Source organism: Micropterus salmoides, unplaced genomic scaffold, assembly GCF_014851395.1.
Source record: "Micropterus salmoides isolate LMB-PRFRI ecotype aquatic unplaced genomic scaffold, ASM1485139v1 Ms_hic_scaffold_2, whole genome shotgun sequence".
Taxonomy (NCBI): domain Eukaryota; kingdom Metazoa; phylum Chordata; class Actinopteri; order Centrarchiformes; family Centrarchidae; genus Micropterus; species Micropterus salmoides.
In genome coordinates, this window is record NW_024041150.1 from 10,382,993 (window position 1) to 10,527,171 (window position 144,179).

General features: G+C 41.1%; 6 protein-coding genes across 10 annotated transcripts in view; 4 read left to right on the plus strand and 2 right to left on the minus strand.

Annotated features, from left to right (window-relative positions):
• The first annotated feature begins 17,186 nt into the window (after positions 1-17,186).
• ache (acetylcholinesterase) lies at positions 17,187-67,585 on the plus strand. 2 transcript variants are annotated; one of them, XM_038731739.1, is made up of 9 exons: positions 17,187-17,407; positions 46,175-46,706; positions 47,094-47,317; positions 47,407-47,667; positions 49,082-49,304; positions 49,761-50,006; positions 53,924-54,116; positions 57,683-57,861; positions 63,541-67,585. In XM_038731739.1, the coding sequence occupies exons 2-9, from the start codon at positions 46,274-46,276 to the stop codon at positions 63,660-63,662; spliced, it is 1,881 nt and encodes a 626-aa protein (XP_038587667.1). In that variant the 5' UTR covers positions 17,187-17,407; positions 46,175-46,273; the 3' UTR covers positions 63,663-67,585. The 2 variants fall into 2 exon arrangements, with proteins under 2 accessions (XP_038587667.1, XP_038587668.1); XM_038731740.1 differs by lacking the exon at positions 17,187-17,407 and adding an exon at positions 28,347-28,479.
• A 2,114-nt stretch (positions 67,586-69,699) lies between these two features.
• si:dkey-6n21.12 (schwannomin-interacting protein 1) lies at positions 69,700-84,122 on the plus strand. 2 transcript variants are annotated; one of them, XM_038731816.1, is made up of 7 exons: positions 69,700-69,840; positions 72,004-72,254; positions 80,601-80,725; positions 82,496-82,616; positions 82,807-82,932; positions 83,033-83,150; positions 83,329-84,122. In XM_038731816.1, the coding sequence occupies exons 2-7, from the start codon at positions 72,006-72,008 to the stop codon at positions 83,427-83,429; spliced, it is 840 nt and encodes a 279-aa protein (XP_038587744.1). In that variant the 5' UTR covers positions 69,700-69,840; positions 72,004-72,005; the 3' UTR covers positions 83,430-84,122. The 2 variants fall into 2 exon arrangements, with proteins under 2 accessions (XP_038587744.1, XP_038587743.1); XM_038731815.1 differs by having other exon boundaries at positions 69,759-70,101.
• Positions 84,123-96,466: 12,344 nt separating this feature from the next.
• Positions 96,467-106,062, plus strand: si:dkey-6n21.13 (2-oxoglutarate receptor 1). The gene is made up of 2 exons (XM_038730135.1): positions 96,467-96,695; positions 103,667-106,062. The coding sequence occupies exon 2, from the start codon at positions 103,832-103,834 to the stop codon at positions 105,281-105,283; it is 1,452 nt and encodes a 483-aa protein (XP_038586063.1). The 5' UTR covers positions 96,467-96,695; positions 103,667-103,831; the 3' UTR covers positions 105,284-106,062.
• A 15,996-nt stretch (positions 106,063-122,058) lies between these two features.
• On the minus strand, positions 122,059-135,314 carry zgc:92664 (uncharacterized protein LOC436695 homolog). 2 transcript variants are annotated; one of them, XM_038732576.1, is made up of 5 exons: positions 134,968-135,314; positions 134,083-134,177; positions 133,066-133,292; positions 128,455-128,562; positions 122,059-122,676 (listed from the first exon to the last, which is right to left on the minus strand). In XM_038732576.1, the coding sequence occupies exons 1-5, from the start codon at positions 134,986-134,988 to the stop codon at positions 122,612-122,614; spliced, it is 516 nt and encodes a 171-aa protein (XP_038588504.1). In that variant the 5' UTR covers positions 134,989-135,314; the 3' UTR covers positions 122,059-122,611. The 2 variants fall into 2 exon arrangements, with proteins under 2 accessions (XP_038588504.1, XP_038588503.1); XM_038732575.1 differs by having other exon boundaries at positions 122,060-122,676; positions 133,066-133,310; positions 134,968-135,313.
• Positions 135,315-136,968: 1,654 nt separating this feature from the next.
• Positions 136,969-142,655, plus strand: rnaseka (ribonuclease, RNase K a). The gene is made up of 4 exons (XM_038731342.1): positions 136,969-137,128; positions 139,363-139,442; positions 140,193-140,316; positions 141,987-142,655. The coding sequence occupies exons 1-4, from the start codon at positions 137,054-137,056 to the stop codon at positions 142,002-142,004; spliced, it is 297 nt and encodes a 98-aa protein (XP_038587270.1). The 5' UTR covers positions 136,969-137,053; the 3' UTR covers positions 142,005-142,655.
• Position 142,656: 1 nt separating this feature from the next.
• Positions 142,657-144,179, minus strand: part of alox12 (arachidonate 12-lipoxygenase) — a 41,218-nt gene continuing 39,695 nt past the window's right edge. Inside the window, exon 14 of one of the 2 annotated variants that reach the window (XM_038731340.1) lies at positions 142,657-143,946. In XM_038731340.1, the coding sequence (XP_038587268.1) occupies positions 143,767-143,946 (180 nt within the window). In that variant the 3' untranslated portion in view covers positions 142,657-143,766. The remainder of the gene's footprint in view (positions 143,947-144,179) is intronic. The other variant, XM_038731339.1, reaches the window with a different exon arrangement.

A 144,179-nucleotide genomic window follows, 5' to 3' on the forward strand; every position in this document is an offset into this window, starting at 1 on the left:
AGCACGGAGTCCGATATTCATCCACACAGCCACATCTCTGTGAAGTACAGAACAGAAGATGAATAAACCTCTCTTTTATTCCCCACCAGTAGCTGAAGTTCGTCCAGTTTATTGCAGAGTGAGCGAACGTTGGAGAGAAATATTCCCAGCAGCAGCGTGCGGTGTCCTCTTTGTTGTAGTCGCACCAGCGTACCGGACCTCCTCCCCTTCCTCCAGCGTCTCTGGTGAAAGAGCTCTGTGTATCACAGCAGAAAAACTAAGTTAGCAAACATAAACAAAACAAACAGAGTGCACCAAAATACTACGGCTGCCCTGAGCAGCGCCAAATTTGATGTTGATCAGACTGATCCTCTAGTAGGAGTTTGTTAAAGTACAGAACCTGTAAATCGCCAAAGAGGGACCATTAAAACCAAAATGGCTTCCTGTTGGGTTTAGGGCATTGCTTCAAGAAGCTTTTTTGTAGGTCTGGACATGTTATATCTACCACAAAAAATACACAGCTCTAAAGTGATTACCACTAATACCTCCAAAATAATCAGTTGTGACCTCCCTTTCAGTCAACTCACTGTACATAAAGTGCACCTTCAACTAAACTAAAATAACCAAGGACCTCTCCCATCCAGCCAATAATCTCTTCCAGCTTCTCCCCTCTGGAAGGCGCTATAGGCTAAACCAAACCCACTCGCTTCAAAAACAGCCACTTTCCTACAGCAGCTAGAACACTAAAAAAAAACACTAGACCCCCCCAAAAGATTCCACACTGACTGGATGCACTTAAAGCAATGGTCTGAACTCAGACTGGATTTGCTTGCACTGGTGCTTCAATCATTAAACTGAACTGTACGTATATTCCCTGTAAATCATAGTCTCACATTCAAGTGTTTTCTTTGTGTATGTCGTTGTAATGGTTTATGGTACCTGGTTCTTCTCCCCTCTGGTAGGCGCTACAGAGCACTGTACACCAAAACCAACTGACACAGGAACAGTTTCTTCCCACAAGCCATCACTCTGATGAACAGTTGACTCTGATGAACAGTGTCAGGAACAATTCCTGTACAATAACCCAGTAACTCTGTCTCTAATCAGCCACCTGTTTACTGGTTACCACTTATTATTTATTCATCATTCTCTATTTCAGTGCGGTTCATACTGTTGTGAAATTGTATTTTGTATATACTGTACACCAAACCCACCTACCTCAAGCACATAACACCTGCACATAATACTTATTTATTCCAGCATCCTTTGCATTATGCTCCATTGCACTGTGCACGTGTACATGTATGCATGTGTAGTGGTGTGTGTTTCTATGCAGGCTTACAGGTTTTTAGCCTTGCTCTTGAACACAAGGAACACTCTTTAAGGCAGCTGTAGTATGATGGCTGCCTTTGCTTTTTCCCTGCCTGTTGGTTGCCACATGAACCCTCTGTGACGTTTAGGTAGGTGAGTGAGTAAAAACCCTGTCTTATGTTTTCATTGTCTCTTCTCAATGACTGAAGTTGTATGTTTTGCAGCAGTCCGCTGCCCGCCTGTTTTATGTGGTTTGGCTGATTCCAAGGTTCCCTCTCTGGAGTGGCGTGATGTATTGTTCCTTACAGAGCACCCTGTGTTAAGGTATGAGAAGCTTAAGGAGCAACAAGTAGGATTTGATAACTACCTGAGGTAACTGTTATTTACTTTATTAATCTAATGCTAATATGTATGTGTTTTTAATTGTAGGTTGTCGGCTGCTGTTTTGCCTTTGTTAAATTAGGATTTTAACCATTGTTGCTGGTACACTCTGGCTGTAGTGCCTCCAACCAGCACTGCCCTAGTTGACTATGCTTGCATTTTAGATATAACCAACTGGTCTATTGTGTTTTATTTAACTTGTTGTTTTGTCATGTCTCTGTCTCACTTCAATAAACCTGTTTAGCCTTTGTATAAAGGTTTAGTCAAAGTAGAAATAGAGCATTGTGTAGTTAGATTCTGGTGGTGATTCCTCTTTTAGCGCCACCACCAGCCTGGCCACACATGTATGTGTACCTGTATATCTTATCCACCCCCAAAATAATTTACTCCTGCATCCTTTACATTCTGCTCATTGCACTATTGTCTCAATCTGTCTATCTTGTTATTGTTTATATTGTGTATATGTGTTCTCTATACTGTAGCCTGTGTCTGATTTTATTATTCTGTTATTGTATTATTGTATGAGTAAGCACATCAATTCCTCGTATGTGTACACATACCTGGCAAATAAAGCTGATTCAGATTCTGATTCTTCTTTCTGTGCTGGAACTGAACTACCATGCTGTGCCAAAACAATTACCACTGAAAGTGTTGTGTATATCACGATCCTGTCCTGAGTTTCTCTGTGTGCTGTACTTTGATTCTTGTTTGGTTGGTTTTGTATCTGCAGTTTAGTCCTGTCCTCTTTTCTGTGAGTTTATTTATTGGTCAGTTCGGTATCTGTTATTTAGTCTGTGATTTGGTTCCATGTCTTAGTTCCTGTTTCTGTGTCTTAGTATTTACTCCTGGTCTGTGTACTTTGGTGTTCGTTATTTTTTATTTCCAGTGCCTTGTGTTCAGTGTTCAGTCTGCTTGTTTCTGTTCTGTTCCTGTTTGGATGCCTGCCTAAGTTCTTGTCTTTCCTGTTATTATCTGGTGTTTGTTTGATGCTTAGTTTCTGTCTGCCTGTCAAGTGTTTATGGTAACCCTCGAGTTATCCTTTTGCCTGCCTGTCTCGTTAGTCCTGATTCCTCTCACCTGCGTTTCTCCCAGGGTTAAATGTTTGCTGTTTCTGTTCAGTCTCTGTCCGGTCATTGCAGTGTGTTGTAGTGTGTAACCTGCCTTGCTCTGTCTTGTATCATGTGTGTTCTGCCAGTTGCTGCACTGATGAAAACATGGGCGTGGTAATAACACCACCCGTCCTCATGCTGTCGGCGGGCCATCACAGCAGCTGCGGTGTCCGGGTCGTCCTCCGTGGGTGGAAGCGGGGAAGATGTGCGCTGGTTGGGCAGCAGTGCATGGACAAACTGTTGCCGTTTGGCAAGGAAAATCCTGTCTGCCTCCACAGCCAGCGCTCGGTAGTGTCTGGAGGAAGGGAGGGTGGAGCTGGCCAGTGTGGTGCGCACGGGGGGTGGAAGCTGCTGCAGAAAATTGTGGGCGAAGAGAAACGAGGGATCCGCCGCGCCCAACACTGCTAGTATCCTCTCCATTAACTCAGATGGCTTGCCGTCGCCAAGGCCGTTCAGGGACAGCAGGCGATCTGCCTTCTCCAGCTCCGACAGTTCAAAGAGGTTCAACAGGAATGTTTTGAGAGCGTCGTACTTGCCGTCACCCAGAGGAGCCTCTAACAGCGCCATAGCCCTGGCTGTCATCGAGGCATCTAAGGCCACTACCACGTGGAAATACTTTGTAACATCCTGTGTTAATCCTCTCAGCTGAAACTGGGCCTCAATGTGTTGAAACCACGGCCGTGGATTGTGCTGCCAAACTTGATAGTGGCAGCGTAGATTGCGCTGACATTAGCTGCTGCTAGCAGCGTCCAGCGCTGCAGCAGCAGCATTTTCGCCACGGTCGTTGTGTGACATAATTCAGCTGTATCCAACTCACGACGGGGTCACCAATGTGGAGTGCGATAAGTGAGGAGACAAGAGACGGACATGTGTCGAGTCAGTTTTACTCTCCACTTCAATATAATATCACACTGTACAACAAGTCAGATCAAAACAATATCTACTTCAAAACTGTCTCAACAAACCCTTAACACATTGATGATGCCATGTTGTAAAGCTTATGAGTCTTTCTTCAATGGTGTATCCATGGCGTGGCGGTGAAGTACCATGCTTCACCGGGAAACAGGAAGTCATTGTAACCATGGACGTCGTTATGCCTATTTTAGGGGGGCTGAAGCTACCCTAACATGATCCTAAGCTCCCCCAAATAATAATAAGAAAAATAATTATATGTACTCAACAAAGAGAAGCAAGAATATTGATAAATACTAGAGAAATATACAAATATAATTTGCATTTATAGTCTTATTGTCAGGCTGCTTTTCATTGCTGCTCTGCCGAGCTGCACAGCTACGTTACTACACACAGAGAGACACACACATACCCAGCCACACATAGACATGGTAAGGAAGATTGATTCAGCGTAGTGAGCGATACAGAGTGAAACTGTAAGTTGTTGTTAGTGACTGTTACTTGCTGAACTCCAGAAACGTTGTAAGGAGATATTTTAGTTGGCTATGGGAACACTTGTGTTGATAATAAGACGGTCATTAATATTACCTATTTCTAGTAGCCTATTTCAAAACAATATAAGTCCTCATAGAATGTTGTTGTCAGTGAAAACTAAATGTTATAGTGTGCTATATGATGTTTGATATCCTTCCACTGACCAGATGGATATTGAAGATATTTTAGGAGAGAGAGAAGTGGGAGAATGGCAGGGCAGCTGATTCTAAGGTCAGTAATTTTCTACAGTCAGTCCACAGGTCTAAGGAAATGTGGGCTGTTTTGTTTTCTTCTAACATAATGCATTTGTTGGCAGATGTTGCCTAAATGTAGGCCAGGATATACATGGGCATAAACCCACAGATGTACACAAAGGAAAATATAATAAAATAAAAGCAATCATAATTACATGTATCAATACATATAGTAATCAGTACTCCAATCTTCTAATCCTTCCACCATCAGGTTATTAAGATCAGACAGTAGCCTTTTTAAATAGGATCCTCGCCAAACTACAGAGCAAAAATCACACTCTGAGTGAACCAATCCACAGTGCAGTAACAGTAATTATTGTAATTAAATAGCATGTACTAATAAATTAACTCCATTCTACAGCCGTCACTTTCACACTGCTGCTTCTTCAAATCCATCCCACTCGGCTCATTTAGAGTCCATATAAGTTAAACTCTATTCCTGCTGCGCTGCCGCGATACACAGCAAGATAAAAAAAGCATTTTAGCATACCTGCTGCTCAGGTGCGTCTTTGTGCTTACATAATAAAGCCACTTTTTAAGTGAATGTTCATCATTTGTTCACCTGATGCTTTTAAAGGCATCATGTAGTCTTCGTTGCAACATTGAATTACAGTTTCACTTACACTATGTTGTCATAACTCTTTTGCTTGGCTAGCTAGCTACAGTTAAGTTAACATTAATCAACTAAAATTAGCAGCTCTTTGAATCCTGTTCAATAAGAGAAGCTAGCTATGGTAAAAGTGCCAAATCTGGTTCAAAAATGGACTGGACAAAATTATTTTATTAAATCAACATCTGCATTTTTGTTGACTCAGCAGGGATGATATTGCATGAGAAAGTTGATCTACAGGAGAAAAATATCTGACACAGAATGACTGAGAGCTGCACTGACTTAAGTTCTGTTGAGTTTTAGATTTTGAATTGTCACCTGCCACCTGAATGTTGTGTTTCCCTTTGCATAAATAAAAACATTTCTACCAAAAAGTGATGCAGGAAAGAGAAATTGGTGCAGAAAACCACCAGAATGCAGGAAATTAAGTGTTTAATGCTCCAATATTTCAAGGGGAGGACCCCTCCCCCCCCCCCCAACTAACAGATTTCAGGATTCATGAGAGAGACTATTTTTATTGTATACAAAATACAATGAAATGCAGTTTAGAGCAAAATATTGAACTTAGCAGCTTTAAAATATAAGTACAAATAAATACATATAAGCAGTAAGCAATGGCAATTTCTATAAAATAGTGTAAAAAGGAGGAGAAATGGAAGAACATGTCTGAGTATGTCTGTTGCTTTTTATTTGTTAACAGCTTGGCTACTAGTTTTTGACATAAGTGTAGTTCTAATACAGTAACAAAGGATGCGATTGCAATAACTTCATAACTTCACTGTACATGCTCAAATCTGAACCAAGCTTACGTGCTTGGTAACGGTCCCACCATGAACACATCTACATGCCAATAGTCATTTATAGTGGTTACGAATTTTTAACCCATTTACACTCTCCGTACTTTAACAAGCTCCTTCTAGAGTTTTAACCCAATTGACTTCAAATGTGAGCAGCACCATCCTTTTTCTTTTTTTTTTTTTTTTTTTTTAAACCTGTCCTGCCCAGCAGCCTGGTATAGAGTATAATGACCTGGATACCATATTGTGCCAGACAGATTTTACTTTAACAAGAGAGTATTAAAATACTCCTTTGTCTGTTTTATTATTTATTTAATTATGTATTGATTTGTCACCGGGCCGGACAGGGGGGCAGACACGGGGATGGGGGGGCACAAACAGACAGCACAGAGAAAGGACAACACCTGCAAGAGAAGGGGGAAAGGGGGATGGAGGGTGGGGACAACAGGGAAAAGCTGTGGGAAACACCAATTGCAGAAAGCAACGAAACCTGCAAGAGAACAGAGAGGGGGGCTTGGGGAGGAGAAAAACAACAACAAACAAACACAAACAAAAAAAACAATAAAAATAATAATAATAGTAAAAGAAAACCAGCCGAACAGCAGCAATAAACAGCTGACATATTAATGACATATTAAGACAACTAAGAGAACAATGAAAACAAGAAACAGTCACACACACTAAATAAGCAACACAACACAGCCACGAGAGCTGGAATAATAATTAATTTAAATAAGTAACTGAAAGAAAGGCATCAGGAATAATTCTACCAGGGACAACCTAAGTTTGTTTGTGTCTGTGTGTGTCTGTGTGCGTGTGGGTGAATGTGTCTGTATGTGTGTGTATGTACATGTGTGTGCGCATAAGCCTGTTAAAGAATGTAGTTGTTAGAGAGAGTGGGACGCCACGACTGTAACAGGCAGGCAAGAACCCCAGTAGCCAATAGGGGTGGAAGAAAGAAAAAGAATAAATCAAATCAAAAAAAAACAAAGACTCCCAGATGCACCGCGATGCAAACGCAGAAGACCCCGACCCAAATGCCAGTTGACAACGTAATGCCGACGGAACGCAAAAGAGGAAGAGCAGCGCCCGGACCGACCGCGTCGCAGACACAACATAGACCAGTGGCCTCCCCCATCCAGCACCCCACCGCCGCGCAGCAAACAACCACAATGCCCAAATGCCACGCAATCATCAACACCAATGCACAAGTGACGAGCCCAACGCGCACACTGCGCGAGCACGGCGACACCCATGCCCAGCAGCCCCCCGCGAATCCCGCGTGCGAGGTCGGGCAAATGAGAGAGAGCAAACGGAACAACACGACAGCGAAAGCCAGCGGAGAGAGACACCAGCAGCAAGCCCCAGCCCGGCAGCAAACGCGCCGCACAGGTCACCGTGCACCCGCCAATAAAAGTCCACCGTCCCCCCAACTGCCGGAAAAAAACTAAGGCCGCCGGCGCCAGCCGACATCCCCCATGCCCAGCGCGCCCCCCGGCCGCCATGCAACACCAGCCAAACCAGCAACGAGGCAAAATCAACTAGCTCAGCTGCATGCCACCAACAACCCACCCATCCATCAAGGGCCGAGAACTCCAGGCACAAACCCAGAACAAACCGGAGCACAGCCCTGCCCCGCACCCACACTGCACATCCCGAAAACTAACTATATACCTCAGTATCCAGAGGGGTCCAACAACTGGCCGACAGAGAAATGGGCAAGCACGGATCCGAGGCCAACGAAGCAAAACAGGAACGCAAACAGGTCCCTCCAAGCCAACGAGGAGATGCCTCCCCCGGACTCCAACGCACAAACTAAACGCCCAGCAGCCATCCAGAGACCCTGCCCAGGGAAAAAGTATAATACATCAAGATGCATCGATAATCGTCCCACAATCCCACCGCAGACCCCCACCCCCAGAAGCCAGGACACCCTGCGACCCCCCAAAGCGCAAAGGACCCCAGACCGCATGTCCAGGGGAAGCTGTACCCCGCCCCAAGGAAGAACAGCAGAAAGCCGTGCCGGGAAGCTCGCTACCGCCAGGGAGCGATAACGCGGGAGAACCAGGCCAACGGTCCCCCAGCCCAGCCAGAGGCATCCCTCCCTACAGTGCAGCCAGTGACAGCAGCCCCCGAGGCCGATTTCATCCCCGACAGGGGCCCAGCCCCCCCCAGTCAAGCACCCCCAAGGAGGAGCACCAAAACCTACCCCGACAGCACCGGTCATGCGCCCCAGAGACTCCCGAATGCCCCCACCGTGAGAGAGCTGGCAGGGGGAAGCAGCGGGAGCCTCACCTCTGCCGAAGAGGGCCCAGGCGAGGAGAGGAGACAACGGGCCCCCAGGCCCAGGGACACACCACCCGCCCAGAAATGAGCAAAGGCCACAAGCCCGAGTCCGCAGAACCCTAGGCCAAGGGCGGGCCCCCACGCCAGGGGAGCCCCGACCCCCCCCAGCCCACCCCAGATCAGGCAAGGCCGCCACCAACCCCACAGCACCCCCAACGCCCGGGGCTCCAGGGGTAGGACACGAGGCCAATGAGAATCTCTCCCACTCCTTCAACCCCTCTGCCTGCCTCTGTAAATGTATTGTTTTGTGTTGGATGCATGTCATGGATTGTGAAGTGTTGTATGGTGGAGTGAAGATAAGGTGTGTGGTAACTAAGGTGCAACTAAAATTGGAGGGTAGTTGTGACACAGGCACCCCACAACTGTCAGGTAGTGGAGCCTCCCATCGTGCCCCTCCCACCCCCCAAGCCCTCTGTGTCTAATGTGTAATTAAAATTGAGGGACAGGCAGTGAGGGAGGAAGAAGTGCGAGGCCGCAATAAAGCAGCCCCACCCCCCAAACGCCCTGCAGGCTGCCCGTCCCCCAGGATCCTAAGGGTGTATGTTGTGAGACATGACCAAAGGAGGAAAGGTGAAGGAGGTCATAGGGAGGCTAGAAGACCAGATTCCTGACTGGCCCCATCATTTATTCAGTCCCGTCCCCCACCCCCCTAAGCAGGAGGACGCCAGGTCCCTCCAGCCCAGGGCTTATAGCAAGAGCCCCTCTAGCACCGGTAGCACCCCAGAGTCAGTGACAACCCCGCCCATCCCCAGGACGGGCCCAGGGGGGCCCAGCCCCCCCAGCGCGCAGACCCGCCCCAGACCCAGAGGCTCCAAAGCCCCGTGCCCCAGACCCCCACACACTCCAGAGGCAGGTCAGTGCAGCCCCAACCCAAAGTCCAACAATCCCCCGTCCTCGCCGGGGCCCCTCCGGCAGCCCCACTGCTAACCCCTCACCTCACCGCTCCCCCACAATCAGCAGCACTCCGAGCACCACCAGCCCCCAAGGGAGCAGGTCCGGGGCAGCAAGGACCCCACCCAAGGACAGAACGGCCCAACAGCCCAGATCCGAAGGTCGGCCCACACCCAGGAGGCAATGCCACACAGGCCAGGTCAGGCCAGAAGACCCCCACCCCCGCTCCCTTCCCTCCCTAGCAGCGAAGCATCCCACACACAAACCCCCACCGTCCCCAAAGAAAAGAGACAGCAATCACCCCACGACAGCAGCAACAGCCCCTCAGCCCTAGGGAGTCAGCAGATGCAAATAGCCCCTAGGACTCAACACGACCACACTCCAGAGGGCCGCGACGCGACTGCAAGCAACCATCGACACACCCCAAAGCACAATCCCTCCATACACAGGATCCCGGCACAACCACCAAGCATCCAGTCCGGGCACTAAAATCCAGAGGAGACACCCCCCAACCAGCTCAAAAAGGACCAGCCCGCACCCCCAACCCACCCCGTCAACCCCTTCTTCCCGGTCCCCCACCCCTCCAACAACCAGTCGCCAGACCCCTCAGAGAACCGAAATGCAATTATCAGGATGCACAGCATGCACACAGGACAGAGCCGCACACCAGCCCAGTCCCGGCCCGCACCCGATGCCCCCAACCCCCGACAAGCACGCAAGCCAATAATGACCTACAGATGAGCCAATCAACACTACCCCGCTACCAATCTAACTAGCGGCACACAACAGCCAAGTAATGCGCTGCGCAGGAGAGATGCCAGCCGGCGCAAACCGCCCCCATCCCCCCCGCAGCCAGAGAGACCACAGACCCCACCCACGGCTACACCGTGACCCATGCCGCACGTTCACCACTAGACCGAAACCCACCACAAGCATCCCCCCCCACCAACCTCCACCGCCATGCCCGCCCCCTCCCCCCAACCCGGACCCACACACAGGACACACAGGGAGGCAGCCAAGCACCGAGCGCCACCACATCCGCACAGCGCGCGAGTCAAAATCACCACCCGCGCACCGATACCAACAACCTCGTGACACCTAAGCAGAGTGGCTACCCACCCCGCAGCAGCGGCACGCCGAATACAGGGCAAACACCGGTCCCCCCGTCAAGCCCGCGCCCTAGGCAACCCGAGCGCCGCATCACCGCCCCCCGCCAACACCATGCCATCAACCAACATTTAAAATTAGAAAAAGTCCCCCACGCCCGCACCGCAATGCATCTAAGAATCAACCCACCCCCAGACACACCTACCAGCCGTACGGGACCCTGACCAGCAAGGCAGTACACACCCACCCCCATTAAGTGATAAAGTTGATCAAGGGGGACCAGAGAGATTGGAATTGTGTCAATTTGTTTTTTTTTACAGCAGACATTTTCTCCATGCTAATGTGATCTATAAGGTGATTCCGATATTGGGTGATACTTATATTCTTTTTGGCCTTCCAGTTCATGAGGATAGTTTTCTTGGCGATGCATAAGGCAGTGAGAAGCATGTATGATGTGTCAACCTCTATACTAATGTCACTTAGGTCCCCCAGCACGCAGAGTGATGGGGAAACTGGGACGGGGTAACTTAGCCATATCGATAGGTCTTCACATATCTTCTGCCAGAACTTTTGAACAGGTGTACATTGCCACATAGCATGCATGTAACTATCAGATATGTTACCTGAGCAGTTCCGGCAGATGTTTGACTGCATAAGACCCATTCTGAACATCCTTTGTCCAGTATAGTGTGTTCTATGGAGAGTTTTATACTGTATAAGTTGTAGATTGGGATTTGTAGTCATTCTAAAGGTATTTAAACATATCTGCATCCAAAAGTTTTGGTCTGGACTAATGGATAGATCTGTTTCCCATTTTAAGAATGGGAGAGAGATTGAACTATCTGTTTTTAACAGTAACATGTATACTTTTGATAACAGTTTTGGAGGCGAGAGTTTAAGAAAGTCTGTTATCATTGGAGGTAAATCTAAGTCCATTATTTTATCCTTAAATCTAGCCTGAATTATGGATTTAAACTGTTGAAATTCCAGAAATCTATTATGGCTAATTCCATATTGTGCCACTAGATCCTGGAATGGAATAAAGTTACTGCCTTGCATTACATGCTCTAGATGTCTTATCCCTTTGTCATACCACAGTGGGGAATTTAGTGTTTTCTTATTTTGCAGGATGTCAGGATTATTCCAGATTGGGGTAAATCTGCATGGGATAGGTGAAGACCCAGATATTTTGAGAAGTTCCCACCAAGCTGCCAAGGAAGTGCTTATGTTAATGCTTTTAAAGCAGGTATGACGTTTGATGCTGGAACTGATGAATGGCATATCGGAAATTTTAATTTCATTACAGAAGGTTTGTTCTATGTCCATCCATGAGTGGTCCAGGGGGCTCTGATTGATCCATTTTGAGATATATTGTAGTCTATTAGACAGGAAGTAATGATAAAAATTTGGCAGTTCTAAACCACCACAGTCTTTTGCTTTTTGCATAGTTTTTAGACTGATTCGTGGGGGTTTATTTTTCCACAAAATTTTGAGATGTTTGAGTCCAGTGATTTAAACCAGACAGCAGAGGGTTTGGTGGGTAACATTGAAAACAGATAATTGATTTTAGGTAGGACCATCATTTTTATGGTGGAGACTCTTCCCATGAGTGATATAGGTAATGATGTCCACCGTACAAGGTCATCCTCTATAGATTTAAGTAAAGGCGTGTAGTTTAGCCATGTCAGTTCTGACAGCCTGGAAGAAATATTGACACCCAGATATTTAATATTCCCAGACTTTAGCGGTGTGGTAGATATACTCTGGAAATCACACTTTACAGGTAAAACTATGGATTTACTCCAGTTAATGGAGTAGTCTGAGATGGATGAGAATTTATCTATAAGTGTGATTGTCTCAGAAAGAGAAGTTTGTGAGTTTAGGAGGAAAAGTAATACATCATCTGCATAAAGGCTTATCTTATGGTGTATATTTTCTGTTTGAATTCCTTTAATATTATTATTTTGTCTGATCGCAGCTGCTAGTGGTTCTATAAAAATAGCAAATAGCGAGGGAGAGAGTGGGCAACCCTGCCTGGTACCCCTCTGGAGACTAAAGCATGGAGAAGTATGATCATTTGTTTTGACAGAAGCTCTTGGGGAACTGTATAAGAGCAGCACCATCTTAACAGCTTTACGAAGTTAAATTGTAAAGCTTTTTTTGATCAAACAGCATGTCCATGGCGTGACGTTGAAGTTTGATGTTTCGCCATGTAAAAAGATGTACATGATGAAGCATATTATTTTATGAACTTCATGGCGTTACACAGTTATTAAGTTATTAAATTTGTAACATATATCGTGTGTCTCCTCATTATAATCCCACACAAAAAAGCTGGTTTTAGTGGGCAAGCATAGCATAGTCCGTCGCTTTGTACAGCGTATACATCAGCATCAACACAACAACGGGATGAAGGATGCTTTTAGTTCCGGCGAGTGAAAAGTCCCGGGTACTTTTGGTTGAAACGCGGCTTTAGGCACAATGTGAGTGCAGGCCAGCATGCTAGGGTATGGTACAAGGCAACCGGGCCTAGTGTGAGTATGCCCTTAGTCATTCAACTGGACCTTGTAGTGCAATACCTCACATTCTGTGCAACATTATCTGTTTTAATACTTAATACTTAATGTTCAATACTCTCAATTTTAATATTTAGTGTGCTTATCTGCTTCAATACTCTAGTATACTCCTAATAATACTGTTGTTAAGGATTTTAAGGATTTGTAATTAATTCCACATAAACTCTACCAGTACTCATTGTTACTACTACGATTTATTCACTACTATTAAGAATCAATGTGTCCCTGAGCAAGACACTTAACCCCTAGTTGCTCCAGAGCCGTGCGACCTCTGACATATAGGCATATATGTAGGTGGATTTGGATTAAAAAAAGCGTCAGCTAAATGAGTAATTGTTAATGTAATGGAGCAGCACAATGCCTTTTCTACTGAGTGTGTGTGTCCAGTGTGCCTAGTCAGTACATTGAATTTCCCCTTGTGGGATTAATAAAGTATGTCTTCTTCTTTTTCTATTTAATTAAAGCCTTAACATTCATATGGTGACGCAATGCAACGTCTTCCACAATCAGTGAATCACTACAGTATAGCACTGATTGTCTATGGCTTGAGGAAATTTGGCACCACAGACATTTGCATACAGTTTGACAGGAGAGTCAGACATATGTGTTCTCGCGAGACGAACTGTCAATGTTTACAACCAGTATTTATTAGCAGCACTCTCCCACTACCGTCACTGCTTTACGTTCCGGCCGAGCGAATGTTTGGGAGGAGGCATCACCGACATTTCGTCTTTGACAACCGGCCGAAGAAGCATCTCGTGTCGCTGTTTGCTATCCGGGCATAGCGAGCCAATAATGACCTACAGATGAGCCAATCAACACTACCCCGCTACCAATCTAACTAGCGGCACACAACAGCCAAGTAATGCGCTGCGCAGGAGAGATGCCAGCCGGCGCAAACCGCCCCCATCCCCCCCGCAGCCAGAGAGACCACAGACCCCACCCACGGCTACACCGTGACCCATGCCGCACGTTCACCACTAGACCGAAACCCACCACAAGCATCCCCCCCACCAACCTCCACCGCCATGCCCGCCCCCTCCCCCCAACCCGGACCCACACACAGGACACACAGGGAGGCAGCCAAGCACCGAGCGCCACCACATCCGCACAGCGCGCGAGTCAAAATCACCACCCGCGCACCGATACCAACAACCTCGTGACACCTAAGCAGAGTGGCTACCCACCCCGCAGCAGCGGCACGCCGAATACAGGGCAAACACCGGTCCCCCCGTCAAGCCCGCGCCCTAGGCAACCCGAGCGCCGCATCACCGCCCCCCGCCAACACCATGCCATCAACCAACATTTAAAATTAGAAAAAGTCCCCCACGCCCGCACCGCAATGCATCTAAGAATCAACCCACCCCCAGACACACCTACCAGCCGTACGGGACCCTGACCAGCAAGGCAGTACACACCCACCCCCATTAAGTGATAAAGTTGATCAAGGGGGACCAGAGAGATTGGAATTGTGTCAATTTGTTTTTTTTTACAGCAGACATTTTCTCCATGCTAATGTGATCTATAAGGTGATTCCGATATTGGGTGATACTTATATTCTTTTTGGCCTTCCAGTTCATGAGGATAGTTTTCTTGGCGATGCATAAGGCAGTGAGAAGCATGTATGATGTGTCAACCTCTATACTAATGTCACTTAGGTCCCCCAGCACGCAGAGTGATGGGGAAACTGGGACGGGGTAACTTAGCCATATCGATAGGTCTTCACATATCTTCTGCCAGAACTTTTGAACAGGTGTACATTGCCACATAGCATGCATGTAACTATCAGATATGTTACCTGAGCAGTTCCGGCAGATGTTTGACTGCATAAGACCCATTCTGAACATCCTTTGTCCAGTATAGTGTGTTCTATGGAGAGTTTTATACTGTATAAGTTGTAGATTGGGATTTGTAGTCATTCTAAAGGTATTTAAACATATCTGCATCCAAAAGTTTTGGTCTGGACTAATGGATAGATCTGTTTCCCATTTTAAGAATGGGAGAGAGATTGAACTATCTGTTTTTAACAGTAACATGTATACTTTTGATAACAGTTTTGGAGGCGAGAGTTTAAGAAAGTCTGTTATCATTGGAGGTAAATCTAAGTCCATTATTTTATCCTTAAATCTAGCCTGAATTATGGATTTAAACTGTTGAAATTCCAGAAATCTATTATGGCTAATTCCATATTGTGCCACTAGATCCTGGAATGGAATAAAGTTACTGCCTTGCATTACATGCTCTAGATGTCTTATCCCTTTGTCATACCACAGTGGGGAATTTAGTGTTTTCTTATTTTGCAGGATGTCAGGATTATTCCAGATTGGGGTAAATCTGCATGGGATAGGTGAAGACCCAGATATTTTGAGAAGTTCCCACCAAGCTGCCAAGGAAGTGCTTATGTTAATGCTTTTAAAGCAGGTATGACGTTTGATGCTGGAACTGATGAATGGCATATCGGAAATTTTAATTTCATTACAGAAGGTTTGTTCTATGTCCATCCATGAGTGGTCCAGGGGGCTCTGATTGATCCATTTTGAGATATATTGTAGTCTATTAGACAGGAAGTAATGATAAAAATTTGGCAGTTCTAAACCACCACAGTCTTTTGCTTTTTGCATAGTTTTTAGACTGATTCGTGGGGGTTTATTTTTCCACAAAAATTTTGAGATGTTTGAGTCCAGTGATTTAAACCAGACAGCAGAGGGTTTGGTGGGTAACATTGAAAACAGATAATTGATTTTAGGTAGGACCATCATTTTTATGGTGGAGACTCTTCCCATGAGTGATATAGGTAATGATGTCCACCGTACAAGGTCATCCTCTATAGATTTAAGTAAAGGCGTGTAGTTTAGCCATGTCAGTTCTGACAGCCTGGAAGAAATATTGACACCCAGATATTTAATATTCCCAGACTTTAGCGGTGTGGTAGATATACTCTGGAAATCACACTTTACAGGTAAAACTATGGATTTACTCCAGTTAATGGAGTAGTCTGAGATGGATGAGAATTTATCTATAAGTGTGATTGTCTCAGAAAGAGAAGTTTGTGAGTTTAGGAGGAAAAGTAATACATCATCTGCATAAAGGCTTATCTTATGGTGTATATTTTCTGTTTGAATTCCTTTAATATTATTATTTTGTCTGATCGCAGCTGCTAGTGGTTCTATAAAAATAGCAAATAGCGAGGGAGAGAGTGGGCAACCCTGCCTGGTACCCCTCTGGAGACTAAAGCATGGAGAAGTATGATCATTTGTTTTGACAGAAGCTCTTGGGGAACTGTATAAGAGCAGCACCATCTTAACAGCTTTACGAAGTTAAATTGTAAAGCTTTTTTGATCAAACAGCATGTCCATGGCGTGACGTTGAAGTTTGATGTTTCGCCATGTAAAAAGATGTACATGATGAAGCATATTATTTTATGAACTTCATGGCGTTACACAGTTATTAAGTTATTAAATTTGTAACATATATCGTGTGTCTCCTCATTATAATCCCACACAAAAAAGCTGGTTTTAGTGGGCAAGCATAGCATAGTCCGTCGCTTTGTACAGCGTATACATCAGCATCAACACAACAACGGGATGAAGGATGCTTTTAGTTCCGGCGAGTGAAAAGTCCCGGGTACTTTTGGTTGAAACGCGGCTTTAGGCACAATGTGAGTGCAGGCCAGCATGCTAGGGTATGGTACAAGGCAACCGGGCCTAGTGTGAGTATGCCCTTAGTCATTCAACTGGACCTTGTAGTGCAATACCTCACATTCTGTGCAACATTATCTGTTTTAATACTTAATACTTAATGTTCAATACTCTCAATTTTAATATTTAGTGTGCTTATCTGCTTCAATACTCTAGTATACTCCTAATAATACTGTTGTTAAGGATTTTAAGGATTTGTAATTAATTCCACATAAACTCTACCAGTACTCATTGTTACTACTACGATTTATTCACTACTATTAAGAATCAATGTGTCCCTGAGCAAGACACTTAACCCCTAGTTGCTCCAGAGCCGTGCGACCTCTGACATATAGGCATATATGTAGGTGGATTTGGATTAAAAAAAGCGTCAGCTAAATGAGTAATTGTTAATGTAATGGAGCAGCACAATGCCTTTTCTACTGAGTGTGTGTGTCCAGTGTGCCTAGTCAGTACATTGAATTTCCCCTTGTGGGATTAATAAAGTATGTCTTCTTCTTTTTCTATTTAATTAAAGCCTTAACATTCATATGGTGACGCAATGCAACGTCTTCCACAATCAGTGAATCACTACAGTATAGCACTGATTGTCTATGGCTTGAGGAAATTTGGCACCACAGACATTTGCATACAGTTTGACAGGAGAGTCAGACATATGTGTTCTCGCGAGACGAACTGTCAATGTTTACAACCAGTATTTATTAGCAGCACTCTCCCACTACCGTCACTGCTTTACGTTCCGGCCGAGCGAATGTTTGGGAGGAGGCATCACCGACATTTCGTCTTTGACAACCGGCCGAAGAAGCATCTCGTGTCGCTGTTTGCTATCCGGGCATAGCGAGGAAAGGAAGAAAAAACAAGTCGTCGGCTGGGGTTCGCTCCGCAGGGGTAACGTTAGCCAGGTAAGACAGAAACATTGGTTTATTGGCGGCTAAGGTTACTCGATAATAACAACCCATTAGACAGCTGATATGAAATGACATTGTTAACGTTACTACGCCAGAAACATTTTAGCAGTTAAGAATTTAAACTGTCTGCATTTGCTTTCCTTCCATTTTCTTTCTTCTGCAAACCCATGCAGCTCCGGCAGATTTTAACACTATTTGTCTCGTGCATGACTGATGTGCTGCCCTTTAATCTTTGCTAATGTTACATCAACGGTAGCCATGGCTACTAGACCTTTCTTCGGTTCCACAGAACCAGGTAGGTCAGACAGTAGACTACGTGCGGGTTTCCACCACGGGTAGACCGTCACGCCAAATTCCATGTACCATACTGACAATTTAAGGTTCCCATGCTTGCAAATCTATATAGCTCGTAGAATATGGCTGGATATCAACTCTGAATTGACAGGGGTAGTGTGTGTTTTCGGCATAGATATAACCCCTGAAAAAGAATTAGGTTTTGTGAAATTGTATTGTAACTTGACTGACGCTGCTCTCTATGGCATAAGTTACCGTCCACTATCTTGCTAAGAATAGCAGGAGGACCTCTTGTAAAATAGCATGTAGTTACAGATATACGCGCAGGTGTACGTTTTCCCGACAAAGGGACATAAAATGGTCTAGATAGGACATTCAGTTGTGCTGCATAGCGAGGTGTTTTCACTTGTTCACTCTGAGGTGGGTAACTGAACACGGCGTGGTTTGTGTCAGGGTGTTACTGGAGGAGACAGTTCGGAGGAATCGACGCGTGACGCGCCTCTGTGGCGAGACGTATGTGGCCGCTGTGTGTAGTTGGTGTCTTCTTTCGTCTCCATGTGTGTCTCACACACAAACTTACACACATTATTAGATGCGCATACGTTTTGGTTGGCGGAGGGCTCAGATTTAACCATTCCTGTAAAAATCGGGATGCTGCTAAATCCTTTAACCACAGCTGTTTATAATACTGAGGCCTTTCTAAGACATGTCTAACAATATCATGTATTTCTTAATAGGCTACTTCATATTGTCTAATTCAACATTGTTACCCAGTATTTTGCATTATTCAAAAGCGCATTAATATATTGTAACAACATTATATTTTATTCAATAATATTGCTGTTTGATTATGTCATTTTCTGGCAGCCTGCAGTAGCATGCTGTATATTGTGTCAACAATTATCTCATTACAGAAGCTGTGTTCTCTCAAGTTGGATATTTAGTTTAATCTCTCAGCTCAAACAGTTCTGTGTGGAGTGGCAGATCAGATTGCCACCTGTGTTGCATATTGCATAACAGTCTGTGCTTTCATCACGCTGCATGTTGGCTGAAGTCAGGGGACGGACAATGTTAGAGATTCTCGTTGATGATGTTAGTGCTTTTGTGAACCTCTCTCTCTTCCTTTTCTGCTGCTGCAGTTCACAGGCTGCAGTTGTGGCCTGAAATATTTGCTTTTAGTCTTAACAGTGATTGCAGTTTTGGCTGCTGGCAGTGCACATTCCTTTCTCAATGGAATAATGCCAAAGTGTAATCAATGCTGCAGGCTTTACTAATTTATTAAAAGTATGTGTGAGTTGTATTTGCATGCAATTTCTGTACATGGGATATTTCGTGACAGTTGTTCTCTGGGGAGTAGTTCCACACTGTGGTTCTGTGTCACGCTGCTTTGCTAGTTTGACAAGCTTAGAGCATTAAAGGATAAGGCTGGTGTGATTCTATATATATTTTTTTTTATTGTCAACAAATCCTCATTGTCATGCGTTGTACGGCCACTGAAGGTCACTGCCACAATATATGGTAATTTTTCTGTGTATTTAAGTATATTTAAAAACAGTAGTCAGACACCCAGGAAACAGGTTTTGCTTGCTGTATTCTGTATCATACAAGATACAGGACAATAAAAGATCCATTCCTTAAAGGATCTTTTATTGTCCTGAATGATACAGAGTGATGAGGGATGTTTGTCACTGCTCTCGTTCCATGAAAAAATACATTCCAAAGTGTATCTGAAGCCTAAATGCAGCTTCAGCAGTCTGAGTTAGTCAAATCAAGTAGATATCTTCCAAAGTTAGTTTTTTTTAAATACATTTCCTTTTTGTGTTTCCACACAGTGTTCCACTAGCCATGTTTCCATCTAATTGTCATGCGAATTTTAAGCGGACTTTTGAAATGTCGCAAAAAAAAAAAGTAAATGCAAAATAGGTGCGTTTCCATCAGTTGGTTTGGAGCGAATAAACCAGGCTACGGTAAGTGTAGTTACATCAGTAGGCTGTAATAAACAAGACCTATGGGTTCCAAACCAGAAACAAACCCAGTCGTAGGAACCTGATGGCCATCTTAGAAAAATGGAGAGAGGTCCTCAGGAATGTGCTTCAAGCGGGCAAAAGAGCTACCAGCCATGTCTCCTCGTGTTATGAGAATATCCGGCAAGATGCCGACAGCAGATGTGAGTTACAAGTTCACTACATCAGAAATTATTCGATAAAAGTGTTTTCATCTCACATTTGGCGGATTAACAGTTTTTCGACGAAGGGAAAAAACACCTCAAGCGAGCATAAAAATGTTTTAGCGAAATTAAGGATTTTACTGTTTCCATCAACCTTTCTAATGTGATACTTCAAAATGTGCATAAAAAAACATTGATGGAAACATGGCTAGTGTTGGGCTTCAGTGAAAGGATAGTTGGAATTTAACTGAATGTTTTTCCCTCAAGGCTGCTTTTGCTGCTGCTAATGTTCTCTCTCTTTCTCTGCTCTGTTTGCATCTGTTCAGATCTACTTGCATCAGATCAGGTCTCTTTTTTTGTAAATGTTCTTGCAGGCTAGGTAGGTTTTCCTCACGTCTGTCTTGGAATGGGTCTAAAATGTTTGGTCTGTGGAGACTCAAACATATTCAGTGATTTTGCTGTTGGATGTGACACGTACAGATCAGGCTGTATTCGTCTATACGGACAACAAGAATTTGTTATTTCTGATGAATTTGTTGGCAATAAGAACAAATGAAGAATATTACCAGGCTTATCCTGGTAATCCCCATTGGAATGAATGAAAATCAGAATTAGCTTTATTGCCTGGTATGTGTACACACAGGAGGAATTTGACTCTGGATTGTACAATGCTCATGATGTGCCTACTTATACAATACACAATAATACAGTAATAAAATGAAACACAGGCTACAGTACAATCCATTGATAATCTTGAACAACAACAAAACATCATCTAGCAAACTTAAGCCGATGCACAAACTACTCACTTTCTACAAATGCCGCAAATGGGAGAAAGAGGCATCCCACAACACCAATGCTCAGTGGCTAGTGGATCTAAAAACAGCTCACAGCAATCTCCCAGAACAAGATCCAGTAACCATTACAACGGCAGACATCCAAGAAAGAGTGGCAGGGATGAAGAGCTGGACAGCACCAGGCCCTGACATGATCCACACCTACTGGCTGAAGAAACTAACTGCACTCCGCCTGGCAGCACAAATGAACCAACTGCTGATGGATGGGACCCACCCAGAATGGTTAACCCAAGGACAGACAGTCCTGATCATGAAGGATCCCCAGAAAGGAACAACCCATCCAACTACAGGCCAATAACCTGCCTCTGCACAACATGGAAGCTCCTGTCAGGCATCATAGCGGCTAAGATGCGTAGGCACATGGCTCAATTCATGGACAGGGCCCAGATGGGAATAGGTAGTAATACCAGGGGAGCCAAGCAACAGCTACTGGTTCCTAGAGCAGTCACTCGAGACTGCAACTCAGTGCCACACACAGTGGGGAGAACAAGTATTTGATACACTGCTGATTTTGCAGGTTTTCCTACTTACAAAGCATGTAGAGGTCTGTCATTTTTATCATAGGTACACTTCAACTGTGAGAGACGGAATCTAAAACAAAAATCCAGAAAATCACATTGTATGATTGTTAAATTATTAACTTAATTTTATTGCATAAGTATTTGATCACCTACCAACCAGCAAGAATTCCGGCTCTCAGAGACCTGTTAGTTCTTCTTTAAGAAGCCCTCCTGTTCTCCACTCATTACCTGTATTAACTGCACCTGTTTGAACTCGTTACCTGTATAAAAGACACCTGTTCACACACTCAATCAAACAGACTCCAACCTCTCCACAATGGCTGAGACCAGAGAGCTGTGTAAGGACATCAGGGATAAAATTGTAGACCTGCACAAGGCTGTGATGGCCTACAGGACAATAGGCAAGCAGCTCGGTGACAAAGCAACAACTGTTGCCGTAATTATTAGAAAATGGAAGAAGTTCAAGATGACGGTCAATCTCCCTCGGTCTGGGGCTCCATGCAAGATCTCACCTCGTGGTGCATCAACGATCCTGAGGAAGGTGAGGGATCAGCCCAGAACTACACAGCAGGACCTGGTCAATGACCTGAAGAGAGCTGGGACCACAGTCTCAAAGAAAATTAGTAACACATTACGCCGTCATGGATTAGAATCCTGCAGCACACGCAAGGTCCCCCTGCTCAAGCCAGCGCATGTCTGTCTGAAGTTTGCCAGTGACCATCTGGATGATCCAGAGGAGGAATGGGAGAAAGTCATGTGGTGTGATGAGACAAAAATAGAACTTTATGGTCTAAACTCCACTCGCCATGTTTGGAGGAAGAAGAAGGATGAGTACAACCCCAAGAACACTATCCCAACTGTGAAGCATGGAGGTGGAAACATCATTCTTTGGGGATGCTTTTCTGCGAAGGGGACAGGACATATTGAGGGGAGGATGGATGGGGCCATGGATCGCGAGATCTTAGCCAACAACCTCCTTCCCTCAGTAAGAGCATTGAAGATGGGTCGTGGCTGGGTCTTCCAGCATGACAACAACCCGAAACACACAGCCAGGGCAACTAAGGAGTGGCTCTGTAAGAAGCATCTCAAGGTCCTGGAGTGGCCGTACCAGTCTCCAGACCTGAACACAATAGAAAATCTTTGGAGGGAGCTGAAAGTCCGTATTGCCCAGTGACAACCCCGAAACCTGAAGGATCTGGAGAAGGTCTGTATGGAGCAGTGGGCCAAAATCCCTGCTGCAGTGTGTGCAAACCTGGTCAAGAACTACAGGAAATGTATGATATGCAAACAAAGGTTTCTGTACCAAATATTAAGTTCTGCTTTTCTGATGTATCAGATACTTATGTCATGCAATAAAACGCAAAATAATTATTTAAAAATCATACAATGTGGTTTTCTGGATTTTTGTTTTAGATTCTGTCTCTCACAGTTGAAATGTACCTATGATAAAATTACAGACCTCTACATGCCTTGTAAGTAAGAAAAACTGCAAAATCAGCAGTGTGTCACGGGGTGGTGATGGCACAATGGATAAGATACATGCCTTTGGTGTGAGAGACCCGGGTTCAGTTCCCCACTGTGTCACATCATTGTGTGCCTGAGCAAGACACTTAACGGAATACCTACATCCGACCTCCACATGCTAGCCAACTGTACCCTGACTGCTGTTAGCTACCGGGATGAAATTATCAGAGCCATGGGTTCCTCATGGTGCAGGACAATGTCCGGCCTTATATGGCCAGAGTGTGTAGGCAGTTCCTGGATGATGAAGGCACTGATGCCACTGACTGCCCTTCATGTTCCCCAGATCTGAATCCAATTGAGAACCTCTATGTTATGTATCACAGCACACGACAAGGCCAAGTGGCGCCACAAACTGTCCGGGAGTTCACTGATGCCCTGATCCAGGTCTGGGAGGAGATCCGCCAAAAACGGTCTGATCCTCCAGGCCTAGGGGTAGTATTACACTAGTGTAGGTATTGTAAGTGTAGGTATTACTACACTGCCTACTACTTTACATGCAGTGATTATATTTTTATTGCAAAATTAAGCAAGGGCAAGCATACAACTTATGATTTAAAACTGATTTAAAGATAAAATGTTTCAAATGTAAAACCTGTTGTTTCAAGGTCTTCTTTTTGGAGAGTAAGGGAGGGGAAGGAGTTGTCCCAGCCAGTGAAATCGTTCCTTTGCTGCAGAGCTATAGAATCTTATTAAAACTTAAGGCTTTGTCCAAAGCCCTCAGAATGTCTCTAAAAGTCTTCAGTCCATGATACAGTTGAACAAGAGAAACTTCCAATAATTCTTCTGATGTTTTTGAAGTGGTTATCCTCTGTTGCTTGATCTCTTGAAATCCACTGAAGTGTTCTCTGGTTGTTTGCTGTTCAAATCTCAAACTCTTAGTTTAGGCTTTTGGTCCCATGCGGTGATGATCTGAGTCCGATGCCTGTGAGATCCGCCGAGGAGTAACACCAATCTATGTCTGACTCTTCTTTATATATTCTCTCTTCAAGTTGTCTTTTATGTGTAATTGTGTGTATGTGCTGGTGTGTGGGTAAGGATATGTTGACTCATAGTCATGATGTCTTCACCCAAACTCAGCGTCCTTTTGCACAATTGTTTAACCTTTACCCTAATCGGTCAGTCGCTTGGTGATTTTGGTTTCCATTACCGTTTTTACGTAATTTTGTTTTCAATGAATTATACAATGTACAGTAAAGACTTTGAACTTTGAACCATTTCGTTCATTGAGATCTGATGTGTAAAGTATTGAAATTATTCAACATTTTAAAAATGAAACTGTTCTTTAAGATTTACATCTTCTGCAGGAACCAATGGGCTTGGGCTGAGAGCTACATACAGGCAGATGAAGGAATTGTTGAGACAGGACTAACTACATTGTTGGTTTGGTTCTTTGCCAGGCATACTTAGAATATACAGACATACAACGCTACAGTTAACTTTTGATAAATAAATATTTTTTGAGCATTCTTGATTGTTTCCTCATGAAAAAGTACTTACTTCCACTTTTGTTATATTGAAATGGAATTGGTTAAAGGTGAAATGTGTTACGGTGTGTTTGACAGAGGACCCAAAAGCAACGCTCAGGATGAATAGGTTTTATTAAGGGAAAAAAGGGGTTGAGGGAGTGGAGGTGAGGGAGAGGCGGATGCCGGGGAAACACGGGCACAGGGAACTGAGGAGACTTAGACAAGGGAGCTGGGGGGCATTTGGGGACCGAGGAAGAGAGGAGGCACGGGGAACTAACCGGGGGGGGGGGGGGGGGGGGTTGGTGGAGGATGGCTGGCTGTGGAAGAAGTCCGAGGGGAGAGGGCAGGGTGGCGAGCCCAGCTGACACAACGGAGGACGGAGGCGAGTGAACCTGGATGGAAGACAGACAGACAGGGTTAGACACAGGGAAACAGAGATGACGCAGATTACTCTGGAGCTTGAGCGATGAAGTGGCACCGTTTTAGGAGCAACGACGACCAAGCAGCGATTGTGTGGAGAACCGGGGTTGAAGTACTGGCAGAGATGAGGTTGATTGCTGGCAGGTGTGGCAGGCAGAGGTGGAGGTTGTCAGCCAGGCTGCCACCACAACAGCAATGTGTAAGATATGGTCAGAATTTTTATGAAATTGAAATAAACTCACAAAATGACAAGAAAGGAAATATTGTTACATCTTCTGAATTCAATTTTCTCTCTTTCACCAAAGTAATCTGCTTCTTAACTCATCATAAAACACATTTCTTTCAAACTCGAATGAAACAAAATAAAATTCACCAAAACAGTCTGAGATAGTATTTCCACTGTAACTAGGGGTGTCACTCTTTCTTTTCTAAATGGAAAATTGATTGATGAGCTTTCAGTTTCGACCTTCAATATCAAAAGCACGATCGCAGGTTCTCCCAGTATTTTGTGCCCTCTCTGCCTATGTGCCCCCGTCCAGCACGCACACTATATTTTCTCGATTCACTGTTTGCTCAGTTAACCGGATCCGCCTAATATTACAATGTTTTACATATGTTTAAATATCTTAAAAACAATTTATGACAGAGAGATGCAGTCTTTTTGCCGTTCTTCTCAGATTCTGCCCGTTTAGAGGAAGATAACGTTTCTAGCCAATCAAAATGACTCTGTAGCCCTTTAACATCCAACCCACCGAACCATGGTGGCAACACACAAACACAGAGAATGAACCGGGAATAAACACGACTGAGGAGCGCATCGGAGGCACAGAAAGACAGAGAAAATTGACAGAGTAACTTTATAAACATTATTATTATTATTATTATTGTTGTTGTTTTAGTGCTTTTATAAAGGCAAAAAGGAAAGGTTTTCACAGCAGAAGCATTGAACCAAAGTTGGGACGAAGACTGATACGCAGCCCGAAGCGTTTTTACCAAGGAGACAAAATACGATCAGGATCAAAGACCAATTGGACGACAGGTATGTAACTTCAAATAACCTCTTTATCTTAAAATAATGCAATAAAGTGTGATCATTGTAGTTTATTGTGAGTTGAGTGTAAATTGGCTGTTTTAGTCAGAAGAGGTTTAAAGTTTTCTTCCATTGTCTGTGTAGTGACGCTTCACCCCCGTCTTCCCATCCAATACACGTAGGGCACCGTCACCCTCTCTCCCTCCCCCTGCCCCTCTTTCTGCAGTGAGCTCAGTGAACTGTTTGTTTAGTCAAGAGTCAGGTTACAGGAGATTTTAGGGGTGTTGTTGTTTTTCTCTGTTGATTATTGACACTGAAAGAAGCTTCCGGTTTTACTGTGTAATTGCTCTCTCCTTTGACATTATTTCACAGCATATTTCAAGCCTATCATCTGCATCATCATCTGGGATGCTTTTGGAAACACATCCCTATAGTCTTCCGTGGCTGCAGACCAGAAGATTGACCACACACCTGTGTCCATTGCCCCTGTGGACCCAGTAAACCATGCACACAAGACTGCAGATATTATAAAGTACTGTGAGCACTCTGTAAGGCAAGCAAAGCCTATATCAAGAACCCCTGGCAGTGTGGGGCAAGCCAGGAGCCCCTCTGCATCTTCTTAGAGATGCCTTGCTTTGCTCAGTGGCATGAGAAAAATGCCTTGGACTGTTTTCACAAAAGGCTCCATTATTTCATTGTTATGGGCACATTTTATTGAAAACCTGCATGTGGATGTAAAACAAAGTGTTGGATAAATATGTTTTTAGTTCAGAAACTGTTCAGTAATTATGTATAAGGCGTGATTTTCAATAATAAATCACAAAAATCTAATTTCTAGTTTTTAATTCTCTAGTTTATTTTACACTCATACTTCATTTATAAGCACATTACATGCATGCTTATGTTAGCTTAGGGGTTTGAATCCTGAATCCATAGATACCAAACACATTACATATGGTTTATAAGCATAAATGTATAAATAGGGGAAAATGAGGGTAAAAGGGGAGAAAAGACGGTAAAATTCCAGACAATGAAAAATTCCCATCACAAGTTTCCAGGTGTTTCCATCACATGTCTTGTTTTGTCCAACCAACAGTACAAAAATCAAAGACAGTCAACTTACTATCACACAGATCCTCACCTTTGAGAAGATAACTATGTAACTTGGTAAATTACTTTAATTATTCATTGATGATTAAAGTAGTTGCTGATTAAGTTTCTGTTGATTGATTAATCAACTAATAATTTCTGCTCTAATTTTATTATTGCTCCTCTAATTGTCACTGATGAGCTCAAACTGTCAGTGTACCTACCCTAGCCTTAACTGTTGTATTTACCTGCTGTTAGCCTGCAGGTTGGACTATTCCATCTGTGCACTGCAGAATGAGCACCAGGATGGTCAAAACCGTTCCTGTTCTTGTGAGTGTTCCTGTTTTTGCTTGATCTCTTGCATTTTCCAGCCTTTCCTCCATCTGTGTACTGGAGTGTCACAATCAATAACAATTTGATCACCTTTCGCCTTTTAACTTCCCGATTTAGTCGTTTTTTGTGTTGAAGCTTCTTTTGTCTTTTCCAAAAATAAGCTTCTGTTTCTATACAGATATATTTGACCACATGCGCATCTTCAGTGGGTCTCTATACCAAAGCTACACCTGGCTGATCAAAGATCTGTGCAGGATGTACATGCTTTTTTCAGAAATCCTTACATTTAACTAACACATTTTTATTGTTCTTTATAGTATATTTCTAGAAAAATGTATTGATAAATATAATAATATTTTGTCTTCTGGGGCTGAACAATTAATCAAAATATATTAAAGCATTATATGGCCCAGTGCAATTTCCAAATTGCAGGAACTGCCATTGTTTGATAAAGGTAAAATGTGTCACAACATACCATCATTAATCAAACATTGTAGTACCACAGACATGCCCGTCCCACAAAGGTCCCCAGCAAAGATTGCATCATCATCATTTTTACTTTTTTGTTTTTGTGAAATGAAATGCAAAAATGACCATTCTCACTTAAATCATGACTCATATAGCAGTATCTTCAGCCCAAGTGTCTTCCATACACTGATAGTGACTTTTCTGTCCACTGTTTTATCCTGAGAGACACATGACTTGCACCCGCCCCCAATGAAACCAATCCTCCTGTGAACTTCATACACAAATTCCTCAGTCTAATTTGAGAAGTGACACACTTTCTCCCACCCAGTCCCAGTCCCCTCCACTCAGTGTCTCCCTCTGCACCCTCTCTCTTATTTCCTCACCCACTGGAACTCCTCTTCTTACCACCCCTCTCTGTCTGTTCTGTATTACTTTATTACCTTTTCCCGTCTCTTGTTGAACAACATTCGGGTGCAGTGACTGTGGACGGCGTCCTGAAGTCTTGCCTGTACAGAAGACCAAAAAAAACCCCACACACATCTGGCAACCATAGGCTGTATAAAACAATGGACGTAGTGTCCGTGACGTCACCCATTGGTTTCTGAAGAGCCGTTTTGAAGCTTCAGCTTCGGCGGAGCTGGCCATCACCATCTTGGCAGCGCGTCACCGCGCGTCTCTCCCGGATAACCAAAAATGGGCAAAGAGGCGGGTCGTGGGTGGAGTTGAGGTGACTGCCTGCTGAAACTTCACCCGCCTAGTTTGTCGTGACCGAGTTAGCTCAGGCTAAGGAGCTAATGCTATATGCTACTCTGTGTTAGCAGAAGTAGCTTTTATCCGGGGCTTTTGTGGTTGGCGATTGGTAGCCTGTGGCTGCATCGTTACCAGCTTATTCTGGAGGTAAGTTAACCTGAAACTATACAACTACACTTAAAGTAACTATTTCTTTGTTATTTAGGTTATACTACACAAGGTTTAAAAAAAAATTTAATATATAAATGAGGTAATTTGTCACACTAGATTATGTGGCAACTAAAGTTAACAGTTCACATTACCATGGATCAGCATTTATTGTTGGCAACTCAACAATTGACAGCTGATATAACATTGTCTGTCTTCAAAGGACAACACAAAAACATATTGTTGACTCTTGAGGTGTTGCTCCCTTGTTCTATTTTCTGTCAAATATGTGATATAATAGTACTGTCAACCAAACTGAGGCCTCTTTTATAGTTAATTTTATATTTTACATCAGCTACCTATTACTCATTCATTTTCCTTCCATAGTCACAGTGTGGATCAGATGTCCCACCTGGTGCCAGATAGCTGCAGATATCTAGAACGCATCCTCAGTGTGCTAGACGTCTGTATCTGATGGCATGGACTGACGTAAAAAGGCCTTCTCCCCTTCTGTTTACTTTTACATTCAGTTTTAGATATGTGTTTTTATGCACATTTAAAAAATATATAAATTATGCTTCACATTGAAAGAAATTCTCTATATATTTGCACTCATTTTGTCTTTATTACTGACTGAAAATGTTAGATTTCAGATTCTGTCTGGCAATTCCAAGGACAAGTTAATCTTACAACACAGATAAAACATCAAACATTAAAGCTGAACTATTGCTAAGGGACATCAGTAGTAGAAGTTGAAAAAGTGAAAATGCTCCCAAAAATCTTTCATGGGTCACATGAAATGTTGAAAAGTAATTATGCAGTGTATTTCTGTGTGTGCAACTTGTGGGTAAGTGATGAAAACAAAGAATGACCTGCACAGATTAATAATGTTTCTTACTAGATGGTATCGTTAATTGTGACAATCCAAACTCTGAGGTCTCAGAGCTGATGCAATCAATGCACCTGTGGTAAATAGGTGCATCTATACAGTGTAAGCCTCCTAATACTTGTACCCACAACACCTTCTACAGGGCTTCAAAACCATTCAGTGTGCAGATAATTCTTTGGTTTTCACAATAGAGTAACTTCTCAGTAAATGTCTTAAAGAAATATCCAAATAAGACAAATATAAAGCGTTAGCTTTTCATTTTTTACTTTTTACTGACATATGCAAAATGGTAACCTGTAATACTATCTTGATATTTTCATTTACAGCTGTTAACTGTCATATTTTGTTAAGTTTAGATCACATTATATTCAATTAGCATAAGAAACTGATGAATAAAGAATGTAATTTTATTTTAAGTAAATTTAGTCTGATCAACTTTATATAACAAAAATGTATTCTCATACCAAAGCAACAGGTTAACAAATTAAAATCATATTTAGCATTCATGGAAACATCAATATTGAAAGGTTACAAATGTAAAAGTTGTTTTGTATAGGAATCCAGTGTCATAATTTGAAATCAGTAGAGTTCAGGTGTTGTGGAGTAAAAGTAAAAACAAATGCCTGAGCACATCAGTAAGCTGCAGGAGCCGGTAGGTCCACACTGAAGCTGGGAGTTCTGGAATGATGCTGCCATCACCTCATCTGGCTCTTGTAAACACAACATTTAACATAACATAAGTTAATATACAGCCTATTACAATATAAATATCAACATTTAATGCTGTAAATAAACATATAAAAAGAAAAAAGCTTTTAATAAATGTTTTTAAAGTGCGGGAATAAATCCAAAATTGTAACCCTAACCCTGGGGCATCAGTGTGCATGTGTAGACGTAGCGTGTATAGTGGCAGAAGAGGTACATTGCTGTTGAGATGGGAGTCCCAGCTTCACCGGTGTTGTGCAGAATAGTTTGGATCATTTACCACCATTGATGAATCGCACAAAGAACATTATGTCGTTTTTAAATAGTAGGCTACTTGAAATAGCTACCGTGTACCATTTCAATGTTTTCTATTGCCTACAAAGTAAGCAGCGCACAGAAGCCGTTGGCATGGTTCACTACCTATAGAGCGCCAGCCGTTTACTCATGGAGTGCTGCTCAGTCTGTCTGTTCAAATGAGGATGCAGTAAAGATCTGTGGATCCAAGAGTATGCAGGCGGAGCGTCGCTCCCAATCTCAACAGGCCTTGAGACACATGTTAAAACATGTGGCCAGCTGCGTGGAAATTCTTAACACCAACTTATTAACGGCCGCCAAAGTATATTTGGCAGAGAGAGAGACATAAACATGGTGGATTCTCCTGTTTGCTACATTATAAAAAAAGCTTGCTATATTATCGCTACTGCTGGTCAAGTTAACGGCATGCCAAAACGGGAAATCTTACAGTGCAGACTCGCTCCCTCATCCTTTTTCAACATTAAATAAAATAAAAAATGCAAAAATGCGAGCATTTGGTCGCAGTCTCGTTTGGTTTGGGGGGTCTACCAAACCCTGAAAAAAATCCTAGGGGAGACACTGAATATGTAACAATGTCAGTTGTCTCCCACCTGTCAGGTTGGAGGCTGCTGTTTATGTTTTGCAATGCATGGTTGTCATAGTGACAGGATTAGCTTGGAGGTGCTGTAAGGGAGAGGGGGCAGCTGTGTCTCTGTGTGTGTATCGATACTATTTCTGAACACACTCCTTCTCAGTTGTATGGAAAATCTTTTTTGGGGATGCTGCTTTTCTCTGTCCCTCACACTCATTCAAACAAACAGGGTGATGATAATATCACTGGACTTTGGATATGCTTGACCCTGAAACTGGATAAATAACAGACTCACTCAGCTCTTCTAACTTATTCGACGTATGTGTGTTGTGAGTTCTTCTGCAGAACACTTGAAAAAGTGTTTTCTGAGCTGTTCATTTGAAAACTCGAATTGCCATCACTAAACTAAAGAGGAGATTGATTGTCTTTCCCCTTGTCTTTGCTGAGTTACACAGAGACCTCCCAAATGCTTATGTAAAACAATCACACTTCCACGTCATCACATTGTCTTACCTAAACAAATATTAACGTTACTATACATCCACGGCAAATGTTACCCAGCTGATATCTGTGTGATGATGTCTGTACTTAGCTTACATTGAGTTTAGACCAGGACTGATTCGTTATATGAGGTAAACCGATATAATTTCAAAAGAAATATGAAATTAGACAATACCGTTTATACCGATAAAGTTTGATGTTGAATGTATTAATTTTCCTGTAAAGTCCTGCCAGCGTTTGCTCCTCCCTCCCTCTGCTTCTGCACGCAGCCGTCTACTCACAGAAGCAGGGAATGCTGACGTGTTTGCAGCAGAGGTACATTAGGTCTGTGAGTGTGTAGAGAACTGAAGGAGGTGAATTCAATAAGTGAGTGATACTTAAGATGGAGAATAAAGTATAATTAAAACGGTGAAATAAGAAACAAGTTAAGTTACTAAAAATAGTATAAACATGCTCGCTGAGCCCCCCTCCCCAGCCCGCTAAGCAGAAAATACTGATATATATTTTATACCGGAATTCTGCCTAACAGTACCGGGATATGACTTTTTGGCCATATGGCCCTAGGACTGATTATCTTTTGCTAATATTCAAACCTTTCCAGACCACCACCAACAACCGCTGTAGTATCCCCAACTGTATTCTTTATTGCTGCATAAATCAAGTGCATATTTGTAATATATGTTGAACAAGCATACATCTCAAATGCCAAGTCAAGTCTTTAAAGTCAAATCTGATTTAACTGTGAATTCTAAAGGTTGAAACTTAGCAACAATATTGCTATTTGTAGAACTTAATTGCCAATAAATTTTATCCTCTTGAGTATTTAATTAGAAAACCTCAGTTAAGATTAGTTGAAAGCGTAATACTCAACGGCATAGATGTTAGTCCATAGTTGAGCCCAGGAGGAAACTGGAGCCCACTGCTTTTTCATTAATTACTTTTTTATTAGGGGCAAGAACAGCAGAGTGCTGCGCTTTCCTCCTGGACTCAACAACCCACAGATTGACATTTACATTGATTTGTCTTTCTCTTGTGAGTAGTCCTGAAACAACTGGTTGAGTAATCAACCAGTCAGCTGACAGAAAAATAATCACCACCTATGCTGATAATGGATTAATTGACGATTAAGTCATTTATTAAATAAAAACACCATCCTCTGTTTGCAGCTTCCCAAATGTGAGGATTTGCTGCTTTGCTGTTTTATATAATGGTAAACTGAATAACCTTGGGTTTTGGAAACTGAGATTAACCTTTTTCCCCCGATGTTTTATTGACTAAATGAATGATGGGTCATTTGAAGAAATAATCAAATGAGTACAGGTCTAAAGACTAACACATAAGATAAAATGCTGAATGATTACTCTGCCATCAATCCCACAATCAATAGTCATAATATTTTAAAAGAAATGTTCATTTCAATGTGGAATCCAAATTAAGAAAATGTATTCATGGGACATTTACAGCACATTCTGAGCCAACAAAAGGCAAGAAGCAAAATATTAGACCTCTTGTGTATGGTAATCATTTGCAACACAGAACTGGAGAAAAGATGTACCTGGTAGATTTATTTCAGATTTTAGAACACAGGGTTGGAGAACAAGGTTATGTTGTAGTCCCCTTTATGCTACTCACAAAAGCAAACATGTGCATGTTAAAATTGTTGAAAAGTAATTATGTCCTCTCTTCAGCTTTCCATGGTAGAGCCTGACCGATATTAGTATTTTTTAGACAGTATCAATTTGAAATGATCTCATGATGTGGAGCAGAGGTAGCACAGGTACAAATTGTGAAACATCAAAACATAGAAATTAGGGATGAAACGATGATGGGGAAAAAAAACGGATGAAAATTATAGTGACCACAATTATCACAGTTATTGTTATTATCACGATATTGTAAAAAGGTGCCCAAAAAGATTCAAATGTACTGATACACAGACTGAAACAATTTCAACAAGTTTTATATTGAAAACTACACATACAATTGCCATTTTGTTTGCATAAGCAATAAGATAACAGCCAATACCTTTTGTAAACATTTGAAAACCATCTAAGTGTGTATTATCAAGATTTTATATTTTATATTATATAGGTAATGCAATGACCCCGTGCACAATTACATGAAAACAAATAAGGTTTAAGAAGACAGTGACAGTAACTGCAATGAGCCCAACAACTAACGCAAATAACAATGTGCAGCGTTTTTACTAACAGCAAAACAACTAACAACTAACAACTTAAGCTCAAAGTTAAGGTAATTTTCTTCAATCAAGTTTCCCTCAGTGCTCTCAAAAAGACTAAAATACGACCAGACTTCACAGTGACTGAAAAATGTCTGCAGCGCTGTCTTCGGCTGTGTTGACATTGACCCAAACAAACCCACGATGCAGACTGCGAATGCGCGCCTGCTTCTGGGAGACTGTCTCTAATTTTGGTTGATGCTGGTAATTAAAATGTTTACAGTAATAATAACCGTCGGGAATTATACCATGGTTTAGTTAAACCAAATCAAAATTCAACGCTTATGCCACTGACATGCCGTTTAAATGAAACTTAAAAGCTTCACAATTTAACATCACCAAGGTCTTTAGATTGCACTGCACAAGTTTGAACTGTAAGCTTTATCAAAGAGAAAAGTCGTGATATAATTCCAGCAAGCCAACTTTTAAATGTGGAGATGGTGTCTGCCTCCAGAACCCAAACTGGGGCCTGGTTCCACAGGAGAGGAGCTTGATAGCTGAAGGCTCTGGCTCCCATTCTTATTTTGGAGACTACAAGTAACCCTGCATTCTGGGAGCGCAGTGCTCTGGTGGGGTAAAAATGTATTATTTTCCACATTCTATTTGAGACCCAGCACCCCAAAACTATAAATTTAATACAGTTTCTTAGGCACGTTCACACTGCAGGCCTTAATGCTCGCTTTAGATTTTTTTCCAGATCTGATTTTTTTTTTGTTTGACAGTTCACAATATTGCTTAAATGTGGCCCATATCAGACTCTAGTGTGAATTGTACATGGCCTGAAAGTGATGCGCATGCACAGAAGAATAACACGACATCAGAAGTACAGAAGTAAACAGAGCCACAGATGTTAGCTCTGGTTAGCTCCGGTTAGCACCCTCCCAATTATCACAGGAGACTCTATACTATTTCATTGTCCTCTCATGGGTCACATTTCTCCCAAATTATGACAAGTGTTCACAACTTTCTGTCCTTTTCATTACATTTGTTTCTGGTGCTGTAACACAGCAGTTGCTCCACAACTCACTCCCCCTCCCCCCTCTCTCTCTCCACTGTGTCCACACGGACACAAGTAGCATGCACATAACTCAGAAGAGCGCTTGCTGTCCGGTGGATTTCAGGTGGAAGGAAGGGAATTTGTGAGCAGTTGAAAACAAGGTAGAGCAGGAAGCAGGCCACGTGTGTAATTATAGCTTTTGTGAAGCTTTTTCGTTCACTGTGGTTCCGTCTTAAACAGAACTGTGACAACATAGTGGACCACATATGAAAGTGGCCCATATCCAAACTGGGAAAGATCAGATTCCATGTGACTTGGTCTGTTCACACTGTTATAAAAAGATCAGATTGGAGTCATATATATGAGCAAAAAAATAGGATTTGGTTTACTTTGGCCTGCAGTCTGAACGTAGCCTTAGAGTTATTTAGTTTCAATCTATGAGGAGATACATATCTGGTATGTGCCACATTAATCCATCAAAGGGTGTGGCATTTACTAGGGTTTTACTCTGATGCCTTTTATAGTTCCCCTCATGACCACACACCTGTCTATGCCTTTGTTGCTGAGTAGGCTGAGGGGCTTTAAACATGTCTGGATGCTGAAAGAAAATAACTTTCCCTCCTTTACAGTGGAAAATTGGTAATGGAGATAGATCTCAGCAGTACGGTATTATTACTACAAAGTTCCTCCAAAAGTGGGCACAAAGAAATTCCAGCAAGATTGTCATTATGTGATTGTGACATAAACATTTGTCTGCAGTAGGGATGCAGTGATCACCGGATTTCACTATTAACCACGCTTTAAAACATCACGGTTAATTAATCATAAAGGCTCTGCAGCGAGTGTTTCTGTTGTACAGAACGAAACTGTGGCAACTTGCATAAAACGGAAACAAAGTTACAGGAGCGATGCACCAAGTCTGACCAGGGCGTTACTGAAGATGACGGATCACCTGTTCAAAAACTTGCCTTAAAAGGTTCCTGCCAAAGGAGTAAATAATTACATTAAACTTGATGCAGCACCTGCGGGATCACCACCTAGCTTTGCACGCCCAAGTAAAGGTAGGCCTAATACATTATATTAAATAACGTAGCAAGTTGGTAGGGAATTAAATATAATAATAATATCCCTTACAATCGATGCCGTAGCGGTGAGAGTCAAGCTTTCAGTGCAACGTAAACAAATAAAGCAGATGTAACCTTTCAGACCCACCGCAACGACAGCTCCGCTGCGCTATGAGGCCCATTATTTTCAATGGCTTGGTTTGTTGCTGCGTCGAACAACGTGCACTGCACAGTGAGCTCGTGCGCACGCCACGGTCAAAGTAGTTGAAATTTAAAGAGGTGGTGTTGTGCTTTTTGGCTTTTCCCCTCTCCTTTATTGAGTTATATCTCTTTTTTTGTGCATGTAACAGTTTTGCAAAGTGAAAAGGCCCAAAGTCCAGCCCAAAGGGAGTTCCCATCTCCCACATAAAGCTCTGCTCTGAACCGCTTGAAAACAGCTTGTTTGTAGTCCAGCCCTTCACTTCCTTTACTTGTGACGTCACAAAGGAAACGCGTCATAAAGCTTGTCAAGCGGCTAGCGGGGTCAGGCACGCCCTCAGACCAAGCTAGTCTGAGCGGAGGCCCTTTGGCTCGACTCGCCTTTGTTTGGTTTTCCATTGTAGAAATGTTGTACCTGTACCTGCTTCCAGGTACTTTTTTTCGTATCACCTCACCTCCGTCGAGGTTCCAAGCGAGCTGAGGGATACTAAAATATAACGTGAAAACAGACAGACTGTTGATTGGTCAGAGAGAATATTCACTATTCACTGCATCATCATAGCTGCACCAGACAGAGGCCAGCAACAGAAAGTTTTATATTTTACAGTTTTCGTATGGAATTTCATCACTAAATCCACTTCTGAGAAGTTTTGAGGTGAGAAATCAGCTGTGTAGATTTAGAATATTGACAGTTTTACGAGAAGTGATGGCGGAACAAAAATGTGCTTGAATATTTTTGGAGTTGAGGAGCTCCACGAATGGCTGCAGGGAAAGCCTGCTGTGACCCGCAGGAGGAGCGTGTGAGGCCGGCCAGCCGCCCGCTCACAGAGCCCTCTGCTCCCGTCATCACACAGACCGCTGCAGCAACAACGGCAGAGGAAAACACAGCTGGAAGGTTTTCATACCGCTTATCTGTCTTTACGTTCTGACGAATATTGAAACGTTTTAACTTAAAAAAAGAGAAAGCTGTGTGGATCGCTGGTGTGTGTTCAATTCAATTTCAATTCAATTTTATTTATATAGCGCCAAATCACAACAACAGTTATCTTACAGCGCTTTTCATAAAAGAGCAGGTCTAGACCGTACTCTGTGATGCTATTTACAGAAGCCCAACAGTTCCCACCAAGAGCAAGCACTAGGCGACAGAGGCAAGGAAAAACTTCCTTTTAAGAGGCAGAAACCTCGAGCAGAACCATGGCTCAGGGTGGGCGGCCATCTGCCTCGACCGGTTGGAAGTGAAGGGGAGAGAGAGAGAGAGAGAAAGAGGGCCAGAGAAGAACAGAGAGAAAAAGAAAAAAGAGAGGGATGGAAGGAGAGAGAGGGGAGAGAGGCAGCCTACACAATATACACACACAGAGGTAAAGACAGTAAAGGAGATGTTGCTATAGACTAAATGACTAAATGAAAAATGGTACAGATATTTATAGTAGTGTTAATGATAATAATCGTAATGTTAATGATTATAATAACAATAATAACAATAAGACTAGTAACAATAGTCGTTGTAGCAGAGGGTGTCGAGCAGGAACACGGGGGCAGCAGGTGACCCGCAACCACAGATCCAGACTCCACAGCTCCAGAGCCAGAAAACCTGCAGGAAGTGATAGGAGGAGAGAGAAGAGGGACGAGAAAGCACAAGACTACCGGAAAGGGGAGAAGTTGTGTTAGTAACATGCAATAATGGGATGAGGTTGCAAACAGAGGGAGAGAAAATAGAGGAGAGAGGAGCTCAGTGCATCATGGGAAATACCCCGGCAGTCTAGGCCTATAGCAGCATAACTAAGGGATGGTTCAGAACTCACCTGAGCCAACCCTAACTATAAGATTTATCAAAGAGGAAAGTCTTAAGCCTACTCTTAAATGTGGAGGTGGTGTGTGCCTCCTGAACCCAAACTAGAACCTGGTTCCACAGGAGAGGAGCTTGATAGCTGAACGCTCTGGCTCCTAGTCTACTTTTGGAGACTCTAGGAACCACAAGTAACCCTGCATTCTGGGAGCGCAGTGCTCTGGTGGGGTAGTATGGTACTATGAGAAATTTGCTTAATGTGAGACTTAAACGACATGTCCTGATCAAAGATAACTCCAAGATTCCTCACAGTGGTGCTGGAGGCCAGGGCGATGCCATCAAGGGAAACTATATCTTTAGATAATGCGTCACGGAGGTGCTTAGGCCCCAGAACAATAAGTTCAGTTTTATCTGAGTTTAACATTAGAAAATTACAGGTCATCCAGGTTTTAACATCCTGAAGGCACATTTTAAGTTTAGCTAACTGATGAGTTTCATCTGGTTTGAGCGATAGATATAACTGAGTATCATCTGCATAACAATGAAACTTTATGGAATATTTCCTGATAGTATTGCCTAAGGGAAGCATATATAAAGTGAATAGGATTGGTCCGAGGACAGATCCTTGTGGAACTCCATGACTAACTTTGGCGTGCATGGAGGACTCATCGTTAACATGTACAAAATGAAATCGATCTGATAAATAAGACTTAAACCAACTTAGAGCGGTTCCTTTAATGCTAATGAAATGTTTCAGTCTATGTGTGTGTCGCATTGAACATTATGTCGCGGCAGTTGTGTGTGGCGTCGCTATGACGACAAGCTACGTACTATCTCTGGGTACTATCTGCAATGGAAAACGGAGCAGGGTAGAGTCGAGTCTATCGATTTGCGCTATGGTAGCATATTTCCGCAAGGCAGCATAGATCGTCAGAACACCGGCAACAGTTCAATGTTTAGTCCTAATGGTAAGATGTGGAACAATGATGTTGTGTGGTTGTGGACTTGTGAGTAACTTATACCAACTGCTAGGTTACAGTCTCAGTCTGAAGCGGTTTTGATTTGTATCACACTACCTTGTTTCTTACGACCCGCCCTTCTCTGCTTCTGATTGGCTAGTAGTCCTTACCTGGGAACTGCGCATGTGCAACTCCCAACAAAGATTTTGTACAAGTAAGATGCATCACTCTGTAGCTCAAGAGCATACAACACATACAGTGAAAAGAGGAGCTGCAGCAATATGCAGTATGAGAAAAATATGGTGTTTTATGATAATGAAACCATGTAAACCTGTTCTGGTACAACCCCTAATTAAGATTTTGAACCTGAAAATGAGCATAATACTACCTCTTTAACGCTGAGCAGTTTCCACGCAGTTCAAATTGCTTCTTTTCTGAAAGGGCCTTTATGGAAGACAGAACGTAGTCCTCTTAAGACCTTGAGTCACTGAACATTTATGTTACATCCTTCTGTCTGTGTTGAGATTATGTTGCCAGGTGTAAAATGCTAACATAACATCAGGATCTTATAGACTTTCAGGGCTATAGGCTACCAATTAATTGCATTTCAGTTAACACTGCACTCAATTTCTTTCTCTCATTTCCACTTAACCATGTATGGATGAGAGTTGATGACAGTAACAGTACAGTTTATTCCCCTCCTTTTATAACAATTTCCCCTGGTGGATAGAAGTTAATATTCCTCTTATATTAATAATACTTACATATTATAGAAATATAATTGTTAATGTAATTAAATACTAAAATTTCTCTGACAATAATCGTACCAACAAAATCTGTGATCATTGCATCCTTAGTCTGCAGAACATGGGCTCTTCCTCATTTGACAGACTTAAAATGCATTTGTCAATACAATGGTGTCTGGATGGCACAATATACCAGGACTTTAACGCATTAAATAACTCTTGAAACAGCTAGGTATTTCTTCTGGTAAAAAGTGAAAAAAGGCGCAGGTTGTTTTTAACACTAGTTTTCTTTTTTAAACACAGTACATTGTGATGAGGTAATGTATTTATTTGTAGCTATGATGTAAGATTAATAAATGTAATATGATGGTGCCACAAAGTAAACTTTATTTTAGGTTACATGGAAGCCTACTACAACAGATTCCGTTGCTAGGTATTTGTATAGGATAACAACATTCTCTGGTAAAGTTATGTCTTCATAATAATAAGCCAGCAGCAAGGTACAGTTCAGTAGCAAGGCCAACATAAAATGTTTTATTATAAGACAGTATTACGGTAATGTAGTTAGGCCTGTCACAATAACTTCTTTAGTTGGATGATATATTGTCCCAGCGATAATTGTATTCCATTCCATGGCATTCATTTGCATAAAGCATAGGGGTTGTTTCAGTTGCAGCATGGTAGATATAAGGTAGATAGAAAAATCTTTAGCCAAATAATCACAAACCTATGACAGGGGCATTGTATATTTGAAGTATGTTTTTTAAAAATATACAAAGGGAGGGAGAAGATCAAATGAACTATTTATATATACATATTTACAAGCATAGGAACATCCTAATCCAGAGATCTGAAGAGAAGCTCAAACCTGCCTGCCCCACAACCTATATTTCTCACCTTTTTTGTGATGGTCTGAATAGGTCATTAATTAGGTAAGATATGAATAAGATAAGATATACCTTTCATTAGTCCCCATTAGGGGAATATCAGGTTGGCACAGCCAGGGGCGGACTTGCACAAGAATTTGACTCGACCCCAGGCCACCTTGTTCACACAAACCACCAAACTGCTAATTTTTGTGGACTAACCTTTTTATATACAGTCTATGGGACAAACCCTATTTGTTGATGTAACAGGTACCAAACCAGATATAGTCTTTGCCATGTTCATCTACTGACTTTAAAGTAGCCTATGTGAACACTGAGTTTTCAAGACGAATATTGGACTAATGTTATACTACTGAGGCACAGTCCAGAGAAACTGATGTTAAAGGTTCAGTGTGTGTAAGTTTTAGTGCCATCTAGTGGTGAGAGTTGCCAATTGCAACCAAATAGTGCACTCCCTGCTCCCCCCTCCCTTTGCAAGCACGTAGGAGAAGCTACGGTGGCCGACACGCTCTGTCGGCTCTTGTGATAAATAATGCGTGTGGTCGTCCATTTGTCCTTATTTCACTTCTCTTCTTACTTCTAATGAACCAGAAGACAACTACTACTTTTACTACTACTTCTTCTTCTTCTTCTTTGTATGTAACAGGCTCTGTAGAGCTGTTTGTCCGTTTGGGCTACTGTAGAAACATGGCGGCACTGAAATGGCGGAAATGGCTCATTGTAAGGGAAGAAAAACATAACAGTTCATTCATTATGTATTATGTCATTTAAACCACTGAGAACATCATGTATTATAAATTGCATTTCTGTCAGAAGATCCTCCTAAATATTACACACTGGACCTTTAAGTCTCATTTGAAGCTGACTTAATACCAGTAGTAGTGTGGAAGCCTGTAGCTGTTTTTTTGTGTTGCTTTTTATGGAACTATGGAAAAAAAATCTTTTTACACATTTTTATTTGGTGGAGCAGTTTGGACTACAGAAGAGTGGAAAAACACTTAGTAGAACCCTTTTAATCACATAAGTAAAAATTACTAAAACTAAATATATAAATACATAATTAAATGCTTAAATATATAATTTTTGTCACCATAAATAAATCACACATTAAATTAGACTTTAAATATATAAATGCTTAAATGTATGTGGATTATGTATATGTATGTATGTATTTATTCACACATTTATCTTTAATCTTTTTTTTATATATACTTCTATAATTTATTCACAGTGTAACTTGCTGCAGGAAAATATCATATCTATCTACAACTCGTTACGTTACATTAAGCTGATATTCCACTGTGGTATTCTGTTAGACACAGTTCTTTAAGCCAACAGTGATTAAGAAAGGTATATATAAATAATCTGGTAAGCTATGAGCAGAGAGAATTCTGCTAGACCCGAGGTTGATTTTTGCATTGTAAAATGCTATATGCTTAAGCTAATAATGGTGACTAGCAAGTTATAGCAGTTATAACCCACCATCATCTTAGCTCACGCTTTGTGCATGTACAGAGAGACGAGAGTGCATCACTGTAAGGGTAAGGGGTCAGTTGGATTCATAACACAAGACAAAACAACCAAAATACAGCACAATATGTTAATATAATAATAATAAATAAAATATATAGATAAGATGCTTGCCTTTGGTGTGGGAGACCCGGGTTCAATTCCCACTGTGATACATCCACCATTGTGTCCCTGAGCAAGACATTTAAAGGTAAAAGCAGTAGGTTCAAGTTCAACCACCAATCGCAGGTGTGTGTACATAGGTAAATAAATAAATAAAAAAATGAATAAATAAATATTCAAATATGTCAATCTATAAATGAATAAATACACAAACAAATTTACATTTTATATATTTAATGCAGTATTTAATTTGATTTATTTATTGTTGACAATTAAGCATTATGTTACATAATAATTTAATTAAATATTTAAGCATTTTATCATTATATATTTATTAAGCATTAAATATATAGCCTAATTAGTTATGTATTTATATATTTAGTTTTGGCCCTTAAAACCCTCCATACGTTGCCTGAGTTACGTAACATGACTATGATTACGACTGTTTCATCAGACTACTTTGGAATCTATTGATTTGGTGTTTCTGTACGGCAATCGTCACTATTGAAAGTGAAAAGGGTCCGTGCGTAAAATATAATTCATCTGCAGTTGTTGACATTGTATTATAAAAAATGCCAGTTTCGGGGGTATTACATAATTTCATTGTCCTACTATATTTTTATAGCCATTGCTGCCTAAACGATGTTAGCACTGAGACAGCTCGCTTTAAAAGTAAAATGTCCACAAAACCCCCTTATCTAGCATTTTTTTTATCATCCAATGTGAACAGCTGCAGATGAATTATACTTCACGCACGAAAAGCATGGCTGAACTCACACAACTCTGGGGGGCCCAAAAAATTGACTCTTCGCTAAGCCCCACCTCTTTTGTTACTGTTTCAAAGTCTGACAAACTGTCGATGCTGCCACTATTACTGCACTCCCCAGAGAAATATTGTCAAATTTGTTGGAAAAAGTGATCTCATTTTTTTTTACATTAGAAGGTTGTCTTCAGGCTGTCAGACTGACTCAAACTGACTCAAACGGACATGAAAAAATGAAAGATAGAAGCTAAAGCCTACCAATCACACATTACAAGTGAACCACCGCATCCCCTGACGATTGAGACAAAAGACAACGATATTAAGGATCACCACTGTTCCTGTACAGCTGGATAGGCTCATTAAAAAGCAGAACAGTAGGGCGTTATTACATTAAATTCAGTAGGAAGATAGTCTAGCGTTAGCTAACTTCTGATTCTAACATTACATTAGGAACAATCCACAGCTGACATTTTTCTGGATTTATTTTAGGTTTTGGAAAGAGAATAAATCGTACTTCTCCTTTCACCCTCTCTGGGTAGTTAGTAACTATTACAAGTGCCCCAGGAACAGCGTTTGACCATATCCTGGAAAAATACAGCCAAAAAAAACTAGAAAAGGACTCTTTTTGCATTAGAGTGAATGGCGCGCAGCCATGAAAGCGTCGGACCTCGTCGTCCGAATTACTCCGTCTGAATTATTGTGCATTATGGACAGGTCACGAAGGAGTTAAACGTCACTTCATGTGTTCCCAAGGGGGGCGCTAAACAACACCCGCTTATTATATGTTGTGTACCAGTACATGATGAAGCCGGGACCACACTGTGGAAACGCCATGTAAATCAAATTCATTTTGTCACAGAGCGCTATGTGGCGCTATGACAATAAATAAATATTAGCATGCAGATGTGTTCATGTCAGTACTTTTATCGAATATGTAAAGTTTGGTAGAGTTCTGAGTATGTACGAAGATATAACAACTTCCCGTTTCAGGGTGAATCATCAATATACGCCGTGCCACGGACACGTCCTTCAACAAAAACTCACAGATAGCACAACTTTTCATCATCAATGCCTTTAGATTGCACATCCAAAATAAGATGTCGATCCAATCAATTCTATTGGAGGAGTTTGTTAAAGTAGCAACCCAGTAAAAGGCCGTAATAGGGCTGATATTGCAAACAGATGTTTTGCCACTCAGTCCAGCGTGTTCCGGAAGGGGAAGTGACATCAACACATACCCTCTATTGGAACTGAAGGAATCATTTTATTTCAACATTTTTTTTTCTGCAAAGTAATGTCAATTTTAGGGGCCTAAACTCACCAAACTTTGCACACATGTCAGAAAGGGTGAAAAAAAATTATTTTATAGTTTTAGCACATGTGCATGGCAAAATGGCTCACTAACACCCCTTACAGAGCAGCCCCCAGGACCGAATTGTATGAAATCTTTGTGGCTGATGTATCATGTCTAGACCTACAAAAAAGCCTCTGGGAGTGATGCCCTTAACCCAACAGCAAGTCAGCCATTCTGATTTTAATGGTCATTTTTGGTGATTTGCAGGTTACGTACTTTAACATACTCCTCCTAGAGGTTGAATCCAATCATCTTCAAATTTTCGCTGTGCAGTCTAAAGGCATTGACGATGAAAAGTTTTCGTCGATGATAACTTTAGTGTACATGCTCACATCTGTACCAAAATTTACATGTAGGATGACCTCTAAAGTGACCTCACACGTTTCATGCTCGGGCCTTAATAATCCTTACAGTTTCAATAGGGTCCTCGCATATTTCATGCTCGGGCCCTAAAAAGCCTGATCACCCATGTCTTATTGTGTGATATAATAGAACACTGTATCCTCCTGAGTTGTTCACCACAACAGCTCCTGAGCATCAACAGAAGCAATGTATGTGTTTGATTCTACTGTAGCACTGACACGATCATCTGTGCTGTAGAGCAGCAGGACTGCTGTTGTGTTGGTGTTGAATATTTAATAAGTCTTTTCTGGGAAGCCACAGCCCACCTACACATCTCTCTTCACTGTACTGTCCACTGATAACCTGCAGCAGGGTGTAGACAAAAGTCCTCCCATGTATTGATCTGTCAGCTTAAACCCAAGACATGAAGAATGGTGTTCAATACAGCGTTTAGATCTTCATTTTAGAAGTGATATAATTTAACAATATGTTGACAATGTGTTGGTGTAACAGTGTGTGTTACAATATTCCAGATTAATTAATCTGTGGAGAATTGTCTAATGTAATGAAACACTTATTTTTAATAAGTGACATTTAAAGGGTATTTTTCAACCTGGACGCTATTTTCCAATATTTTGTTGTCTATGTAACTAATGGGGACAGCATTTTCTGAAAGTGGTCAATTATTGAGCGAGCGCTGCTGTCAGCAGCAGCAAGACCGTCCTGCAACGTAAACCTTGTGGCAATTGCGACCAGCAAAGTACGTCCACTAAAGAGCTTGTTTTTGCCTCTGACAGGCTCAGTGTGTAGTATTTAGTATATATGTATAGTGTCCGACAACATTATGGAAAGGGTCCCTTTTTTTTTTAAAGAGTAAGATCCTTTTTTTTTAACCAGAAACAGTTGCTTTATTCATCTCACCTCACAAAAACAGTAAATTTACCTTGCAGAACACAGGAGCTGCTGGTCTACCTTGACGCACAATAACACTAACTAACTAACCGATCGAGACAGTAGTAAACCAGAGAGGTATATCTACCGGTTTCTTCAGTGGAGTCTGCAGCTCTTTAGATATCCAAAGTCTTGCATAGCCAAATCTGCCTCCACTAGCATCCTTTAGGTATTAGTAGTCTTAGTCATATTTTAGACAATGAAAACAATGGCATTATAAGTTAACCTTATTTGCTTAATTAACACCTTACCAGATTTCCTGCAGTGATTTATAGTGGTGCCTCCCCACCTCCCCTGATGTTTTTTAAATGATAATGATTATATATATTATATATAAATGAATGTTATAATAAGCTTCAGGGAAAACTAGCAGTGGCATTTGCTTCATCACACAGCAAAGGCCTCGTATAGAATGAGTGAGGAGATTGTTTAAACTACCTAGTTTCTATATTGACAATGTGTCGATGCGGAAGGACCTGTTTGATTTAGCCCAGCAGGTGCTGGATTCAGTCATTGATCACATGTACATAAGAAATACAGTATCCAAATCTAATTGACAAGATGTGGTTTGAATCTGGGGTTCAAGGCATGTGACCAATAATAATTTGGATTAGAGGTTAGGGTTAGGCCTGTCTGAACAGATCTTAAATCTACCTTGATGACACTTCCAGACTTCCTAGATCTTCTGTCCTCTCTTCTCTTTCCTCATCTGATTTCTCCCTCCCTCTTTTAGTCTGTTCTCCATCACTCTACTGTAATCATATTACTCTCTCTCTCTCTCTCTCTCTCTCTCTAGAGGTGAGGCGAAGCAGAGCAGACCCTGCCCTCACTGATTGGAGAGGGAATCACGACCACAGCTCCAGCCGCACAGAGGGTCTGTGTCTTTGCCTCCATCATGCAGGTTTCCGTCCTTCTCCTCCTTTCCCCAATCCTCCTCCTGTCTCTCCTCTTTCCCACCTGCTCCTCCCAGAGTGAGGCAGACCTCATCGTTCAGACACGTAGTGGTCCAGTCCGCGGGATCCATCTGCAACTGCCAGAACGAGGCTATGTCACCGCTTTTCTGGGTATCCCCTTTGCTGAACCACCGACCGGGAAGCTGCGTTTCCGTCGCGCTGAGCCCAAGAAGTCATGGACACAGGTGCGGGACGCAATCGCATACCCCAAGGCCTGCTATCAGTTTGTGGACACATCGTTCCCTGGCTTCCAGGGCAGCGAGATGTGGAACCCCAACAGAGAGATGAGTGAAGACTGCCTGTACCTCAATATCTGGGTACCCCCCTCACCCAAACCACATAATCTCACCGTCATGACATGGATCTACGGCGGAGGTACTTGGATTCAACTTCAGTAGTATAAATAGGTTACACGAGTCATTCTTGCAGTGAGGACACTGGGTCAGCAGTCATCAGTAATATGTAAGGTAAAGGAGTGGGCATGTACCAATAGGGCCGCACCTTCTGTTTTCAAAATTCATACAATATTCAGTGGATACGTGCCCCGGGCGTGCCTTGTTCTCCAGCAGGTGCATAAAAAAAGAGTGCCAATTTTGGCATCTGTTAAATATGTGTCCACTACGTTTGCTCCTCCACTTTTTGTGAGTAGACACTTTGACTTTGGAAGTCATTTGCACTTTATGCATTGAATTGATGTCTGCTTCTGTCTGTGGTGGGAGATTGGGAGAAATGGGTTAATACTGTACTTTTTAACATTTCCAGGGTTCTACAGTGGTTCTTCTTCTCTGGACGTGTATGATGGTCGTTACCTAGCTTATAGTGAGACCGTCATTGTGGTTTCCATGAACTACCGGATTGGTGCCTTCGGCTTCCTTGCTCTCCATGGCTCCTCAGAGGCTCCTGGCAATGTGGGACTGCTAGACCAGAGAATGGCGCTGCAGTGGGTACAAGACAACATCCATTTCTTTGGTGGAAACCCCAAACAGGTTATTTTCTCACTGTTTTTCTCTATCGTATTGTTTCTACGCTAAGAATCAAGCTTTTGATACTGATCTCTCTACTTGCTGGTAAACAGGTGACTATCTTTGGTGAGAGTGCTGGTGCCGCCTCAGTAGGATTCCACCTCTTGTCTCCAGACAGCCGGCCTACCTTCTCCAGGGCCATCCTCCAGAGCGGAGTCCCCAACTGTCCCTGGGCCTCGGTCACTCCTGCTGAGGCTCGCAGACGGGCCACGCTGTTGGGCAAACTGGTCGGCTGCAACGGGGGCAACGATACCGAGCTGGTGGACTGTCTGCGCGATAAATCTCCACAGGACCTCATCGACCAGGAGTGGCTGGTAATGCAGACTCTGTCAGTAAACAGTCAGTGAAGTTCAATTTATCCTCTTCTAGACGGACAGCTTCAGAAGGGAATGCAGTTGATGAGCTCCGCAAAGAATTTTCTGAGAATGTTTTTTAACAAGGTAGATTTATTTGTTACATTACAACAGGTTGTAAGGTGATATTGAGTTTGTAACTCCCTTCTGCTATGTAGCAGACAATATACAGTAATCTCGTGTATGTATATATAGTATCCTTTGGGCTCTGCAGGCACCTCACCTCACCAATATCACTGATGCTCGGGAGATGGGTAACAATGATCTTCTGAGCAGTTTGAATCACCCGCTGCAGAGCCCTCCGGTCCTGGGCTGTGCACATCCCATGCCAGTTTGTGATGTTTCCAGTCAGGATGCTTTCTGTTGCTCCTCTGTAAAAGCTGACAAGAACTTGACACGGGAATTTGGCCTTCTTAAGCTTCCTCAAGAAATACTGTAGTTTTTGAGCTTTCTTCACCAGTGTTCACCGGTTCAGCCACTCTCTTTCTCACTCCCATTAGGAGATTCATAGTGGTTTTTACATTTTTTCCCATCTAGATCCATGTAGATGGCAGTCAAAATCTAATTCAGATTTAATATATTTAGTAGTTTTGTGAAACTATGAAACTGTTAAATCAATGAGCGACATCGTTGCACTAAGTGACATGCTTTTTTCTCATTACCATCAACACACATTGAGTCAAAATAAACTACAGCACCAACTGTGGATTAATCCACCTTTGGAAATAGCCCCAATAAATTGAATCCTAATAACGTCTTCACTAGTAATGAAAGGGCTTGGGGCTGGGAGCTACAGACAGAGAGATGAGCAACAAATTGTTGGTTTGGGTCTTTTCATGAGAGATGTTGACCATAAGAAAAATATAGAATCACACTATCCTTGGACTTTCAGAAAAATTTCAAAATGTTTAGTTCAGGTAGAATTCCTTGTCAACTGATAAAGAAGTGGAGCAGCATGAAGAAACTTGCATTGAGGGTTTATGATGTGATATTAATTAAATCTTCTATCACGGTAAAAGTAATTTTCTATTGCAAATACAAAAACCTGACAAATCATGAAACTTATCAAATTGTTGCAAGAATTTAATTTGGATTTGAAACCTGATGGCAAAGTTTAATGAATGCCCAAACTTATCTGAGCAGATTTTTTCCCTAAATCTTTTGGATGCACCTGTATACGAGATAGGTGAATTGAAGTGCTGGTCTGAATGCAGTGGTCTTATTTACTAGGTTTCTTGCTCTAAGTTTAAGTTCACTTACACTGACTTTAAATTTCCCATTTTCAGTCATGTTACATTTGGTCTGTTTATTATCTCTTTCACAGCCACTCAGACAAAGTCATGTACATTTGAACTTGTCATCCTGTTCTGAGCAGGTCCTGCCGTGGTCAGCCCTCTTCCGGTTTTCATTTGTCCCTGTTGTGGATGGCGAGGTTCTGCCCGACACTCCCGAGGCCATGCTCAACTCAGGAAACTTTAAAGACACTCAGATCCTGCTCGGGGTCAACCAGGACGAGGGCTCCTACTTCCTGTTGTATGGAGCGCCAGGCTTCAGCAAGGACAATGAGAGCCTTATTTCCAGAGAGGACTTCTTGGAAGGTGAAGCTCCCTCAGCTGGAAAAAACTGATGGACGTCAAAAGAATACCGCATAATTCTGTTCCAGAAAACGCTTTGCTATAATGTGACTCTAAACTCAAGGTTTAGAGTATAATTGTGTGTGCAGTTATGACTTATACAATAAAATTTGTCTTGTGGGAAAAACATGGTTAGATGGTTAGATTTAAAAAGAAATAGGCTAGCATTTCATGAAACAATAAAGTCACTACAAACAGAAAGTGTAGCAATAGTTTTCTACTTTTTATGTAACTGCAGAAACTTGTTCTTCATGATCTTTCTTTTTTAACTGTGACTAATCAGAGAGAATTGTAGAAATCGGCTCATCAAAATAAACCAAAACAATTAAAGCCATGATTTACAGCTTCACAGGCACAGTTACACTGTACATCTTAAACAATTAACAATGCCCCTAAAACCTTTAAACTTCACTCTGCCAGGTGTCAAGATGAGTGTACCACATGCTAACGATATTGGCCTGGAGGCGGTGGTGCTACAGTATACTGACTGGATGGATGAGAATAACGGGATGAAGAACCGTGAAGCCTTGGATGACATCGTGGGTGACCACAACGTCATCTGCCCGCTGGCCCACTTTGCTCGCTCCTATGCCCAGAACAACGCCATCAAAGCTAACATGGGAGGAGCCAGTTCCGGGGTGATGACCAGTGGAGGAAACTCACAAGGTAAGAAATCTGAGTTGTAGTACACAGTTGTCACGAGTAGAGGGTGTAGTTTTCTGTACAGCTATAAACCTAGAAGCTACTTCTGGAACAATGTAAGTGTGCTGCAGTGTGCAGAAAAGCTGATACATCAGCTTATGTATCACCAACTACAGTTTGGCACTCTCGTTCTCACAAAACCAAACTTCATCTAGCAGACTTTTTACTATCTGAAACCTAAAACATTTGACTCCTGACACGTTGGGACACAATACATCTGGATTGATTGAAACCTCTGACATCACACAAGCCATTAGATGACCTTTCATCAAGCCCACAGTTTAACCATATTATATAAAGCATTCATTTAGAAGTTAAAGACAAATATTAACATTAACCAGAATATAATATATCGAGTGTGTGCCTAATGCTTGGTGTGTGCAATCAGCTAATTCTGTTTGTTTAGTGAATGTGGGGGAGCTCTGCATGGTTGCAACGTTGGATGCTGATAGTCGCTCTCATCCAGGAGTACCTGATTCACTATTTAGTATTTGTGGCACTTATTATCAAAAATACTCTCTCAGCTCAAAGTCATATTTAGGGCCCATGCACGAAACGTGGGAGGTCCCCATTTAAACTGAAGGGATTTTTGTTTTTCTTTCTCTAAACAGAAGGAATTATTTTTAGGGCCCGAGCATGAACCTTGCGAGGCCCCTATTGAAACTGAAGGGATTTTTGTTTTTCTTCGCCGTGACACCAGAAGTTGTTGTAACTTGACTGTACATGATCAAATCTGTACCAAATTTTACACGCTTCATAAGTCCCGCCCTGAACACATGTACAAGGCAACATTCACCGATAGTCACAGCACCCCCTACTGGCAACAGGAAGTGTATGAAATTTCTGTGGCACCACACATATTTATCATGTCCAGACGTACCAAAAAGCCTCTTGGAGCAATGCCCTAAACCCAAGAGGAAGTCGGCCATTTTGAATTTTATGTTAATTTTGGGATTTTTTACACACTCTTTACTACTTTAATGAACTCCTCCTAGAGAATTAGTCCGACCAACTTCAGTCTAAACCCATTGACGATTAAAAGTTGTACAAACGGTGAGTTTTTGTGGAACGGCGTGGCCGTGGCGTCCAAAATCGATGATTTGACATAAAACAGGAAGTTGTTGTAACTTCAGTCTACATGCTCACATCGGCACCAAACTTTACATGCTTGATAATAGTCACGCCCTGAACATATCTACATGCCAATATTCAGTTTTAGTCATAGCGCCAAGTGCTAAATAACGTCACAAAGGGGACACAGGAAGTGATGATTTGAACACCTTTGTGCAGCGTGCGAAGCGCTTGGCAAATTCACAGCCACGCTGGCAGAGCTCCAGAATCTACAACCCAGCCGCCTCACTTGACGTGCTACACGTGCGAGGGCCCGCCCAACGCTGCTTGCAGCTTTAATGAAAAATGTATTTCACTACGAGTGGCATGAGACTTCACTGAAGATACTGATAGATAATACAGTATGTTTGAACACTCTTTAAATGTGTGAGCTGTCACAGGATAAAATCCTCTCTGGATTGTAGGTTCATAGCCCAAACACACAGGCACACAAACACATGTGTAGACATGTGTGTGTGGCCCTGAGGGTGTTGTTGATCTAGATCATCAACCTTTTTAGGGTCAGCGCCCCCCTATCCATTATCTAGGTCCTTTACCGCCCCCATCAAATAAGATGTAGGCTAATTTCCCTGAATATTGTTGATGATTATTATTGTTGTTGTTACTGTTGTTATTAAAAATCACTGAATGACAAACAACACATTTATTACCTTCCCAGGGAACAGAAAAACCATGTGAAATGAAATTATATTTAATTAATGAGTGAATGTTCCCCCCAGAAACTGTGTGTGATTTGGGGACATTTTGTTGTTTTTAAATATGTATTCACCTCGGGTAAAGTACAGCTCATAGTCCCAAACAGAGCAAGGCTGCGGCTCACTTTAGAACATTTTTATATAGCAAAACTCCAACAGTTATTTTACCGCTGGGTCATAAACTGGCTGCGACTCACAGCATGACGTGGGTCCACTTGATTACTCTCACGGCAGTCAATGGTGTCACATCAGGTGCAGGACTCGAAGTTGCTTTCAGGGGTAAGTCTGACAGAGGAATATCCCTCTTGTAAATGTGTAACCACTGCGGTAACAAGGCTTTCACAGTGTATCACTCAAAGAAATGAACAATTTTAAGAGAAAGAAATTCTTTCACAGGAAATAGAAAGAAAGAGACATTTTCCAGAGTTTACGCAGTTAACGCCATGTGGGTGAAATTTTGTCCAGTTGCAGTCCCGTAAACTAGCAGGTTTTAATGTTGCAGACTCCAGTTATTTTGCAAGTAGTTGAAAGTTTAAACTACTATTGTTGTAAATCTTTAGCGGAAACTAGCCTTAAAACAAACACCTCCCAAGGTCACCCCAACACCATCCATCCATCCATCGACAACGGCTTATCCTGCGTACTGGGTCGCGGGGGGCTGGAGCCAATCCCAGCTGACATCGGGCGAAAGGCAGGGTACACCCTGGACAGGTCGCCAGTACCTCAACACCATCCTTTCCTAAATATTGCTTCCAGTGCCCCCGTTTGTCCTCTGAACACCCCCATTGAGAAATAACTGGAAAATCTGGATCTTCATCCCCCAGGACATTCAGCCTCTCCCCTTCTCTCCCTCTCCATAGTTTGCATGTTATCATGCCTCTCTTTCCCTCTGTCTTGAAGAGGAGGTGGTGTGGCTCAGATCCTACATAGGTGGTGCAATAACTATGAATGCAATAACTATCCAGATTTGCATGGGCGGCACGGTGTTTCAGTGGATAGCACTGTAGCTTCACATTAAGAAGGTTGCGGGTTCAAACCCCGGTCATCCCAGCCTTTCTGTGTGGAGTGTGCATGTTGTTAGGTTCTCCAGTCAGTGCTATTGACCAGAGACTGATAAACATCTGGAGTTACTCCCCACTGCGCCTATGTGGGATGCGTTAAATGCAGAGAATGAATTTTGCAACATGTATGTCACAATAAAGTATCTTCTAAATAAAATGTCCAAAAATTTGGAAAGGATCTGATGATTTTGAACAGTGCTAGCAGAGGTACTAAATGTGACACATCAAAACATGGAAATTCGACGACATTAAAAGGAAACTCAAAAGCTTTGCATTTTAACATTGCAACGGTCTTGATTGCACTGCCCAAATTTGAGTTTGATCTGATTACTTATCTAGTAGAAGTATGTTAAAGAACGAAGCCTGTAAATGGCCAAACAATCCAATTAAGATTATTTCAAAATGGCTGACGTCCTGTTGGGTTAAGTATACTGGTTCCGAGAGGCTTTTTTAAAGTCTAGAGATGATTACCGCTACCAACCAAATTTATGCATCTAGTTGTAATGTACGGTGGGGCTGCTTTGTTGAAATTTAGGGGGTGCTAATTGAGCCATATTTCCACACTCATGCCCCCAAACCATATCAGACAACAAAATACACCCCTTTATGATGTGTGTGCAAAGTTTTGTGAGGTTTCAAGCATCCTTAGCCTTTCAAAAAAACAGCTTCCTGTTTTATGGCAAATAATGTGTTGCCAAGGCAACATGTAATTGTAATGTAATTTCTTTTCTAATTTCTGTTGCCAGTAGATGGCACCATGACTGTGACTGGATATTGGCTTGTAAATGCCATTTGATGAATCCTGAAAAGCTTGGCAATTTATCCTCACAAAAGGATTTAGTGGGTACTATCGAGCCATTTTGCAGTTTTAATATAGTAAACACTAAGATATTTTAGTTGGAAAGTTCTTCAGGCTCTAAACTATTTTCAAATCTGCAGAGGGTGATGATGTCAGACCATTGACCATCATCCTTTTCTCCTCTTGCTCCTCAAGGAGGGGTCTTCGTCTACCTGTTTGACCACCGAGCATCCAACCTGGCCTGGCCAGAGTGGATGGGTGTGATCCATGGCTACGAGATCGAGTTTGTCTTTGGCCTGCCACTGGAGAAGAGACTTAACTACACCCGAGAGGAGGAGATGCTGAGCCGACGCATGATGAGATACTGGGCCAACTTTGCACGAACTGGGTGAGGCATCACAGACTGGAAATAATGAATCTGCTATGTACATAAGAACTATACTGAGCAGCAGTAGAGCTTCTATGATTGATTGATTAGCTGTCACCTCTTAAATTTTTTGATAATCGGTTTGAGCCATTTTTTTTTTTCTGATTCCAGCTTGTTAAATGTGAATATTTTCATGTTTATTTACTTCCCTGTGACAGTAAACTGAATCCATTTTGGGTTGTGGAAAAAAACAAAACAAAGGGACAGTCAGTTTGGGCTTTAGGAAACACGGATCAACATTTTTCACCATTTTCTCACTTTTTATAGACCAAACAATCGAAGACAGTGAAAATAATCATTAGTTGCAGACCTAAAATAGATTTCACCAGAGAGGACAGACCAGTTCATCTTGATTGGCTTCATTGGTTGCTTAGTTACAGAATAGATGAGGTGGCCAGCTACAGACAAGACCAGACGTTACACAGTCTGGCCTTCTGTTTTTTTGTGCACCTCTGCTCATAAACATACAAAATAACAGAACTTACTCAGGAATTGAATGCTAAGATCTCTGCAGTGCTACATTGATCACATGACACACCCACCATGATATAAATGCTGCCTAGAAAGTTACATGAACATATCTATCAAACTTATAGTAATGGTCAAACAACACTAAACAGCTGGTTAACATAATCTTATTAACTGTAAACAGTATGAATTAAAAGTTAGAACAACAATTTTTTTTATTTAACCTTTATTTAACCAGGAAGTCCCATTGAGATTCAGAATCTCTTTTAAAAGAGAGACCTGGTCAAGGTAGCAGCCAAATCACAACAAATGCATACATAATAAATACCAAGTTACATTTTCATGATAAAACAAGTACAAAATGTTAAAAAACAAGAACATGTCTCCATCACAACATTCTTTACAGTAGTTTTAAATTCATTAATGGACATAAGGGTTTCTAACTTTAGCTCTTTCTGTAGATTATTCCACCCCCAAGGTGCTGAATAAGAGAAAGCAGTTCTTCCCAATTCAGTTGCAACTCGTGGCAAGTTAAAAAGCAACCACTTTGAGGAGCGTAGCTGATAGGTACCAGAGCAGACAGAGAGGAGGTTACAGAGGTACAGTGGAAGTTTGCCAAGTATAGCTTTATAAATAAAGATATACCAGTGCTGTTGTCTTCAAATTTTAAGTTATTAATTTCCAAAGAAAACAATACAACAGCGCATTAGCATTTTTCCTCACAACTTACCCACAGCAAAGCAAAACGGCACTGAGGGGGCAGACGCAAAATAACTTCATAAGATAAAATTCATAAATGTTCAACAAAATCATTAAATGATAAATACACTTCAGAAATACAAATTAGAAATAAGAAAGTGCATTAACTCACAACAACACACATGTAAAGCAATCCAAGTTAAGGAGTCTCAAGGATTTTTTCCTTAGTCAAATCATCCACTTACTTCAGGGTATTTCCAGCCTGATGGGAATGCGATAGGACACTGACGTTGATTGAGGACACTGATTAATTGACTCAATATTTTGTACAGAAATTTATCATATCCAGATGATGTATCCTAATAACTTAAATAGTCCTCGGACTTTTCAGTTGGCGCCATATTTTGGTTTACAAATACCTGTGTTTCTCTTAGCCTCATCTGTAATTTGAGCCTGCCAAACTTAGCATGCTGACAGTAACATTTAGGGCAAGTACAGTCTCATAAAATCCGCTAGCATGACTGTACACTCTCAGGCTACATCCACACTACCATTTTACACTACGAGTTTTAAAATGAAAATGATCTCTGTCCACACGAGTGTTTTAGCTGCGGAATTGATCTCCGTCTATATTAAAATGGCTGAAAACACACATGTAGTAGCCATTCACGTACACTGGGCATGCTCGTGCCGATGTAAATCCCGATGTCTTTTCAGCAGTTGCAGAAGATCTGGTGATAGAAGAAAGTACTACTACAGATGAGAGCACGTGGTGGAACTGTTACTGAAAGTAACACAGGAGTATAAAGCAATTTGGTCGGTGGAAACAGACTGGGAGTCGTCGCAAAGTAAATACAGCAACATGCACAGTATATATAAGTGTTATTTGCACAGTACAAAATATTTTAATAAAAATACCAAAACTAAAACACTGTCAGTAGATTTGTGCATTTGTTTTGCATGACTTATAAGACACAATCAGGAAGCCAGATGTGAGTGTCGGCGTAATGGTTTTTAAAGTCCTCTGTATTTGCTATTTGTTTTAAAACAAAAAACAGGGTATGCAGCGCTTTCAAACTTCTCCGTTTGAGGTCTTCGGTTTCGTCGTTTTAGTCTGGATGGGAGGTGCAAGCGTAGCAAAAGGTCTGTGTTTAAAACAGAAACTTAGTAGTGTGGATGGGGTCTCAGTCTGCCCTGGGGGCACGGCTGGAGGTCCTTAAATACGTTAACAGGTAGATGTTAAAGAGACAAAGTGAACCTATGAGAATAAATCTCACCATTTTATTCAGTCAGAGAGATCCTGACAAATGACAGCTCATATTTTGTGAATTAAAAATTTAGATCAGATCCATTTAGCCAACACAATATACGCACAGAAATACTAGGACTAATAATAACAGTAGGAGCGGGTGTCGAGCAGGAACAGGAGGGCAGCAGGTGACACGAAGCAACAGATCCAGACCCCACAGCTCCTGATCCAGAAACACCTGCAGAAAGTGATAGAAGGAGAGAGGAGAGGGACGATATGATGATGTATTATTCATCATCATATCGTCCCTCTCCTCTTCTATCCTCCATTATGTCTGGACAGTCGTAGTGTCTCAGCAAGTGAGAAATGGCAACAGTTTAGCAGAACGCTGATTCCAGGCTTTTGATAAAATAGCCATATACTGATTTCTTTCCACTGGAGCACAGCAACCTTTTCAGAAGACTTTTCAAAACATACAAGACATTACATGTTGAGGCTCAGGCTGCCTACTTTTGGCTAGCCCATTGTCAAACTTAAAGCTAAAAGCATTTGTAGTTTCACTACCAATGAGTTTCTGAAAAGTTCTCAAATACATGTTTCTCCTTTCTGTACTGACATTTCTTATTACTTATTGGCCCTGCAGATCTATTCATTTTTATAAGCTCTATTGCAAGCTAGAGGGTACGTCGTGAAGTAAATTTGTAAACTATAGACAAATTTACTAGTGACCATTAAACAGGAAAGTGTCAACACTTTCCTGTTTAATGCCACAAAAATGTCCTTATTTAATTATCTAAATGTATTTGCATCGGTATTTGGAATATGTAAAAAGTATGTGTTTGCTCTGTGCCATGCTCTTTTTGTACATTTGTTGTGGTTCAGGTTTGCGGTGCTGGTGGCTAAATTACACAATAAGTGGCCAAGTTCTTGCCAGTACAGCCAAGCATCAGTTTGGCTGTAGGGCTGTTGATGTTAAACCATTGATTTAGCTAAACTAAAACTGGCAACTGTTTAAGTTCATTGTTTTCCCATCTAATGTATTTTCAATTGTAGTATCCCTCCTTATTCTAACTGTGTCTCTTTTATCCACCCATGTCCTCCTCCCTTTCAGAAATCCCAATGGGAACCATGACGGTCTGGTGGACACCAAGAGGCGTTGGCCTCTTTTCACTATCAGCGAACAGAAACATGTTGGACTCAACACTGATCCACTGAAGATCCACAAAGGTCTGAGGAACCAGATGTGTGCTTTCTGGAACCGCTTCCTGCCACGCCTCCTCAATATCACTGGTAAACACTACTTTTAAACAGTGCTTCTACTCAACACACGACATCTGTACTGAATACAGGTCTTCACCAGTCCTCCCAGTCAAAGGTTTGGGGTCACTTGGAAATTTATTTTAGAATTTTCAAATTGATCAGAAATACAGTGTAGACATTGTTGATGTTGTAAATGACTGATTTGTAATGGAATATATAAATAGGCGTACAAAGGCCCACAGCTTAAAAACTGTTGTGCTGATTAAAGAAGCAATAAAACTGGCCTTCTTTAGACTAGTTGAGTATCTGAGAATCAGCAGTTGTGGGTTCCATTACAGGCTCAAAATGGTGAGAGACAAAGAACTTTCTTCTGAAAGGCGTCAGTCTTGTTCTGAGAAATGAAGGCCATTTAATGCAAAAATTGCTTAGAAACTGAAGATCTCGTACAATGCAGTATACTAATCTCTTCACAGAACAGTACAAACTGCCTCTAACCAGAACAAAAAAGGGGAGTGAAAGGCACTAGTGCACAACTGAGCAAGAGAACAAATCCATTAGAAGGTCTAGTTTGAGAAACGGGTGCCTCACAGGTCCTCACAGTGGCAGTGTCAATAAATTGTACCCAGAAAAACAACAGTCAGTGCTCAGCATCAGCGGTGAAGAGGCGACTCCAGGATGCTGGCCTTCTAAATGCTCTATATTTGTATAGACCGGCCAATAAGAGATTTGGGCCCTCCGCTCTCACCTCGTCAGGCTGCTTTTTTCTCCCGCTATTTCCTGGTCCCCAAACGGGATGGGAGACTTCGTCCTGTTCTGGATCATAGGGGGCTCAACAAATACCTCCGCCCCCTGAGATGCAAGATGTTGACGGTCCCCAGGGTAAGGCAAGCAATCACAGCAGGAGACTGGTTGGGCTTCTGTAAATAGCATCATAGAGTACGGTCTAGACCTGCTCTTTTATGAAAAGCGCTGTGAGAGAACTGTTGTTGTGATTTGGCGCTATATAAATAAAATTTAATTGAATTGGTTTGCCACCACTGACCTCAAGGACTTCCTGATACCCATTTGGCAGGGGCACAGGCGTTTACTGAGGTTTGGCTTTCAGGGCCGGGTGTTCGTGTTTCAGGTTCTGCCTTTCTGCATTTCGTTGGCTCGTCAGACCTTCACCCACTGCATGGATGCTGTCATTGCACCCATGAGGCATGAGGCAGCGGGGGCTCAGGATCCACATTTACCTTGACGATTGGTTGATTTGTGTGGCCTCAAAGGAGCTTTGTCGCTGTCATGCAGCTCTGCTCCTGGAGCAAATTCGGGGCCTGGGCTTTCGTCAAAACGACGCCAGGGCTGGCACTTGCTCTTCTTGTCGTTTTGACGAAGGCCCAGGTGACAACATTTCTGGGCATGGTGCTGGATTCCAGGATGGCTACTCTAGTCCTGATCCTTGAGAGACATCTAGCCCTCAAAGCTTGCTTTTGCCAGTTCCAGCTGCAATCACAGGTCAACTGGGTGCTCTGCCTTCGCCTTATGGGCTTAATGGCCGTCATGGTGCAGATAGTTCCCCTTGCCTTCCTCTACATGAGACCTGTCCAAAGGTGCCTGCTGAGCCTGGGCCTTTGTCCACAGGGCTCCCACCAGGCCAGGGTCACAATCTCCCACAGGCTTTACCGAGCCCTTCGCTGGGACCCGGCCAATATACAGAAAGGAAGTGCAATGGGACCGGTGGTTTATCTCTAACTGGTCTTCACCGACGCGTCCCTGGCAGGCTGGAGCACCGTCCACAATGGCTGTGGGGTCAGTGGCTGCTGGAACAGCCCCTGGTTGACTCAGCATATCAATGTCTTGGAACTAAGAGCTGTGCACCTGGCACTTTGCCAGTTTCTGCCCAGACCGAGAGGTCATCGTCAGGACGGACAACACAGTAGCAGCGGCCAACATCAAAAGGCAAGGGGAGCTGGGCTCCCCTGTCCTCTGCAAGCTGGCAACCGAGTTGTGGCTGTGGGCACACCCCCGCTTCTGCTCTCTCAGAGTGGTGCACTTGCCAGGGCCTCTTAACTCACCAGCAGACATCATGTCGAGGGGGGACCCCACCCAGGGGAGTGGAGGCTCCACCCCCAGGGGGTGGAGGAGATATGGCACCGCTTCCAGGCCCTAGGCTTGCCAGAGCCTGTGGTGAGAACAATGTAAGAGGCGCTGGCCCCTTTCTCAAGAGCCGCCTACGCTTATCGCTGGGGGGTGTTGCGGGGGTGCCACATGGTGTCGACCTCAACAGGTGGATTCTTACTCAGCAAGGGCACAGGACATCCTGTCGTTCTTGCAGGTCCAGCTGGAGGCAGGGAAGTCAGGCGTAACCCTGCTGAACAAGCAGGACTGTTCCCTTATTTCCCAGTTTCTCAGAGGCTGGCGGTTCATAAGACCAGACCTTCAGTCCCTCTTTGGGATTTGGATGTGGTCCTCGGGGGGGAAATCCCCCTTTGAGCCCCTTGGGTCTGCTGATCTAAAGTGGCTCTCCCTCAAAACTGTGTTCCTCTTGGCTATAACCTCCACCAGGTGAGATTCACAGTCAGTGCTGCAGGTTCCTGCCTGATGGGTTGGGTGTAGTCCTTCGCCCCAATCCGGCTTTCCTGCCCAAGATTAAATTCCATCTGACCCAGCCAGTCGAGCTACGGTCACTTTTCTGTCCCGTGGAGGGACAGGTGGTCGAACCAACCCAGTCCATGTTGTGCCCGCTCAGAGCACTGGCTGAATATATCAGGTGCACTCGGGCCCTCAGAAAGAAAGTCTAGTTCTTCATTTGCTTTGAGGCACCAGGGTAGGCCTTTGTCAAAAAGGAGGCTGTCCCACTGGGTTGTGGACGCTATTAAGCAGGTGTATATGTTTTCGGGGTGCCTGTCCCGTCCGAGGTGCGGGCACACTCAACCCGTGGCATTGCTACCTCATGGGCCTTGTGGCAGGGGAGCCTCCCTTGCAGCTATATGTGCAGCAGCCACATGGTCGTCTCAGTCCACTTTCACTAGATACTACCGTCTGAATGTGGCAGCCAACCCCTCCTTTGGTGAGCGAGTGCTGGGCAAATCTCGTCAATGAATGACTAAAAGCCTCGGAGCTGTGTGGTCATTACACCGGTTTGTCGTCTCCGTGGTCAGCTTTGCGCCTTCAGGCTGACCTGAGTGGCCTCCATTCATTCCTTGTGACATTCTTGCACCTTGCGGACTCCCCAGCAGCCCCTCTGTCTCTCAGGCTTGGCATTTGTTTAAATAGTGTACATTTGTAAATAGTTTGTTGCTCGTTGCCTCACTACCCGGGTTTCGTTAGCACAGTCTCCGCATGGGGTGGGTTCTATATGTGAGAGTTTGTGTGTGTGTGTCTGTGTGCGTGTGGGTGAATTTGTCTATGAGTGTGTGTGTGTGTGTGTGTATGTGCATAATTCTGTTACAGAATGTAGTTGTTTGTGAGAGTGGGATGCCCCAACCACGCCGCACCGTCTCCAGCAACAGGCAGGCAAGAACCCCAGTAGCCAGTAGGGGTGGGAGAAAAAATTGACTCACAGACGCAACGCGAACATGGAAGACCCCGACCCGACCAACAAACAGCAAAAAACCGACCAACCAAATGCCAATAGACCCCCAACCCAGTAGCCAGTAGTCTGCCCTGAGACCGGCTCATATTACATAAGATCCAAACTCTTGAGTAGGGATGGGTATGGTTAAGATTTTAACATTATTGCTACTCTTACACTCTTACTCGTACTTTAATGGTATTCTTATCTGTTATTTTTGTGTTTTTTAAAGAGAAAAAATTAAACATTACATTTATGTATTTAACTGATGCTTTTATCCAAAGCGACTTACAATTGATATATATGTCAGAGGTCGCATAAGGGATTCGAAACCCGGTCTCTCACACCAAAGGCATGTTGTGACAGTTTGGCTACAGGTTATTTTGGGGTGCCAGTCAAGTTTCTCTCCTGACACATTAGATATTTTTGATTATATTTCAGAATAATATATTAACCCACCAAAGGACACACAAGGATACATACACAACATTATGGACCCTCCCGTTGAATTCAAGAAAATGAACAATAATGAAAAACCACAACTCGAGAATGATATGCAATCAAAGGCAAACGTGTTTTTTTTTTAAAAGTGTTCCACAAACAATAAACACAACTTAAATTTCCACTTAGCGTTCAGTTCAGTTCTATTCAGAAGCAGTTTAGTTCATTGCAATTCAAAAATAATTCAGTTCAATCCTTCAGAAGCAAGAAAGAAATACTGCCCATCAAATAATGAAAGGTTGCTCCGTTCCTCAAAGGTAATTGTTCATCCACATCAAAAAACACACACTGCTCAGAGATAGAAAGCAGAGGGGAAGGGGATGAAGTTTTTTCAGCACTTACGACCTGCCTGGCTGTAATGGATTCTGGACCGGTTTGCTGACGGCGGTTTTAGTATTGTGGGTGGCTGGTTGTTGGGAGGTTATTGCTGAGTTGGAGATGAAGAAGGTTTTGATGTACAGAAACACTGTAGTAGATGAACGCGGAAGGGATTAACGCCTTACTATACTAGATTTACTATCTAAACGTATTTCTCCGACGATCTTTTCTTTCCTCAGCTCTCCTCTTTCTTCCAACTGCTCCCTCTTTCTCCCAACTGCCCTCTCTCCCAGACACACACCAAACCTTTTAGCACTTCCTGCTTCCAAAACTGGGCGGATTCTGGCGCTGAACGAACAGGAAACCTCCTACAAAAGTGTATGCATGGCTCCCCCTGGTTGCGTGTCGAAGTGTCCTTGGGCAAGAAACTGAACCCCCGATTTGCCCCTGGCGGCTGTTGTATGTGTATGAATGTGTGTGAATGTTAGTTTCTGTTTGAGCACTTAGGCTCAGTGTATGAATGTGTGTGACTGGTGAATGCAGATGTAGTGTAAAAGCGCTTTGAGTGGTCGAAAAGACTAGAAAGGCGCTATACAAGTACGGAGCATTTACATTTATGGAGCAGCCTGAAATGTGTCTTATCCACTGTTCCATCACCACCCACAACCAATTAACAAAATAATTAACAATGCTTTATATACTGAAATGTACATAAATACAATAAATAAAATAAACAATTATTTAAGCTACAGCAAAAGAAACAGAAATGTGTTGAACAAATCACTATTATAGACTCTAATGTTGTGATAATGGAAATGTAAAAAAAATAAAATAAACACTTATTTACTGCGTGAATTTATGAACCACCCATAGCTAAACAATCAGCTGGCTAATGGTTACTTTTAATCATGAACCCATGTTCGCATAATTTAATTAACTCCATGTGTGGGCTGTAAGCTGCTAGCATACATACCTGCCTGCATATGATGCACTTTGGATAAATTGCTCGTGTTTCCACCCTTACAAGCCAATGTCTTGTTGCAGTTGAGGCAAGGAGCATTGTCATCATCGATGCTGCTTTAGTGTAACATTTACTTCTCTCCGCCATCGTCAATAATGCAGAGCATTAACCCGCAGTAGCCGTAGCCCGTTTAATACCGGGTTTCAGTACCCATCCCTACTTGGCAACCAATTGAAACACAAATGACAACCTCTGACCATGACATAAGAAACAGAACATCATGAGTGTAAAGCCGTACAACTTCAGTAGGGCGTGACAGCTCACTTGCTAAATCTAACCACTCTCTTCGCTGTGTCTTTGTTTCTTCTCTCAGACAACATCGATGAGGCAGAGCGTCAGTGGAAGGTGGAGTTCCATCGCTGGTCCTCCTACATGATGCACTGGAAGAGCCAGTTTGACCACTACAGCAAGCAGGAGCGCTGCACTGACCTCTGAGAGCCTCAGCAGAGAGATGAGAGAATGACTGGGAGGGGGGAGGCAGAGAGCCATGGCAGTTTTCCTCCATAGCCCCTCAGTGAAGTCTAACTTCATTTAACTTTTGTGTTCCGTTCTGTTTTCTGTTTCACTACACACACAAACTCGGGAACTGTTGATCTTTATTTATTTTATTTATACTATTTATTTACGGGTTGTTTTTCTGAACTTGTGTTTGTCTCTGTGGGCTATGGAGGGAATTTGTCATCAATGTGGAAGAATATTCAAAATGTAAAAGATGTGTGTCATTACCTCGTGTGTGTGTGTGTGTGTGTGTGCGTGTGTGTGCGTTTGTGTGTGTGTGTGTGTGTGTCTTAAATGTCCCCAGTTTAACTCAAATCTCGACAGGCCCACTTCAGGCTGGTTTGCTGTTGACTCACTGTTGAGGATTTCTTCTTTCCAACATATCAGGGTTTTGTTTTTTGGACTCAGCAACATTGTTTATTTCTGTCTCACATTTCTGTTGAAGTCTAAGTCTTGTTCTTGTTCATTACTACTAGTATGACCATTATTCCCATTACCTGTTGCGTTGCTTCACTTTGTTTTGTGTATTTCTCCTGTGGTAAAGCCATAAACTGGGTTACATCCAAGTGTTTGCCGTGTGAAAAGGCTTCATGGAAACATTAGACTCCCTAACCTGTGACATGTAAGTTAGATTCTTCCTGTAGATTTTTACTGTAGATGGTGACATTCATCCCAACTGACTAGTGCCTAATTTATATTTCTTTTCAGAAGTTCACTTTAAATCAGCTTGGTAGTTGGAACAGAAACTGTCTATTGAAAAAATCTGAACAAATATCCCTGCAAAAGGAAAGTGAATAAATTTAAAAGATTGTAACTACTAACTCAAGAGTACAAGGTGATGTCAGATTGTTTTGTGTGATTACCAGTCCAAAATGCTAAAATATAAAATTTTCTTAAAGAACAGCAGCCGACTCTCATATTTGAGATTATTGAACCATCCTGTTTTGGCATTTTTTACTTGAAAATTGACGATTAATCAGTTATAAAAATAGTTGCAGATACAATTTCATTAAATCAACTAACTGATTAATAAACTAATCATTGCAGCTCTAATCTTAAATCTGCTAACATAAGCTAATTGTCATGCCAGACAAAGTAAAACTGCAAAATTGAGCCTGGGTGGGGTTTACTGTCATGATTTAAACTTTTCATTTGTAAGATGAAGATTATGTTATTTTTTATCAAGTTATGTGGTCTCACTAAGCCGTTATATGTTGGATTTGAAAAATGTACATTTTTGCGTCTTTTAATCTGGTCCTTTTGGTGAGATGTAAGAAGTGGGACCTCTATTTGTTCTGGAAATGTGGGCTGAAATTACATTCTTAAATTACAATATCAAAAAATGTGTCGGCTGATTTAATGTGAAATAATTCAATATTTCACCATCAGAACGGAATTATAATTTTTAAGTGTTGAGAAGTATGTTACAGTAAACAGTACCCATGTTTCAAAATAAAACTTAGACTGAACTAACCAACTAACTAAAGCAAAGAATTAACTGAGTAAATAAAAAAATATATATATGTATTTATGTATTTCATTAACATTTCTGTTTGTGTGTGTCACACACACCTCCCTCTCTGTTCATTTCAGTCCTCACTGCTCTGTTCATCTTTTTACTTCTTTTTCCCTCTTATCCTCCCTCCCTTTTTTTTTAACCTCACATCTCCCTGCTTACTGTTTCTTTACTTTCCTTCATTCTATTTTCCCAACTGCACCATTCTCTCATCCTCCATTCCTCCACTCCAATCTTCATCTTCATATTAATTAACCTCCAACCACCCTCCTGTTTCTCTTACCCCTTTCATCCTTCACTCCCTCCTCTCCCTCTTACGTCAGACCTCCTTTTTTCAACTCTTTATACCCCCTCTTGTATCTCTTTTTCCTTCCACTTCATCTAACTTTTCTCCTCTTCTTCATCTCTCTCATCTCTCTTTCCTTCCTCATCAATCTTTCAGTTGCATCACTCTTCTCCTCCCCCTCCCTGCCCCTCCCCCACCTCTTTCCATCCTCCTGCTTTCTCATTAGTCTAATGGAGGCACAGTAATCCACTCAGCAGCGAATAATGTGACAGAGCGCTGGCTGAGCCTCTGGCCTGCCAGCCAACAGGACACGAAGGATGGATGGATGGAAAATGGAGGTGGAAAAGTAGAGGGATGAGGCAAGGAGAAAGAGATGGGAGGAGGGAAGAAGGGGGATGGATGAGGCAGAAGGAGAGGTGGAGATGTGATGGAAAAATGAAAAGACAGTCAGATAAATACATTACATAAGTCTTGCCCTTAGAAAAACTGTGTATGTGAGTTGCAGATTACTCATGTGGCACTGATAACAGAGAGAATTCTTAAAATGTAATAAAAAGTTGAAAACCTTTCGCTAAAATGACAAAATTATTATTAAATCAAGTGGTAATGACTGGTAATTTTGTCATTTTAGCAAAAGGTTTTCAACTTATAATATGCTGCTCAGATTTGGGTTTCAGGGCAGAAGCAGGTTCTTATGGGGCACCATCCAGGATTTGATTGCCCCACCCCAAAATACAGCTGCACGGGGTTACATAACAGTTAGATTTTTTTACCCTAAAAAAACACTGACTTAAGGTTACATATTTTACAGATGAAGACTTGTCTTGTAATTATATGGATTGGCTTTTTGTCAGCTCATTCTTATTGTAACATTACAGTGAAAATGTTTTAACAGAATTCTCAGCGAAAGAGAAAACTGAAGAAAAAATCTTAAATTGTGCCATTGTACTTTTCTGATGCTTTAGGTTGAAAGTGTACAGTTATCAGCTGGTTTGCAATACATACAGATCTTGTGCACACAAAACATTAACTAGTGAAGTAAATTCTTGATTCCACACAATATTAAGTGTTCTTATTTTGTGGGAACAAGATCCTTAAGTTGTTGTATGCACCAAAAAGTACTTAATAATTAGAGTAATGAATTAATACTTGTGCGCTCATGCTATCATCCAAGCTATAAAAAAAAAATCTATATGGAAAATCTTTCTGGACTGTGACGGTGTAGTTCATTGTGTGTGTTAGGTGTGTGTGTGCGCGTGAGTGCATGTGTGTAATGTAATCATTGTACCTGTCTGTCAACCTCTTTGCCATTTTTCTTTGAACACTGCGAGGGAACTGAATCAGCTTTGATTGGCTGATGGCTGTTACTGTTGGCATGTCAAACTCCTGTTTATGGATCCGAGTAGTGTAGTTTAGCTTGAGAAGAACTAAATATGAATAAAGGATTGTACCTGAAATACCAGTGAAGAAAGCATGTATGACTGACTGGCTGTGTGAATGACAGCTCCCCCAGCTCCTCTCATCCAATGGGAGACCCCGCTTAAGCCCAACCTCCTTCCCTTGCCCTCCTATCAAATCCTTGTGCATGTCGTGAAGTTGCCCTGTCCCCAGTATATCCTACAAAACATGGACTGTTATTTTCTGTAAAATTTATACTTTTGAACAAAACTATTAAAGTAAATAATATATCTCTAATGTTAGGTACGTTTAATGTTAGCAATAACGTAAATACGTCAGTAAAGGAATATATTTGATATTTAAATGCAGTGAAAATATAACGTGATAAAACAACAATGATAACGGATAGAGGTTGTGTTTTAAAAGCAATATTATTCTGAGTATAAACTAAACATGAGTGCCATAAATGTTTTCTTGTGTTTTTATGTTTGATTGACTTTGTTTCAGTCCTCTGCCTCATCATTGTTTGTTTCAGTCACTAGTAGTCTACTGTAAGTGTTAAAGGCTTTTGTAGCTTCGCAGTATGTCTCTGTGTATCATGAATGCTGACTTGGTTAAGCTATAGCAACAGAAATAAAGACACCCTGCTGCTTCTGTCAACCTCCAGCTTTTATTGAGTCTCAGCATGCACCATCGGCTGTTTGATCCAGACCAGGATACAAACAAACAAATTGGTGATCCTAGGTTTTTACTCAGGACATCCTATAGACACATTATTTTGGCTCCATTTCTATATATGCTCCCAATCTGGGGCTCACCCCCCCCCCCAAAAAAATCTCTGAAATAAGGTGATATATGCATCTAGGTTATCATAGCATCACACCATTATGTGATCTTAAATGAAGTGAAATCAAGTTTAAAACAAACAGCTGTGGCATTACATGCAGTGTACACAGTATTCTGTATCTAAAACTAATGAGGAGTTAAAATGACTTAACTTGAAACCGTTTTATTTCATGAATATGCTGTATTCCTGTGACTATGTTGGGTCTATTTGTTAAAAGTCTCTTTCTGACACAAAGATGAAAGCAATATAGTATCTGGCTGTGGCAGGACTGTAATCAGCATAGCTGAGCTACCTGCCTGCTCATTGCAGATGAAAATGTGTTTTGGGGAGGCATGAAGGGAGGGGGTGGCTCTTTCAAATACTTCCGAAATCTAGCTGTCTCTAGTTTTCCAGTGTTACTACCCTCTAAAATGAGATACCATGTTATAACATTATGAGATACTAAGTTGTTGTTATAAAAAAATTACTTTAAATTTATTGATATAAATAACTACAGTAGCTTTGTAGATCCTGGGGGACACACATGAAGGGAAAAGTCATGTTTTAAGTGTTGTCCTTCACTCAGTACTAATAGTTGCGTGCTGCCACCTAGTGTCCATTTTAATGTACGTAAAGCAAGTCACTGGGTTAATACTGTACAGATCATTTTGCCTCTGCAGCCGTCTCTCTCTAATAATGCTGCAGCTGAACAGCTTTAACAGTAATTTGATGGATTTGAACTGAAACTCGGGACTTAGAGGTGAAAGTCCTAGGTCACTTTGGCCAAAACAGGAACTTCTGTTCAGTGCACAGGACCTAGATTGTTGTTCAAGTTGTAAATAAAAAAAAGCTGTGACACCAGAGTCTTCTTCTGTTGTCATAGTTTACTGTAAGTGATGTGAAAACCAAGTTGGTCCATGTCAGAGTTTCCCCAGGACGGGAGGTAGTCTGACTGTGAGAGTTGATTGTTCACCCTGAGAATTCAGAAAATATGTGTGTACTTATCTATTATAAATATAAATGTAAAGGCATCGTCTTCATCTTTTCACTTACAATTTGACGATGTCTTGCTAGCGTAGCAAGAGCAACACGTCTCAGTTTTCTGTCTAGTGATTCAGTTTCTTCTCCTAATCTGAAATATTCGAATCATCGTGAGACTGATAGATTAATTTTGGGTGGCATTTCCACAGATGATTTTTATGATGATGACAGAGACAAATCCATGAGCTGTGTGAAAATAGTGTGTTAAATGTATTAATTACTATTTGTAATTTATAATAATATGAGAACAGTGCATTACAACACAAACAACCACAAAGGATGTTGCATTTCTTTATTTTGGGAAAATACAATCAGTATAATAATATGCAAGTTATACAAAATGTTAGGCCTATTTATTATGGATATAATTGTAATCCATCAAAATATTTTGAAGCTGTTATTTTAAGATTAAAGACTGAACAGTAATTCAGACACAGAATACAGCAACAACATTTAGTAAGTTAATAAGCCCCCTCCACCGCTGAGGAATATTTGGAAGCAGCTCCCAAACAGCCTATCTGCTATATTGCCAGTGCATGCAGGGTCAAGCACCAAGTGCGCGGGAAAACATATTCTCTTCATAAAATATAATTCAGTTTTTGTACAGTATCAGTGAGGTCCAGACCCCAGAAATGCTCAGCTGTCTCATTTGTGGTCTGATACAGTAAATCCAGTTAAGTGCCCCACATCACTAGTATATTCACCAAAATCAAAGTTTAAAAGTTGTGTTTGTGTAAGGCCGCTTTCTCAAGTAGACTGCATATGCACAAAGCAGATGTTCCGCAATAACAACCCGGAGAATACCAACTTCCGCTGCACCACGTCATTTACTGTAAACTGCGGAGATGATCCTGCGGGGGCCCGCCATTTTGTGTCTACAGAGTTCTAGCGTTCTAACATTCAGGTAGCGGTGCCTAGCTATCAAGAACACTTTTATTTTGAAGGCAGAGACAGGAAGTTGAAAAGTAGAATTTCCAATTGCCAACTTGTCCGTGTGGCGTGAAATTCTTGAAGTTGGGAGTCTTTTGTTCGTATGTTTGGACCCAAAGTGAGTGGATATCTGCCATGATAGCAGCCAAAAAGTAAAGCCGTCAAGACACAATTTAAAAGACGGAGAATAAGTTTGAACAGCCCTTGTGGGCATTTTTTCCGCATTTGGCTGAGTGAAACTCCTGATGGAAAGCAAGTGAGGGGAAATGTAACTAACGTTAGGAGGAGCTGAGCTAACTATGTGGCAACACTCAGCTTTTTCTCTGATAACAAGAGCAATAACGTTAGTTAGAGCGGTGCTTTTATTTCAGGCAAAGTGGTAAGTCACCTTTTAACAGCTAATGCCAGTTTGGTGTGATAACTACATTGTATGTGGTTAGTCAGTTTAGACAAAAATGTCTAATTTCGTTAGGTCCAAAGAAATAACGTATTGCATGCTAACGGATCTAACTTTGAGTTTAGGCAGGGCCGCAATCATCAGGATTTAAAAAATACTAAGGGTCCAAGGGTGGGTCCAAGTAGACTAACATTACCCCAAACATCAAGAGGACCAACTAAAGCTTTCTTTCTCCTTTTAAAACTAACAATAGTTTCACCTTTTATGTCATTCAAGTCACAGACCTCAGCTTCTTTTGGGAAAACAAATATGCAAGGAAATGTTTAAAAAATGTGGTTTAACTACATGTACTGCTGTCCTGACGGTATTTGCAGATTCCTTTAAAGACATTTCTCCACAAAAAGGGCAGCTAGAAATAACATGCATGGAATGTTACATGTAAAATGTTAGTTGTCTTTATTGATATTGATATTATTCTGTCAAACAAGGAGACACAGTTTGACATTTCCAGCCACCTGGATTGAAAATAGTCATGACTTGGTAAATGGGTTCGATTTTTTTATTGTGCAGTAGACTGAATATTTTTTCGTCCTGATGGTTGAAGGATTCTGTAAATACCTTCAGAACAGCACTAAATGATGTTCTTGACATTTAGTTACAGAAAAACAAATGGTTAGCTTTGTAAATGTTATAGTAATACACCAGAGGCACAAAGTGTGGCTATTTAAAAGCCCTCTTTGCACTGCCAAAAATAATCTTTGGCGTAAAATACTAAATCCTTTCATGTTTAAATGTGTTCAGTCTGAAAATTCTGGAATCAGTCTATAAACTGTAGAATATAAACTCTCTCAGGTTGCTAAAAACACATCATTCCCCCATAACACAGAGGTCATGACCTTAGTGTCTTTAGTGAGCTAGCTAATGCAACATATTACCGTCCACAGGGCTCCAGACCAACTTTTCAACTTTCCCAGTTGGTCGCACCAGTAAATGATTTGGTACCGGCCCTTCATTTTTCTTACAGGTATTAATCAATGACCTTGCATGCTAATGAATAGTTGTCTTAGTAATTAAGAAAACTTTATTTATATAGTGCGTTTCACAGACAAGAGCGGTCACAAAGTGCTTTACAGTAAAAAAATAAAATAAACTAAAAACAACAACGTGTAAAATACAAAACCATATGGCTAATTAAATGCTTGTCAAAAAAGATGTGTCTTTAGGTGTTTTCTAAAAGTTTCCACAGAATCCAAGACTCTCATGGCTAAAGGGAGAGAGTTTCAGAGCGGAGTCACAACATAGAAAGCACAGTCAACTCTTATTTTAAAAAAGGTTCCAGGAACAGGAAAATTCTTGGCCTGAAGGCCTCAGAGAGCGACCAGAAGTGTACGTGCAATAGATCCTGGATTTAACAGGGAGCTTGGCCATGTAAGGCTCTGTAAGTAATGTTAATTTGCATACCCAAGATTGACAGACTCCAGCTATTTGCAAAAAACTCTTAATTGCAAAAAACTCTTAATTGCCACAAACTTAAATCTGAGCATTGAGTTTCTTTTCCATGAGCACTGGCTAAGATATAGAATTCTATTATAAAATTTCAAAAGAAAACGCAACACAAATGTTGCAGTCATGCTCGCCTCACGCCCACCCCAGCCGCTGCCAGAGTTGAATCGTGTTTAACCTTTTTCTACGTGACGCACAGTTCGTCAGTGGACGATAGACTGATCCTTGAGTTTCCTGATTTATGTAACCGTTTCCTTACGGTGAGGATGAGGTGTTCCCACAAAGACCTTCACTGCTTTCTCTTCATTAAAATAATCTAATAATTTTACAGTAGCCTAGTGCACAGAAGCCAAACTTGTATCTTCGCTGTCACCCTTGTAGAGATGGAGGGAGCGAAGGAGAGACAGAGGCAGCAGCGAGAGGAGAAGGAAAGCAACGAGGCAGAAGACGGCAGGAGGAGTGATGACAACGCTGATAACGAAGATGAAGAGGATGAAAGTTCAGAGAGCGCGGCACTGGTGTGGCAGGAAGGCTATGGCGAAGACAATCTGGGCCATCCCATCATGCACTGGGAGGCACTGAGCCTGCGCATTGCTGAGCTGGAAAAGCAAGAAAAGGAGAAGGCGGCAAAGGTCAGTAGTCATACACTAGGGCTGAACGATTTGGGAGAAAACATCTTCTTGCAATTATTTCTACCACATATTATGATACGATTTAAAATAAAAAATAAAAAAAAGTTTAACTAAAGTTCAGTATTCACTGCTACCCTATTTTTGACTGAAGCAGCGTCAAGCAACAGAGCAGATGAAGCGGGCAGGAAATCAGACACAGAACGGCATAGAGAATTTGGTCAATTTTCAAAATAAAATAACCTGTGCAGTCTCCTGAGCATATATCAACAATAGTTAAAACAGACATAAAGAAAGAATTTAACTATGTAGACAAGCGTGGCCATGGTAGAAGCACAAAAATCAAGGACAACAGAACAAATTAACATCTGAACAAGTCAGCAAAATCAGGCAGGCAAAACGCTCTTATTGTGCTCCATGTGAAATCTGGCCGTGCAGAGAACAGAACGAAACAAAGCGGGCTCACAGAGCATAGTTGACACAAATGACAAATTAACAACACGTCAACTACATAGGGCCACGTTTTGCTGCTGAAACACCGCAGCATAGCCACTGCCTGTGTTAGTTTGGCTGACTGTATTATCCCACACATTTTCCTCTAGTTTCATTTATTGTTGTAAATGTACACCTGTGCCCACTTTGATTGGTGTGTAACAGGAGGCATATGGTGCTTGTGATTGGCGAGCAAGTCTGTCACACAAGGATGACAATGGAATGAATCTGTAACTGCATGACTGTTTAAAACGGGTCAGATGTGCTGTATAATTAACCTACATTTTAATCCTATCATATACTGGAAGAGGGGGGAGTCTACAGGGCTCTACGCTAACTTTTTTCCCAAGGAGCACATGTGCTGCTAAATGAGAAAAAAAAGCACAGCGAAAAATGTAACAGAGTTTTAAAAAAAAAATTATTTTATACATATTTATACTACGTGTGTGCTTGTTCTCCTTGTGTTCAACTATGGTGTGAAACCACTGGAGCACTGGCAGTGAATACCCTTCTATCTGGACACTTGGCATTGGCCTTAAAATCTTTTTAAAGCTTTTTATAATATTGAAACAGATGTTTTGAAAATTTCACACATTGAAAACAGCTTTTAAAACACTGATCACTCATCGCAAAAAACTTGCGATACACCATCAGCACCCACAAAACCCATGCCACACCTAATGTAAACAAGACTACTCAACAGTATGACAATAACTTTAGTAAACAGATGTAAAATAGAACAAGGGGAACGTGTTACACTCAGGAGGAGACTAGAAGGAGCACATACTGGCACATTGCCATCCTGTGCAGTAAAAATCTGCATCTTTCCACTGCAGAGGCTCTTTCACACAACATGGAGGAGAAAGTAGTTCAAATGTGTGTATTAGTGCAATATCATTAGATAAAATGTAAAATTTTAATCAAATTGTATACTGTTAGTATGTTCATGTGTAAATTATTTAATTTTACTATATGCATTGTCATTTTATGTATTATATACTACATAGGTCACCACTAGTATACTATTAATTCCAGTTGGACAAAACAGCAGTTTCATATTTGTGTGTTGTTTTTATTCATTAAATCTTTGGTAGTTACTCGCACATTGTGCTTGTAAATCACTTTTGCAGTTCGCACATATGGATTTTTAGGGGCATATGCGAACAAAATGGTCGCACCGTAGCGCCCTGGTCTAATGTTTAGTCCTAGGCTGGGAACACTCACTTTTATTGTCTCTGTAGGAGATCCTACACAGGAGAAAGTTAAAGTACTTTCAGAGTCCTTGGTGGAGTTTAGAGTATATGGATCTGTCCCAGAAAGCAGGTTTAGTGAAAACTCTGAGTTCACCGGTCCTCCGAGTTGGGGGAAACTCTTGAGCTTTCAGCTCCAGAAACAGAAATCACTTTTGCCCCTTTTACACCGCATGGTACCAGCTTGACTCGCCTCGACTCTACTCACCTATTTTGGTTTTCCATTGAGAAAAAGTTGTACCTGGTACTTATTTTTTCCGCATCACCTCTGTCGAGGTTCCAATCAGGCTGAGGCAATACCAAAAGGTGACGTGAAAACACTGCAGACTACTGATTGATCAGAGAGAATTGTCAGTATTCGCTGCATCATCGTTGCCAGACGTAGGCCAGAAACATGATTTCAATTTTCATCTGTTATTTCATCACTAAATCCACTTCTAAGAAGAAGTTTTGAAGTGAAAAATCAACTGTGTAGATTTTGAATATTGTCAGTTCCACGAAAATTGATGGCGCATCAAAAATGTGCTTGAAGGTTTTCGGAGTTGAGGCGCTGCTCATGTCCTGCCCGGTTCTATGGTCACTCAGGCCGCAGCAGACAACTCCAGCAACAACGGCAGAGGAAAACACAGCTGTAAGGTTTTCATACCATTTATCTGTCTTTATATTCTGAGTAACATGACTCCGGGGAGTAAGCTAGTGTGTGTCACGTGTGTGTGTGTGTGTGTGTGTGTGTGTGTGTGTCGCATTGAACATTACGTCATGGCAGGTGTGTGTGTGTGTGTGTGTGTGTGTGTGTGTGGAGTTGCTGTGACGACCAGCTACATTGAGGGGTACTATCTCTGGGTATCTGCAATGAAAAACAGAGGATGGCGGGCCGAAACCGAATCGAGAAGAGTCGAGTCGAGGCAAGTTGAGCTGGTACCAGCGGTGGAAAATAGGCTTTTATTTCTGTCCTCTTGGGGAGTTGGTTGATACACCTGCTGAGATTTAACTTCACCTGAACTAATGAATAAATGCAGGCTTTGGTACTGCATTGCGGTAAACTGTTTAAAAGACCAAGCAGAGCTTTATGACAAAATCAGCGCTGTCATAACCTTGTAATAAATAACATGCTGTCTAGAGCCAGACCAATTTATCGTTTTGCTGATATTATTAGATTAATTCAAGGGCAGCGTTTCCTCTGCGTCACTGTATCATAGAGCCAGAAGGGGGTTAGGAAATTGTTTCAGTAGCATTGGATAGAATTCAGGTTATAAACTAGATATAGAAAGTAGTCATCGTGGCAGATTATATGTAAGGTAATAACTTCTGCATGACTATCTATCTATATATCTATCGAGATAGAGATATATATATATATAAAAGAGAGAGAGATATACACACACACAGTGGAGAGGACAAGTATTTGATACACTGCTGATTTTGCAGGTTTTGTAGAGGTCTGTAATTTTTATCATAGGTACACTTCAACTGTGAGACGGAATCTAAGACAGAAAAACAGAAAATCACATTGTATGATTGTTAAATAATTAACTTAGATTTTATTGCATAAGTATTTGATCACCTACCAACCAGTAAGAATTCCGGCTCTCAGAGACCTGTTAGTTCTTCTTTAAGAAGCCCTCCTGTTCTCCACTCATTACCTGTATTAACTGCACCTGTTTGAACTCGTTGCCTGTATAAAAGACACCTGTTCACACACTCAATCAAGCAGACTCCAACCTCTCCACAATGGCTGAGACCAGAGAGCTGTGTAAGGACATCAGAGATAAAATTGTAGACCTGCACTAGGCTGGGATGGCCTACAGGACAATAGGCAAGCAGCTCGGTGACAAAGCAACAACTGTTGCCGTAATTATTAGAAAATGGAAGAAGTTCAAGATGACGGTCAATCTCCCTCGGTCTGGGGCTCCATGCAAGATCTCACCTCGTGGTGCATCAACGATCCTGAGGAAGGTGAGGGATCAGCCCAGAACTACACAGCAGGACCTGGTCAATGACCTGAAGAGAGCTGGGACCACAGTCTCAAAGAAAACCATTAGTAACACATTACACCGTCATGGATTAGAATCCTGCAGCACACGCAAGGTCCCCCTGCTCAGGCCAGCGCATGTCTGTCTGAAGTTTGCCAGTGACCATCTGGATGATCCAGAGGAGGAATGGGAGAAAGTCATGTGGTGTGATGAGACAAAAATAGAACTTTATGGTCTAAACTCCACTCACTGTGTTTGGAGGAAGAAGAAGGATGAGTACAACCCCAAGAACACCATCCCAACTGTGAAGCATGGAGGTGGAAACATCATTCTTTGGGGATGCTTTTCTGCAAAGGGGACAGGATGACAGGACCTGAAGGATCTGGAGAAGGTCTGTATGGAGCAGTGGGCCAAAATCCCTGCTGCAGTGTGTGCAAACCTGGTCAAGAACTACAGGAAACGTATGATATGCAAACAAAGGTTTCTGTACCAAATATTAAGTTATGCTTTTCTGATGTATCAAATACTTACAGTGAGGAAAATAAGTATTTGAACACCCTGCTATTTTGCAAGTTCTCCCACTTAGAAATCATGGAGGGGTCTGAAATTGTCATCATAGGTGCATGTCCACTGTGAGAGACATAATCTAAAAAAGAAAAATCCAGAAATCACAATGTATGATTTTTTAACTATTTATTTGTATGATACAGCTGCAAATAAGTATCTGAACACCTGAGAAAATCAATGTTAATATTTGGTACAGTAGCCTTTGTTTGCAATTACAGAGGTCAAATGTTTCCTGTAGTTTTTCACCAGGTTTGCACACACTGCAGAAGGGATTTTGGCCCACTCCTCCACACAGATCTTCTCTAGATCAGTCAGGTTTCTGGGCTGTCGCTGAGAAACACGGAGTTTGAGCTCCCTCCAAAGATTCTCTATTCGGTTTAGGTCTGGAGACTGGCTAGGCCACGCCAGAACCTTGATATGCTTCTTACGGAGCCACTCCTTGGTTATCCTGGCTGTGAGCTTCGGGTCATTGTCATGTTGGAAGACCCGGCCTCGACCCATCTTCAATGCTCTAACTGAGGGAAGGAGGTTGTTCCCCAAAATCTCGCAATACATGGCCCCGGTCATCCTCTCCTTAATACAGTGCAGTCGCCCTGTCCCATGTGCAGAAAAACACCCCCAAAGCATGATGCTACCACCCCCATGCTTCACAGTAGGGATGGATGGAGGAAGAAACAACTCCTAGCTCAGTGTTATAACATCTGCAAACGACAACTGCTATCACAACCAGAGATTAATGAGGTACAACAAATATGCTACGGCAATGGGGAGCCAGGACGACAGGTCAGCGGAGAGATGTCGTCGTCATCATCATCCCCACACTCAGAGATTGGGTCCCAAGCCCCAATAACAACAAGCCCTTACGGCACTGAATCACTCAAAATAAGGGTGACTGACCAACTATTGAAGATCATAACTAAGCTGGACCCCCAAGTACAATGACCAAGATTGCCAAGGCTAAGTGACAAAGTACCCTCTGAAAGTCTGCTAGAAGATATGAATGCAGCACTACATACTATCCCCACTATCCGCCACAGCAATCGATCCTAGAGATGCTTGGCTATAAGATGAACACAAGCCACAAAGACCCCCATGGAGAAGGCTAGAGGCCAAGATCAAGGCAACACGAAGAGCTGCCTGGATTGACTACAAGAAAGCCTACGACTCTTGGAATGCTTGGAAATATACAAGATCAACAGGACACTAATAGCCTTCATCAAGAACTCAATGGGGCTGTGGAAAACAAGTATGGAAGCCAACTCAAAGCCAATTGCACAAGTCACCATCAAGTGTGGCATATACGAAAGTGATGCACTATCCCCGCTGCTGTTCTGCATAGGCCTGAACCCCCTCAGCCAGATCATCACAAAGACTGGCTACAGATACCGGTTCCCAAGTGGAATAACCATCTGTCACCTCCTCTACATGGATGACATCAAGCTGTATGCCAGAAATGAGTGAGACATCGACTCACTGATCCACACTACCAGGATCTACAGCAACGACATTGGAATGTCGTTTGGACTGGACAAGTGTGGTCGCATGGTATCAAAAAGAGGGAAGACGATCAGAACCGAGGGGATTGAACTACCAGAAGGCCACATTGCAGATGTTCAGGACAGCTACAAATACCTTGGGGTGCGGAAACGGAAACCATGAGGAGGCAGAAAGGAAGTCCGCCACAGCCAAATACCTACAGAGAGTAAGGCGGGTCCTGAAAAGTCAGCTGAATGGGAAGAACAAGATCCGAGCCATCAACACATACACCCTGCCAGTCATCAGATACCCCGCTGGTATAATAAACTGGCCAATAGAGGCTACTGACATCAAGGCAAGAGAGCTCCTCACAATGCATGGAGGGTTTCACCCCAAATCCAGCACCTTAAGACTGTACACCAAGCATAGCGAGGGAGGCCGAGGGCTAGTGTCAAGTCCACTGTCCAGATGAAACAACAAAGATCCAAGAGTACATCAGGAAGATGGCCCCCAAAGATGAAGGGCTTAGTGAAGCAGAAATCAGAGGGTGAGGACAAGGAAGACGAAGAACCTTCATGGAGAGACAAGCCGCTGCACGGCATGTACCACAGACAAATAGAAGAAGTGGCTGATATCAAGAAATCCTACCAGTGGCTGGAAAAGGCTGGACTGAAGGACAGCACAAGAACAGGCACTCAGTACAAGACATCACACCAGGCAGGACCCCAGGTGCCAGTGTATGAATGAGTGTCAATGTTAGTTTCCGTTTGAGCACTTAGGCTCAGTGTATGAATGTGTGTGACTGAATGCAGATGTAGTGTAAAAGCGCTTTGAGTGGTCGAAAAGACTTGAAAGGCGCTATACAAATACAGAGCATTTACATTTACAGTACATCAAACATTCAAAAACCCAATACACATTCCCTGAATTGAGCTGCATCTTGTGATATAGGCCATGCACATTTTTGCCTTTATGTTGCAAAATCATGAAATATGCGAAACCTACGTAGTTCAAACATAATGACTGGCGACTGCCGATCGATCGCTGATTTACCCCTGATCACAGTCTGACTGTTGCCGAGCACACCGACTGGCAAATCAGCCTTAAAATCATGTAGTGTGAACTAGGCTTAAGGGCTTGTGTCAACAAGAGTTTTTCTCAGCATTTACATTTACGCTGCCACTGGACACTTCTAGAGCAGTGGAGAGGAGTTCTCTGGAGTGACAACTGTGCGTATGCATGGCTCAGAGTTTGCATGGCGGACCGCACATTCCCCCATCAAGTTTTTTTTGTTTGTTTTTTTTTGGTTTTTTTTTAATAGATCACAACCTTTGCGTGTTTCCAGCCCTGTTTTGTATGTATGCACCGTTTGTAAATGAGGCCCCATGGACTGAGTGTTTCTATTTAGTCAAATTAGATTTAAAAATGACACTTCATAAGACACTTAATAACGGGCTCTGTTGTAAAGTAGTTTACAAACAATTTAGAGTAGAAGTTTTTTTATTTAATGAAATAAAAAAATAAAAAATTAAGTTCTGTCATCCATTATTCCATTACTTTTCCTCATGTTTCAGATTTTTGCCATGGTATTGTTTCAGTATCTATATGAAGATATTTAGGCTGGTATCATATCAAAGTCTTGAATTTGGTAACATGACAACACTATTCTGACCAGACTTATCCGGACAGTACATGGGTGTACCAGGGTCCCACTGTTTTCTGCGGCTCTGAGCTGATTGCACTGCTGGGCATCTTCTGAAGATGAATCTTGTGAAGTGAAGTAAGCATGTGTCAGAATTACTAGTTTTACTTTACATTATCACCTGTAATTTACTTCACTAATGTTGGCGTGTTTCATTTCCTTTATGAAAAACAATCTGGGAACTTTACCACCACAATATTTTATTTCTGGAGGCACTGAAATCAAATTAAACCAGGCACCAACCAGTACCACTGAAGACTGGACCACTAATCATTTTTAACCACAAACCATACAAGGCATTTTGTAACTGGTTCCAGCGTGCTGTGTTCATGGATGTTGTGAACGTGGTTCACCATCACATCCCAATTAGAGTGGAAGCTGCAGTCGAGTACAGATATTTAATAATAATAATAATAATAATAATCTTTATTTTATAGAGCACTTTTCAAAAAACAGTTACAAAGTGTAATAATGACTGGTCACTACAGATTCAGGTCCTTCCTTTCTGTAAAAAAGAAAATGTCATTTTAAAAGAAAGCTATCCTAAACGGAACAACCGCCAGCCCTGCCATAAGATCGACTTGTACGAAGCTTATAATACTTTGTCTCTACTGATGTTCAGTCTGAGAGGTGTTAAATAGTATGTGTAATGTGTCTTAAGTTGCAGTGTGTTGAGCGCTCAGGACCTCCATATTAATGAGATGCTAGTTGACAAAACCAAGCAGAGAAGCCACACTTGCAGTGCCAATGTTCATTATTTAACCTACCCACTGTTTCCTTAGCATGAAGCTATAAAAGTACACCGATGAAAAGAATACATTTACATTGCTGTCCCAATGTGCTATGTTTTTGTATTGTCTGTGTAACATATGTCTGGTGTGGTTTTCAGAGTGGAGTTTCTCTGGAGAGAGGCAGAGGTCCAGTGAGCTGGACAGAGGACAGAGGGCGGAGAGCAGAGAGCTGGGAGGATGGAGACGACTCCTACAACAGCCATGTTCTGGCACTCACCTCCCGGTACACACACACGCCTCTCACTTCTTAGGAGACTGCCTTTACTAATGAGGGTTTACTAATCACTCAAATGTGATTGTACAGGTTTTGTCCGTGTATTAGAGGAAGAATTCCAAGGAAAGCCCAATCTAAATCTAGATTTGAATGGTAGCTCCACAACAGGTCTAACAGTGTATTAATAGTCATGTTGTTTCAGATTGCTTGCAGTCCCTACAAGTTGCAGTTTGCATAAAGCCCCACAATATGTTGGATGGATATCGTTTATGGGTGGAATGCAATGCTTAGTTGGCGATTCTTCTTTAGAGTTTTACCCAAGAGGTACAGCACTACATTTCAGAAGGAAGTATTCTTGCTCCACGTTTATCTGGCATCTACCTGACAGCTACTAGTTATTTTGCAGATTAGTGATTTGCACACAAAACATAAAACCGTATGTAAAATTTAACAAATTGTTATAGATCAAACTATCCAGCTATATAGAAAATAGCCCAGTTTAAATGAGCTCTACCTCAAACAAATACAGTATGTCACAAAAGTGAGTACACTCCTCACATTTTTGTAAATATTTGATTATATCTTTTCATGTAACAACACTGAAGAAATGACACTTTGCTACAGTGTAAAGTAGTGAGTGTACAGCTTGTATAATGTATATAAGTGTAAATTTGCTGTCCCCTCAAAATAACACACATCATGGTAAAGAACTCTCTGAGGATCTGAAAAAAGAATGGTTGCTCTACATAAAGATGGCCTAGGCTGTAGAAGATTGCCAAGACCCTGAAACTGAGCTGCAGCACTGTGGCCAAGACCATACAACAGTTCAACAGGACTGGTGAGCTACAGTTCATTGAGGGAACCATGAATGCCAACATGTACTGTGACATACTGAAGCAGAGCATGATCCCCTCCCTTCAGAGACTGGGCCACAGGGCAGTATTCCAACAGGATAACGACCCCAAACACACCTCCAAGATGACCCCTGCCTTGCTAAAGAAGCTGAGGGTAAAAGTTACCTATTGAGAATCCTTGGGGCGTCCTCGAACGGAAGGTGGAGGAGAGGACTCCAGTGGCAACATGTAAAGTCCTGGTGAACTCCAGGCCCAAGAAGGTTAAGGCAGTGCTGGAAAATAATGGTGGCCACACAAAATATTGACACTTTGGGCCCAATTTGGACATTTTCACTTAGGGGTGTACTCACTTTTGTTGCCAGCGATTTAGATGTTAATGGCTCTGGGATGTGTTATTTTGAGGGGACAGCAAATTTACACTGTTACAAGCTGTCCACTCACTACTTTACATTGTAGCAAAGTGTCATTTCTTCAGTGTTGTCACATGAAAAGATATAAATCAAATATTTACAAAAATGTGAGGGGTGTACTGACTTTTGTGACATACTGTATATAGTCTGTATGCACAGTGTAGGGCTCACACCTTCTGGTCCTTTGGTTAATAGTTGATATACTCTTGTTCAATCACATTCTCATTGGTCAGACAATTGCTCGTGTTACTTTCATACTGCTTAATACATTATTTTTGGGGACAGGAGGGACCTATGCAATCCTGATATATTGTTTTTCAGGGGTATTATTGTGTAAAAAATAACTGATTCTGAATATTTAAATAAATGTTTTTTTCAATATTCGTATGGTTTGATAGACTGTAAAACTTATAAGGCAACTGAATAGCTGTGAATGTCATTTTCTCACCACACACACTAGTCAGTCAGACGTCAGTATAAATCCACCATCTGTTTGACTGTTGTGTGTCCTCCAGCCTGCAGACACAGATGAATCTTCAGCTCTGCTTCATCAACAACAGTGAAAGTGAGGAAGAGAAGGAGGAGGAGGAGGAGGAAGAAGGAAAGACCAGCAAGAGGGAAAGTAGCAACACACGGGTAACTCCCCTAACCCAAGTTCCTGTTAGTATAATACAGCGGTTCAGATGAGATGAGCTGAGAGTGGATGCTTGTAGTAGCAGTCAGTAAAGAAGAATAAGACATATGAACAGAGCTACCCCCTCCTCTTGTTATTTCATGTGTCTTCTCCATGTTCTTCCCACACTTGTGTCCATCCCTGCTGATGAAGAGAGGGACTGTTCAGGTCCATAAGAGTCCTCAGCCTCCTGCCAAGCCAACGAAGCCAAAATCCAGAGGCATTAGGAACACTCTGAGAAATCTACGAGACAGACTGAGAACAGATCATGGAACACTGGTGAGAGCTAAACATCCCATCCTGTTGGAGTGATGTAGCCTTTCCCCCAGTTTATCACAGCTGACCCCATCTCTCCTCTACTCCTGTCCTCTCTTCTTAGACTGGAGCTCGTAGTGATCCTGTAGTCCAGAGAAGACATTTGGAGCGCAGTGATTTACAAAACTTCAGTATGAAGGACCTGAATGCTCTTTGTACTTCTCTCAGCCAAGCCATCCAAGGTAGCAACCTGCACACAGTAATTCCACTTCTTCTAGCTGCATTCTTAACTGCAACCCTAATCCTTAGACACAACAAGTCTCCAATGCACCCATCTCTGAAGTGCTGCTCTTGATTTTTTTTTTTTTTTTTTTTTGTATATTGTATATTGAACTTTTATTTTTCATCTGTCCATGTCAGACCTGAGCTCAGAGCTGGTGGGTCGCCTCCAGGTCCGTGACCAGCTGAGGACAGAGCAGGATGCCATGCTGTTGGAGGTCCAGGATCTGACATCGTTGTGAACCTGCCGATCACTCCCAGCTGAAGTTCACCTGCCTACCTTTGGGGAGTAATAATGTCACCAAACCTCTGAACAAGTGTCATAGTCTGTGAACATTGTTGGGAATCAGACGGTGTCACAGTGCCTCATCTCAGTCAGTCCCTCCTAATGTTGGTCTGACCAGCCGATCACAGTGAAGAGTGTCAGTCCCTTTCTTGTACATTCAGTTGCATAATATTTTTCAATGTTGTTGTCTTTGTGGTATAGTTGTAAGGGAAACTTTGTCTCACTAAAGGAAAGTGTCCACCTGCAGTGATTTTAAACTTGGGTATGACAGAACTAGCTTTGTCCAGCAGGCGTGGTCAATGCGTCAAAGCTGTATGGTACTGCCAACAACTAAAACTGAGCTGGTCACAACACCCAGGTAGTGGATGGTGGCCTTAAAGGGACACGGTGACATTTATTTGGAAATATCCTCTTTTGCCTTCTTGCTCGTAGTCAGGTTAGAGGATCAGTACAAGTTTCATCTCCACTGTGTCCACAGCAGATAGTGGTCTGGGTCGTGTTAAACCCAGCTTAGCACCGTGACTGGAAGCAAGGGAAAATGTACAGTGTGTAGTTCCCTCCTTAACACACCACGCTGGGTCCAAACCAAAATTCAGATGCAAAATATTTGTGTAAAAACATTTTGCACATTAAAAATGTACATCAAGGAGTGCCCCGATAGTCCTTACCACAGCAGCCTTAGCCAAGCTGAGGAGAATGGAGTGGGTCGTTCACTAATCAGAAGGTCGGTGGTTTGATCCCCGGCTCCTCTAGTCTGCATGTCTAAGTGTCCCCATGCAAGATACTGAACCCCACATAGATCCTGATGAGTGTGAATGGGATTAGTTTCTGCTGACACCTTGCAAGTCTCTGCTTGTGTGTGTGAGAATGGGTGAAAGGTCGAAAGACTAGAAAGCCGCTACAATTACAACTGCTCAGAAGATCATTGGTACCCATCTCCCGAGCATTAGTGATATCTGTGAGGTGCCTGCAGAGCCCAAAGGATACTAAAGGACAGTACCCATCCAGCCACAGCCTGTTCACCCTGCTGCATTCTGGGAAGAGATGTAGAAGTTTCTGCTGCCACACCACCAGACTGCAGAGCAGCTTCTTCCCCCCCAAGCTATCAGACTCTTAGATTCTAATTCATCCTCAGCACTGCTCCACTGATGATAGTTTATTTCTGTTTACCATTTTTATAATTGCTTTTATATTACTGTATATTGTCTGCTACGTAGCAGAAGGGAATTACAAAACTCAATTTCACTCTATAACCTTTTGTATGGTGACAAAAATCTACCTACCTACCTAAGTGCAGTCCACTTACCATCAATGTAAAAAAAATGCGTCCCAATGAAAATTGTACACCTGTACACACTTGTTGTATTTAATGTTATTCTCATGCATGTGGTCAATAACATAGTCTCTATATGTCAGCAGTAAAAATTATAGTTTGCATTCACCTTCAATCTTTTTAATTAATTTAAAGAGGTGGTGTTATGCTTTTTGGCTTTTCCCCTCTCCTTTATTGAGTTATATCTCTTTTTTTGTACATGTAACAGGTTTGCAAAGTGAAAAAGCCCAAAGTCCAGCCCAAAGGGAGTTCCCATCTCCCACAGAAAGCTCTGCTCTGAACCGCTTGAAAACAGCTCGTTTGTAGTCCAGCCCTTCACTTCCTTTACTTGTGACGTCACAATGGAAACGCGTCATAAAGCTTGCCAAGCGGCTAGCGGGGTCAGGCACGCCCTCAAAAGGCTCGACTCGCCTTTGTTTGGTTTTCCATTGTAGAAATGTTGTACCTGTACCTGCTTCCAGGTACTTTTTTTCGTATCACCTCCGTCGAGGTTCCAAGTGAGCTGAGGGATACTAAAATGTGACGTGAAAACACAACAGACTGCTGATTGGTCAGAGAGAATATTCACTATTCACTGCATCATCATTGCTGCACCAGACAGAGGCCAGCAACAGAAAGTTTTATATTTTACAGTTTTCATATGGAATTTCATCACTAAATCCACTTCTGAGAAGTTTTGAGGTGAGAAATCAGCTGTGTAGATTTAGAATATTGACAGTTTTACGAGAAGTGATGGCGGAACAAAAATGTGCTTGAATATTTTTGGAGTTGAGGAGCTCCGCGAGTGGCTGCCAGCTACGTACTATCTCTGGGTACTACCTGCACTGAAAAACGGAGGCGAGTCTATCGATTTGCGCTATGGTAGCATTTTTCGGTAATGCAGCATAGATCGTCAGAACACCAGCAACAGTTCAACGTTTAGTCCTGATGTTAAGATGTGGAACAATGATGTTGTGTGGTTGTGGACTTGTGAGTAACTTATACCATCTGCTAGGTTACAGTCGCAGTCTGAAGCGGCTTTGATTTGGATCACACTACCTTGTTTCTTACGACCCGCCCTTCTCTGCTTCTGATTGGCTAGTAGTCCTTACCTGGGAACTGCGCATGTGCAACTCCCAACAAAGATTCTGTACAAGTAAGATGCATCACTCTGTAGCTCAAGAGTGGAGCGTACAACACACAGGGTGAAAAGAGGAGCTGCAGCAATGTGCAGTATGAGAAAAATATGGTGTTTTATGATAATGAAACCATGTAAACCTGTTCTGGTACAACCCCTAAATAAGATTTTGAACCTGAAAATGAGCATAATACCACCTCTTTAATACACTTCAAGACGTGAAGAAGCAATCTTGCAACATCCTTGGACACGGATTTCGTTTGTCAGATGTACATTTCTGACAGCAAAATCTATGAAGAGAGCGCCTCGAAAGCCTTTGCTTTGGTTTGTGAGAAAGAACAGAAGCTACTTGCTAGTTCTCACACAAACATGTCACATGTAAATTCAGACTTTGTGTGTAAATATCACCCTGGTGAGCTGTACGTGTCCTGGTAAGTAGCTTGCTACTTGAGAGAGAGAACCTGAGCTCAGGAAAGCTGCAGATTTGTACTTTTGACAGAGCTGGACTAGCAGCTTGCCCCTGCTTCCAGTTTATGCTGAGCAGGATAAAAAGTGGTCAGACCAATCAAATCATGTGACTCTTTTGGGCACATAAAATGACACTGATCTCCTTTGAGGCTTTGATGGCAAACCAACATATTTCCCAGAATGAACAATGAAGATTTTCATCCAGTGTTGATGAAAGTTAGCTTCATTTTCCAGATCTGCGTCTCTCCATTAAAGGTACTCTGTGGAGTTCTTTGAGCACTAGTAGTGCTCTGGAACAGTGATGTTCAGCAGGTTCCTGTTTGTCGTATTATACGTGAGCATGCAGACAGTGTGATAAATATTTCCACCGGATGTTTCTCACTACCGCCCTGATTGACAGTTTGTAGCGGTAATGTGCCAGGAATTCTAGCAGTGAGCCAGCAAAGGCAAAAAAGAAACTGCTGTAAGCCATAATATGGAGGTAAACAATACAGTTTAAAGCTTTTTTCATGACTAAGATGATGTATTAAATGTATTTTAGACCTTAAGTTGTGTTTTGGATTGTAAACCAGAAGAACCACAGAAACTCCACAGGGTATCATTTAAGAAACTGATGTGGGTATTATTATACAGATGATACAGTAAGAATAGTGGGTATTATTTGTGCCAGTTCATGAACTAAGTTGTGGGTGCAGTATACGATGGTCAATGTCTAACACGCCTAACTTTGTTGAAATTGAGCATGCTGTTGAGCTGTGTCCCTGAAAGTAGTACTAATCTCGCTTCTTCCTCAGTTGTCATGAAAGTTAGTTGGAGCTTCTAAAGTGTTGGGTTCCTTCTATTGTTTTCAACATGTACAAAAATGGCATAGCCTTCATATTTAGCCTTTTAAAAGCAGAATGTGGAACAACATCAACATCATAAGAGATAGCAATCTGGAACGTCAGGGTTAGCGTTTGTCAACACTGGAGCAATACTTTTATACAGGTTGTAGTGTTTAGCATCTTTGAGTATAAAACTGCAATATTAAAGGGAATCCTGTTAAAAAGCTGCTAATTCTGCCAACTGAACAATCTGTATTTGTTTTCTACTTTGTTTCAAGTGTATTATGTTCTCTGATCTTTTCAGAGAATGCCATTTTTTTTTTATTCATGCGTGTGTTTGTGTAGGCTGTAGGAGTTGGTAAAGAACTAAATGTGATCTATGTACAACGAATGAAGCACTTTTATTTTTCTTCACCAAAGTGCTTTTTTTGGGGATATGTAAGGGAAGATGTTTTAATCTGTTTATTCAGTCAATTCAGTTAAGTCTTGGCACAAGTTTTTGATGTTTTTCATTTTACAAACACTATACAAATCGATTGTTTACCTGCTATCTTCATAAATTCTGAATAATACACATAGCACAGGATGACCTCTACAGTACAACAGTCATCCTCCCCACTCTGTGACCCCTTAAAGCACAGTTCTTTTAGGCCCCCTCAGAGGGCTTTACCTGGCATTTACTAAAGGCCGGCAATTAGTTAAAGGTATCAATATTGGGGACCAAGTGGCAGGTACGTCAGGTGAAGGTTTTCCTAAGGGCCTTGACACACTGTTGGAACCCAACAGCTGATGGTCAGTTTAGTGTGTCAGGCTCTTGGAGACAGAAATCAATTACCTAATTCCTGTCTGATACTAGTAGTCAGTGTTCACATTGTTGTAATTCTAACATTAGATCCAAAGTTTACTGGAACACACAGACTGGAGAGTTGATTAAGTCTGATGACGACTAACCTGATATCAAAACATACTAATGCAAAAAAATCTTTATCAGCAGAAAACATTAATTGTCTTGTATTAATCTGTGTATTGAAGAAACTGTCAGCTTGTTCGAATACTGTTTTATTTTTTTACACAACAGATTGCGCCTTTAAATGAATAATGTACTAGTCCAGTCAGTGAGAAGAACAGCAGTGTGTGTGCACTGAGCACTGAGGCTGTGTATCGGTCAGTGGATGAATAAATTGCCACCTGCATGTAACTCCGTCACATTGGTAACTCTTTGTATGTATTGCATGTGTGTGTGTTTCTGGTTAACTTGAGTGTGTGTGTTGTAAAAATAAGACATTTTTCTACTCCTCAGTTTAGGATTTTAGCGAGCATATTGCAAGATATATCAACAGTTTCTGGCCATGAGTCATGATATTGAAATTGGATGACTAAGATGACCCCTGATTTTTTTCTATACCACTACTGTCATAGTCAAGTCCAAATTTTTAAATAGGCCTATCAAAATGTAACCGGCTGTGAAATATACAGAGGACAATGATGCTTGAAAATGTTTGAGCCCTTCCGTTTTGGGCTCCTTAAATGCCACCCTCTAGGTTAGTGTTTCTCAACGGGGGCGGTCCAAGGACCATGGGAGGCGGGAAGCAATATTTTGGAAAGGGGGGCTGAGCTGCTTTTGGGGGGTGTTGGTTAGTTGGAAATTCTAAGGCGAGTTTAAACCAAAGATTCACAACAATACGAGTTTAAACTGCTTGCTAAAAAACTGTGGTCTGCAACATTAAAACCTGCCAGTTTAGTCCACTGCCACTGATGAGACGGTGTATTTTTTTCTCCGTCAGCTACTTGTGGTGCAGCTCCCTGCTGCCTTCACGGGAACGGGAAGTCACACAATCATCTGTAAAAATTTTACCCACATGGCGTTTAATGTGTAAACTCTTGTAGAGCCTAGCTAATAAGGAGAGCTAAGTTAATGTTAGAATACAGCTGGGTTTTTGAGCCTAGCATGCTGTATATAGCTGTGCCACAGTTACTCTTTATATCTATTCTGTGGGAAACCCTCAGTTATGATATGATGAGCTAATAAAGTCCAGTCAATAACTGAATTAAAGCAGATTAATTTATCACTGAGATGAAAAGGGGCCACAAAATCATTTAAATAGGTTACTTCCCCACAAAAGACACAAAAGAGGAGGTAAGACTTAATCATGTGTCACTCAGCAGGACTGATATTAAATAAGTTGATCTACAGGAGAAAAATAAGTAAAAGCAATAAAGAATGTCTGAGAGCCTCACTACATTATAATTATATATTTTGAATTGTCACCTGCCACATGAATTTTGTGTTTCCCTTTATATAATAAGACATTTCCACCATAAATTGGTGCAGAAAAGGCAGAAATTGGCGCAGACATTTTCACCAGAAAGCAGGAAATTAAATGTTTAATGCTCAAAATCTTCTGGGGAGAGCCCCCATACCCCCCACTTATTAAGTGCCCCATCCAAGAAACCAGTCTGGCTTCACACAGTTTCTGGGAGGAACATTCACTTATTAGTTAAATATAATTACTTTTCACATGCCTTTTTTGTTACCTGGGAAAGTAATGAACATGTTGTTTGTCATTCAATTATGCGTTTCAACAATATTCAGGGCACATAGCAAACATCTTTTTGATGGGGGGCGGTAAGGGACCTGGATAATGGATAGGGGGGCGCTGGCCCAAAAAAGGTTGAGAACCACTACTCTAGGTGGACTAACTTTACATTTTCATCTGTACAGCTGGCTGTGCATGTAGCTAAATTGTTTATTACATCCGCCAAAGAGGTTAGGTTTTCTTGCAGAAAAGCTACTGACCAGATTTTCATGAAATTTGGTGTAAGAGTGTAGCATAGGCAAGACCTATTCAGTTTTTGAGCAGATCAGAATCACGGGATGGATACACTTTTTTTTTTTACTTTTGTTAAAATTGTGAGGTCAATATAACACTGGTGTCTATGGAAAAATGAACAGAATTTGTAGTAATTATAGTGAACATAACAGCCACCTCAACAGAATCAGCAGGTATATAAGCTTTAGATTTTTCTGACCTCCACAAAGTAGACTATACTTTTTATTTTTTGAATTGCGTCTGTTGTCATTTTATTATTTGTTCTATTGTTCATTACTTTATGAGCTCAAGTGCAATTGAAAAGAATATTTCAGTGGTTTCAATATTACTCAGGTTCTACTTTTCTAGTAATGAATGACTGATAGGTGATAGTGTCTCAGATACTTGTGCAAAGCAACTTAAATGTATTGTGCAGAAAGTATGATGCATGTGATTGTGAAGTCCACATATGTTACTGTTTGTTACTGCAGCCTTGTGCTGCACTGATGCCAAAGACGAATTTCCTTTAGGGGACAATAAAGTTGATCTTGATAATACATGCACAGCTGAGATGATGAGGCTTCAGCTAGGCAACACCATATTTTGACAAAAGGCCTACTGCAAATAAATAGTAGGAAGTAGGAAATATATGCAGACAGACTACCAAGTGGTTGCACTTGCAGATTTACATATCATAGAAGACTGGGGTATTGGCCTTGAAGGAGGTCTGTGCTCTCATAGTGCCCTTCTAGTTTGTTCAGTGTCATGATCAAAGTTCAAGGTTCTGAGCTTAAGGGGGCTGGGGGCCAATATGCAAGGGAGTGTGGCTCCCAGTACCGGCAGTACTGGAAACCCTGTTGAAATAGCTCCAATTTTTACTTTTATTACTTAATACTGCAAGTTATGTAAGTGAAATTTACAGGGCTGGTATAGACACCTTAAAAACCAAAAAAATTACACGTCAACCAGAAGATGATGCTATAATCAAGGTAAATGCATTTTTGCCAGTAATCAATCCCAAGCTCCCCCAGGCTGCATGTTGAAGTGTCCTTGGGCAAGATACTGAACCCCAAATTGCCCCTGGCGGCTGTTCCGCCAGTGTATGAATGTGTTTGACTGGTGAATGCAGATGTAGTGTAAAAGCGCTTTGAGTGGTCGAAAAGACTGGAAAGGCGCTATACAAGTACGGAGCATTTACATTTACAGTACATCAAACATTCAAAAACCCAATACACATTCCCTGAATTGAGCTGCATCTTGTGATATAGGCCATGCACATTTTTGCCTTTATGTTGCAAAATCATGAAATATGCGAAACCTACGTAGTTCAAACATAATGACTGGCGACTGCCGATCGATCGCTGATTTACCCCTGATCACAGTCTGACTGTCGCCGAGCCCACTGACTGGCAAATCAGCCTTAAAATCATGTAGTGTGAACTAGGCTTAAGGGCTTGTGTCAACAAAAGAGTTTTTCTCAGCCCAGCATCGTTTTTCAATAAATTGCAATGAGAACCCTGTATATGTACGACATGGTAAAAACGGCTGCAGTGCGACAAGGCGCTAGCGTCTATTCCACACTGAGCATCTTGTTCAGGTCGCAGAGAATTGAAAAATGTTCAATTTTGGGTGAAACGCAGCGCTCACCACACCGAGCCATCTCTGCTCTTGAGCGAAACGATGTGCCTGCTCGCCGAGGTGTTTCCTCACTCTCAAAATCTCATGAACCCACGTACAGCGAGTCCCTCCCCTCGCTCTACATGTTTCAGACTTCTCTTCATGCAGAGCAAGTAGGCCTACCCTACTTTGTGGTGACATTTTTACATTCAGTAAAATTAGGTAGCCTACTTGCAGCACATCACCTCCACAGATATTATCCATCATAGCAACCAAAGCGGTTCAAAACGCTGTGTCTCCAAAGCGCACCCTAGCGCTCCCAGCTAGGCATTTTCAGAAGAGCAGCTGGCGTTTTCAGCTGGTAAGAAACGCTTTGGTGGTGTCCACCAAAGTAGGGTAGGCCTACTTGCTCTGGCCTTTGTCCACATGCCCTACCTGGGTCCACCAAAGCATTTTTTCACCTGAGGGCAGTGTCTTTTTTACCAGCTGGCGTTTTCAGCTGGTAAACACTTTGGTGGTGTCCGCCCCCATGTTTCAGACTTCTCTTCATGCAGAGCAAGTATGCCTACCCTACTTTGTGGTGACATTTTTACATTCAGTAAAATTAGGTAGCCTACTTGCAGCACATCACCTCCACGGATAATATGCATCATAGCAACCAAAGCGTTTCAGCCGAAAAACACTGCGCCTGACTGATCCTCAAATTCTGACTAAAACCCCTGCAAGAGTGGGCTTTTTAAAGAAGACGTGAACACATCTGGGTATTTGACTGTACTTGGCTAGATGCAGACTTTTGAATTGGAACAGTACTTTGGCTGCAACTGATGACATTTCACAAGTCCACAAGAACACAAGTACAGACAAGAACGCAGATTGAGAAACAGCTGTACAAGCAGCAAACTTTGGTCTCCAGACTGAGGCCATCTCGGAAGACTGAAAACATGCAATTCATCGACTGCCACCTATTAGTTCAGCTCGTTCACAGAGCTCTGAGGCTCAGCCTGTTGGAGCCGTTTGGACATTTCTACATGCAGATTATTGGAGAGAGAACCTCCAGGAAGTCCGTGTTCCAGTTGGTGAGTGAAATTCCTGTATTTGTGTTAACAATATGTGTTAACAATAACAACAATAACTGTCGGCATATAGCTTGTTAGCTTAGCTCGTTACACTAATTAGCCAGATACGAGCAGTCCTAAGCTGCTAACGATGCTAAGTTAACGGAGTTTGTGTGTTCTAACCGCAGCTTTTAAGGACTCAAAGACAAGTCGGCAAGAAGAGAGAAGCCAAAATGTATTATATTAACCTTGTTAGATATTCGGGTGATAATGCTTTGAATATAATATTTGATAATGCGTGTGTGAAGTTGTAAAGTAAATGCTCAGTCAAATGTCTCTCAGTCAGATTGGTTGGGAGGGTTACTTAATGTAATCCAGTACAATTACTAATTACTTGTTAAAAAATTTAATCAGTAATGTAACCTGATTACTTTTAGTTACTTTTGTATTACTTCAATACCAAATGCACAAATAAAGACAAGATGTGTTGTCTGCTCAGTGTATTTTTATAGAAACATACAATTATAAAATATCCCATTCCCATGAAATCAAAATTGATGTTTAAGGCTAAATGTTTTTATATGATGCCTTGCACTAGGCCTGTAAGTCATATGGCAGGATCTGGCCTGTTGTTTTGTATGTATTATTGAAGGCATTTTAGAGTGTCATTTCCTGGAAAACTATTTTAAAACGATGAATCATCCTGCACTGGGGGGCCTGCATTCTTTCAGTGGCCAATGAAAAGCTTTTTTAATTTTTATTAAACTACTACTGAAAAATAGTGTTTCTGGGACCACTGATTACTGAACAAAAGCACACCTTTATTCACTGATTTTGCTGAAACTGGATCATATTTGATGGAAAATATTTCCTGGTTTTCTCTCTGATGTTCCTGCTGCTCTGCCTCAACTCTGTGATTTACTGACTCCCCTGATGGACAGATAGCTTTACTTGTTGCTGTAGCAAGTCAGCTAACTGCTGCTAGCTAGCTGACATTATCTAATTAGCTTATTTACATACTTACTCTGCCCATGTTGAGAACTCGGAACACCGGAGTGTGTGTTTAGGTTTACACCTCTTTTCAAGCACTGGAGGTTGTCAGGCCAGTGGCGGGGGGACCCGGCGGGGAATGATTGCGGGAGCCGTGCCGGGTGAGCGGGCAACAAAACTGCACTCAGCAGCCTCCCAGTGAACACAACATGAACAGGTCCGAACACAGTCTCATTAGTTGACTCAGCCCCGGGGTAACACAAGCCAAACCGGCAAGAAAACCACCTTCGTACTGTATTCCCAGTGGTCAAACTGGCCTCAGTCAGTCTCAGAGTCTGTGCTCGGGTCCAGCTGTCGTGTTCATTCACTGGGAGCTGGAATTAGTCCGCACGGTCCACACAGAGTCTGCATGAAAGAGAGGGGCGTAACCACATTCAACTACTGGCTATACTGGCAATCAATCTCTGTGACAAAATCCTCACTAGCTGTGTGTTTTTACAGAAACCACGTAAATAACAAATAGCAATCCTCTTTCCGTTTAATGGAAACTTTATGCTTAAAGAGGTGGTATTATGCTCATTTTCAGGTTCAAAATCTTATTTAGGGGTTGTACCAGAACAGGTTTACATGGTTTCATTATCATAAAACACCATATTTTTCTCATACTGCACATTGCTGCAGCTCCTCTTTTCACCCTGTGTGTTGTACGCTCCGCTCTTGAGCTACAGAGTGATGCATCTTACTTGTACAAAATCTTTGTTGGGAGTTGCACATGCGCAGTTCCCAGGTAAGGACTACTAGCCAATCAGAAGCAGAGAAGGGCGGGTCGTAAGAAACAAGGTAGTGTGATCCAAATCAAAGCCGCTTCAGACTGCGACCGTAACCTAGCAGATGGTAGAAGTTACTCACAAGTCCACAACCACACAACATCATTGTTCCATCATCATCAACATCTTACCATAAACCACTACAAAAATCACCATATTTCAACTCCATGTTACATGAACGTTTGCTCAGTAGCTTTCACATCAGCTGAAACGTTAGCATTATAGCTATAACTTTAGCTGTGTTAGCCAATGTTTACAACAACTCCGCACTTGAACAGCCTGTGAAGTTACATTGCCGTGTTTATTTTAAATGTAATTCACAACCAATAAAGCATACTTACAGGTTGTGATTGTGTTGTGATTTTAGGACTAAATGTTGAACTGTTGCCGGTGTTCTGACGATCTATGCTGCCTTGCCGAAAAATGCTACCATTAGCGCAAATCGATAGACTCGACTCTACCCTGCTCCGTTTTCCATTGCAGACAGTACCCAGAGATAGTACGTAGCTTGTCGTCATAGCGACGCCACACACAACTGCCGCAACGTAATGTTCAATGCGACACACACACACCAGCACAGCTTTCTCTTTTTTAAGTTAAAACGTTTCAACATTCGTCAGAACGTAAAGACAGATAAGCGGTATGAAAACCTTCCAGCTGTGTTTTCCTCTGCCGTTGTTGCTGCAGCGGTCTGTGTGACGGCGGGAGCAGAGGGCTCTGTGAGCGGGCGGCTGGCCGGCCTCACATGCTCCTCCCGCGGGTCACAGCAGGCTTCCCCCGCAGCCACTCACGGAGCTCCTCAACTCCAAAAATATTCAAGCACATTTTTGTTCCGCCATCACTTCTCGTAAAACTGTCAATATTCTAAATCTACACAGCTGATTTCTCACCTCAGAACTTCTCAGAAGTGTATTTAGTGATGAAATTCCATAAGAAAACTGTAAAATATAAAACTTTCTGTTGCTGGCCTCTGTCTGGTGCAGCAATGATGATGCAGTGAATAGTGAATATTCTCTCTGACCAATCAACAGTCTGTATGTTTTCACGTTATATTTTAGTATCCCTCAGCTCACTTGGAACCTCGACGGAGGTGAGGTGATACGAAAAAAAGTACCTGGAAGCAGGTACAAGATTTCTACAATGGAAAACCAAACAAAGGCGAGTCGAGCCAAAGGGCCTCCGCTCAGACTAGCTTGGTCTGAGGGCGTGCCTGACCCCGCTAGCCGCTTGGCAAGCTTTATGACGCGTTTCCATTGTGACGTCACAAGTAAAGGAAGTGAAGGGCTGGACTACAAACAAGCTGTTTTCAAGCGGTTCAGAACAGAGCTTTATGTGGGAGATGGGAACTCCCTTTGGCCTGGACTTTGGGCTTTTTCACTTTGCAAACCTGTTACATGCACAAAAAATGTATATAAGTCAGTAAAGGAGAGGGGAAAAGCATAATACCACCTGTTTAAAACTTTCTGCACATTCAGAATCACTCCCACATATCTGTGTTCTCTGACATGTCAAGAAAAACATCATTTAATGAGAATTCATTGTATTCATATGGACTTGCCCTGTACTTTGCTGTGCGTTACCTTATTGCTCTCCTGGTATGGTAGGATCCCCTTCAGAGTGTCTGACGAAAGCCGAAACTAACTGAAAACACTTGTGATCAGACAGAGGAAAGTTGGGTATTTGGCACCACTACAAAACCAGGGAGTGTACAGGGACTGGAAATCAATGGACTGCCTCAGAAGTGCGTACATGTAAATGTATGGGTGGTATCCATTCATCTGTCTGTGTGTAGCCTTGGTTACAAAACATGCTCAACAGGTGAGAAGAGAGGGAGTCACACACACACAAAGGTGAAGCAGGGAAGAAGAATTGGATGACACAGAGGGAGGGACCGAATTACCATAGAAACTGGTCAGACTGTTCAGAGAAGAAGCAGAAAAAGGTGAAGCTGAAGTGTTCCAACTGTCAAGGTCACTGATCACCCAAACTGCTACTACGCTGGTCACTAGCTGATCTTTTCTGATCTTTTTAAATGACCGGGAAAAGGTGTATTTAAAGCTGTTGACATATAGCTGCTCTGCAGTCAAAGCCTTTTGGATGTTTTCTTATTTCCTTGTGATTATTCTGATGGGCGACAGGTAGACCATGAGCCATATGGAGTAAAAGTAATCGCTGGCAAAGGTAAGCTCGTTGTCTAACAGCAGATTGCAGTGATGCAGGTATTTGTGAATGCAGTTCTCCTTACACAAACAAACTCCTAATGCATCTTTTGAGACTTCACAGTAAAGATCAGTTTTTAACATCAATTCGAGAATTTATTTTAACTTACATTGAGTTCATAAAAAATGGCTAAAACATGTAATGAGATTGTGTATGAATTCAGAGGCAGATGATACATCAGGCTGGAGTTTGTGTATCCTGTGTTTTCTCAGAAGCCATTAGCGGCTCCTGGAAAACATCCTCTTTTGATCTGGCCTCCATCTAGTCCAGAAAAGCAAAGTGTGTACGACTAGTGATAGGATCTTTAACAAAACAGTAATTGTGACATTGATCTTGTAAAAACAGGGTGTCTGTATGTTCTTGCAGAGTCTTCATGTTTAACAAATTGCAGGGCCTAAAAGTCACAGAAATGTGTTAAACTTAATTTTAACAATAAGGTTCTATCTAATTTTATATATTTTTATTTAGGTCACAACTTTGCATTTGTTCAGCAGCAGAAAAGTTTGAATCTAATACACTTTCTCAAAGGGCCTTTTGACTTGATAAACTAACCAACCTATTATACTGATGGCAAAGCAAAAATATAAGGAAATTACTTAATTGTATGGGACTACTAACAATGATTAAGTAACTTGGTTAAAATGGCTTTGTACAGTAGCATGTTTTACTTTTATATGCAAAACTTTTCCCAGCTAGATTTCTCCTGAAGAAAGCTTATACATATAAATATAGATGTACCCAGGTGTATAATCTACATGTCAGCATGTGCATGACAAAGACTTCACATTAAATCACAGAAAATATCACTGTGACAGCAGAGCGGCAATGTGAAAGATTGTTACACATAGCGATGCATATTTCAAAATAATTGAAGAAGTTTAAAGTAGTCTCTATCAGTCTAAGAATAAGTAGGTTTTTACAGCTGAACATTTGACATTTGTCATATTCATGGTTTAATCGAAAAACTGTGCTCCCACTACAGATCCTGTCCACTGCCCTGTCCTAACAGATGTTCCAAATTTTCATAATGTATAAAAAATGTATGGAAGCCTGAGATGGAAGATAACATTTGTCTAAAACACTGCAGCATTGTTTGCTAAATCATTAGCTCTCAAGCATACATTATTTGGTAATAGTTTGTTAATTGTTAATTTGTTATTAATAAATGGGCTAAAACTTGCAATACATTCATTGGCTACAATTCCCATTTCTACAATATAAAAAAGTATTAGCAAACTCAAACTCTTGAAAGTTGCTTGAGTTGCATAATCCATCACAGTGAACATCAAGTCATTGCACACTGATTTTGTTAAAGTAACATCGTGAAGAGGTAATGCAGTGCAGACTTTTCAATTTAATCTCCATTTGGACTTGATAATGTAGCACTGACAAAATAAATGATGCAGACTTGATGTTCATCATCTGCTCATTGATTTTCATCCTCAAAATCTAAACACGTATATAATACATACAAAAATGGTCAGCACTTGGTAGTTGCAAAAACACCAGTAGTTTAAAAGGGTTGTTTCACTACCAGATGCAGTGATTGTCTCAAAGGTTTGCTATATTAATAAGAAGTTATTTCATTAACCATTAACAGTTTAATCAGTTACACACCAGAAAGCTGGTCTAAAATGTCATACTTTGTTCTTGTTGCTCTTAACTCTGAGACAGAATCATTAAACTTCAGCATATATATATGAGATTGGCGCAGGTTGTGAGATCATGTTTAAGTTAAAAGAAGTTGACCTTTTACATCTTATTTGTGTTGTACTGTTAATGTGTCATGTTACTGGTTGACACGTTAACCTTATTTATTTGAACTCTATCTATTGATCACTTATACAAACACAAACAGTTAAGTGGTGGACCTAATAAGCAGAGGTACCGCTGATGGTGAAGCTTTCAACTGAGAGCTGAAACATCGCCTGATCGAATCCTGTTTAGTTAAAAAGTGTTGACTTTAATGATGCTGTAGCCGATCTATATGTCACATAATATATTAAATTTAAGGACTGTGAAGACAGCACTGCCAAGATATAGTAGTCAGTAGAGTGAGAAGAGCGATGCATGGAGACACCTAGGGGAAGTGTGGTTACTTATTGCTAAGTTAATGGGGTGAGAAGAAGAACTGAATCAGCAGCATACCCTTGTACACAGGAAGGCAAACAAGCACTAAGAATCAGCAGCATACAACAGGAGGTCAAACAGATTGTGCAAAGGCCCTAGTCAACAGTTAAAGAGGAGGGGAGGGTGGGGTGGTGGGAAGCACTACCTATTTCCATTCCTCCCCCTCAGTGTGAGACAACAAATGTAAAAAAGAGGACAGAGGCTATACTGTGATTGGTTCTTTGAACTAAATATGAACTAAACATGAACTAAACATGCTCAAAATGTTGGCATACTAATGATAATAAGGTAATATTTACATTATATATTTTCACTATCTTAGTTTAGCACGTTAGCATTGCAAACAAGTGGGAAACTCTGGGTCTGAAAAATGTGCCTTAAACTGGCATTCTTTCTAATGGCCAGCAGGAGGCGACTCCACAGGTTGCAAAAAGGAGTCCGATTGCAATGCAGTCAGTGAGAAAATGAGACTACTTCTCACCTGATTTATTAGCTCAGTAAACACAATCCTAATGAGTTTATGGTCTCTGTCAATAGCTTTTCGTCTTCAACACATAATGTTCATTTAGTAAATTATGATCCCATTTAGAGGAAAATAGACGATAAAGCAGGCGATGCTTTATGCCACAGCAACCTGTAAGGTGTAGCAATGCATATCCCTACCCAGCTCCACCCTCTTACCAAATATGGTCACTTAGTGAGCTACATAGAACTGCACACAAAATGCAGCTAAGGCCCCATCCACACTACTCCGTTTTAGTTGACAAACGGCGAATTAAAACGAATCTCCGTCCACACCAGCGTTTTAGCTGCGTTTTGGAGTTGATCTCCGTCTACATTACACAACGACTGAAAACGCACAGTAGGGCCCGTTCAGGTACACTGGGCATGCGCGTGCCGGTGTAAACATGAAGCAAATGGTCTATTCTGTAGTTACATAAGATTTGGCGAAAGAATAAATAAATACAGAGAAAGCATCAGACCAGTTTTTTTTTTTTTTGCATGCACCAATAACGAGCTGGGACTGTTGCTGAATGTAACACGGGAGTATGGGACTGGGAGTTTTCACAAAGGAAACAGCGACATGCACAGTACGAGTGTAGGCAGATAAGTGTTATTTGCACAGTACATAATGTTATAATAAAAATACAATGTAGCATGGTGTTTCTGCTTTGCAAGACCCAATCAAATAGCCGAGCGTGAGCAGCTGCGTCATCGTTTCTAAAGTCATCCGTTCTTCACTAAAACGCCCTCCAGAGTTTTGAAACGCAAAACGGGGTCGGCAGTGTTTTAAGTTTTCGTTGTTTTAGTCTGGACGCGAGGTGCAAACGTAGCAAAAGGTCTCTGTTTTAAATCGAAAACGTAGTAGTGTGGATGGGGCCTAAGGCTGATGGTCATGAACCAAAGTATTGCACAATTAAAATTTTGACCTGATCAATCATTAATAAATGAAGTGCTACACGTCACATACTCCTGTAATACATTATTTTACTGTACTGTAATCATGCATTTTGTTAAATCTTGGGAGGGTTGGCTCATCTGGACATACCAAAGTAAAAATCTCAAACACTATCACATCTAGTGCAGTATGACCACTAACAGATAACAGGAAAATGTAAGCTCACTGTTTCTGTACCACAGTCCATTATAAACCGCATAATACATGAAGTTTACAAACGCATTGTCAGGTGAGGATCAAGGCTCCTCTCCACATGGTCTTGTTATCGTAACGCTGTTTGTTAGCAGTAAAGTATTTTCCACCAGGGAAGTAAAATGTGAAGTTTAGCTGGCTGATCTGAGCTTTCATGCAGTACAGTTTTATTTTCAATAATAATCAGCTGATTGTCTCATGAATGTAACCGGCACATTTCTGTCCACATAGCAAAGCCAAAGCGCTGGACTAACTTTACATGACATTACAACCCAAATACACATTTTTTCAACCGGGCAGTAAAATGTGAAGTTTAGCGACAACCGTTCTGTTTATTATCAGGATGCAGCCTCTGCTGCTCTGTGTTGCCTCACACACGAACAGTGGCAAGCACAGAGATAGGTCATGGACACGTTGAAGTGAAGGTAACTCCAAGTCACTGCCGTAAGTGCAACAAAACCTCAAGAGTAAAAGACAACTTTGTCGATACATCCATTAAACGAGCATAACATGTAGACAGGGTTAATTGATCCACTCTGACTACGTCTCTTATCCTCTATGTTATTAAAAGCACACTAGCTTGGCAAAGCTACATGTACAACGAGCTAAATGAAAGCTGTCTGTAGTCTAACTGTTAAGCTTAGATAGCAATGTAGGTTCAATCTGCACATTGTTACCTGCAGTAAATCACACAGAGACATATGGAAGGAGGGCAGGAGCTCGCTGCCTAAACTGCGTCTGTGTGGCTCTATCCGTGCACAGCAAAATATGCCCACAGCGCAACAGTGCAGCAGCACTTGTTAGCATGTTTGATTCTATTCGGCCAAATTAATTCCCAGATATGCTTCCAATAATGAGATATGCCCCATCGGCGAATACTTATTGGATTGATATTATTGTGTATCCCGATCAGATACAGCCTGAACAGTGGAGCTGGGGTGGTGGTGGGTTATGAGCTTTTGAGGAAGCAGAAAGGACGGGCAGGTAGGCTACGGCAGCTTAAATAGGTGCCATTTCTGGAATTTGCCAATGAATGCTAAGAGAGGAATCAGCTGAGCTGTCAGCTGATGTGTTGCTGAAGATGGCTGCTATTGCTGAAATGCTGGAATTATTTTCTCTTCTTCTTTGTACGCATTCAACGTAGTGACCCGTGTCCGAGTTCATCAAAGTTACTAGCCCGAGTCCGAGCCCGAGCCTGTTTTTTTTTTTGTTTTTCTCATTACACAGCGACAGCCTGCCCTATTGGCAGCCATTAAAATATGTCAGTTTTGTTAGTTATGTTTCATTTCTTTATTAAGTCAATTTAGACAAATGTTTGGAGCATTTTTTTTTAATGACGACCAAGCATCCGAGCCAACAGCGGGTAAAACATGTTTGATCAATTTAGCCTCTCAAATCAATGCTAATACTTTACTTAGCTACAAAACACTTCAAGTCTGTTCACACAGACAGTTAGTTTAATAAATGTTTATTTATTAAACCACAGTGAGTAAAACAACATTTTTCAACACTAAACAGACAGAGCGAGCCAGTCTTGACAGTTGCGGTAGCAGGGTCTCGTGCTGTTTCCACCAGAGCAGCACATCTCACCGAGAAACCTTCTGTGTGCGTGCGTGAGACTGTCATGTCAGTCATATGTCAGTGTAACTATAAGAGAGGTTAAAAACAGGTTATGAAATGTCTTTCTATATTTGTTTTCTATCGTCAACGTCAACTTCTCATATTTTCTTTTAATTAATGTCTAAAAATATAAAAAGGATAACCCAAAAAAGGCCCGAGGCCCGGCCCGCATGTGAACTATGACGTGAAAAGTGGCCCGAAGCCCGGCCCCAGGGGCGTAAATAAGTCGGGGCCCGTCGGGCTCGGGCTGAAATGCAGGGCTCTACTGTAGAAACATGGCGACACAACATGGCATCCACCGTGTAAGGGGACCCGCGGTTATGTAGATAGAAATGGCTCATTCTAAGGTAATAAAAACATAACAGTTCATTGATTAAGGTATTTATACACCACTGAAAACATAGTTAGGGATATTATATTGCATTTCTGTCAATAAATCCTCAGAAATATTACACACTGGACGTTTAAGTGGAGTAGTTAAGGGACCATCAAAGTCATTAGAATTCATTCATCCCATTCCATGCATAGCTTAACAGTGATCTTTAAATAAAAATTTTAAAACAACTTGATCAAAATTAGGAGTCTTTTTTAACAGTATCTGTAATAAAAATATATGATAGACAATGGTTGAACATGGAGGAAGTTTGGTTTAACAGAAAATTGTAACAGGCAGATCACTGAGACCTCTTACTGAAAGTGTGAAATGAAGGTCTCTGCTATAAGCCTGTTTAATAAATGAATGGTTATCTCAGCAGTTGAGGTGAATAAAGGCCTTGGCCACTATTTGAGAATTTAGAGTAAGTGTATGGTGTTTGCTACTTATACAGTTGGTTTCTTACCTTGTTCACAAATGCCATCTCTTTATCATTACTGGTACTATTGCAGAATCTGAAAGAGAGAATTAGAACAAATTACAGTATTAAAAATATTAGCAGGTTCCTCAGAGGAATGGGTGTTAACTTATTTTGTTTTCAGTGAATCTGAGTAGAAATTTGCATAATATCAGAAACTAGCCTCTCCAAGTTCAGAGTTGGTATGCAGAACTTTTCAAGCAAACAGGTGATTATTAAATTCCACTCTACAACAAATAGGCAACCTATGTAAAGATGACAAACTCAAACACAAAATATTTTTGGAGTTTTGAACAAGCTTTGTGTAAGCTGGAAGAGGCCTGGTTGGTTTGAGGTAGCATTGATGGCATGAGAGTGTATCATCAGCATAAAAATGGACACTGAAGTTCTCAGTTGAAAAATTAATGTTATTTATCTATAGAGTAATTAGTAGGGGGTTAACTAATGATGATCGTTTATCAACCATATAGACTTGATTTGAAACAACTGGCAAAAATGAACTCTACTGCAGTTATTTGATTTGAACCAGCAATAAGCAGAATCATCAAAACCAATAGAAAGCAGTCACTGATTACTTTTGCAAAGATCCAGTAAAATACTTGGCTGAGATATAGTGTATCAGATGAAGTGAGATCCTAAATGACTATAGATGGATGACTAATTTATCTCTTTATCTGTAGGTGAACACCCACTCATGGATTTGACCATCTGAAATCACCTGAAAATCGACTTTACAGGATCATACAAAATTACCATAAAATGGTACAGAGTATAAGGACGACAGAGAAGAAGCTTGACAGAATCCCTAATGTACAAGCTACAGCCTTGTTAAACGTCTCCCTCACATGAAAATCACTAAGTGCCTCACAATGTCATCCAGAGGTGGAGTTCCTCACAACATCAGTGTCTCTGTACTCCATGACTTCTTCGGCTCCTTCTCATCTTTTCCCTCCACCATCCCTCCATCTCCGTCCTGCAGCATAGATGAGTCCTACAAGTACATCTTCCTCCCCATCTGTTACTCTTTCACGTTCATCTTTAGCATTTCCCTTAACTCTGTCATCCTCTACCGTTCCTTCAGCCGGACCAAGCGCTGGAATGCTTCACTGATCTACATGGTCAACCTGGCCTCTACAGACTTCATGTACGGCCTGTCACTGCCATTCCTTGTGGCTAGTTACATCATGCGTGACCGCTGGGTTTTTGGGGACTTCATGTGCCGCCTGGTCCGTTTTCTGTTCTACTTTAACCTCTACTGCTCCATCTTCTTCCTCACTTGCATCTCTGTCCACAGGTACCTTGGTATCTGCCACCCAATGAAAGTCATCACACTGGAGACCAAGAAGGCTGTCAAGTGCACTTGTGTTCTGGTTTGGATTGTAGTGTTTGCTTTGACCTGCCCTATCTTCAGGTTTGCGCAGACTGGTCATGTGACAAGATTTGCAGTTCTTGGCAGCAATGCAAGCAGTATTGACACCCCCAAGGTGTCATTGATAAAGGGTAATGCTAGCTATGATAACTTGGGAGGGGTCATTGAAGAGTTCCAGAACTGTTGGGACGATGCCATAGATAAAGAGTTTCCTGATTACATACCCTATGGCGTAATACTCCATTTGCTTGGCTTTTTTGTGCCTTTTTCAATAATTGCTTGGTGTTACTCTCACGTTGTTCTGACCATATTTAGGACTCTGCATTCTCAGCCCTCGTCCCATAAAGGTCCGAAAGAGGGAGGACATGAGGGAATGGAGCGAAGAGAGAGAAGTAGACCTGCAATAGTTGGAAGAGGGAGAAGAGGAAGCAATGGACCGTCGAGGGTACTGGGAAGAGATGAAGGAATTTCAGTTTTCCTTGGCGCCCGCTCTCCTTATGCTAATCGCAGACGTAAATCTATTAAGACCATCATTACCATTACCCTTCTCTTTGCTCTGTGTTTCTTCCCCTTTCATGTAACTAGAACCATCTTCCTCCTGCTGAAAGTGGCCAAGGGAGTTCCTTGTCACACCATGACCATGGTCTCCATGTGCTATAAGATCACAAGGCCACTGGCATCATTCAACGCATGGCTTAATGCCCTCCTTTACTTCCTGACTAAAGACAAGGGGGGAGCTCACTGCTGCCAGGCAGTAAACACCACCAACCAACAACATGGTGGATATCTGCTGCCACTGAGGATGAAGGGAAAAGGAGAGGACGCAGAGGAGGGAGGGATGGAAAACGGAATTGACAATAAGGAAAACAAAGCATTTAATAGTCAATCATACATGAACAGAGCAAAAGTCAGATATATAGTTGAATGAATTTTTTCATGAGGAATGAAATAAAGAATTTTAGATGTGCTGTAGGTTGTCTTTTACTGGAAAACAAAATATTATATAATTTAAGCACTGTACCAAAATCAATGATTAAAGACTGCAAGAATTCTAATTCTAATATACCTTTTATCTCTAATTGTATGTGTCTAATTGCTGGTCTGCTAAAAGTCATACTTTGAAAGTTGCACTAGTGAGTAGATACAACATGAATGCAAATGTGATAAATGATGATAATCTGTTGTTTTGTTTGACAGGGTGTTTATGGAGCCTCTAGGGGCTGTAAACACATGATAACTATCGAGCGTTTTTCCACTTGTGCTGAGGAAGTCTCCTGTTAGTAGTGTAACACGCTCTACTATTCTTTTGGGTTTTTTTGTGACATTCCGTATGTTAGTGTTTTATGAAAATGCCTTTGACAGTGTGTTGGTGCGGTTACGTTTAGTTTGAAAACTTAGTTTGGAGAACTTCTAACATAGCAAAATAAAATGCGATAAAATCTGAGGAAATGCTCTCTCTCTCTCTCTCTCTCTATATATATATATATATATAATCAATCTGGCTTATATCAATCTGGCCCTTAAAAATTTAAATTTCATAGTTGTAGTATAGTAACACATGCCAATGCCATGTCTTCAAATTTTTAATTTTTTTATCAGAACAGGTTTACATAGTTTAATTATCATTTTTCATGCACATTACTGCAGCTCCTCTTTTCACCCTGTGTTGAAGGCTTCGTTTTAGCTATGGAGTGATACATCTTATCTCTAAATGATCTTTGTTGGGAGTTTCACAGTTCCTAGTTAAGGACTACTAGCCAATCAGAAGCAGAGAAGGCTGGGTCAGTGAGAAGCAAACACGGCTTCGGTTCAGCTGTACATGTTGCCGACCAGCTTGGCAACATGTACAGGCAACTGGAGCAAGAGTTTCAGAGTGCTGAGTTATTAATCTGTAACAAAAGTATTTTTCATCCATAAAGTTTTAACTGAGCTCTGTCTCTACATCACAGTAACAACTTCATGTCCACTGACTGCCTGGAGGGTAGCTAGTGTTTGGAAGGGAGACGAGAGGTGTGCTGCAGCTCACTGTTTTTCCACTGGTGTTTCTGAGGGTGTGTCGGACTAGCTTCTTGGCGAGCATTATATGAGGTGCATTTAGCTTTAATCACTGTGACGTGAAGGATGTGAAGGATGAAAGGGAAGCGGCTGGACTACAAATGAGCTGTTTTCAAGCAGTTCAGAGCAGAGCTTTCTGTGGGAGATGGGAACTCCCTTTGGGCTGGACTTTGGGCTTTTTCACTTTGCAATCTTATTACATGCACAAAAAAGGTATATAACTCAAAAAAGGAGAGGGAAAAAGCCAAAAAGCATAATACCACCACTTTAAAACCCTCATGTTGTCTATGTAATGACCCACAGCATTTTATTTGTCTGGTTCAAGATGTGTGTAAGCCTCATCCTGAGCTTAGTCATTGTTAATGTTAATCTACATTGGTTTAATTGTTAAATAATTTTATCATTATCATTGTTACCAGTTGTTATTACTGTATCACTCTTATTGTATACAGTATGCTCCTTTTTCTCTTAATGATCTATTAATGCTGCTTACAGTGAGAGTAGTTTTGGTAATATTGTTTTTTGTAAACACAAAGCTTAGTGTGATCATTTACTTAAATAAATCTTGACTTGACTTAAACTGATATGTTTGACAAATGGACATTTTACCTGTTGGTGTAACTAGAGGAAAGGTCAGAGATCATCGTCATTAGGTTTCAAACGTCTGACTATCAGGAATTTCTGAACAAAGTGTAGAAACAGAAAACACATTTTGATTTTAGGAACTGTTCTCATCTCAAAATGGTACCAATTAGATCATGGGTAAAATTTGAATTAGTCACTGTGTTCTTTTTTGCTTGTTTCCAATCTTGTCACCATCCGGCAGTGGTATCAAAAAAGTCAGTTCTTGGGTTTCAGTATAATATTAGAAACATTATGGTATAGACCTGCTCTATGTGAACAGTGACCTGAGATAATTTATTTCATGATTTGGCGCTAAGTAAATAAAACTGAATTGAATTAAACTTTGTACAAACTGTTATAGCAATATTATACTTATACTGGTCATGCAAATAAAGCAAATGAGTTAATGTCACACACTGTACATCCCCATGGCTGTCATTCACAGCAAAGGAACATTCAAAATTAATTTCAGAAGATGTATGGTTAGCTCATTCCCTTAGCGCTCAAAGGATTGAATAGATGATGGCAGCAGGGGAAATGTTAGTATACAAAACACAAAAATGTTGACAGAGGGGCCGTGATGTTTCTTAAGCTTTCAGCCACATCCTGGGACCTTCCACTGTACTACCAATGTACAGCATATACTATTGCTATATGTGTAAACATTGGGTTCCAAGTAAAGTGTTAAAGTGAGTTTTTCCTGTGTTATGAGGGGCTAAATCTGCTCAGATATATACGTCTGATTGTCTATTATGTCTTTAATATCTAAACACTATAATGCAAAATGAGAATGTCTCACTGGTATGACTTGTACTTATCATGAATATTGATTTTTTTTTTATCAATTTCCCATTTACCATCATTTATTATGTGTTTTTAGCGCCCTCTGCTGTGCACAGTTGGTGAAGGGAGAGTTGAGAGTATTTTGGCAGATGTGGGGAAACTATTTTGCCACTGACTACATTAACTTATAACATAATCATGTTTAGTGGTCATATTTGATTACTAAAATAAAAATGGCATTGCAATAGTATGTCTTTATTGCTTATTATTTTGCAACATGTACATAAAAAATAAGACAAGGAGAGGTTAAATCTATTTGATGTCAACTTTAACTATTCACATGCACACACTCGCTATTACATAGGCCTATGTATAAAGTTTGACTTGACCATAGGACAAATAAAGATGGGTAAGTCACAAAAGTACACACACAGACACACACACAGACACACACACACACACACACACACAGACAGAGCGACAGAGAGACAGACAGACAGAGCGACAGAGAGACAGACAGACAGACAGAGCCCCTGCAGGGGGAGACACTGCTCTCCTCTCTCTTGGACCGGTTAGAAATTCAAAACACAACCGCCACGCACAATCTCCCGTCCTGCACCGCGGCCTAGAAAAGCCATCGATGGTAATTTTATTTTAACATCAAAAAATAAATAAAAATCACAGAAGCGATATTATTCAAAAGTAACGGCAAGGATCGATTGTGCTGGTCGACAGGCACATTTTGATACAGATGAAATATTGCTGCGTGCGTGTTTGAATTTCTATTTATTTTTTCTGTGTGTGACGGCTGCGTGGGGAGAAGAGGAGCAAAACGGTTGGCGCCACTTTCAAATCCTTCACTGACACAGAATGAGAGTCCGGCTTCAAATACATTTACACACCACCTCATTTCTTTTTTCATAATAACTGTAAGACAGGACTATGTTAAAACAATTTCTCTTTTGGACAGTTTTTCTGATGGGAAGGTAAGCAATCAGTCATTCAGTATTTTATTTCGTTTTTATTATACATGAAATAAGTAAGTTATTTATTTTTGGATTATGGTTAAGTAATAACGTTATAACAGTTACTGGTTGGCTTGTTGTAACTTAGCTGGAGGGAAAGAAAGCGAACTGCTTCTGAGTGAGTTTGTTTTTACAGTTGTGTGACCTGCTTAGTAGGCTATAATGAATTGCTGTTTGAAACAATGGCCGTTTCGCATTACAAACCCAGCTTTACACCGTAGTGTTTCTCTGTTTTTTGTTCTTTTCTACTTTTAGGCAGGTCGGTAAAAAATCCAAGCCGTTTCTACGTATAGGCAGAGACGTTTTGCTAACGTTAACATTAGAAGAATTGTTTAATATTTCCCTACTAAACAGTTTTAAGAAATAACAGTAAGTTGAGGAAGCGGACACTCCCCCAGTCACAGCCCCCTCCCCAAAGACCCCAGCCCACTCCGGATAAAGTTACGCATCGAAATTGCACTTCAACCGTATTAAAATGAAGCAGCTAGTTCTTCTTGAGACTGAACTTTGAGACTAAAACAGTAAATACAGTCTAAATTCTGTGCAAACATAACTCCTCGGTTTACTAGGAACCCCGGTGACTCGGCAGTTTTCCGCAGGCTCGCCAGTCTGTCACCCTGCTGCCATGTTAGCAGCCTGCGACACAGCTCGGGAGATCCAATGTTATGTGCAGTTATTGAAATATCCTGCTGATAATTTCCCTAATAACCAACTTCATCCCCTTATAAATGAAACTAAAGTGTTACCGTAGATTCTCTGTAAGATTGGGCTCAACAGTTGGTGTTAATAACTAATAAAAGCCTTAAATAGATTAGTTTCAAAAATAGATCCGCACTTAGTCACTACAAACATGCCAGAATATACAGTGAGCCATATAAAGAGCTGGCGTGGTTTCATGTAGGTAAGGGAAATTTTCCTGCAAAACTTAAAATAGTAATTGCATAGTTTAACTTTTAAACTATCATTCATGTAGCCTATAACAGTTCTTAGGAACACAGGCACCCAGAATCTTCCCATATGGAAGAATTAGGGAAAATAGTTGCCTGTGGAGAAATGTGAATGCTTTAAGAAGTCCACATATTCCTCCATCTCCTCCCACTGCTCAGCAATCATTAAGTGAACACTGGTTGTTAACATCTAATATGCAGTCCCAGCCCTACATTTGAGTTGACTAACTTAGTGTAGATAATCATAAAACATCTACTGTCTGTCTGTCCGTCCTCTCCCTGTCTGCGAGTTTAAGATTTTGGGTTATTGTCTGAACCTTTTTTTTGTGTGAATTATGTTATGAGATGTAAAGTGTAAATTAAGCAGTCAGCTGTACCTCAGTGTGTTTTATTGTGGGGCACTGAGTTTCTGAGAATGTGAATGTATTCTGAGATATAGATGTAGCAAGACTACAGCTGAATATGACTAAAACAGGTGTTTACATTAATGTAAAGTGAAATGTCTTTTCAATGGCTGCACCTATTGCTTATCTTTATTCTCAGATATTGATCACAATTATTTAATAAAAAGTCAAAAAGTATTACAGATGCCTGTCACAGTAGAGATGTCTTCTAATAGCTTACCTAAGCAATCTCAAATCCCCAAACACTGTCACCATTTCCTGTCAACTGATTTATTTCAGTGCTATATCGTAATTCTTCACAATCAATAAACAACAAAAGGACCGATTAAGATGACTGCCCCCATTTCATTTACACTGAATATGAGCCTACAGAGTGTTGGGAGTGAATTTTAACCATCCACAGTGGCAGAAGCTACCTGAAACACGCTGTCCATTCCCAGACATGGAATTGCCTTTTTATGTTACAGACAAATATATTTATCAACTTAAATGTGCCACATGTTAGAATGTTAACTGCATGTATCTCATTTTAAGGAGAAAATCTACTAAGCAGGTTAGGGCTGAAATTACTGCCGTTTGTCATTATCAACTAATTTGACAATTATTAAAGAAGCAGCAGCAAATCGTCACAGTTCAGCCTGATGATGTTTGACATGTTTTGCTTGATGGATTATTTAAACAAGTAATAGATTTGAAAAGGTTAACCAATTTTTTTTATTCTTTAAGGACTAGAGCAGTTTAAACTTAAATGCTGCACAGAAAAAATGTGGAGATTGATTTGAAATGATTTGATACTGGTGCCAATGTTTGTTACCAACCTTTTTCAGTGACTTACTTTGTTGAGTAAAGGCCTGTTTTTTATTACAACGTTTTTTTCTTTTTTGCTTGACAAAACAAGCCCAACTTAGCAATTGTATCACTCTTAACACAAATACAACTACAAGAACGTTACCTAAATAAAACTACAATAATTTGACCAGTGGATTCAGTTCAAACTTTCATGTGACAGTTTGTGATTGGAAAAAAATTGTGGTCAAATTTAGGGAGGTGCTCAAAACGTTTTGAAATTCCATACAGACATTTTAAGAAACCATGTGGAGTACTAGCCAGTTTTAATGCCACACCTTACATTATTTCTAACCCTGGAATGGTGTTAGTCTGGAGTCTGGTGGTCATTATTGCACCCTGTGTAAGTGAGCTAATTTCTAGTGAAAAGAAGCTTCCCTTTGGTAACTAGTGTGAGTCTGACTACTGCTGAGGGATTCAGGCCATGTGTCTAGTTATTTAAGTCACAATTCAACCAGCATTTTTAAAAAATGTTTTTATGTTTTCTTGATCTCTGTGTGTGTGTGCGTGCGCGTACGCGCGCGCATATGCACATAACAGAAAGTGGGTAGGCAGGGCCTCGGCGTACTCCTGGTAAAGCAGTGTAGTTTGAGAGCAGCACTTTCAGCAGGCTGAGGGCCGGCCTCCCTCCCACTGACTCCCATTTCATGACCAAATGACATGAGAAAATTCAGGAGAGTCAAGCAAACGCTAAGCCCAGTCATCAATGCGGTTACTAACATGTTTCTGCATTAATGCCATCCACCTGTGCCTCTGTTCAGCTCAGCCCATCTGTGTCTCAAAGTATATTTGCACTCAACCCTAAAGTGTGTGGTTTATGGTTTTTATTTTGCAACTTTACTCTTGACAGCAGACATCTTAAACCGTGGGTATGAAAGCTCAGAGAGTTTCCTCTCAGAGCCACACTTTCTTCATTTTCTTTCCCTCCCTCTCCTCCCTCCCTGTCGCCTCAGCTTTTTCTTTGGGTCTGACAGCCGAGCAGCTTGGCAGCCGTACAGCTGAGCACTCGGCACAGCGTAGCAGCCCCCTTGCCTCCCACAAATTAATTTTTTACTCGTGAACAGTAGCTCTTTCAGACCCCTCCTTTCACACCTGTCTCACTCACACCCATGGGGGCGACCAGAATTTTTTTTCGGATTTTTCAGTGCCCCCAAAAATGTTGATTTGTATTGTAGAAAGTGATGGCCAGGGAAAAAGGCTGCAGCCCTGTAGGTTTTTATGCCTACTGAGCCTCCTCGCTGTCTCAGTGTGCGTAGCTGGGGCTCCAGCGAGGCAGCAGGCAGCACTGAGGAGGACTGGGACACACACACTCACATAGCTAGGAGGTGAAGATGTGAAGGGCCAGGAAGGAAGGATAGAAGGGGACACTCAGTTTTTGGGGGGCCAATTTTCGGGACTGGGACCAGAACCCCCCACCCCTACCACCCCAACCCACCACCCCCCGACACTCCCCCTCTTACTAGGAACAGAAGCAGGAGCAACCAGAAAGCCCTAACAGGCCTTTTTTCTGCTCTCCCTGTCACTTTTAGTAGACTGGGTATATTCCCATTGACATGTGTTTGTATGGAGCATGTGTGTGTTGTAGTGACGTGTTTCGGCCTGCTGTTTTCATTTTTGTTTGAATCTTTGTCATCCTGTAGCCTAAATACAGTGTGTGTGTGTGTGTGTGCGCGTGTGTGTGGTGTGTGTATGTGTGTGTGTGTGTGTGTGTGGTTTTCTTTTATGAATGTCGCTTTTTTATTATTATTTTTGAGCGCTAATTATGACTGTGTACTAGTTTGTGACACTGGTCTTTTGGTGAGAGCATCCTCTCAGACTGGGAGGAGAGAGACTTGTGTTCAGATAACTTACAGTTGTTCATTAGTCAGCAGTTAGGGCTAGTTAGTCCTTCCATCCGTTGGCTTATGATCTCAGCAGCAGACGGTAAGTAAATCTTTTTTTCCTCTGGAGCGTTTAAAATGGCCTCTGTTGCTGTGAGTGAGAGCAGCAGGCCACAGATAGCAGCTTTTCTCTGCTTTGCGTTGCTGCTCTCTCTTTCTTCCTTTCCCTCCAGCACAATTTTAGTTGCGCTCTTTCTTCCCTCTTTCCCTCAACCCCTCCTCTGTCTCTCTCCCTCTGTTTCATGTTTTTTTTTTTGGATGAGATTTCTGTGGATGAGGCTGGGGGTTCGGGTCTGTTGCTGCTCTCCCTGCTGACATGCTGACCTCTTGTTTTAAATGCAGTCACTTTCCATCAGCAGAGCTCTTTCTGATGGACTGTGATCGTATGGCTGACAGGCTTCATGTGGGATCCTCAGCAGGAGTTCCACTTCATCACATTCATATTTGTCTTAAATGTTGACCTCACTTTAAAAATTCTTAAAAATTTTTTTTTATACAATATTAAATTTATAGCAGAGCATTTGATGTATATGAGCATATTTACCACTTAAATTCAACTTTTCTGAAAGTAAAAGTGGGGTGTGGTGCTTACAGGCCATGGTTCCCTCCTCACTCCTGCCATCTAACTTTAGCTATGCAGTTTGAAAGTCCTGGTTTGCAGTTACACCATATACTCTGTACCCAATAGGCTAATTATTGTATCTCAGTGAGCAAACGATAGCCATCTAATTGATTTGTCAGTTGACAGAAAATTGATCAGAAACAATTGTGATAATTTATTAATAATTTTTAACAGTAATCTGGTTCCACCTTCTCAGATGAGGAGTTGCTGCTTTTCCCTGTTTTATATCCCTGTAAGCTCAACATGTTTGGGTCGTGGACTGTTGGTTTGATTAAACAGACATTTGAAATGTTGCTTTGGAAAATTATAATGGCCATTTTTTATTATCTTCAGGCATTTTAAAGACAAAACAATTAATTGAATAATTGAGAAAGAAATTGGCAGATTATCAAGATCTACCAAGCAAAAATATCTTTGTCTACATTTATAGATGTGTACTTGGACTGTGGAAATTGTGATGAGAATTTTTCACTATTTTCTGACACTATAAACGATTTTTAAAAAAAAGAGACATACACTTGTCAACCATTTAAATATGTAAATCAAACAAACATCTAAATTTGTTTTATCCTTTAAATTCTGGATTTTTCTTTGCTTTTATGCTTTATGCATTATTGGAATTAACTGACTTGATTTGTCAGGTGTTAATTCACTAAATTAGCAAAAAACACACTCAGTCCCCTGGGCCTTTATCCATTAACAATGATTGACTGATTTTCCGGAAAATGTACCAATACCACAATATATGTCAGTATTGCCAATATTGAAAATTACTTTAAAAATACAGAATTTTAATACAAAGACAATAGTTTGATTCCTCTTGTTTCCACCTGTATGTAGCAAAGCTGAACAGATTCCACTTTGATGACAATGTAAAGCTACTATTAACTCTGTGCTCTGACAGTGTTCCTGTTAGAACCTTGTTGGTGTTGCTTAGTGGAACAGCTTCATTCTGCTCACATAGCTCAGGTTTGGTTGCTTTAGCTGCTTCCCTTTGGTTATGTGGCATTAATATGGCTGTTGTGTGTGATGGGACCAGTTAGCTTCATGGCTAACAACAACACTCAGGTTACAGGCTTTTCTTGTGTTTGTTCAATATGATGATTTTATATTGATCCAGTGTGAGGTTTGCTGCTGCTTCGTGTCCCTGTTAATTGCACAGCTTTGATCAAAATAAATAACAATTTAAAGATCTCATTTTGGTTCACACATTTTATAGCCTAACTGATTACTCAGTTAATAACACAGGAATCACCTGATGGCTGTATAAAATAAGGATGAGTTACAGCTTTCTGTGATTGTATTCAGCATGTAACACAAGCAGGTGAGGATAATTCCTTCAGTCTGATGTGTTGGATCCTTCTTACCCTCTCATATGACAAATGATGACTGAGCTCCACCTCACCTCCACCTGCTGCATAGGTTCAGGAATAAAGTCAAGTGAAAAAAACAATTAGATTGTAGGGATGTAGAGGCTTAGAGCTGGACCCATAAACAAAAATGTTTAATACTACTGTATGTCGCATGAGTCTGGATCATTTCTACATCAGCAGCAACACATGACCTGCCATAGCCCCCCCAGAGAGAGATGTTAAGATGAGAAGCACTTTGTCACATGGTGACTGTATGAATAAAGTTGCTTGCTTAAGATGTATTTTTGCAGTGTGGAGATGTGACATTTCTGTTGCAAAGGTGGAGAAACTTTTCAGCCTTGCAGTTGTTGCTGTTTATTTCTAGCATGGGGATTTCCACTGTGTTCTAAGCAGCTGGCAATTTAACCCAGGCAGGATATAGTGATACTTTAATTTAATGTTAAATGTAATAGTTTTCTGTGGTTCTTCATTTGTTTCAGTATGAATGCCAGTATTTCAGTGTAATTAACAGTATATTCAGGAAAGCAAGTTTTTAATGTGTGAGCAGGTTATCTATACAAAACACTTCTGCACTGTGAGGGAAAACCAAATGGGAGAAAATATGGTCCTCCACATGTAGCCTATAACAAATGGAGATTTTACTCAAATCTACAGTCATTCTTAAGCAGAGAAGCGTTTTCTCATGTATGATTCTAGTCCTTCCTCTTTTTTCTTCCTCTTCCTCCATTTTGTCCTCTCCAACCATTTTGTTTGGGTCATATTCACTTTACAAATGAATGAACATTGAAAAAAGAATGTATGTCAATATTCCTTTACTCTTTCACAACAGACTGCTCCACTGTTAGCTGAAGTGAGCTGCTAAAAGAGAACTCCCCTTTTAAAGCAATGTATTATGCATGTATGATACATTTACATTAAGAGAGCATGTTCTATGTAAATTTAACAGATTAGTAATTAATAAGTACCTAAATTAACATGGGAAAATTAGTTTAAATAAAGCATGAGATCCTGTTGTGTCTTTGGCTGTTAAACTGATGTGTTTCCCCAAGAGTGTGTGCAGTTTTAGGCAGTAAATCTGATCAGTGTGTCCAGGGTGCGCTCTAGCAGCACATCATGTTTTGCAGATATGTGCTGAATCACTCCAAATCATTATGTGCTGCCACCGTGAGCCCTTGGATTCCCAACAACACCCTGGACCAACTCCCAGTCAGACTTCACGTGTGGTGCACTTGTGACTGCAGGAACTCCTGTTACTACTAGCTTCTTAAAGGTCCAAGGTCATACATGTCCTCTGCATGTATGGATTTTCTGCTCTGTGTGTGCAGCTTCATCAGTTCAGTTGAAGCCTGTGTATGGAACAGCCAGACTTTCTATGACAACTTTGGTTAATTTTGGTTTACAGTTTTTTTAATTTTGGTTTAGATTTTTAATGTATTCTACTCAGCAAAATCAATTGGCACAAATAATGATTCATTTTTTACAATACTGATGATTTAGTGGATGTGAGCCTGTGTGCACAGCACTGTCACATCACCACCTGTTCAGATACAGGAGGTTTTCTAATGAATGTCATTATCATAAAACACCATAACATGAGGTCAATTACTACACTAGTGCCAAGAAAATGAAATTTGTCACTTGTTTTAAGAAAATTAGGTTGAATGAGATAATTGACTGAATTTGTGCTGCCATTTCTTGTAAAAAAAAAAAAAAGTGAGATTAAAAACAAAAGGAAAAATATTTTTTTCCTTCATTAATAACCCATCCAGTGTAATACCAGTCGAATCTGAGACATATATGACAGGTTTCTGAGAGGTGTAATTAGTGACTAGAGTAAAAAAAGTGTTCAGCAGTTACTGTTCTCCTTCTGTGTATTCCTACCTCCACAACAGCAGGGAGACATTTCCTCTTCATTAACAACATAAGGAACAGCTGAGACCTGTGTTTGACACCCCCATAAACCAATAACACTGTTAAAACTGGGGGTATTGGTGAAAAAGAAAGAATTTTTAGAACATGAAATGCATCCAGCTGTTGATGCATGTTTCTTGTGAATCATAATGGAGCCTGGAGTCGGTAGAAAAGAAAATGTGGTCTGGATCTTTGTGAATAAATTGTACGCATGGATTGATAAACTGAGAGCACAGTTCAGGGGAGATTTTTAATTAAAACAATTTTTAATTTGTAAAATTTAAATTTTTTAATATTTTAAATATTCAGTATTTAATTGTCACGCCTGCTGGAAGCACAGCTATCAGCTGCTGTCAGAAATAATTAAAATACTAATATCCCATATGATGTACTAAATAAACACATAACTATCTCAAAAGTGTCAGAATACCTCTCACAGCCTGAACCTTATCCTCTGCTAGAAATGATGCATTCACTTGCACAGTGTAGTGTAACCTCTGCTCTGATTGGCTCGTTATCACTTTATCACCACCCCACCTCTTTTATCCTGATGGTCAGAGCTCCACATAGCAAAGGACATTAGTAAATGTGATAATCTAACAATATTAATATGGTTACTAAAATAATACATTCAGTATTGTTAAGTATCGTATTATTTGGTGCAGATGCAAACGTAAGTAGCTGTCCTGGCCATGACTAAACACACACTCACCCCAAGTGTCTGCAGTTACTGAAGGAGTGTTAGCAGAGCATGTTCATTACATTTTGTATTACGTTTTCTATTTTTTTTAGCAGGTGGATTTATCAAAGCCATCCTGTGAGACACCGACTGCCACACTGTCACCGCGAGTGGAGATTCTTTAGATGCCAAAAGAGGAAATCTGTTCCCTTCAGTCATCACCGGAGGTTTTATAAATGCACCCAAAGTTACACTTTAAATTCATCCACTCAAATGTGGCTAGTAACAATTCTACAGCAAAAATAAATGCATATAAAACAACTAAACATTTTAGATTAGTGGAGCCAATGACTGACACTGTGTTGAAATGGAAAGCTGCATCTTTCATTGGTTCAAACATGGTGGAGACTTGCACATTTATGTATCACATGCATGATCACACATACATTATAAACATGATACTGTAGAATTTACTTCATTTGATTTCATTTACAAATTTAATTTCTTCACTGTTGACCTAAACCTTAACCTACCCTTAATCTAAATCATTTAAAACACCCAAAGCTCAATCAAACCAATCGTCTCAGTGGCTATTTTGTTATTTATCAAATACAAATTCATACTATTTTTATAAATACAGCTGTGAACAGAAATGTCTGATGGGAGCCTACCTCTGTATTTTTATTCAACAACACTGTGTGTGTGTGTGTGTGTGTGTGTGTGTGTGTGTGTGTGTGTGTGTGTGTTTTGAGGCTAGCAGTCAGTGTGTCAGGCTGCAGCAGCACATCATTACTGGTAGTTCTCTCTGCATTGCCAGTATGATATGTGCTGCTCCTGTCAGACTCTCAATCCTCTTCAACACCGTCTTCCTCCAGCAAATAAGAAAACGTATTGTACCTTATGTTTACATATCTGTACAGTGTTATTTATTAAATATTAACGTATTGCTCTTTGAAGAATTAGATAGATGTCTGTTTCACTATTAATAAACGCCCAATATTTGAAAAACAAAATGTCTGATCCTTTCATGTTTTATATGCGTCTACATACTGAACTAATAAAGGTACATGAGACAGAGCCGGTTGTGGCCGAAGCCGCTGTCATTTCCAGTTTCACTTGAGGGTTATTTCTGGAACTGGACTGTGGAAATGACTTCACTTCATTTTTAAATTAGGAGAGAATATGATGGTGTTTGGTGTCCAGCAGCTGAATGTAGTTTGATAAGTAAGAAAATGAAGCAAACATGAACAAGATTATTAAATAGCATGGTTATCTTTTACACAGTAATCCACTGCGCACCTTTAAAGGGCAGCACTGCTATTTTTGCACCATACATTCTTGCATAAGAGTATTTTAGATTATTCTGTGGGATTTTCTTACCTTCCACATGGCCACTGGTTTCTCTTCACTTCAGTACACATCAGACTTGAAATGTGCCAGCAGAATGTGTGCTCATATCAATATTCTCATTTCAACATACTGAGGTTCACAAATGTTACCTCTAAATGAACAGCACAAGTGTATAACAAAAAGATTTATTGGTCCTTCCTGCTACACGCACAGAACTTAGACTTAAATGTGTTTTTAAAATATGGTAATATATAAATTAAAACAAAAGGCTATATACAGTTATTTATGGACAAAGGCTATATAGCCTACATAGGCATATATACACCCAGAACATTCTGCAGTGCATTATTTGAATTTATGTCTTGGGCATAGGTGTCATTTACCCTGGGGACATGTCCCCTCCACATTTTGAAATGGCTGATTTTGTCCCCATCATTTTTTGAAAGCATTTGTTAAAAATGTTCTGTTTGCACCAAGAAATGTTAACTAACAAATGAAAATGCTTTGAGAAAGGTTTATTAATAAGCTACATAAAAAAAACAAGCAGTTGATTACTGCATTATATTCTGTTATATTTTTGTATTTATGAATTGTCACCTGGCAGCTGAATTTTTTGTTTCCTTTTATGTAAATAAAGACATTTACACCATAAATTGGAGCAGAAAATGAAATGAAATAAATGATTAATGCTCAAAATCTTCTGGGGAAGGATCCCCAGACCCCCCGCTCATATATTTCAGCATCAAATAGGCTATTTCTTCGAATAGTTTTCAAAATCTTCTTGTCTTGTTGTCAAGCACTGTCTCGTGACCCAAGTGTATCATCGCACCCCTGATCTGGGCCCTTATGTCCCCACCACTTTTCAACACAACCTTGGTCTTGGGAGAATCGAAACAGCGAAAACAAGATAATATGGGGGAAACGGCGTCCATCTTGACTATGTATATGCACCAAGCATCACTGATGCACAAGAAACACAGTCCACCTCCTCTCATCATCTGAGTCTTGTGCAGACAGCTCGGAACACATACCACCCGCCGAGTGTTTGATCCGGGATGTTGATGGGGCAGATCAACAACTACTTTGAGGTCAACATGATCAGTTGTCATTAGGCTCAACATTTACATTTACTTATTTGGCAGATGCTTTTATCCAAAGTGACCTACATTTGAGCCGTGTGCTCGAAGATATTTTTTAACTTTGTTATTAATATTAATAAATCTGAGAGATAGTGTGATAATGTTGGGATTTTCCCACATCCAGCTTTCAATGCAATGCAGGTCTGACGCAGATACAGTCAAGTCTAACTGTACTTATGAATTTCACAACAATAAAAGCAGACATGATGAATTAGCACATTTCTTGTGTCTCCATGTTGACTTTCATATTGTACCAACATGAATAAAATGGTGAAAGGTGAAAATTCATGTTAGAAAATATAGAACATAACATGCTTTGAAAAAATATATATACATGATGCTGTTTCATGTCAGACAGCTAACGATACAGTACAATATTGACAGAAGACAAGCCCAAATCACTTATCACATTTTAACTTCCATAACTAAGTTTATATGCACATTTGGTATAAATATAGATTATTGCTATGGGGCCTGGGAAATATAGTAGGCTAAGTGCAGAATCTAGATGTGGTAGTATTGTTGACTCCTGGAAGTCACTAACATCATTTGTTCATTTACCTTTCATTCTAAGGTCTCTGCCTTTTTGAAAGAGGAACAAAGGAGGAACAACAAGTTAAGCTGTGAACTTGTTTTTTTAAAGGAGCGATATGTAGTTTTCAGCGGCCACTAGTAGTGCGGTTTTAAGACGCGTGCTCACTTGAACTCATGAGCGAGCATAATCTGTAACACAACCGCTTTCATACAAACATCCCGCAGTAAACGTGGAAACACCGGCATGCTGGCTGTGGCTTTTCTCCAGACATGTTCAGCCTCTGTTACTTCAACGCTCCCGTCTCAGAGGCAGATCAACAAGGCTCCGTACCGTTCATACAGTGCAGAGAGCAGCTTATTGACACAATACTCCTGGAAAAAAGGCAATGTGACAGCAGCTATAGACAAGACAGGGAGACAGCTTCACACAACACTCTGTAAACTCCGTCGAGCTCAGCTGCTGCTTTTCACATAAGTTACAGCGACTGAGACGGTGGAGAAGCTGTGTACCTGAGTATCGGTAAAACGTCAATCAATCTAAATTGAATTTTATGAAGCAAACAGCGGTAGATCCGTGCTAAAGTAGCTGGCTGCTCCTGTCTTGCATCAAGGCTGGTATAAACAACCCACTCCATATTTGCTGTGTACCGTTACCATACTTTCTTGCAGGCTAAATCAACACTTTGACACAATACTGGTGGTACACAGGATAGTATTGTGGATCACGTTAGCTGGTGAAGTAATGTGGAAAGACATAACGTTACATATTATACATTGCACCGGATAACATTAGCAACTGCTCAGCATTAGCCGGCGAGCTAACATGAACCTCCGTAACGCCAGCCTTTCTGATGTTCACGGTTGCCCCCCCCAACATCTGATTCTGGTTTGGCCTGACAGGCTTCAGCACATAAACTTTTATTGTTGTTTTGTATCCTTACATGGATTTTGTGTTGGAGTCTGTGTTGTTCTGGGAGCTGGTTGTTTTATGGTTTTAGTGGACTGCGTTTCGTTAGCTGCAGTGTTTTCGCTGTAGTTGGAGAGTGTGTACAGTTCACATTGAAAGCAGAACAGTGGCTGTTCCAAGTAACAGTAAAAATAGGCATGTGCTTCATTTCTAAGAGAGGCTACAACCCATTGACAAAAAGGCAGTGAAAATTATTTTTTAATAAGTGATTTTAATACTTAAAAACTACAAATTTAACACTGAAAACAGATTTAACACTGAAAAACTACAAATAGCCCCTTTAATTATTACGACTTACATACTTTAAAATAAGTTGCTTCCACCCTACTTATCAATTCACATGTGTTTCTGCCATTTTGATATCTTAGTTTTATAAAACTGTCATCAAGAAAAATCAATTTTTCTCAAGAAATTCTGTTATCTCAAGATACCAAGACTTAAACATTTTTTATATACATATATACACGCATACTATATACATATATACACACACATATATGGAGAGAGAGAGAGAGAGAGAGAGAGAGAGAGAGAGAGAGAGAGAGAGAGAGAGAGAGAGAGAGAGAGAGAGAGGGGGGGGGGGGGGGGGGGGGGGATTTAGACAATTCACATTAAAAATAACTGTACCCATTCCTGCTTACATTTTCAGTCCAAAATATGCTTTCTGATCCCTGTCTTTTTGAAAAATGGGGGCATCTGGATGGGGAGTATTTCATCTTGTCCATGCAGCTGACTTTCTCTGCTGTACTGTTTGTTTTCTGGTTTCTCACACAGGATCTTCACTGCATTTAATCTTCCTTTCAAATGTGAGGATTTTCGGGCCATTCCTACAAAGCATAAGTCACAGAGGAAGAGAAGAAATGGTCTACAATAAAAATGTCAAATGAAAACTTGAAGTGATCCAAACACATTTGTGATAGTACCAGCTGGTCTCACGGATAAGGGATGCGTTGGATTGGAGAGGAGTCTTGCATGATACACCACAATATGCAGTGCTAGTATATTACTCTAAAGTGGGTAGTCAGCATCATCTGGCTCAAACCACTTTATTACAACGTTGGTATTATTTTCATAGTTTTGTCCATCATTTCTATGAAGTCCACAGGAAGTTGAAAGGTCAACGGGAAAGCAGAGCAAGGTCACTGGGATTCATAATGAGGCTTGAGTCCAGGTTCAGGTTATCTATGGAGACACAAAAGCAATAAATGAAAAGTCTGGAGTTATTTTAAATGTTTATTATTGCCAACAAAAAGAACAATGTGTTAATCCGTCAAACTTCCCTGTCCTGCCTGTGGCTCAGCCCCAAGCTCACTGGCATACATCTTTTACACAGTTCACAAATATACAGTTTAATGTTTTAAAAGGACTCCGTAAGAGGGTTAAACAGCTGACCACTGTCCTGTAACAAATATTACTCTAAAAAGAGGAAATAGTGCATTTGTTGGGGACAATTGTCAGTGGCGGATGAATCCATGTTCTCTAGTGTTTGGGGCAGCAGAACTGTGTGTGGGATTGAGACAAAATTCTCTACAGCACATGTGTCAAACTCAAGGTCCGCGGGCTGAATCCGGCCCGCCACGTCATTTCATGTGGCCTGCGAAAGCTTTAAAAATCTATGCTGCCATAAACTACATCTCCCACAATGCATGTCGATTTTGTGACCCGAGAAGTGACGGCATCCTGCCACTAGATTGCCTACAGACAAAACAGCTGTTGTTTGTTATTATAAAAATAGAAATTACAAAGACAAACATTATGGGTGAAAGAATGGATTGGCACATGTGGATAGCAGGGATTGTCTGAGCTACAGAGAGAGCTGGAGGGGATGAAAAGTAGCTGCCTGCTCTCATTGGTTGGATGTGGATGTCGAGTCGGCCGACTCTTCCAGATATTTGGCATGCTAGATATCTGGCAGACATCGGCGACGTGTCAGAAATGTGTCGGGGAGCTGTTTTTGATGCGTCGCTGAGTAGATCACACACACAATGACTGGCAACCGCAGATCAACCGCTGATTTTCTCTCGATCACAGCCCAACGGTCGCCGAGCAGCAAATCAGGCTAAAAATCGTGTAGTGTGAACTAGGCTTATGCTCCAGTAGCCTATACGTCTGCATTTTTCCAGGTAATCAAACTATCTCTCATTAGTTGGATGTGATTAGCTGCAAGGCTGTGTGCAGCTGGACTATTTGTTTTATCAAATGCCACATCTGTCCCTCATGTTATTAGCAGCTCACAGTTATTTGTTTTACCAGGGTTCTGCACCTCTGGACTGCGAAAAAGTGAAAAGCTACTGTAAAAGCTTATGTTTGATGATATTTGTCTTTGTTATCTACTTGAAATCTTTGATCTTTGATTGATGGAGTAATGAGGGTTTTTAAATCTGATAAATTCATTTATTTATGTTATAATAACACAGAGAAATTTTCTTACTTTTTTTCTAACTAAGGCTATATGTTTACATCTGATAAATGTCCTTAACTTGAATACATAATAACATAAAGAGTGAGTTTAAACAGTTATTTAACAATATGTTAAGGAGTAGTTACGTTTATACAGTCTTACAGTTGCAACTTACGGTGGCCCGTAGGTTTCAGGCCTAATACAAAAGCCACAACACGAACACAAATCCCACAACACAAATACAAACGCCACAAGTAATCCACTGTTACTAAGCGTCTCTTTCGTTGTCAACTTCCGTTGTGGCTCACTTCTTTTTTTTCACTGACTTTTTGTATTTGTGTTGTAGCTTTTTGTAATCGTGTTGTGGCTTTTGTGTTCGTGTTGTGGCTTTTGTGTTCGTGTTGTGGCTTTTGTATTAGGCCTGAAACCTACAGGCCACCATAGCAACTGGCCCTTTGAGGGTAACCGTAATGCTTATGTGGCCCTTGGTGAAAATGAGTTTGACACCCCTGCTCTACAGTGTGTATTTTCATGGTGCACCAGTGTGGCTCACTGATGTGTTTTCCTTGAACATGTAGAGTCACTGGTCTATCAGGCCCTCCAGGATTTCGAGATAACGCAATCACAACTATTAATGCAAATTCAACAAATCCCTGTGAATTCAACTTTTGTCTGTGAAGCTTGATGGTTACACTGCTTTGATTTAGGGCTGTAGGGCTGTGTGATATGGTAAAAAATTCATATCCCGATATAGATCATTTTTTGTAAATTCAATGAAATATGGCATTTCCAACTGTAACTCTGGATATTTCTCTGCATTATAAAAGGTGAGGTATGCGATTCTGGAGAAATCCAACACCATGACAAATACCATGATAGAGTGAACAGCAACACAGCAAGTAATGTAACTAATGTTAGCTAGGTTGTGGGTTAGCAAACCGGTGCTACTTGCTGCTGCAAAGCTAACATGAGAGGACGAGACGGTCCCAGAGCAGCACAGCAGCTCCAGACAGCGACATTCACAGCTCTCGAACATTACAACAGCATGTCCCGGCGAACTATAAAGTAAGCTGTATGTCCGTGGGCAAGTCATTTAACGTTACCTGACTGACACACACATACTGGCTCGCCCTGCTGGATAGTGGTGTGTGGCTCTCTTCTACGCAACACCGGCCCAAGTTGGATATTAGTTTTATGTTGGACATTTGGTGGATGTCGAATTCCAACGTAAAACTAACTTCACCGCGGTGCAAAGCACCGTTCCCTCACCAAAATGTTACGGTAAAGTGTGGAATTTGCAACACAGCGATATAAACAATAGAGCATAATTGCAAACGATGGAGGTTTTTTCTATTGTCAAACGATAGATATGGTCGTATCGCACATCCCTAGCTGGGCAACAAAACAATAATGATAATTATGGCTATATATTTTTCCCTGATAACAATACAGTGTTTCCTCTTGGATTTTTTTCAGCAGCGAGGGCAGGACAAACAGCACCCCCCCCCCGGAAAAATAGTCACACTTCACAAAACAAGTAAACTTCAGTGTTTCAGTAAACACTTTCCTAATGGGTTTATGGTCTCAGTCGCTAGTTTCAAGTCTTCTTCAACACAACATGATCTTCATTTATTAAATTATGGTCCTCTTTAAAGGAAAATGCACCAGAAAGCAGGGGATGCTTTAGGGCTGGGTTACCTTGTGATTGACAAGTCGCTACCATGGCGACCAGTCAATCAGGATAGAGGCGACCTGTATCCGCTGCTCTGTGTAAAGTTTTTTATTAAATGGCTGTCAGCGGGAGAGAGCACGTCATGTTTGAGTCTGTTAGTATGTTTTGTTTTAAAAGTAAATTGTTTTGTTAACCTTTTATTTTTTAATAAGTTTAACTGTGATTACATTTTAGTTTAGTTTTTTTTATATTTAATAAACAATTAAACATGTTAACAATATACTATAACTTAGTAACTAAGTCTTTGGTTTTGTTGTAACACTAATAAATAACTTTTGGAGGGAGAGACAATAAAAATTGTCTTGGGGTCAGTAAGTGTCAAACCCACTGGCCCAGTGGGGCCAGTTGCAAAAAAGTTTAACATTGAGCCCTGTCTGTACTTGTAGAGCACCTTTCTAGTCTTCCAAACACTCAAGCACTTTTACACTATGTCACATTCATCCATTCACACATTCATACAGTGACGGCAGAGGCTAAGGTGCCAACTGCCCATCATAAACAGAAATTAACATACATCACAAACACTCACATACAGTCCCCTCCAACAGTACTGGAACGGTAAGGCAAATTCCTTTGTTTTTGTTGTTCACTGAAGACATTTGGGTTTAAGATCAAAAGATGAGTATGAGACAAGAGGTCAGAATTTCAAGTTTCATTTCCTGGTATTCACATCTAGATGTGTTGAACAACTTTCTTAGGTGCGCAAAAGTAATGGAACAAATAATCTTAAAGTAAATAACATTTAATATTTGGTGGCCTAACCCTCTCTTGCAATAACTGCCTCAAGCCTGCGACCCATCGACATCACCAAACTGTTGCATTCTTCATTTGTGATGCTATTCCAGGCTTTTACCGCAGCTTCTTTCACTTCTCGTTTGTTTCGGGGTGTTTCTCCCCTCAGTCTCCTCTTAAGGAGGTGACATGCAGCTCTGTTGGGTTCAGGTCAGCTGATTGACTTGGCCAGTCTAAAACCTTCCACTTTTTCCTCTGATGAAGTCCTTTGTTTTGTTGGCAGTGTGCTTTGGCTCATTGTCCTGCTGCAGGATAAACTTCCTCTCCATTAGTTTCAATGCATTTCTCTGTAAACTGGCAGACAAAATGTTTCTGTCCACTTCTGAATTCATTCTGCTGCGACCATCATCAGTTCCATCATCAATAAATATTAATGAGCCTGTTCCAGAAGCAGCCATGACATGACCTCCAGCATGCTTCACAGATGAGCTTGTTTGCTTCAGATCACTGTGGAGTGGCCTCTATATTTCTGCTCTCTGAGTCTTCTTCCAACAGTGGATTGTGATACCTTCACCCTGCACTGTGGAGGTTGTTGCTGATGTCACTTCCTGATGTTTTGGCGGTTTTCTTCACAGCTCTCACCATATTTCTGTCATCAGCTACTGTTGTTTACCTTGGCCGACCTGTTGGACGTCTCTTGCTCAGTACACCAGTAGTTTCTTTCTTTTTCAGGACATTCCACATTGTTGTGCTTGCTATCCCCAGTGTTTGTCCAATGGCTCTGCTCGATTTTCCTTCTTTTCTCAGCTTGACAGTGGCTGACGCTGATTTGAGTGCGCTGTTTAAACAGCTGCGGCCTAGCTTTGAAGCTAAAAGTGCAGCCTGTGGGTATTTCCTGCAGAGCGCGGTATTGGTCCGTAAGTGGGTGCCCCAGGGTTTTGAGTGTGAGGGAGATCCAGACGTACCAAATAGTGGTACGAAATAAGTATAAAAATGAAGTGCTGAAGGGTTCTCATGACCAGACTGGACATCTGGGAGTTAGTAAAACATACTGTCACATTTTGCGTTACTTCTTTTGGCTTCATCTTAAGCGTGATGTTGCAGCTTACATTAAGAGATGCCATCCATGTCAAGTAAGTAAGTAAATCAAGCTATTAAGCCTGCCCCACTTTGTCCAATCCCGGCAGTCGACAACCGATTTGAACATTTAATCATCGATTGTGTTGGGCCTTTGCCTAAGTCGAAATCTGGATCTGAGTATTTGTTGACTGTGATGTTCCAGATCACGCGTTATCTTGCCCACTGTCCATTATGTACCATTACAGCCAAATCTGTAGTTAAGGACTTAACTCAGCTTACTGACATATTTGGAAAACCAAAGATCATTCAGAGTGAACACGGGTCAGATTTCATCACATTTGTTGTCACAAGTTCGTAAGCAACTAAACATCAAGCACAACAAGGCATCTGCTTATCATGCACAAAGCCAAGACGCTTTAGAACGGTTTCACCCAACTGTCTTTGTTGAAAGAAAGTCTTTGTTGCAAGCATATTGCACAGAAATGGACAGGGACTGGGAGGAAGGTTTACCATGGTAGCTTTTGGCTGTTAGGGAAGTGTGTCAAGAGAGTACTGGTTTCAGTCCTAATGATCTAGTCTTAGGTCACAAGGTACGAGGTCCTTTGGCAGTGCTTCGGGATGAGTGGATTGCAGATGAACCCCCTCCGAACTTTTTAGATTATGTAAATGGTTTCCAACATATGCGCCGCTACAAAAATTTCACACGGCCGAGAAAAAACGCCCGTTAATGATTTCAGTGCTTAGCTAACTTCCTCTACTCATTCTTCTTATTCTGAAAGTCCGTTGCTCACTGGCTCTGAATACACACACACACACACACACACACACACACACACGTTGTCCTTGCTTTTAGCGGTTTGTCTATCTATTATCTTCCTGTAAACTGCTCCACTGTTCTTGGAACTGTGTGTCAATACAATAAGAGACAAATTCCTCATATACACATACTTGGCCAGAGAAGCTGATTCTAAAATCAGCCCCCTTGCATGTTTCGGTAGTTGTTCATGAACTTTACCTTGATCAAAGTTGTTGAGCTTTTTGGAGTTAGATCCTTCACCCAGTCCCTCGATGTCCACAAGATCACTGTTAACATCTGAGTCATTCAGAGCACTGAGGGTCACATCTAGACAGACACACACATACACAAAGATGAAAATGTGTAATATTGTTTGAAATGTTAATCAAAAACACAAACTTAGCTAAAATGAGCAATGAACAAAGATATAAAATAATATCAAGCAGAGAGACTTGATGGCTTTAAAACAGAAAAACATACTGCTTTGATGTTTGGTTGTAGACAACATAACATTATATTATATATAACATAAAATACAGCAGGGAAGAGGCTGAAAGACATGCCTCTGATGACTGATTCTCTGTCTATTCTGTGCCATGAAAGCACCAAAAGATGTGATTAATAGAAAGGTGTGAAAAATGAAAACAATAAGGGTGGAAATGAATGATATACTATAAGACAGTCTTTCTCAACCAGGGTGCCGTATGGCTTCATCAGGGGTGCCATCAAAAAAAATATAATAAATCACAATAATATTTTATTAAAAATTCCATAGTAACGCAACTTATCATGAAAATGCAGATCATCAGCCGTCTCATACATCCATCAAAATGTCTCACATCCCCCTTTTACCGTGTGTGACCTGCACATGCGCACATAGTTGTAGACATTTTTTAAACTTTTATTTCATGTTGAAAAACGATGAGGGAACGGGTCTACACCAGAGGGCCGTTTTGGCCTGCAGTTAATAGTTACCTTGACCAGCGGTAGCGGTAAAATAACAAGCTTTTTTTATGTAATAGGCTGTAGCAAGCAGGAGAATCCCTGTGTCCCCGTATCTCTCTCAGTTTCTCGTTAATAAGTCGGTGTTAAGAACTTCCACGCAACTGGCCACATTTTTTAGCGTTTGTGTGTGTCTCAGGGCCTCTTCAGACGGGGGCAACGCTCTGTCTGAGTACTCTCTTGAAACTGCGGTGTCTCCTCATGTGAACAGATGAGCGCTCCGTGAGTAACCGCCAGGTGCATCAAGTGTTGACCATAAAGAAAACCACAATTAATCATCAGGTTTTCAATCAGGAGCAAAAATCAGCCTTTAAACTCTAAAGAAATAACAATTTGATACTTATTGTGGTAATTACTGATATCGAAAGATATGAAACTTTTAATCGTGATAACATTGGCCATATCGCCCAGCCATACCTGTGCCCATAAAATTTTCAGTTAGTGCTACAGTGCTCCTAGGAAAATATGTTAGTCTGGAGCCCTGGTATGTGGTATAACAATGTCAAACCAAGCAATGGTTCAGAGCAAACTTAAAAAACACCTGACAACAAATCATCCATCACTAGTCACAAGGGTGCAGAGTTTTTGTTTCATTTGAAAAGTCAACACAATCGACAAGAGCAAGTGATTATGAATTGTCCAAACGTGTCAGAGAAAGTACTGGAGACGAGCTATCTAGTGGCCGAGATAATAGCTAAGGCTAAGAAGCCACACACGATTGCAGAGACCGTTAAGGCTCGTACGGAATACACGACTTTCAGCATTGGCCGTTTGCCGTGCTGTTCACACTACACAACTTACAGTCTTGTGACAGGAACCATGAAGTCGTTGTGGCGTTCACACTACGTGACTAAATCGGTGACAGGGGGCCACACACTACGCAAGCTGACAACAACTCTGTCCCTTGACGGCTGTGGCCTGTACTACGAAGGGAGTTCAACCTACTCAGAGTTAACTTGGGGTTATCAGGCAAACTCAGGGTTGAGAAACTCTGACTCCCTACACTAGAGAGAAACGGTACTACGAAGGTGGATAAGATGTTGGTTAGTTGAGTCCGTGTTAACCCCGTGTTAACTTAATTGGAATTGTTGCGCGTTCGCATAAAAGGGGCGTGTTCGGCTGTGCAGACAGAGTTATTTCTTAACGGCGCATGCTTCGTATTTCTCCAGAGGAATGCACGTTGGTAGTGTCAGGAAATTATGAATGTAAAGATAAGTTAACGGCTAAATCTAATATCGTGGCAGGCGACAAAGCCAGGGAGGCTTGTTGGCATCGCATTGAGTAAATTTGTAGTGTTCTTACTGTAGTTTAAATCTCTATGTAGACCTATTTTATGGGCTCTTCTTTTATGTGTAATATGATTAAGATGTAAAGGTACAACTGCACAGAAGGTCCATTGTGATAGAAAAAAGGAGACAGCGGAGAGGGGTGATAATCCGAGAGAAATGTTCATTTCCAAGATTACTCTACAAGTAAAAAACTTGAATATTCTCTGACATTATAGAGAAGCTTCACTTTGCAAGGCTGCAACATCACACACACGTCTGTCGTGTAGGCTATTATGCATGCATTGGAAAGTTATATTAGGCTATATTAAACTTTGCAATCAGATTTAGCAGTGAGGAAATACTTGTGAGTTTAGCCCACAATCACTATCAAGCACTGTAGAGACTTTGCTCTGGATTTCCATTTTTTATGACATTAATTTCAGGGAAATTCTGATTTTTCTTTTTTTTTTTTAAATTTCACACTTTCATCTAGGATTTTTTGTCTCGGTTATTTTTGGACACGTAAAATAGTCAATCTAAATATGTGAAAACACTCAGGAGAATTAATTATAGTCTACAGATGGGCTACATCTAAGAAACTATCCCGTTAATTGATTAAGATTCCTCTCTAAAATCACAGAGGCTGCAGGGCTCGATGTCTGAACGTAATGCTGTTGTGTTCAGAACTTCATTGCAGCCGCAGTGGAACAAATCAGGATGGAATCTAAATATATTTTATGAAGTGGTGTATATTAATATCCTACTTCTCCTCATTAACACTGAGAACAGATGTGCTGTGTAGTCCACGTGCAGGGTAACCTCGAGTTAACCATGAACAAAACCTGCTCGGGGCAGTTTAGAGATGCAGCGTAAATTGCCATGGCAACAGACCTCGGTTAGCACCTATCCACCTTTCGTAGTACGGGTTAACCGGGAAGTTACACCCAACGTCACGAAGTTACACCTGAGGTTACCTGGATAAGTCAGTTACCCCGCTTCGTAGTACAGGCCACTGGTCTCCAAACTGTGAAACAGGAAATGACGTGATTTACCCATGATCACAGCCAGATGGTCGCCGAGCTTACCGACTGGCAAATCGGGCTTAAAATTGTGTAGTGAGAAGTGAGAAGACACTAACACCTGTCGCCCTGTGTCCTGCTGTCTCTCTCCCACTCGCTCAGAGACACTTCGTTCTGTTTGACTGTCTCTCCGCTCTAGGATGCTTCATTCCCTCTAAAGCGGATGTGAGCTGCACTTTATCAGAGATGCTGAAGTGAACATTTGTGTGGAATTGTGGTGATATTTCTGTCTGATCACAAGTGTTTTCAGTTTCGGTTTTCTTCCTCTGATGAGGAGCAGTGCGCTCGACTCATCGAGTAGGCTACAAGTCCAACGGTTTTTAAAAAATGGGCCAACAATGGGTCCATAAAGCATAGGCCTATACTGACATTGGGCTGGCCCAATCACATCTCTTACAGCACCCACTCCCTCCCCCTCTGCTGGAGCTGTTTCTTGTGTTGTGGGCCAAAAATAATAATAATTCGTTAAATGTGTGAAAATAACCGATATATAGATATAAGAAAAAGAAAATAATAAGCTACTGATTACTGCATTACATTCTATTATATTTTTATATTCTGAATTGTCACCTGCCACCTACATTTTGTCCTTCCCTTTATAAAAAATAAAGACATTTCCACCATAAATTGGTGCAGAAAATGTCTCCAGAATTCAGGAAATTAAGTGTTTAATGCTCAAAATCATCTGGGGGAGGACCCACAGACCCCGCTATTGAATATTTCATCAATAAATAATTCTTAACTGAATTCAGATTAATTAAGCTAATTTATCATTGAGGTGAAAAGGTGCCATATGCACATTTAAAATGACTTTAGGTTGATCTACAGGAGAAATATAACTGACAGCCTTACTGCATTATATTACACTATATTCTTCTTATTTTAGAATTGTCACCTCAGACATTTCCTCAATAAATTGGTGCAAAGAAATTCACCAGAATGTAGAAAATTAAGTGTTTAAAGCCCAAATTTTTCAGGGGGAGGACCCCCAGACCCCCTCGATTTAATACCAGTGTTAATTATTATCAATAGTAATTCATAATAAATGTAGGCTATATATATATAATTTGCTTTATAGACGTACTTTGTGTAGGCGGCAATGGGGTTTGGGGGGTTAAAACATGAAAGATTTCTGTGCTGGGCTAAGCCCCCAATATTTCAAGAGCCTGGAAACGCAGTATGTTGTCCCTGATGGAGATCAATCACGGATTGAAACACTGAGAGTAAAACAAGGAGTGTGTGCATTCTACAATTGATATTTGCTTCCAGCACCTGTTGAAGAGGTTCTTGGATGTGCAAAGCTTCTCAATAATTTAAATGTACAATAAAAGTCAAAACAGGGTGGGAAATTCATATTAAACGTGATATTTTGTCTGGGTTAATTATAGAACGCAAAAGAATATATTAACAACACCTTTTGTTAGAGATGTGTATGTCATGTTGTAACGTGCTGCTGGACCTCTTCAGTTTTCCTGACTCACCTGCAGTCTTCTGTTTCTTCAGGGGGGGCTGGGTGGAGGTGGAACCCTGTATTCCTGATGCCACGACAACCTGGGCTGTGGGCACAGAGATGACGGTTGGAGTGCCTGGTGTTACCATGGCAACAGTAGCAGTGGCTTTCTTGACGACCTTCTTAGACCCGTCGGAGGAAGCGGGCACAGTTCCATCTTCATACAGCTTCCTCTTCACTGTGCTCTTTGTCGGACCACTGGGGGGAACATGGGAACTGCAATGATTTTAGTCATCAGTACTAAAATCATCAATCAACCAGGTTAACAGGAGCATCACATGTGTAAGGATCATGTGAAGTCAGAGTGAATCACTTCTAGCCTTAGTGCTAAAATAGCCTACATCTACATCTGTACTGCATACACAGACATGATACTGATACCATGCTTCTACCATGCAAATCCTGAAAGGGCCTGTTTTCACTGTCAGCTGATGGCAACTGCAATAGCATGTGGCTGATCCCTGTAAATTATGTGGAAATAAAATAAAACCAATAAAGTCTCTGGGCTCCACTGAGCTATTTTCTTGATTGACAGAAAGGCCTCATTAGCCAGTTGTATCCCAGAAAGGGCTAAAAAAAAAAAATCTTTAAAAAGAAGTCTCAACAGGACTTCACCAGAAATACACTTCACTGGTTGGGAGTACTCATAAGTAGCAGCATTGGCTTCAGTTTTTGATTGATTGATGTAATGTTATTGTTTCTTTATTTTGTACTATGAAGGTTTAACACTGTACCTTTTTGAGTATGATGATAAAGAAGCGAAATAAATTGATTCCATATCTTCCAGATATAATGCAGAACATTAGCAGTGTTATAAAGTGTTAAGTACAACATGAGGATTTTTAAAACATCTGTATCATCAATAATCTGACAGATCAGTGAACAGATATATGCCTTGTAACCTTTTCCACTCCTGAATGTATTTGCCATGATAACTGTGAATTCCTCCATATCCTGGTGATGCTGCTGTAAACTAAAAGTTACTTACCCTGCAGGACTGGAGTCTACCACTGGGTGAAGCTGCATGGTGAGCTCTCCCAGTTTGGTGAAGGCAGCACCAGCTGCAGAGAAGATCTCACCTACCTGTGGGAGACACTAGCATTACAAAACACAGCAAAATGTTTTGAGATTGAACTCGCCCCTGGACTCTGCAACGGTGTCTGGTGCCAGACAATCCAGCCATATGTGACAGTTGATCATGGTTTTTCCACCAGATGTTGAACCTGGCTGAAGAGATTTGCTCGCATTTGGCCACAAGGGCATTAGTGGGGTCCAACACTGATGTTCAGTGGTGAGGTCTGGCTCACAGTCTGTGTTCCACTCAGAGACTGTACATAAAAAGGTCCCACTTCAACCAAAAAGAGTTGAGATGAGGTCACAGTCAGGTGTGCATGCACCTGGCTTTGTGCATGAAGGAACTGTTATGTTCAAACAGGAAAGGACCAAATCTGAAAGCACTCTGTCATCTAATATTGTATGCTGGAGAAATATGAAATTTTGATTTTCCTTCAATAGAATGGAGGAGCCAGGTGCCCACATACTTTTGTGTATATAGTCAGAGACGTTTTATAGATTATAGTGAATGAATGAATGACGCTTTAAACTTGCAAAACCGCTGTAACTGATCTTAGAACAAACTCAGAGTTAAGTCATGACCAATTCCAATATATCAGAGCTGTTCGGCAGAATATTTAATCTTAGAAGCGTAAGGTAAATCCACCAGGACGTACGTTAACATTACGTCGCTCCCGCGAGCAGCAGCGGGAAACACAGAGGGGCTCGTGCGTTTGTGTACAATAGGGTAATGTAACTGTTCAGATTGGGCTAAGTTAATTCTGCGACAACAAACTCTCACGTTTGTAAATGGACTTACTTTAGTGGAAGCTGAGGTCATGTTGCTGATCTCTGTAGTACCACAGACTGTGTATATATTCTGTAACGTTAAGTGGTTCTTGATGACACCTTTAGGAACCCGGAGCAGCTGCTAAGATGCTAACTGTGTAGCTAAGTAGCGTTTGGTGCTCCTCCTCATGTAGCAGAGCAGCTAGAAACCTGCTATTCCACCGCTTGTGTCGTTGGTCGTTACCTGGAAAAAACAACACTTAAACAGGCCACTGCATAGTTCTATTAATGTTTAATCTGTGGTAAATTACATTGCCGCCGGTGACAGACAGGTCACGCAATGAATGCAACAAGAAGGCTGCTGCTCCCTTCAAGGTCTCCTGGTAATTTCCACCATCAGTAATTCAATTCATTGTGCCCCGTTGTTTGAGAGTTTAACGTCCGTATTACAATAGAATGCGGTGTGTGTGTGTGTGTGTGTGTAAAATTATACCCATTATACAGAAATACAGAAGGTAAAACATTTTTTCACTTATATGAAAAACATACAATAAGAAAAATGAAATATGAAAAATGAAACCTACTGACAGGAAATTATGTTGTAACATTACACAAATAAACATTAAGCATAAGGATAGGCCTACTGCAAGAAGCTGTTTGTATTCAGAAATTATTGAAGCCATTCAAGTTTCCATCCCATCTGTGCAATAAAAATCTGAGGCTGCACATATTCTACTATCTTATAGCTATACCAGCTTGGGGATTTCCCTTTGACTATACCATCACAGAATAAAACATTGACATGAATATTAGGCTCCATTATGTTACATGATGACATGAAGCACAACACATGCAGTTAGACAGAAAACGCTGTCGTTCCACCCCGAGCAGCTAAGGTGTTCCTTGTCAGAAATTCTCCAAGTGTGTGGAACTCTACTGACTAGATAAACAGTAGTCTTCCAAAAGATGTGTCACCTGTTTGCACTGTACTGTATGTAGGCTGATTTTAGATCAATAAACCTGCTAGGGGACTCATGAAAATCAAACAAAATGTGCCTGTCAGCATCATCAGAAAGAAGAGAAGATTTTGCCTCCCCTGGGCAACAGACCTTTGTGAGACCTGTTTTTTTTTTGTATCTTTACATACAACAACAAACTTGCATTTTATAAACCCTTACCGCTCTCAAGGCACCACACAGAGAAAAGTAAGAGCAACTACACAAAGAAAGAATTGTAGGCTATCACTTTCCATTTTGTTGTCTGTGAGGGCTAATGGGAATTGGTATTTCCGAAAGTCCTGAATGCAGCATAGTGGCTTGTCATGCCGCGTTCAAGTTTAAACCGTAATAATCGTTAGCCGAGTGGGAAAAACAGTTCCAATTAAGAATGGGAGATATCATGTCAGGACTTTAGTGTGGCTGAAATGCCCCATCGCTGGAAGTTACATCAAAGGATAAAATTAATTAACACTTTGAACGGTTGGCATCTAAGTGCTACAAATACAATGTAACCGCGGTGATACCCGCGTTTGATCAGTGTGCACAGCAAAGTGACTGAAAAGGACCTTAACAGATGGATGCATAATTCGGCAGAACAGATGTTGTAGGCTACCTGCCAAAATTTGCATCCACCTCTTTTGTCAGCATAAATGAGTGTTTCTGGTGTTACCTCCCGCAAGGTCCATGCAGTTCTCGGCAGGCATGCAGAATTAGGCACAACACCGGCTTGCATGCAGCATCAGCACCATGAAAGTCACGTGACTGACTTAAGGTCACTTGTTTTATTTCGTGTTTGCATGACAATTTATGTAAAATGTTTTTCAAAGAGGACACGCTGTATCTTTTGTTACACCAGTAATTGTTTGTTATAACAGACTAAAAATTATGATACATGCATTCTATCCTAATGTAATTATTTGCGTCTGATTTACATAAAATCATTAAATATAAAATTTGGCATATTTTAAATTAACACTGGATTTGATATTGAAATCAGTAATCCGACTTTTTCCTTGGAACTTCCGGTGTTCTCAGTCACCTGACTGAGCTGCTAGGAGTTTGACCTGCAGGTAAACTAGCAGCAGCTTCTTGTCTTTTCTAATAGAACACAGTTTAATAATGCGTGGCTTGATTTGCGGACCTAAACTCGCCGCGTGTGGGATCGTGTTGAGCACGTGGGGGGTTATAATGTTGGTGAGTTTGACTCTTTGGTCTTTCTTTTCGGTAACCCCGCATCCATGTTGCACTTGATTTGACTCCACGCAATTTTCCGACTTCCAAATAGATAACGTACTCTGGAAAGGTACTTGTGAACTCGGAGAAAAATACCCCGACTTCAAGAGTAGCAGCCTAGCAGCTGAATAACGTCACATAACAATGGCAGCTGGAAAATTGTAAACCATCAACTAAAAGGCAACATACAGTATATTTACATGTTTTTAAATTAAAATAATACATACTAGCATATAGTAAAACTTGTTCTGCATGTAAACTGATGTAGAAATATGTTGCTAGATAGCTGGTGACACATAAGGTTCTAAGTCATCTTCTCTACACGAAAGTTAAGTAAAAATAAAAAGTAAAATGGAAAAAAAAAAAAAACAGCCAAAACATTAGGAAGTAAAGCCTACATCATTTATTGACTCTTGAGGATTACCACTTCAGCCACTTGTTTTAAAACAAGAATGAATTCATTAAAACAGCCATGTTTTTCCTTCACTTCCGGCGTCAGGCACCACCATGCTCGGGGGCGGAGCGAGACTCTCAGCACTGCGACCAAGTCATTTCAACAAAGTTTCCATGACCCCGGACTCACTCCGAAAGTTCACTGAGTCCGTGTGCTTCGCTGCTGCCACAGCTGATCGCAGCCACTCTACTAAATGTCTGTGTTCACACCAGAAGCGATGTTTTTCCCAACGGAAACGGTGGTGCCTTGAACGCCCTGCTGTGTACGCAAGCGCACTGCATTTTCCTGCCTTTTTAACGCCGTTGTGTTTACAAACTTGTCGCAGTTGATTGGGTAACACCTGAGACACGCCCACCAAACGGGAGAATAAATACCATACAGCGTTGTTGTTCGTCTGTGTCTACAGCCATCAACAGGGCCAAACCTCATGGCCCACGGATCGGGCCCGTTGAAACGTGAAAACTGATCGTCCGCGGGAGCGCGCGCAGGATGTTAAAGCTGCATCACCCAGTTTCTGTGCGTCTACAGCTGCTTTAATCTGGCCAGTCACAACCTGAAAATAAACATCGCCGATTATACAGATTATACCTTACCCAGTCCTGTTAACCAGTTGAAATGATTTAATTATTATTATTTAATAAATAGCAATGAAACCAGTAACAAGTGATTGAAGCCTGTACTTACTGACTGAAAGGTTATTGCTACCTCAGAATGGCTTGATTTCATGAGTGTTCTATTTGACAGGTTATAGCTCACCTGGTCCTTTTATACTTTGGAATACCTTTAAATTGCCAAAACGACCCATAAAATGCAGTTTTGCACTTAAGTGATTGAAGTTCCTACCTTGTGACTAAAAGGTTATTTCTGCCTCAGAATGGCTTGATTTCATTCATGAGTGTTATATTTTACAGATTATAGTTTACCCAGTCCTGTTAACCAGTTGAAATTACTTTAAATTGTAGTAACAAGGTGTTTTGAACTTGCCCAGAAGTGATTGCAGCCTCTACTTATTGACTGAAAGGTATTTCTGCCTAAGTGACTTGATTTCATCCATGTGAGTAATATTTGACAGATTATCGCTCTGTCAAATAAAATGTTATGCCTGTCCAGATTAAAGCAGCTGTAGACACACAGAAACTGGGTGATGCAGCTTTAACATGGTGCCTGCGCTCCCACGAACAGCAATCAGTTTTCAGCGGACGATCAGCTGTCGCAAAGAAGACAACACGTTTCCGGGTTTTGACTGTTCAGTGTAATGTCTTCACTCTGACAGACTCGTGGGAGACAAAATATCCCACTAGAATTCAACAGCAGCACAAACACAAACTACACACTCCAAAATGACCTTAAAGTTGAACCTGTCGGAAACAGTTTAAGCTAAAAGTGAATATTGCAGAGTGAGAATTTCTGAAACATCTTACATCATATTATTTGTATTGCCTTACTTTTATTCATATTCAATTCAAGATTTTTTTTAAATGAGGAAAAACACCAAAAATAAGGTCAAAATGGCTTCACTAACTGTTTTATGATAAGAGTGTGTCATAAGGCAAACCGTTTTTTTAAAGAAGTGGGCTTGATCATATTTGGTTCACAAGGCTCTTTTATAAACCATATCATGAGAATTTACTGTACATGAATGTACAGTAAGTGGAGGGGGTGAATGTGACATGAAGTGCTCTGAGAGGTGGTACGAGGCTCTGTATGTACAGTCCACTTACCATGCCCTCTGCTTCTTCAGGCCATGCTGGGGATTTTCTTCACCACACATTCAGCAGTGCTTATTGAAGATGTGCCTGTGCCTGAAGACATCCACCGAGAGTAAGGCTTGGACTGTCACACTCCAGATCTCTGCCCATACAGAATGGACCTTTCTATTAGAGCTAGACTACTATATTGGCTGATATTTGCTTATTGCATATATATATATATATATATATATATATATAAAGTTCCCATAAGCATGTGCACGACAAAAAGCATCTTGGCACCAATAGCTTCACCTTGCGGCCAGTTATAAAATACTTGAGTTGTGGTCAATAATTTGTGATTTGTGAGGCAAAGACAACAAAGATTTTGTTCAGCTACATGTTCAACACAATGAAATGAGGTGTTAATAGCACCACTATGTGGTTAGTCATGAAACACTTTTGACCTTCAATATTTGTTTATAACTGCTAAACTGAATGGTCATGACTGCATTCATTCTTGTTATGTTATATTCAAATCAAACTTTGTGATTTAGCTGCAAACCCCTTGGATGACATTTTTTAACTTAAACATTCATGCAAATAAAGCACATTGAACTGAATTAAGTGTTCTTGAGCTTAGAACACAGCCAGGCTAGTTGTTGCCCCTTGCTTCTAGTGTTGATTCTTACTTAGCAAGGCTACCTACGTGAACATCTGTGATGACCACTGATCTTCTCATCTCACTCTGGAAGATAGCAAACAAGGGTATTCCCGAGATGTTTGAACTGTAACAGCTTTCAGTGAATTTAGAGAACATGTTCTGTTTTGTGTGAGATGTGCACTTTTTTGCTGTCTGTAATGTTGTTGTGTTTCCCCTCAGTACAAACCCTCAGAGGATCTACGACCTGTACAACAAGGTGGGCTACAACTGCTTCATAGCAGCTGCTGTCTACATACTGTTTGGAGCCGCCTCCTGCTGCCAGATGAGGCTCAACAAGCAGAAGGTGAGTTCATTTATTTGCCTTTTGAATGGAATGTTGAATGCATTAACATTTGCTAAAGGGCAAAGTAAGGTGTCATCCACACTATAACGTAGCTCTAGTGCTATTTTTCTTCATGCAGATAATCACAGGACCTACTGGTAACATTCTATGACATCTGTGTCTATGATACAGATTGTATTATACTGTGCTTATAGCAGTGTATAGTTATAGAAAATATTCATAATGCTTTATAAACAATAATCATAACACATTATAAAGCATTGACCTATAAGGCCAAGTGTCATAATACTTCATAATTGCTGTCACTCATTTTTGAAAGGGTCACATTGTATTATAGTTCTCATAGTTGTAATATATTGTAGATAGGGCTGCCCCCGACTAAAGATGTTCCTAGTCGACTAGTAGTCAAGCCATTAGTTGTCTAATCGTTGCACGTTTATGACATTAATTTAATTATTTAAATATATATTTTTGGGGCATCAGAAAATGGTTCAAGTTCCAGGCTGAGAAAGAATGTTGTCAGTAAAAATAATGTGCTACATTACCGGTGAATTATAATAATGTGTAATAAGCGTAATAATGAGCCTTTACAATCTACATTTTACAGTGGCTATGCAGCAGACCAGTGGTAATGATTGTCTGAATGTGTCGGAAAAACCAGCAACGAGGCTGAACATTTTTATTTACTGTATTTCAACGCAGTGTAACATCACACAAGTCTCATTGTTCAAAACACAGGAATAAATAGCTTCCAACTTCACAAGAACAAATAACTTACCAGCAGCATGGATGATGTATACAAATTAACTGGCTACTTAACACCTCTCCTGTCTTTGTCGTCCCCGGAGTCTGAGTCCTGGTTAGAGCCGCTGTTAATCACCTCAGTACCGTATTCCCTGTTATCAAACTGGCCTATATCAATTTTATAGATTATATAATGACGAAAAGTGTTAGCACTGTATTAAAGAAAAGGCTTATTCTTTCACATGATATGGAAATGTCCAAAAGTTCAAATAATTTGGAAGAAAATAGTGTTTTCACTGTTCACTAAAGAAAACATTCAACCTGATCTTAAACTATGCATTTGAAACTATATGGATGATAAAAACTGGAAGAATTTTAAAAAAGATAATGTCGGTTGGATTTATGAGTGCACAAAGAGTTAAAATATATAGCAAGTAATTGGAAGATAGTTAACAATATAAACGAGAAATCGTGGTTTCAAACTTTTGAAACATTATTAAGCTTAGAACAAATGTCAAACTCCATAGATGCAACTTCTCATGTAAGTTGGCAACAGATTAAACTCAGATTTACAACATTACCCTGTCCTGACTAAATAATTGTTAAAATTAATATTACCAATGGGCATTATCTGGAAGCAAACTACTATCCAAATTAACTAGAAGTCAAAACCTACAACCACTTAAAAATAAATAAATAAAAATAAATAAGTAGAAATAATGCAATTTAGGCATGTAGGCTTCAATGGAGACACATGTATACGGGGATATACGTAGGCTTGCATATACGAGGTATATATGTATATACACTCACTTTATTAGGTACACCTGTTCAATTGCTTGTTAACACAAATAGCTGGATTAATATACTGCTTGCTACAGTATTTTAATGTGTTCTCATATGATGTTGTCGACCTTGTTCTTTAGGAGTACCTGGTGCACTGAGGAGCTCCCAGCAGCACCCTGACAGCAGGAGGCTGTGTGTGGACCTGTTCTCTGATCACTCACTTCTGTCTCAGGGTTTAAATTTCTGTGCAAGCAGATCTATGTTCTGCACCTTTATGTATTTAGGATGAAATTAATTCTACCTCTAATCACAAGTGCTGAAATTATTTGATTATGGTAGTAAAATCTACCCACTGGAACTCAAATAGTTGTGTTATAATAGTTGTTAAAACATTTAAAGGTGGTAAATTATTTTGTCTGGACCTGATCTTCCATACCTGCTTCACTGTACAATAGAACATATTTCTGATTATTGCCAGTATCCACCTGCTTGGAATGTCAGTCATTAGATGGAGTTTGGCTTATCTGTCGGTACAGTGCCTCACAGCTCTCATATTCTGAATTTAGTTTTTATTCTAATGTCCACTGGATGACCAACGCGGATCAGTCATTCTGTCCAAAGTGTCAGCCCATCAGAATCATCATCTTACACTCAGTGAACACACTGAACACGATGGAAAACAGTGATCTGTCTGGCAATGTTACCTGATGGTTCACTCAAGCCACAGTCTCTAGTTTTGTACCTGTGGGATCCAAGGGCCCGCTGTTACTATAAGCATTTCAAGCATTAAAAAGAACATGGATAACCGAGTTGGCTTGATTATATTGTTTATTATAACACAAGTTTAAGCGGTATTATGTTTATCTTAATTTCAATCCTGCAAATGTGCAGTTTAGTGGATCATGACTAAGACTTTGAGCTTTTTAACACAACATCAAGGTCTGTTGCTGTAATTAGAATTTAAGTTTCTCAAGAAAGTGTTAAATACATGAAAAAAAATGCTATATAATATAATACAAAGAGTACACTGACAGAAAGAACCAATCCAAGTATAGTTTGACAGAATGACCTTCACTCAACGAATGTACTAGCTTTTAGCCACATCTCAGTCACCATCAGTGGATGGAGGGTGCTCAGTTTTAATGGACCTTCAGTCACATAGTAACAGGTGGTCTCTTTTTAAAGATGGGTTCTGCCTTCAGGTATTAATGTCCTCTTTGATCTTTCTTCTGCTGTCCACTGACTCCTGGTTGACGACCTTTGACCCCTTCCAGTTGACCGCCTGTCACGCTTTCAGATACTGAAGCACTTCTATTTCCACAGCATTTCACTCAAAAGTATATTTCAAGCTTCAGTTATGATGTGGCAGGCAGCTAATGCTTGGCTGACATTGAAACCATTAAAAAAACAAATTGGTTGCAATGCACACACACTTTACCCAACATAAATCCAACATATTATATATATGTAGTTTGTGTGTAGAATTCATGTTGAAGGTGCTCTTTGTACAGACTGAAAACAAATTTCCTCCACTGAGGACAATAAAGAGTGAATCTGAATCTGAATGTCCACCCTTATTCATTGGACACTGGCCATGCTGTGGATGTGGCTGTGACGCTACCAAACAGCTTTGTGGATATTCCATTTACACCCCTTCAATCAACACAGACACTTTGCCTGGTCAATAAAATCATGTCATACAAATCATGAATTGTCTAATCAATGGCTTGCAGAGCATTTAATACAAATAAAATATTTTCCCTCACTTGGCCTTTCTTGTGTTCTTTGCATTGAATCAACAGGATAACATGGATTACATGGTTAACAGTAGTATTTAACGTAAAAGGGAAGGCAAATCTCAGAGGTGTCAGGTATGCACCATACAGAGTGAATCCTGCATGTACTATTCTGTTAGTCTTTCTATATAGTGATGCTGTTTTCTATGCGGCTGGGCAGGAGGTAAAGGTACTTGAGCTCCAGTCCTTCATTCTGAGTCAGGATGTAGCTCTCAATCTCTTTCAGCTCTGTTCTGAACCTCTCAATCAACTCCTGGGCCAGCTCCTCTGTGAAGTACTCCTCTGTGTACTGACCCAAAGGAATCTAGGCAGAAGAAAACAGGAAGTTGCTGAAGAAAGAGGAACCAATGTGGGTGGTGTAACATGATCATAGTCAGATCAGGCTCAGACCAACAATGAGAAAACGGAAATGTTTTTGTAAAATATTTTCAATGAAACAACACATTATGTAAATGTCCTAAAATGGAATTACAGTGGAAATTATGTATGGATATATAAATGGAATTATGAATGCAGCCCTCTGAGAAGTATAATCAT

Excerpts from the sequence above, each read along its gene's own strand:
- ache (XM_038731739.1), top strand. The coding sequence starts at position 46,274 with ATGCAGGTTTCCGTCCTTCTCCTCCTTTCCCCAATCCTCCTCCTGTCT. Across the intron at positions 50,007-53,923 it reads CAGTGGAGGAAACTCACAAG|GAGGGGTCTTCGTCTACCTG; the intron begins GTAAGAAATCTG and ends TTGCTCCTCAAG. Across the intron at positions 54,117-57,682 it reads GCCAACTTTGCACGAACTGG|AAATCCCAATGGGAACCATG; the intron begins GTGAGGCATCAC and ends CCTCCCTTTCAG.
- si:dkey-6n21.12 (XM_038731816.1), top strand. The coding sequence starts at position 72,006 with ATGGAGGGAGCGAAGGAGAGACAGAGGCAGCAGCGAGAGGAGAAGGAA. Across the intron at positions 72,255-80,600 it reads AAAAGGAGAAGGCGGCAAAG|AGTGGAGTTTCTCTGGAGAG; the intron begins GTCAGTAGTCAT and ends TGTGGTTTTCAG. Across the intron at positions 82,617-82,806 it reads GGGAAAGTAGCAACACACGG|AGAGGGACTGTTCAGGTCCA; the intron begins GTAACTCCCCTA and ends CTGCTGATGAAG.
- si:dkey-6n21.13 (XM_038730135.1), top strand. The coding sequence starts at position 103,832 with ATGAAAATCACTAAGTGCCTCACAATGTCATCCAGAGGTGGAGTTCCT.
- zgc:92664 (XM_038732575.1), bottom strand. The coding sequence starts at position 134,988 with ATGACCTCAGCTTCCACTAAA. Across the intron at positions 134,178-134,967 it reads TGACCTCAGCTTCCACTAAA|GTAGGTGAGATCTTCTCTGC; the intron begins GTAAGTCCATTT and ends TGTCTCCCACAG. Across the intron at positions 122,677-128,454 it reads GCTCAACAACTTTGATCAAG|ATAACCTGAACCTGGACTCA; the intron begins GTAAAGTTCATG and ends GTGTCTCCATAG.
- rnaseka (XM_038731342.1), top strand. The coding sequence starts at position 137,054 with ATGCGTGGCTTGATTTGCGGACCTAAACTCGCCGCGTGTGGGATCGTG. Across the intron at positions 137,129-139,362 it reads CGTGGGGGGTTATAATGTTG|GCCATGCTGGGGATTTTCTT; the intron begins GTGAGTTTGACT and ends CTGCTTCTTCAG. Across the intron at positions 139,443-140,192 it reads CCTGAAGACATCCACCGAGA|TACAAACCCTCAGAGGATCT; the intron begins GTAAGGCTTGGA and ends GTTTCCCCTCAG.